Here is a 144,179-nt window from a genome sequence, read left to right as displayed (position 1 = left end):
ATAGATCCACTTCATTCTTTTGCCGCTGAGCATAACTATACTCAAACCAACTCTGTTCTTATTTTATTTCCAGGAGTGTTCTATAGCTTTAAAATTTGGCATTCTTTTTAGGCTTATTTATGTCTTACATAAACCTACTAAATTACTCAGTATTATCTTACTTTAAAGTCTATTGCATCTTATTAAAGTTATATTCCAAATTCAATGTTTGCATATTTTATCTTCGCAGTGGAATAAATAAATGTTAAATGTTAATCAGTTGAAAAGTGTTAACAATGTTGCACTGAACTTAATGATAAATATTGTCCTTTTAAAGATTCTGAACATGTGAATCTTATTTGCTCAAGTCCTTAAAACCAATGGAAATGGACAGCCCGGCTAGCTCAGTGGTTTATCGCCACCTTCAGCCCAAGGTGTGATCTTGGAGACCCAGGATCAAGTCCCACGTCAGGCTTCCTGCATGGAGCCTGCTTTTCCCTGTGCCTCTCTCTCTCTCTGTTTCTGTCTCTCTCATGAATAAATAAATAAAATCTTTTAAAAAAAACAATGGAAATGTCTTTGTTAATTATGAATATATGCAAAAAAAGTCTTAAAAATAGTATTGGAGGGAAGGGACCAGGGGTTAGACAGCTGACTACTGAATCTGTGTTTTTTCTCTATTGAATATTTTTCTTAGTGTATAGCCACTGAGCTTCAAAGAGGACCACAAGTTTATAAAGAAGCATTCCATTTCTCTCTTTATGTTTTGGATATATGAGGAGGAAAGAATGGAGTATTTCCTTTGGTTTCAGCACAACAAATAATTATTTTGATAGTTTATTTCATACCACATGTATCTCCTGGGAGAGCTATACTTTCTTCAGTTTTCTTTTGTTCTTTTTTCTCTTTTTTTAAGTAATCTCTATGCCCAATACAGAGCTTGAGCTTACGACTCTGAGTCAAGAGATGCATGTTCTACCAGCTGAGCTAGACACCCCATTACTTCAAATTTCTTAATAGGAGATTCTTACAGTTCTGTTCTTAAAAGTCTGTCTTTTTGAGAATAGCTATCCTAGTGAGTGATAAATAGTATGTCTTTGTGGTTTTGATTTTTCATTTCCCTAATTACTAATGATGTTGACCATCTTTTCATGTGTTTATCGTCCATTTGTATATCTTTTTAGAGAAATATCTATCCAAATCCTTTGCCATTCTTTACTTGGGTTATTTATCTTTTTATTGTTCTGATTTCTTTTTGTGTGTTTGTTCAGAGCCAGACATACCCACCACCAGTATCTTTTTTTTTTTTTTTTTACAATTTTATTTACTTATTTGAGAGAGAGAGAGAGAAAGAGTGCATAAGTAGTGAGGAGGAGTAAAGGCAGAGGGAGAAGCTGACTCCTCACTGGGCAGGAAGTCTGACGACCCTGAGATCATCCCAAGACCCTAAGATCATGACCTGAACCGAAGGCAGCCACTTAACCAACTGAGCCACCCAGCCTCTCCCCGCCCCCCGCCACCATCAATATCTAAGAATTAAGGAAAACCACTATCGGACTTCAATAGGGGAAAAAAATCCAAATCTTTTATTCTTCCATCATTGAAAATAGATATACTTACTAGATTTCCTTTTTAAACATGTGGTAAAGACCAAAATTTTACTATTTTTCTGTGGTTAAAAAATATTTGGATAGTACAATTTTATTTATAATATGTGAATTAATAATATCTACCTTATAGTGTTGTATTAGAATTAATTTAGTTCACCCCTCTATCCCTAGGGCTTAGTACAGTGCATGGTATATAATAGACACTCATATGCTGAATGAATTTGCAAAGTACCCAAAGGAATCCCACAAGCAACTTATGTATGAGTTCCCTCATCTTCTTCAGGAGACTTGAAGGAGGGAAAAATAACCATACTAACAGAGCTAGAACTCTCCGAACTATGTGGATTGTGGTACATTATGAGTTATTTGCCACCTAAACACTGTGAGATCTCTGGAGCCCAATGGTTTAAAAGATGTGAATGCTGGAACTCCACCTGTCTTCAATGAAAAATGGGAGTTTGAGTGTGTTGGAGAGTGGTTGGGTTTGGAAAGGTAAAAAGACCCTCATAGGTTACAGTGTTCCTAACTTTGTGATACTGAGTCCTTTGTCAGTGTATTTTCTGATTTGATGTCCTGCATGTCATGTAAGTTGGATCCTTAGTGAGGAGGCGCCCATCATTCCTGTGCCTTAAATGAAGAGTAGAGAAGCTAACATGCCGGTCAACTCAAGACACTGAGGTAGCTTCAACACAGGCACGTTGTTTGACTTTTGGAAGTGGTTGCAGGGCCACTGTCACAATTGACATTTCAAATGATAACTAAAATTTCAGATCACCTCTGAAAAATAACTGGTTTTATCCTCCAGATATATTAAGAGAATATTGCATAAACTAAGAAAATTCATTACTCACCTTCTGATATTATTGTCAACATGTGCAGTCCAACACAACCACAAAAAAAAAACCTGCTTACATATTTATATCAACAATATTTGCTGCCGGACCTGAGGGAAAGCAAGTTTCTTATGGCAAACTGAAAAGCTCAATCTCTGTGATTTAAAATTGTTAGGGGCAAGACAGTTTGTGATACATAATATGTGAAAAGTAGAAATGACTTGCTCATACAGTTTAAATTAATGCAACATGAATAACTGAAGCCACAAATCATTTTTTATTGAATTTCAATTTGAAGTCACAAATTAAAAAGCATTAGTTATTTCATACTTCAAATTAATTAAAAAATACTCTGATAATCAACAAACTTAATTTGCATTTTTAGAAGATCTAATTTTTTAAAAAGACTTGACATTGCTAAACACTTGAATAATCTTCAAGACAAAACTAAATTTACCTCTTAAATCTTTTAGACGCAGGGGCACCTGGGTGGCTCAATTGGTTAAGCATCCAATTCTTGGTTTCAGCTGGAGTCATGATCCCCAGGGGTCATGGGATGGAGCTCCCTGGACAACTCTGTGCTTACCATGGAATTTGCTTGAGATTCTCTCCTTCTCTCCCTGCCCCTCTGTCCCCTTCCCTCGTTCATTTGCTCTCATAAATAAAGGAATAAACAAATAAACAAACAAACAAACAAAACACAGGGGAAATATTGTGAATCTACAAATCTTTTAGTGCCAAACCTAAACTTTAGTTAATTTCTTTTCTTGAAGATACACCAGGCAGAGCTGAAAGAGCAAGATATTCTGGTAGATTGGATGAGCTCCCCAAGGAATACATCTTCTAGCAAAGACCTGAGGCATAACATCTGCTAATTCTATGTTACTAGAAGATAGTTCTTATCTTACTGGATCTAGAGAGAGGAATTTCCTTTCAACCTCTGGGGTTTCATAGCAGTCGCTGCCTATGGTATGATCTCCCAACGTACACTTTTAGTGAGCTGTGAGTATTCATTGGGGTTTGTCTGTCTTAAATAACGTTCAGAGAAAAGGAATGGCTACTCAGATATTGATGACCTTTTTTCTCATGACCCAGAGATCAAGAGTCACTGACTTGGCTGTACCAACTGAGCCATCCAGGTGCCCCTCCACTGGTGATCTTGTTAGCTGAGATCTAAGGCAGATATAGAGCTATTGAAAAAGAATGTGCATTGTGGAGAAATAGCAGATGAAATAATGTGAAAAACCATTAGAAATAATAACACTGAAAAAATTTTTAGGAAAACAGGTGAATCATTCTTTTGGCCAGTGGTCAAATTCTTGGAAATGGAAGCTATAAGAGATAATTATGTGCCTTTGCAAGCACTCTACTACTCCGAAATAGCAGAGATTTTGTCTAATAGGCCTAGGTGCAGAGAGATGGTAGATGATAGCCATGGAATGCTGTTCCTGAAACGACTGAACACCTGGGTTCTCCGAGGGGCAGCCTGGTGGCCTGTGCATGCAGGCAGAAGCATGCCATTGCGTTAACATGACCAGTCACATCCACGGCTCTCAGGATAGCTCGTTCTAAATTGGTTTGGTGGGTTTTTTAAAAGATTTTATTTATTTATTTGACAAAGATTGAGAGAGAGAGTGAGAGAGAGCAGGCATGCCAGCACAGGCCGGGGGCGGGCAGCAGGCAGAGAAAGAAGGAGACGCAGGGAGCCTGCTTAGCAGGGAGCCCAACGAAGTGTTTGATCCCAGGACTCTGGGATCACGACCTTAGCTGGAGGCAGACGCCTAACCGACTGAGCCACCCAGGTGCCCCTGGAGTTTGCTTCTTGGTTATGCTTTTCACTTGGGAAATTCAAAACTAGATCAGCAAAGGAATCTCTGGAATTGGCACATTTTGAATGCTATGTGGAATGAATAAAGAGTCCTTAGGATTTAGGTATTTAATAAGTCAATTCATCTGCTTTATTTCTCAAGCTCTTTATTCCTTTCTAAGAGCTTGTTCTGGGTTTGAATTCATGAAGCACAGTACTGGGTTCCTCTGAAAATTGTATGCAAATGCTACCCACATAGGAATAAAGATATGGTTTCATATACATCTGATAAAAACTTACCTCTTGACAGATATTACTTTTATAATAATATCTTCCCTCTCTTATATATCTAAGAATCTAGAAAATTTTTCCAAAAGCATGTTTTTCAAAGTCATAGCATCCAGTAAGAATGATTATGCTTATTATACTTATAAGTGACAGAAATGCAATTGTTGAAACAGTTTGTTCAAATGATATAACAAATTCACAATTGAGCTATAATTTATCCTTAATTGCTAGGGTCCTATCTTAATGATTCTTGCTACCGTTTGTTCAAATAAAAGGATATTGATTTTAAGGCGATCACAACTGAGATGTAGCTTATATTTCTAATAATTTTCTCAGCAATACTGTTTCATTTCTTACCTGGAAGTAAAAGCACATGTAATTGTGTTGAAATTGTATTTTTTGGTTGTACAGTATCTACATTTTCATAAATTAAAAAAATTAAAAGATGGGAGCTTAATCAAGAGCCAAATAAAAAATTTAAGATATATTAATATCCTTCTTATACTTTTTATTTCTTGGAGAAATGGCCAGGTGAAAAAAAATCAAGTCTCAAAGAGGAAAAATATGTTATGATATTGAGCCTGAACTCTAAAGCAAAACAATACTGTGTCTCTGTCAAGTAAACCAAAGCAGTGGGATTTATTTAACTGGTTAACTTAATTTTTAAACTCTGAATTTTCAGATGACCATCTCTCCCAACAGATTCCTTTGCTTCAGCTAGAGCACTATTTGTAGCATAGATTATTTATAGTGAATAATAACCCTATATTCATTTTCCTAAGGTAAAGAGACGATATAATAAGTTATGCTCGATAACTTCCCCAGAATTATATACAAATTACCAAAATTATCATTATAGACTTTCATTTTTATGAAACAAGTAAAAACTTTTAAAAATGACTAATTGAAATTAATACATCTTCTGAGGGAAAACTGAAATTAAGTGTATAATTAAGTATATACAAAGAAAGAATATCTTACTTAAGAATTCTAATAGAACAATTAAACTAATATTGACTTTATTTAAAAAAATTAAATTCAATTTAATAACATATAGTGTACTATTAGTTTTAGGAGTAGAATTTAGTGATTCATCAGTTGTGTAAAACACCCAATGCTCATTCCATCAAGTGCCCTCCTTAATGCCATCACCCAGTTACCCCATTCCCCAACCTCCTCTCCTCCAGCAACCCTCAGTTTGTTTCCTGTAATTAAAAGTCTCTTACAGTTTGTTTTTTCTCTGTGTATGCATCTTATTTTATTACCTTCCCTTCTCCTATGTTCATCTATTTTGTTTCTTAAATTCCATACATGAGTGTAATTATATGATATTTGTTTTTCTCTGATTCACTTTGCTTAGCATAAGCATGTCGATCCTTTCATCCGTCAATGGATATCTGGGCTCTTTCCATATTTTGGCTATTATGGACATGGCTGCTGTAAACATTGGGGTGCATGAGCCCCTTCAAATCACTGTTTGTCTCCTTTGGATAAATGCCTAGTAGTGCAATTGCTGGGTCATAGGGTAGCTCTATTTCTAATTTTTTTGAGAAACCTCCATACTGTTTTCCAGAGTGCACCAGTTTGCATTCCCACCAATAGTGTGAGGGGGCTCCCCCTTTTCCACATCCTTGTCAACATCTGTCATTTCCTAAATTGTTAATTTTAGCCATTCTAACTGGTGTGAGTGGTATCTCATCGTGGTTTTGATTTGTATTTCCCTGATGCTGACTTTATAATAACAATGGCAACCATATGTTTAAATAGGCATTGCTTATTATTGTCAATAACCTACAGCATCACAAAAATACAGACAATTATAAATAATAGCAAGACCAGCATCTTGATGAATGCAAAACACATGGAAATAGACTTTGCACTTGTATAGTTCTTTCTGTTTATAACATTGTGTCACATTTATATTATTTTACTCTCAATTATTTTATTTTTTAAAAGATGTTATTTATTTATTTAACAGAGAGAGCACAAGCAGGGGGAGAAGTAGGCAGAGGGAGAGGGAGAAGCAGATTCTCTGTGGGGCAGGGAGCCATCCAAGGGCCCTGGGGTCATGACCTGAGCCAAAGGCAGTCACTTAACCGACTAGGCCACCCAGGCACCCCTTATTCATAATTTTAAAAGATAAATGATTTTATACATTACGTGTATTCACATAACTAAAAGTCTCTTTTCACTGAAGAAAACTGATCAAGCATCTACATACTCTTCCACCAGTTTAAGTAAGTTGTTTTTCCAATGTTACCTTTTTTTTTTTTTACTAGGTTCTGTTTCACTGTATTTACTTTCCCTTGTTTTATTCTCTGGAATACTGCTACCTCAGGAAAATCTTTATCTTCATGATCAGAACTCTTCTATGTTTTCTTTCCTTCTCCCATTGAATAGGACCATTGAAGTCTTCCTTGGTAACTATGGTATATTCTTCTGTGTATTATAATACCATTCTTCTTGTTTTACCACAGAATGTATTATACTACTCAGGCCATTTTCTTTATTTCCCTAATTTTTACATTCATTCAGAACATAATTATGGAGCAGAGGTAATAAAGATTTAATAAGGGATCAGGTTTAAAATTGTGGTTGCTATATAATAAATGCTGTATTTGAAGACATCAGAAATACATATTCTATGTTTTCATATTTTTTATTACAATTGCTCCTTAGTTGAAACACCTACAAATGTATGTGTTATCAGTATGTATTTAATAACTATTTGTTACATAGACATATCCTTAAGATATTATCTGCTGAACTGTCTTTAAAATGTATCACCTGGGGCAGCCCCGGTGGCCCAGTGGTGTAGTGCCGCCTTCTGCTGGGGGTGTGATCCTGGAGACCCAGGATTGAGTCCCATGTCAGGCTCCCTGCGTGGAGCTGCTTCTCTCCCTCTCCCTCTGCCTGTGTCTCTACCTCTCTCTCTCTCTCTCTCTGTCTGTCATGAATAAATAAATAAAATCTTTAAAAAAGTATCACCTGTCTACATGAAACTAGAGAGCTACCAAGATTATTTATTTATTTATTAGATAATTTATTTTTATGCTTCTTCATTTAATTTTTCAAACTCTGCCTGAAGTGAAGTTTATTTGTCTTTGTGATGCTTTCATTGGGACACTGGTATCAGTTACCTCCCCCAAAATTATTGGTTTTATAAAATCTGAGAACACCTGTGTTGAGTGTATTGGTTTATCACTGTACAAGTTATAATTTATAATCTCATTAGTACTGCAATACTTGCTGCTCAAGATTTGTACATATTCTATTTGTGTGTTCAATGATAAGTTGTGCTCAGAAAAATGAGTTTCTTAAAGTCATTTTGTGTGGGAATTATCCACCTGTGAGTTTCCATAAAAATTATTTATAGCAAGTGACCACCCTGTGTCTTCCAGAGCCTTCCTTTCCACTCTGCCCCTGGTGCCACTTGCATGTCTCATGATGGCTGTCATGTTAATAATGACGTATTGTGTGATTGACCAGGAAATGGAACAATCCCAGTGCCATTTTTACTTGTTTTGTCTTTTAAAATTAGACTCTGAATGAATTACTAAACATATGTGTATTACTAGCTCTACCGTGAAAAGTTGTGTTGTTGACTCTTTCACATGGTATTTTCTTAACAATTGTGAAAATAGGCTGGAGGGGTGGATTTTAAGAGATAGTAATAGTTCCAAGGGTAGTCATCACAGTATTATAAGCTTCTTTAATGTCTTCATATGCTCCAGTCACAGATGATATTTGAACGTAATCCAGAGCCATTTCCATCTTGTTCAAATGAGAAAATGGGTCTCGTGGGAATTTTTTTTTTTACTGTGTCCACCTGCCATGAGGTATTTAGCAGATTAGAGCAAATGTTGGGAGGTGCCTCATGTCATCTAAGTGAATAATAACACATTTGCTTGCCTTTCCACCTTCAAGGATATTTGAAGGTCGACTTTTGAAGAGAGTGTTTTGTGAACATTAAAATAGCCACATACTTGTATAGAAATAGACAACTTGATTGAAAGGAGGATCTTCCAAGCACATAGTTACAAATAAGAAAGAAAGCACAACAAGGCAGACCAGTTCTCTGTGTCTGATCTTTCAGCGTGTGAGGGCTTCATTCACCTCTAAACATCTCACACTTGGGGAGGCCCTGTCTTAGAGGTGCCCAGGATCACACTGGAGCTGTAAACAGTGCTCAGCAATCCTGTCCTACTTTGAGCACAGGTGAAAACCCAAAGGGGGAGGTCGTGAGAGAAGTGTTTTTTCTTTCCAGAATGTTGCATTCCATAAAGGATTGAAATGTGCAGATTTCTTGATGCTGTTCCTGTACTGAAAGAGAACAACATAATAGCAGTTAAAATCGTCTTATTAGATAGCATTCCTCTAGAATTTCTCATGTCCCCACTGCATGGTAGGGGTTTGCAGGAATCATGCAATTGGACTTCACTTCCTTTTCTATAAAATGGAAAGAGTAATGGGCACCTCATTCTTATGAGGAATAGGATGTTTTATATACATAAAAGAAATAAATCCTATGGGTAGACAGTTTTTAAGATCCAACAAATATCTTATTTTTGATATCTATAATATTAAATGAGAGGAAATGTTTTTCTTTTTACTTCTTGAAGAAAACAGTGATATTTTAGGAAGTTGATACACCATGACAAGTGGCAGAAGACACTGAGAACAGTGGTCCAGGAGGATTAGTATTGCAGTAAAGAGTAAATGGATAATTGGAAGAGTGATTAGTTTGGGTTGTCAACGAGTAATGTGGGAAATAGAACTAATATTAGAGGCATGTGGCTAATTCCATCTGCCTCTGGAAAAAAGGAACTGCACTGGGCTTCAGTTATTAATGAAGAAATTATTTTTAACAGTGCCTCATTTTATAGTTCATTTTTAAAAAGCTCAAGCTTAAAACTGGTGAAGCCCAAGCAATAAAATCTCCATTTGAGGGACACCTGGGTGACTCAGCGGTTGAGTGCCTGCCTTCAGCCCAGGGCCTGATCCTGGGATCGAGTCCCACATCAGGCTTCCTGCATGGAGCCTGCTTCTCCCTCTGCCTGTGTCTCTGCTTTTCTCTCTCTTTCTGTGTCTCTCATGAATAAATAAAATCTTTAAAAAAAAATCTCCATCTGAATAAGCATTCAAACATATATAGAAACAAAGGGCTTCAATGACCAGAGTCCTGCCTTCTCACTGTGAAGAATTTTCCGGAGGTCCAGAGGAGGAGATGTGGCCACACTTCAATTGGACGCAGGTGCAGTTTCCTTCTGCAGAGAAGGAAAAATGTCTGGACTTAGCCAGCATTGGTTTGCCGTACCCCGTGGCGACTGCCAGTCGTTTGCAGGCTTTTGTCTATGCTTTGTGTACTACTTGACTCAGCTTGAGCCAAAAGAATCAGCAGCTGAGGCTGGAGTCTACCTTTCTGCAGAGAGTGTAATGTTTGATGTTTCTGAACATTTTTGCAACACGTAACCCCTACCCCGAGCTCCTGCTGCCTTACAAGCTCTTCTCACATGAAAGTACAAGACTATAAAATGGTCCCTTCCACACACTATACTCCCATTTAGGAGGCAAGCAGACAGTGTTTTCTGACAGCTGGCTGTCCATCTGGTGTTTGATGTGTGGCAGAAAAGCACGGTGGGGTAATAAGGGAGATGGATGTTTCTCTAGGTGACAACCTGGTGTTCCAGAGAGCAGACTCCCCTGGGCTCCCTGCCCTTCTGCCCTGAGTGCTGCCTCTCCCCACAGGACCACAGGCTCTGTCTTCTTGGTGTAGTGCAGCTAAGCTCTCTCTACGTACCTACCTGGCTTTTCATTGATTCGCAATATTCTGATCACAACAAACGTTTCTGCCACTTTGTTATGCTGCTGTCAGCATGAATGCATTGGTAAAGGTTTGTGACAACTTCCAGCTTTTCCCCATTTTTATTCACGCCTGAAATTCTCCTTTATTTTTATTCATTTGTGAATGTTATCTAGTCTCTGTTCTACAAAACTAGGACCAAATATAATGTTTTTAAACTTTGATAATCTTCAGTTTGCTGTGTTTGAAGTTTATAAACAGTTTGAATATCTGCATACACATTGCTATATTATGAATATCCAGTTTAAGAATTATTTGGACAGTTAAATTCTGAAACAATTACATTTTTCAAAATTATACTTGGTATCTACAAAAAATGGTTTGGACTTTTGACAGATAAATGCTTTACAAGCGATAAAATGTGAATGAAGCATGAATTATTTAAACATCAGAATCGTCTGAATTCCCTTAGTGATAGATAAGACTATTTTGAAGACAACAAATACACACTTAGGAAAACCAATCATGTATACACTTAATTTTTTTATTTTTATTTTTTTCATATACACTTTAAAACATAGAAAATATTTAAATTTTATCCTCAGTCTTAGTGTTACCTTAAAATAAGCATTACTTGTAATTGATTAAAGAAAAGCACCTAAGGCTGTCACTTGAAGATTTTATTTATTTATTCATTAGGGACACAGATAGAGAGGCAGAGACACAGGCAGAGGGAGAAGCAGGCTCCATACAGGGAGTCCGATGCGGGTCTCAATCCCCAGTTTCCAGGATCAGGCCCTGGGCTGAAGGTGGCACTAAACCACTGAGCCACCTGTGCTGCCCTAAGGCTGCCACTTGAAAAGGAGCAACTCTTGTGAGCTATAATTATCAGAAAATGTACTCCACTAGGAAGAAGAGGAGCATCCCAAGGGCAGCCTTGCCTTCTCACTGGGTTTAGAGCCCCTCTTCAGGATTGATGAGCATTTTGCTGTAAAGATGATATCAACCTGCTTTTTCCCCCATCCAGCGTTGTTTTCTCTGCTTTGATTCCTCCTTGTATTCTTTGTCCATTGGCAGTGAGAGTGAAGCCATGGTGATTAGCTGGGGCCTGGCATCTAGTCTCAGGAATCCTTTAGTTCAGCAGATGGGAGCAAACAGCCCAGGGATGGCCAGTGTCAGCCAGGCCCACTCTGGGCCTTGCTCCCACCTCCTGTGTTGAAAAAAAATCAAGTCCTCCTTAATTTTTCAAGAAGACTTGAAGAAGTCTTCTGTCTCCTTGTCCTCCTCAAGGAGACAGAAGAACAATGGATTGAATTTTCTTGTTGGTTGTGAAGCCAAATTGGCCAGATGAGGAGTGTACCAAAAATGCAAATCTTTGCTGTGAAATTTACGGTTTCAAATAAGTGATTCAAGGAGTACTTCTGAGTGTTAGTACATAGCTGTTTGTCTTATTCAAAATGGAAGAGGAAATCTCCTGTTTTAAGCAGCACAGTTTTGGGCACCTGGGTGGCTCAGTGGTTGAGCATCTGCCTTTGGTTCAGGTTGTGATCCCGGGGTCCTTGTATCAAGTTCCGCATCAGGCTCCCCGCCTTTGACTTGATTGTAAGTGACAGAAAACCCAGAATGATGGTGGTTTAGGTGTGGCTTCTTTTATTGTTCTTCCATACATGGTCTCCATTCCCAAGGTCATTCATGGTCTCAAGTGGTTATTTTACCTCTAGCTATCACATCCACATTTCACATAGCAGAATAAAGGAAACCAGAAAGAGTAGGTAAAGGGCGCACATGTCAGTTGTCTAATAAGAAAGATTCTCAGGAGTTGCCACATCACACTTCTGCTTTTATCTTATTGATCAGAACTTATCAGGCCACAATGGGCTGCAAATGAGGGTCAGAAATGTATTCTTTAATCTGCATGTCCATGTGCCTAGCTAAACTTTTTACCACTATGGACTAAGTGAAGCATATATGGTGAGCAACAAGAACCAGTCACTGCCACATTCTTGTACCTCTCAGCCACCTCTCTTAGAAGCCACCAGCAGACTTCCCCTTATGTTCTATTGGCCAGATAAGCATTGCATGCCCATGCCTAGGCCATTTTTGGCAAAGGAATGGTACCATCATAATTAGTTTGTATCAATCAAGACTCACCATCTAGATTTGGGGCTGGGATTATCCTCTCCCAACGGACATGGCTTCCAGAAAGAGAGAGGACATCTGTAAGAAGTCAGAGCTCTTAAGAGGCCTAGAGTGGATATGGTAGGCAAGGTCACCTGCACACCTTCTGTATGGAATACAACAACGTCCTGTATGGAATACAACAACTCTGATTTTAGGTGCAATTGAAATATCTATGGTGGTTCTTATTACAGTCTCATCTCTTCACAGCTCCCAAAATAAATAATGGATTTATTGTGTATTTGTATGTGGGGAAGGGTGGGAGAAGGGGAGAGGAACAAAGTCCAATCAGACCCAGCTCCCTCAGTATGTATTCTCTCTGTCTACTTAAGAGTTCATTTGAATAAAGTTCTGAATATTAAAATTGTTTGCATTCAGAAATTGGAATTAGACAAGCTTCCCAGGAAAAATATAACTGTTCCTTACTTAGGGTGAATGAGGAGGATCCCTGAAGAGTATAAGACAGAGAAAACAAATTGGCATTTAGAATTTAGGTCATATTTTTAAAAAAGATTTTATTTATTCATGAGAGACACACAGAGAGAGAGAGAGAGAGAGGCAGAGCCATAGGCAGAGAGAGAAGCAGGCTCCATGGAGCCTGATATGGGACTCGATCCTGGGACTCCAGGATCACACCCTGGGCTGAAGGCAGACGCTCAACAGCTGAGCCACACTCAACAGCTGAGCCACACAGGCATCCCAGAATTTAGGTCATATTGGTTAGTGGCATGTACTCATCTTTTTTTGCCACACATGAACGTTTTGGGGAGGAAGGAACAGACAGGCGAAAAAAGATGAAAAAAAAAAAAAAGGATGGAAGACAATGGCCATGAATGAAAGTAGATGAGAATGAAACAATAAGAGAGCACATATGTGAGGGGGAGGGATGGGGCTATGAGCTTTTGTCACTATTTTGTTGCTATGGTAACGAGGCAAAATTGGGTTGATGCTGCTCTATTGGTTTTATTTTGAATGGAGGACCAAATATGGGCAAGCAGAATGACAAATTAAGTCTTCAGTAAACCAAAGAGACAGTCTAACTGTATTTCCTCTAAAAATTCAATATAAGAACGCCTACATTCTTTTGAAACAATAAAATCTAAAGAAGATTCTGTATACTTATACAATAATATTGAAGTTTCTTCTTAGGAATTAATAGTGAATGAAAACTTCTCAATTACAAAATAGATGTTCACCATTGAAAAAAATCTAAATATATAAAAAACCAAAGAATATTATAAAAAAGACAGTTGATCTTATCTGTTAATGTTTCCATGCATACCTCTTCAGTGTTTTCACTTATATATTTTTGCCGATTGGGATCACATTTTATTATTGCCTGTTGAATATTTAATTCCAGTTCTTCACTGTCTTAGCTTGGGCTGCTATAACAAATTACCACAGACAGGATGGCTTAAACAAATATTTACTATTTCTTACCGTGCCTGAGGTTAGAAAGTACACAATCAAAATGTCGGCAAGATACAGTGTCTGGTGAGAGCCCTTTTCTTAAGAGCTCCATCCTCATGACCTAATCCCTCCCAAAGGCCCCACCTCCAAATACCATTAGACTGTTTGTGGATTAGGGCTTCAACATTTGAATTTTGGAAAGACAAATATTCAGTGTGATTACAAATAAGCTTGTACACACTGTTACATATAAGATTTCAAAGAAGATGTTTTACATACTTTTTTTTTTGCCCCTCCATAAAGTACCTAGAGCAACTCTTGACACATTTTAGCCATTCAATAGATAGGAATTCCTATTTCCATTAATAACCACACATAAATTTAGTGTGGTCTAATATTACATGTTGACTTATTAATTAGGGTTCCTCTTCAACCATTATAGAAGGTACCCTGCAGGAGTCCTGTTCAAGTGGATGGCTGGAGGGTTAGCAAGCCCTCTGCCAGAGGGTCCCACAAGGTGGCCTTTACTTTCTTATGGTTCTCAAAGCTGAGATTTTGTACACATATGCAGTCAGACTTGGAGATGCCAACCCACATAACTAAACTCACAACAGAGATAGCCAAATTAATACAAAATCTCTAATTCGCAACAAGAAATATAACTGCTAGGAAGAAGGTGTATTTTCATCTGCAAAACTAGTACATTGTCTTAGAGTCAAACAGCAACTACTAAAGTGAAACTCAGAGGTCACTAACACAGAATCAGGTAAAATACTAGTGTGTATGGAGCCTTGTCATTCAGAGAAGTCACTGTCTTTCCTAAACAGTCCATACACTCTATCTCCAGTACTAGTACCATAAAATTCACTACCCTTTTCTAAACACAATTTCCAGATCACCTTGATTGGAATTGTGGGGGTTCCTAATTGTGGGGACATAAGTCACTTACTTGCAGACACTGCCCTGATTTCCTTAGATGGCTGTTCATGTTCATTTTATGTAGACGTGATTAGTTTAACTCCAGGGTGATGAAGGGTAACCTCTTCATCACCATATTCTTTCCTGGTCTTTGTTGGTTGGGCATTTTGGCAGAGAATTGAAAGGTTTCAATCCATTTATTAAAATGCTTACAGGATAAAAATCTAAAGACTATGATGTAATGTTGAAAATATCATTTGCTTGACAAATATTTACTGAATACTTACTGAGAAAAAAGAAGTGGACTGGGGAATATTTGTTGTAACATTTGTTGCTTTGCATAGCACTCTTCTATCCTTTGGGAAATAATCCTTCCAAGTAAATGGTCCTATAGAGGCTGCCAATCAAGGCAACCTACCCTGTTGGCCATAGGATTGGGCATACCATTCAAGCCAGTCAAGTCCTTCCACAAGAGTTTCCAGTATTTGGGCAAATGGGTGATAGAAGGAAAAAGATAGTCCCTTTCTAGGTAATGAACTATGAGGATACACCATCCTGGATGGTGCTCCATATGACTCCTAAATCTGTATCTCTGGCTCTAATCTCTCCTTTACCCTTTAGAATCTTTATAGACATCTCTATCTGAATGTCTCATCAACCAATGGCCTAGACAGAATTGTTCATTTCTCCCACCCCAAAGTGATCATCCTGCATTGCTGTCAGTGCACCAGCCATCCAAGTCAGAAATATGGAAGTCATCCTCAACATCTCCCTCTCTCTTACCCCCAAACACAAATAGTCACTAAAGCTTGTTAATGCTACTTTATAAATATTTGCAAATTTCTTTTTTTTTCTATTTCCACTGCTGCGGCCTTGGTACAATTCTTTATCACAAGCTCTTAACTGGTCTTCTTGCCACCAGTCTTAAAAACTTCCAATCTATTCCATTCTGTTCCTATGTTCACCCTCACCCTGGGGAGAATGAGCTTTTTCCTTCAGCACTTTAGAGTGTGCTCCTGCTCCCACTGCAGCCCCTTCTCTGGACACCCTCCCTGCTCTCCAGCCACACTGAATAGCCTGCAGTTGCCTGAACTGTGTTCTCTTCCTGTGCTAGGCTGCTCACTTTGCTTAAAATACCTTTTTTTATTTCTGTCTTTCTTTTTAATGGCTAACTTCTGTTTGTGGTTTAAGGTGGGAATTGGGTGTTGCTGCCCCTTGCATCCTTTGGTGAGTTTTCATCTGTGCCTGCCTGGTTGGGATCTTCCAGACACACTCTCACAGCACCATGGTTTATGCTAGCAGAGTACTCACAGCCCTACACTGTGAAAACACATATATTTGTCTTTTTTCCCTACTAAACTTCAAATTCTTTGAGGAAAGAGATTGGGTCTTATTCAAGTTTGTATTCCATTTCCTGGTTTGGAGTCTGACACATAGTAGACCATTAATAAACACCTATTGAAGAATAAATAAATAAATAAATAAATAAATAAATAAATGGGTGAATCCAGGGAAGATGTCCCATTAACTTTAGTACTTTGGCTTTGTGAACCCACTCTCTTCTTGGACGATGATGGTTCACTGAAGCACTGCTAGATGAAGTCTTGTCTGAATACTATATTCTCATGAAAATGTATTTTGCTATCAAAGCTGGAAAATAGAGGTCGTCTTTTTTCCAGATAAAGAAACTAAGGCACAGACAGGTTATATGACACTCAAGGGCACACAGCAGAGCCAAGCTGGGTTAGGATCCTGGCCTCCTCTGTCCTGTCTGTATTTTTTCCCCACTACTAAGCTCTTTCCCTCAGGCATCTGTAATTTCAAATACTTCTGATCTTGTTTCTTTGAAGAATGTGTTGAATGCTTTTAGCCTTAGGAAATAAACACTCCCAACCTGCAGACAACTCCCAACAGATATTTAACTCCTTTCTGAAATGATTTTACTCCATATTTTAGGCAGGAGGGTTAAACAGAACACCTTCTAATTCAGCTGACCCTGGCCTCCTCCATTCACTTCAAAAATTCTGCAGAGGGAAAGTCACCTTCTCCTCTCATCTGGCTGGGAACACGAACATGGTCTCTGAGCTAGGATCCATTTGGTTGGATAATGCACCTCCCGGGTAGGTTTTTATAAAAATCATTCAAAGTTTAGTCACGACACTAAAGCATTTGGTGCTGGAGGTGGTGAGGTAGGTGTTCAGAAAATAAAATGGAAAGCTGAGAGCTGTTTCCATGATCATTTTTCATAACAGTTTAGGCTTCTTTTCAAGCCAAACCTGGTTTTAGTGCCTACTTCTATTTCCTTTTCTCCCCTAGTCATTCTATGTATCTGGCCATTTCTGTTTAAATGATCTCTCCTGATTTGTCTTCAGTTTATTTCTCTGATTACTGTACTTACTGCTTATGGCATTTAAATATGTTTAGCAAGTCAGCTTGACTGAGGTGTCTTTTAGTTATACAACATAATCCCCAGTTTAAATGTTTGATTTATTAGAATTGTTAAATTCAAAAGACTGTTGGGAATTATATATTAATTTTAAAAAGAGGATGTCTTATAGATGGCTAGTCTATCAAATGATTGTTTTTATTATTTCTCAGGAGTTCTCATATTTCTTGTGATCATTGCAGATGTTTACTCATCCAAAGAATAACATTAGAAAAAAAGCCATAAACCCAAACTTAGGGGAAAGCTGATGGTGAAGGCTTGCCATCCTACTGAGGCTTCTCTAGGGTTCACTTTGAGCCAGATTGCCCACAGTGTGTATATATATGCTGTGTGTGTGTACATATGTACTCATATACAGATTTATTAAATATATCCACCATGCATGCTTGTTGGAATATTAGGTCAAAGCACCCTAAGAAACACTCTCTACTAAGGACTCTCTACTAAGGAATAATTTTGAGCACTGTGGGTAAATTCCAAGACAGATTAATTAAAATCATTGCATGAACAGCTATTTCTTTTTCATATCAAGCATTTATCACAGAGTTTGACCTTTCTTTAAAAAAAAAAAGGCACTCTAAATGTTTACTAATAAAACCTTCAGAATCAAAGTCTTGCTAACTAGTAGTTGAGAAATAAAAATTCTAGGTGCTATGCCTAAGGTTCGTGATTACACAATAGAGAAGAAACAATTCTGGACTGATGATGCCCCTGAATTCCATGGCAGCCCCACCTGCTAGGTGGAGGTCTGAGCATCCTCACAGATTCCTTTCCCTGGGCCGGTCCTTCCCAGCAGCCTCCAAGAATAACTGTCCAGGCAGCCTCAGGCTTCCAGTAGGGGGTGCCGTTGTCTAATATAAGACCTATTGTTCTCACTACAATTTGGTTATCTTTCAGATCATTTCTAACCTTTGCCCTTTCCCAGGATTAAATCTGTTTAAATTAATATGGGTTATTTGCTCTTGAGTTTAATGTGAATTTAATCTTATGTTACTGTCTAATACGTTACAGTGCTATTTTGGTGGCTGCTGCTGTACTGATTAGCATTAATTTCCCCAGAATATGTTCTGAATATCAGTGAGCCTGTTCAGTAGAATCAATGATAATTTTGTTTTAAAAACAGTGAAATATTTGAGCACTTTATAAAAATGCATGGAAGTGAATTTTGAAGTGATCAGTTTGGGAATCAAATGAAGACTTTTGAGAGGAAATGAAATACTGGCCTTACTATACAAGTTCTGCCTTTAGAATTTTATTTTTCTGCTGGTGAGATGCATTATATTTGCATTTTTGAGCCTGAGTAATTTTAATTCCATTTTTATTGTACAAACCCAAGAGGAACATTTACTTTGTTTTCATTGATTAGTTATACAATTATTCTTTTCAGATACTACAAGAACCATGAACCATAATATTATATTCCTTGCTAATACATTTGGCAAAAGTATTTACATGAAAACACAATACATAAATGTAATGACTTTCTCAAATGAGTACATTGTTGCCAATCACCTTTATTTTAATACAAGTAAAATTCATTAAATTTTTCTCAATTAGCAAAGCGACTTTTCCAAATGAACTACTGAAGGAAAAACATTGCCTGTTTTATCCTAACCCAGCTGACTGGCCTTTTATTACTAGATGCATATTTAAGGAGGAGGGAAAAAAAAGGAAGGTTTTAATTTTAATACACTGGATGCAATGCTGACTTCTAGGAGATTAGGTATGCTTCTGATACACTTAGTTTCTTTTTGGTTAGTTTCAAAGTAGAAGTTAGAGTCAAAGGCAAAAGCCTTTCAAGCAAAGATTCTACCTTCAAGACTCTCATGTTGAAAGACAGAACTTGAAGGCCCAAATGAACAAATCCTCTGAATTGCAAAACTTAATTTAAACAAAAGAATATTGTATTTGTCCCCTTTCACTAAAATGCTTAAATCTCTCCATAAGTCTAATAACCAGATTAAGTCATTTGACACAGACAGTTGAGTTGAGCCTTGTATCTGTAAGTGCAAATGTAGCTTTTTGGAAAAAGAATACAATTAACTTTGAATTCACATTTATATAGTATAGATTTCAGATTAACTCTTTTTAAAGTAATTTTTTAATTCTAGTGTTGGTTATTCTTTTTATGTGTAGAGCGAAAACATCTTTTTTTCAAGTAAAGAAAAATGACACTAGCTATGCACACACAATGAGTCAGAGTATGGGATTTATAAAATTTGTTAGATATTCCTAATAAAAATGCAAAAAACTAAGAAGTTAACTATCCTATGTATATATGGGGTTCCTGCTCTTAAAATACTTAATATCATTGAATTTAATTCTTGGAATACCTGTTTAGCATTCTTCAGATGGATTGTAAAATGTGAGTCAAATAATATTTCTAAGGATATAAGGTTAAGACTGAAAATTCCAATTTCTAATACTGTTGTTCTTCAAGGATAAGGGGCAACTAATACAGTCTCTGTCTTGTAAGAAGCTAGAGTAAGGTGTTAAAATAAAGTCTACATTAGTCCCGAGGAAACTTACCGAAATCTCTTTCCTGATATTTCCAATAGCTCCTAAATTGACAGAGGGTGGAGTCCTAAAAGAAAAAGAAAAAAGAATCACAGCATTAAATTAGGGGTATATGATATTCTCTAATAAAAAGAACCAGGCTCTTTGGGGAAATGGCTGATTATAGGGCTGAGGAAGAAAAATATTCAAGATGAACTCAGGGCATCCTGTAATGCCAGAAACTAGGGAAGTACTGAAAACACAAACAGGAAATGAGGCATAACAAAGGGAAATAGGAGCTTTAGGGGAAAGCTGATGGTGAAGGCTACCAATGGACAAACCAGGAAAATTTAAGCAACAAAATAAATAAGGTTGTAATAGATTATAATCCAAAGAATAAAGAACCATGAATACATAATTGAACAAATAAATTAAAAAAGGAGAAGGGAATAATTCCAAATGCTTTATATAGATACTCCCCACCCATCTTAATTCCTCACCCCTGTGTGTGGGCTAAGCTTAGTGATCTGCTTCTGAAGAATAGAGTGTGGAAAGGAGAAATAAGTAACTTTACATGGATAAATGTGGCAAATGCTATCTGGGCCAGGGCATCGTGGTTAACATCATCAGTGATGTCACACTGACAATATGTACTCCAGATATGATGTGACAAAAATGACATTTCATCTCCCCGGTCTTCTTCCCAAATACCCATAATCCCCAGTTTAACCATAATAATAAACATCAGACAAACCCACACTTAGGGACATTCTACAAAATACTTTATCAACACTCTTAAATTGGCCAAAGTCATCAAAAACAAGAAAAGTCTGAAAACTGTCACAGACCAGATGAGGCTAAAGAGACATGTATGTAATATGATATCCTAGAGCATGACCCAGGAACAGGGAAAAATTAATGAAAGAACAAACTATGGAGTTTACTTTATAGTAAAGTACTGATGTTGATATTAAAAACAAACAAAAGGTATTTAAGATCTTACTTCTGTTACATAGGTCTTGATAGGTTTGGAGGAAGTTGAGAATGGGGAAACAGGAAAATGTGACACAAGGACTAATCCTTCCTTTCAACAGCATAAATGTTTTCAATTATCATATAGCAAAACTGACTTCTTTTTTTTAAGGAAATTTGTGAAAAAATGCTCCCATTCCCCACCCCCAATGTTTCACCCTTCTGGATATTAGTGATCATAATGCAAATTGGATTTGAAGGAGTCTTAAGTTTTGTATTAAGCTAATGGTTGACACAGTAGATGTGTCTGACTGGGTGAAATACAGGTTAGAATTGTGATTCTGACATAACCTACAGGGGCATTTGATAGCTTTTATCCCAAGAACTCTATTTGCCTCTTGAATGTTTAAGATTCCCACTCTACTGGACTCCAAGTTTTTAAAATTGTCTACCCCACCTTTCTTTGGGTGGAGGATCTCCTCCAGTAGTTACATGAAAAAGGATACACAGGAAACAGATTTTGAGGAACTTGAATCTCTGAATATGTCTCCTTTAAGTGATATTTTGAGCTGAGAATGCTAGAATGGAAATTATATTCCCTTATAATTTTGTAGGAAATATTCCATTTTCTTCTAACTTCTTGTGATCTCTAGAGAAGTCTTATTTGCTTCTCAATCTTGATTGTTTATATGTAATCTGTTTTCTTTCTTTAGAAACACTGTGAATCTTCTCATTGTCCTCTAAGTTTTGAAATCTCATATTTAGGAGCCTAGTATAAAGTCTATTTTTTATTAATTTATTGGACATTTTCAATGTGGAAATTCATGTTCGTCATTTATTTTTGGAAAATTTTTATGAACATTTTTGTTGGTGAGTTCTACCTCTTCATCATCCCTGTCACCCTATTATTCAGGTATTATATCTCCTTGTATGCCTCTAATTTTCTTAAGCCTACTCTTGTATTTTCTACTTGTATTTTAATCTGATTTCTGGGAGAGTTTCTCAATTTCTCTTCTAATCAATTTATTGAATTTCTCATTTCTGTTATCATACATTTAATTTTCAAGAATTTTTTTCTTTTACATTTTCCTGAATGTTTCTTTTAATAGAATCTCCTGTTTTATGGATGCAATATCATCTTTTATTTTTCTGAAGATTTTAATAATAGCTTTTTTAAAAAGTTTTCATCTCATCTCCCTCTATAGTCTTTGTTTCTTCCAAATTGCAACTTGTTTTTTTTCCTTTGGTTCATTTTGGACTTTATCTTTTATGATGGAAACTTCCTTTAGATATCTAAGAATCCTTAGCTGCTTGATAATAATTAAGAATTGATCACTTAAAAGCTCAATGAAGGTTTTCTGGTTAGCCTGAGAGGCTTGATGGCTATGGGTCTCACTAGAGAGTGATCAGGATGCTCTGTTTATGAGAACTCCCAGCCCACATCAGGTCATTTTTATTGGTGGGTTCAGATTTCCAAAGAAGAACTTTTATTACTCCTCCCTGAATTTATAAAGTGGTCTGCTTTCTGGAAGCCAAGTTGAGAGGCATGCTGGCAGTAGTTTTGACATTTAGTATGTATACATATTTCACTTCATTCTTCTATTTTCAGTATCAGGCTAACATTATTAACTGCTCCTGGCCAACCCTTCTGCAAAGTCCAAAGACCCTTTTTCTCCTCCCTCTGTAGGAATCAGGAACTGGTTCTCTGCCAGTAGAAGAAGGGATGGGATCTAGTTACATCCTTCTCCCACTCTTCTCGTTCAGAGTTCATCTTCATATACATCTTCCTAGGTATCTGGGGCCATTAATTCCTAAGGCTTTAGAAATTTAATGTGCAAAGCATGCTGGGTTGCTTTGTTTGTTTGTTTTTGGGTTTTTTGTTTTTTGTTTTGTTTTTTTTTTTTTGCTTTTCCACCATTGTCTTAAGACTCAACTTTCTCTGGTTTACTAGGTGAGAAGCCTGTTGTCTTGCTTTCCAGCCTCTAACATACTGTTGCTATCATCTTCTTTCCTATTGTCTTTGAGTCTTTATAGCTTTTGAAAAAAAAAAACCCTCCTCAAAACCATCCTAATATAATACTTTCTGTGAGTTTTGGTAAGAGTGTCAGAGGAAATGTGTATGTTTAACCTGCTACCTTTAAATGCAAATCCTACATGTGTTTATTGGGCACCTACCTAGAACTTGCGACAGAACTTTAGTCTGTTGTTGCCTTGTGGAAATGAGCAGTTCAAGTTGTCCAGGGAAACCAGAAATCTGTATTTAATATGAAATATTGAAATGATATATTATAAATACTAAAATGTTAATATGAAATAGCCCAATATAAAGTTTTAAAATATTACCAAGTAGTTAAAACTAAACACTGTGTGAAGAAAACATTTGTGAACCAAACTGAATTGTAGATTTCCAACCTATGCCACAGTTCTCTTTTTTCCTGGGTTATTTTTTTGAGATTATTATTATTAGGGTCACTCATTCATAATTTTCATGGCACCCTAAATTTTGGTGTTAATTTCTGGGGAACAGTAAGCTTGTAAATATGTGAATAAAGATTTGGATCTACTAAGAAGGGAGCCTAGAAATTCTATATATTCTTTGCCATGAAGCAAAGAATATATAGAACATCAAAGAATATATAGAACATTATTTTCTCATATAGAGTTGACCCAAATCAACCTGATTTTTCAAGTTCCTTGTGATCAAAATGGATCCTGAAATATTAACTAGCTGCATAAAGTTTTCTATCTATTGTTAGGAAAAAGATTGACAAGATATATTGTTAGGTAAAAAAAAAAAAAGCAAGTTGGAGAACAATGTCAAAAATGATACTTTCTGTGCTAAAATAGAGAAAATACAGATGTATTTTTATAGTTGCTGGTACATGCATGAAGGAAACCTGTAAGGTTACATACAAAAATTAAGAATGACCATTATTAACCTGTGTGGTGGGAATGGGCAGATGAGACAATATGGAGAGGAGGCTTTTGCTTTATGCCATTTTCTTCAGGTATGATATCACCTTTTTGAAAAATTAAATTAAAAAAATCATATTTTAATGATAAGTTCATATCCATCTAACTTAAATTTGAAAAGAGTATTTTGTCAGCTTATGTACTGGGATTTCTGTCAATTCTCAGCTCCTGGATGTTGGCTGCTCTCTCTTGCAGCAAATGACTGCCTCAAATGTTCAGTAAAAATGGCCACAAGATGCATGATTATCATAGGCTTTTGTTACTCTGATAGCTTCCCAAAGAGGAAGAGAAATTTTTTTCCTTCTCTGGCAGTAAAGGCCCAAGAGCTCTGAGCCATCTTTCTTGATCCCTGAACCAATCACTGTGGTCAGGAGTTAACATACTGTATTCTGATTGGCCATGCCTAGGTCACATGGGGTTGCCCTCACTTGGACCACACAGAAAGGCGAAGAATATTCCCTCAGGCTAGGGAAGATGTGTAACAAACATTTATCTTCTATAGAGCTAAATGTGCTTAAAACAAGAACAAACTTACAGGCTCAGATCTCTATATCTAGACTTGCTGCAGAACCCAGGGAATCATGATGCTAGGGACATGGAAAATGACCATTGACTACCCAAATGTATGCTCTCCATTTATGCGAGCTGTGAAGTTGAAATGGGAATATGACATCTGTCTCTAAGACCGTACCTGGCTGAAGTTACTATTACAAACTGGGAAACACATTATGCCCCTTCTCCTCACAGACTTTATTCCCTCCTGGTATAAATAGTTTTTGAGTCTAAACTTAAATGGTGAGACAAAGGAAAATGTCTGCCAAAAGAGAGAGCAATATAAGCAGCTCTGGTTTCAGAAGTGCTGAGTTAATTTTTACCAAACTGTCAACGTTTTAGAAAATAAAAAGCTCAGCTAGGCTCATTTAAAAAGTCATATAACCTGGGGGCACCTGGGTGGTGCAGTTGGTTAGGCACCTGACTCTGGATTTTGGCTCAGGTCATGATCTCAGGGTCCTGGGACTGAGCCCTGTGTTGGGCTCTGTGCTCAACAGGGAGTTTGCTTGCGACTCTCTCTCCCTATGCCCCCACTGCTGTTCTCTCTCTCAAACAAATAAATAAATCTTTAAAAAAAAAAAGTCATCTGGGGATCCCTGGGTGGCTCAGCGGTTTAGTGCCTGCCTTTGGCCCAGGGTGTGATCCTGGAGTCCCGGGATCGGGTTCCCTGCATGGAGCCTGCTTCTCCCTCTGCTTGTGTCTCTGCCTCTCTCTCTCTCTCTGTGTCTTTCATGAATAAATAAATAAAATCTTAAAAAAAAAATCATCTAACCTGATGACTGAAGACAAAAGGGTGGATGTGCAGTTAGTGAGTTATCTAATGCATGCTATCTTGCAGCTTTTCCAGAACCTTGGGAAAACCCGTCTGCTTCAAGAGAAAACACAGTTCTACTCAAAACTAGCTATATCCCATGCATCGTGAGAGGAAGCAGGGTGAAGCCAAGCCATTTGAATCTCTGCAATATCAGCTTCCTCATCTGTAAAATGGAGATGATGAGTCTGTTTTGTGAAACTGTGGAGAGTTATATAGTGTCCTATTGCTATTATAACAAATTACCACAGGTTTAGTGGCTTAAAACAACACAGACTTCTCATTTACAGTTCTGATGGTCAGAAGTCCTAAGTGGTTGTCAGGACTGCATTCTTTCTGGATCATGACCCTTAACTTAAATCACACTTGCAAGGACTCTTTTGCCATAGAAGGTAAGAAAGAGACTTACAGGTTTCAGGGATTAGGACACAGACATGTTTGGGAGCTATTATTCTGCACTACTATAGGAGTATAAAACTAAAGCATTATCTGTGAAGATTTTTAGTATTGTGCTCGCCACATAACAGTTACCTGACCACATCCCAATTTGCAGATTTTAAGTTTTGACAGTGCTGATATTTGACTATGCATACAGTCCACCACCCAGGGCCCTGAATCAGGGTGGTGGAGGGTAAATTTTAATGTTTTTCTCATGGCCCATTACACTCTAAGGACTTCAGTGGCCAACTAAGATTCCTCATTACTTTGAAGATGTGCACTGGCCTTTGAGAGAGCCTCCCAAAAAGTTTCATGAAACTTTGTTAATAAATCTAAAGAAAAGTAAAGATGAAGAATTCATTAATTATAGTGAAAAAAGGAAACATTCTCATGATAACCAGAGGGGTCAATCTCTGCAGTGATGAAGTTTATATTTGGTATGATGGGCCATCCCTAGTACGTGTACCTTCTGGTTAATAATAGTCTTTGTTTGGTAGGCACTCTCCTAGGAGGGAATGCTAATGTAATACTCACTGAGTTTTCTGCTGCTGGCTGGGAATTATCAATAGGTCATAAATAAACTACCACCACATAGGAAAGACAATAAGATTATATATACTCCTACCACCTCCAATTACAGTAAGAGCAACAATTATAAGGTTGTACTCCTACAGCCACCCTAGGGAGAAAATGAAAGGAAAATGTTCCATTAGCTTAATGAAGAGAGCACAGCAGAGCTACAGTCAAATTTTCTCACTATTAGCACCTATGGTGTGCTCCAGCACACAAGGGAAGCTTGATACAGGGTAACAATTAAACTTTCTGACAATTAGCCCCTACAATGTACATTCCCTGAACCCAAAGGAGACATTTCAAAGAATTACATTTCTATTTTTCTCACCTCTTGATTATGAAATTTTAGTGAGTCGTTTGTTTGTGGAAAGGAGTCAGGACCAAAAGTGTATTTTATAGATGACTATGAAGTGTCACTGGCAGGTTTGCTGGAAAGGACACATAAACTGAATGGTAGAGTTTGTAAAAGGGAGGGTTATGAAAGATGAGAGCAGAGAAATGGTCATACCAACCTAATTTAGGGACTAGATGGACTGGATCAATGTTGGTAGTTTCAGTATTTAAAGTAACCTCACTCTTACCTAAGGAAGGAGAAAAATTGGTGGGGATGGTGCTGGAAACAGATGTAAGATCTCTTATTCCAACTGCCAAAGAATCGGGTTCACTTCCTGGAAGGCACTGTATAAAAAGAGCTCCTGACACTGGCTGCCCTGTGCCCAGATTCTGGTCTACCACTTCATCCTGCCAAACTCCAATTTACCTCCTCTACAAAATGGAAATACCAAACTTCCATGGGTTGTTGGGAAAATTAAAAGAAAAAAAGGCCTAGGGATTAATCAACAGTAAATGCTTAACAAATGTTAGTTATTATGATCTATGTTCAGAATCAGCCTAGAACATTATGCATTTGTATGGCATTAACTAAATATTTGTGTGCAATGACTACCAAGATTTATTTATTTATTTATTTATTTATTAAAATATAATTGACTTGCTCTTTATATTTTTTATTTATGATAGTCATACAGAGAGAGAGAGAGAGAGAGAGGCAGAGACCCAGGCAGAGGGAGAAGCAGGCTCCATGCACCGAGAGCCCGACGTGGAATTCAATCCCGGGTCTCCAGGATCGCGCCCTGGGCCAAAGGCAGGCGCCAAACCGCTGCGCCACCCAGGGATCCCTGGAGACCAAGATTTAAACTTTACTTGGGTGATAGAAAAACAGTTCACTTTGTTTCATCTCAGTTTAAGAAGTAAAAGATGTTTTTGCAATTTGGAGATGCGACTATCTGACCTCCTCTATGCATCATCCATAAATATATGGATAAATATGGACAAATAATAGCTACGCCAAAACAAGAGACTTTTATTTGGTTCAACTTCTTCAACCCACAAAGTGGAATACTGATACTTGATCATACCAATCCACTACTGCTATTGCCTCTTATTGCCACACGGAGTTGCTGTTGAAAAATGGGTGTTCCACTGTCCAGCAGGCCCCACCTATGGTGCAAGGAAATCTCTGTGCAGGACAGAGGAGTTCTTAGACGAAGGCCAACTCCTTTTCCCTGGAGCTAGCTTTGACCCAAGGTGCAACTCCAGTGTAAGATTTTTCCTGTTTTATACCCCATGACCACCAGAACATCTGCTGGCCTCAGTAACTAGATCAAAACGCGTTCAACCCAGAAACCTCTCTCATCACCCTTCCCTGGAGTTAACACCTCCAGGAATCAGGTAACTTCTCAGTTTAAATCTTATAATTACTGATAGAAAGCTAAAAAAGGAAAATGTCAATTCAAATAATAGATTCTATCTTACTGAGAAACAGCATTCCCTAGAATAGGATGTTTCAAGCATTATTATCCTTCGTGGATTTTGTTGGTGTTTCAGAAGGTAGTTTGCAACTGTAGTTAGAATTTAGGTATTCTGTGAAATTGCCACAGGTGTTTTATTTTTTAATTTTTTAGGGAGGTTTTTATTTTTTATCTTATTGACTGATTGATGGAGCATGGTGGGGGGGAGGGAGGAAGGGAGAGGGAGAGAGGATCTTAAGCAGGCTCCATGGATCATGCCCCAATGTGGGGCTTGATCTTACAACCCTGAGATCATGACCTGAGCCGAAGTTGAGTGGGATTCTTAATTGACTGTGTCACCCAGGCGCCCCACTACAGTTGTTTTAAAATCATTTAGTTTGTATGAAGATACTGATTTTAAAAAGTAAAAGTACTTCTCAATTACAACTTCACCTGTCCTTGGGACACCTGTTGTTTTGCAACAAGCAAAGTCACTTCCTGAATGGTGCAGAAGCTGTTTTTCATAGCACTTGCTGTTGTCTTCCTGATTATCAGAATGTCCACTCTTGCCCCCACCACACTTGCCTTCAGTTTCTGTGACAATTGTACATTTAAAAATCGTACCCCACTTCCATTCCCCCAGAACTCATTCTTTTTTTTTTTTTTTAGCTCTAATTTATCACTACTGACATACTATATATTTTTCTTAGTGATTTTGTTAACATTTGTTAAGAAGAGCCCCCAGGTGTGGGATGGTGGGCCACGGTTCAACAAAAACCACAAGGGAAAGTAAAAGGAAAGGGAGAGAGAAACCCAATCAAGAAACTTCCATAAGGGAAAGATTATTATAACTCCACAATTTGCTTTCCTAACCATGAGTCCTGTGATCATTGTCACCACCATCACATTTTCCTATTATTAACAATTTGTCTCTTCTCTTTTCCCAAAATTGTGTGCCCACAGATGATAAAATTTGGCTTATAACATTTGTTTTATATGTACAATAGAAATATAGAAGGTAATAGGGACTCTAGAGATCATCTAGTCATCTTGCCTTCTTCCCACATTTTTTGGATGAAGAAACTGACATAAGTGATATAGTCATAGGGTGCCTGGGTGGCTCAGTTGGTTAAGAGTCTGCCTTAGGCTCAGGTCATGATCTTGACCCAGTCTAACTCCCTGCTCAGCGAGGAGTTTGCTTCTCCCTCTGCCCCTCCCCTCTGCTAGAGCATGCTCTCTCTCTTAAGTATATAGGAAATCTTTAAAAAGAAAATAAGTGATATAGTCATGATTGTATAGTCACCAGCACTGCCTTTTGTTTTAGTTTTGGGATAGAAAAGCCTTGTGATTTTATAAAAAGATTTGAAAACTTGTCCTAATCAAGATACAAGCTCTCATAAGCTTTGAGTCCTAATGCTCCATTTGCAATCTTGAGGTAATGACATGGACTGTCTTTGTATCAGATGGACCATGTGAGTAAGATAAACAGAGTGTGGTTGATGTGGTGTGATCTGAAAGGTGGTATGAAGGCCCTAAACCCAAGATACAGAACACTCTGTCAGAAATTGCACCTTTGGTCTTTGTGCTAAGCTCTACTCACTCTGGATTCCTATTTGAAAAGTGAATCCTCTGAATGGTGGAACACACAAGGTTCCTAATACTTTAAACATATAAACTTTGGAAGTAATCCCAGAAATCTAGGATCACAGTAGCACTGAGATTCTAGGTTTGGGGAAGGAACAGAGTGGAAACCAGGAATGTGCTTAAAGATGGAGCAAACATGCTGAGAGCCTGCTGCCAACTGAAGGCCAGCTCTGAGTTTCTTCTCCAGGTTATTGGGTTAGAAAAAAAAAAAAAAAAGACTTTATATAGTGTTAATGGTGGGATATGATGCAGAACTAATCATGTTGTACAATAGCCCTGGGAAGCAGTGACACACAATTATTTAACAACTGTTAATTTTACTAATTAACCCTTGGCTCTCCTCACTAAATGAATACTGATGAACATGTAAAGATTGGTGCAGAACATCTTTGCATGTTTTCTTCAGTTGATGTACCTGGCACAAAACCAAGCATGTTTTGTAGGTTGAGATGAAATGAAAGTATGCTGTCATGTGTTGAGGGCAGGGTCATCACTTCCTGATGTAGGTAGGCATTGTCTGTAGAGAAGCGTAAACACAATAATAAAACTGACAAAACATTGGTCTGCTTTTTATTGCCATGTGCCAACAATCCTAAACAATGTTAGTGCAAAGCAATCCTCTCCAAAACTGTCTCTTTTTGGTCTAAATTCTAAATAATTACTGATTATTGAGTTGAAAAAAAATGTAAATTTCAGATTAGTACATTTTGATAACTTATCCTTTAATAAACAATGCATCTTATATGTAAGTTAATTTGGAGGATTCCCGATTATACCATCGGCCCCCACACATGGACTTGGCTGTGTTCATTCCTTTCCACAGTAAGAGCAGTTGAGGATTGTTAAAGCCTGCTCTGAAAGCAATGTCTGCCTCCAAATTTTGTGGTACAACATAATCATGTGTTTAAAGAATATATTTGAAATTAATAATTTAGCATAGTGATTTTAAAGATTAAAAACAGAACTTGAGTCACTTTGATCCAGTCATTCTGGGAAGTTTTTATTACAACAGTGAGACAACATGCTAAATCTGAAGTGTGAACTTTTTGTTTGAGCAGTGTAAATCTTATTTCAAACATCAAATCTTTTACTAAATTTGAATAATATTTTTTTATTATTAATCATTTGTTTTAAACTAAAGAATAACTTCAGGAAATAGAATGCTATATCAGTGGTATAACTTAGCTGTTTAAATTGTACCTTTTGCAGATGTGTTGATTCTATTAAAATCATATCATTACCATAAAGTGATTATGCATTACTGTTACCACTATGTAAGTATAAATTTGCCCTTTAAAAATAAATAAATAAATAAATTCGCCCTTTTACAATACATTTATTTATAAGTATTAGTATTTTTTATGTGATATGTAATAAATATTTCATTTTATATATTTTTTTCACTGGCATGATTATTAAGCCAGTAAAATAACTCCCAAAATATCCATAATTTCACTATCTGCACTTCTTTTCTGGACATCATTCTTATTCCTTTCATGATTATCACTGAAAATAATTTTGTCACATGGAGGTGATAGGTATTAAAAATAATCCACTCTGGGTGTCAAATACTCTAGCATGCCACTAATATCTACACTGATTCTACACTGAGATCTTCAACCAGGATCTCTAGTAACTAGTTGCAGCTTTGCAAATAGGCTTTCCACCGTGGTTGATTTTTCCAGTGATTACTAAGCCAATGAGCCATATAAGTACAATTTGAGTTCCATTTTTAACTTCATCAGAAGAAAGGCATTCATATTATTACAATTACTTTGTCTTTACTGGTTAAATTAACATTCAACTATTGAGATTGCTGTGCAATAAACGATATTATTTTACCTACTGCGTGTTCAAAGTAGTCTTGTCACAGTAACAGCATGCTAGCTTGAAAAGCCTTATAACAAATAGGTAAATACATGTCTCTTGTGAATTAAAAGGGGGTAATTATGTCAGCCTTACTACATTTGTGGGTGAATAGCTAAAAATAATTGAAGTAAAAATGTCAGGTAATATTTAACATTAAATACAAATAATCACAAGATTGTTATAAGAATGACCGATAAAACGTAATTTTTAGTTTCTCTTGATAGCATATTCAAATTAAAATATGAAAACACAGGCATAAATACTCTTTTATTTTCCCTTCATTTTAGACAGTCTCAGTCCTATACACTACAGGTTCAATTGCTGCAATTTTCCTGTCAAAATAGATCTTTGCTATAAAGACCCTCAATTATTATTTTTATTTAAAAAATTTATCTTTATGCCTTAATCAAACAAAACTCAAATACTGACATTGAAAATATTTTGGCTTCCTAGAAACATGTAAATTATGCTGTATAGGATGTGCTTATTACTGAGATGCTTTTAAAAACAAACACCCAAACTTGCAACAGAACTTCAAAGTAGTCTCTTTTGCTAACTACTTATTGCATTAAGTCTGTCATTGTACCAATCTTCCTAGAAATTCCTTTTTGTGAATGGCCTTCAAATCATGTGACATATCCTTCCAAATATTTGATTTCTTAAAAATTGAGTCCCATGAATATAAGACAGTTGATTAAGATAGATAAAGTGGGTTTTATTTAAAGAGAAGAGGTAATCATAAAGTTCATTTTTCTTCTGTTGCTTCTAAATTAGCTTTGAAGGCTTTCGCAAAGACAAGTCCCCTCATTATTTTTCTAGCTATGATAGATTCACTAGAATCATCTCTAGAGGAGACTAATTTGAAAGACAATACGTATTTGAATATATAAGCTGGTAGAGTTAGTGAAGTGAGTCTCATTTAAAAAAAATAGTCAAACAGATTCTAATGGCTTTTGATGTAAAGCAATGATTGGTGGCATAACTAAGTTCACTGTATTTTAGCAAGAATGAACTGCTTAAAGTTAGAAGTCACCAGAGAACTGTCTGACATGACCAGTTTCAAGATTTTAAATTCTCCCCAATCTTTTTCTCTTAAATTTTGCCTAGAACATTATCAGTGGTAGATTAATGACACTATTTTACATATATAATTATTCCTAACCTATTCCAAAAATGATTTTAAGAAACCAACAATAAAGGATTTAATGACAATAAAGATCAGTTAATAAAGATCAATATAATAGGATAGGGTAGTATAACAAAATAAAAAATAGATACATGACAACAAAGAGAAAGTAGAGGATAGTAAAAGGAATACAAAGATAATAACAAAAATATATTTAAAAAGTTCTAAAAAAAGGTCGAATAAATGTCAACATTTCAGCTCTTAGTTTTTAATTACCAAAGCAGAGAGAGCAAAATTACTTGTTACAAGAATGTATGCGTGTGTGTCAGTTCATTTATTGTGTGCATATAAGGAGAAACAGTGAGGTTGGTTACCTTAACTAGATGAAAATCTACATCTGACTTTGACACTAACACAAACTTTTGATTTCTCTGTGCTGCAGTAAATGTGGGAATCTTTTTTTAATTATTTTTTTTAAATGTGGGAAGTTCAATATGCTGCTTTTCTCTATTTTGCTAGTATATTACCAAAAAAAGACTGGAATAGAAATAATTGTGACCTACTTCCAGTTTAGAAGTCACGAAGAGAAACAGCTGACATTATTCAAGGGTGAGTCAAAAGGAATGAATGAGCACCACTACTTTCTTTTTATACGTGCTATGTCATTTAATTCAGATACCAATTTTATGAGGTTAAGACTCCTAGTTTACAAATGAGAATCTTGGGCCCAAGGTTGACTTACAGAGATGGCATTTGAACTGTGTCTGCCTAACCCAGAAGCCAGAGCATATGCTCCGTAGACTACACTGCTTATAAGCCCCTCTGAGGACTTTATTGAAAAACTATCTTGAGTAGCATAATGAAGAGTTATTCCTATTTTTGATTCCCTGTCAAACTTTGATTTTCAAAATGCCCCCAAATAATTTTTGTGCACTCATCTGCATTTCCACCTGTTTGCCATATACCACCTGAACTATTCTTTATTCAATCTTTCTTTATATACGTTCATTTTCAATTTACTTTTTAAATTTAATTTTAATTCCTTATAGTTAATACTGTTATATACTCATTAATTTAAATTTAAGGAGGAAACTTTATATCACTATTAAAAATGTAAAATCAGTACGTTTGGTAGAAACAGAAATATAAAGAGAAATACCTATTAGTAGCCGTGGGTTCTTGCAGCCCCTAGGAAGCTCTCAGGCGCCACCAACTGGGCATCGCGATGGAACCCTCCTATGCAGGACTGGGAAGTTAGCAAGGCCCTCCCTCCTTATGGGGAGTGGTCTTCAGCGGGAGTTCCCTGAGGGCCACAAAAGCCTCGAGTTATCCTTTTCCACTTTTAGACAACAGAGAGGCTTGGTTGGCATTGTGGTTGAGACTCAGACCTGGGGAAGATGAAGGAGTATGCCCACCTGCTATTAGAACTCTGCAGCTGCAGCTTAGGGTACTTTATTCAAGAGCTAATTTGGGCAAAAGGGCCAGTAAAACAAAACAAAATGTCCATGTTCTGTGGGGGAAAGAACAAATGGTTTTCAACCCTTTTTAGCATTACTAAGATTTAAGTGCTATTGTTTTCTTTTCCAGGAAGCTAAATTTGACAGTTGTTTTATCAAATCAATAAATCAAGCAATTAGACATTACAAAAATTATGTTATCAACTAACTCAATTTTTTTTATTATTTATAGGAAAAAGTGTTTCAAGAAAATCCCACAGATAACAGCTAATACTTAAAGCATTTCTCTACCTTTTATATTCAAAATTCTAGGAAAGCAAGCACTTAGTCTTTACATTTTTTCCTATACTCAATGTCACATAGGTCACATAAATGTGTGTTTCAGAATATTCTGGATATATTCATTTCCTTACCAGACATCAGATTCAGGTTTAATCAGTGATTCATCTAATGAAAAAATGACTTTCACATCTAACAATTAGTTATGAAAGGCACAGACTACATCTTGGATGACATACAGAAAAGCCTTCCAGAATTAAGCTCTATTAAAGGTTTGTGGGCTATTACTGTATTTGTTCAATGTTCCTGTGTATGGATTTTATTTTCATTCAATCTAGCTTTTGGCAGAGGACTCATAATATGAATTTTGAGTGAATGTCTTTCCATGAATGATGAATTATTAAACTTTGGTAAAGTTTATAAAACACTTAACATCTATGTGATGAATCACTGAATTTTATTCTAGAAATCAATATTGCACTGTATGTTAACTAAAATTTAAATAAAAATAAATAAACCCCTACTCAATTCTACAGCCGTTTTAATTCCAAGGATTCAGTCAAGCAGTGGAATAGGCATTCCTGTATATGGTATAAGCTGAACATTCAAAACCCAGGCCAAAAAGTGACACCTAGCTGGCTCAGTCAGTAGAGCATGAGACTCTTGATTTTGAGGTTGTGAGCTCTAGCCCCATGTTGGTTATAGAGCTTACTTATAAAAACAAGAACAAAAACAAAAAACTCCACCAAGGTCAAATGGACAACTCATAATTTTGATAATCTGAAGCTATAACCATCTAATTATAGGCAGAAAGAGTTGCATGAAAAGGCCATTCTTAACTTTTGATCCACAAGAGAAAGAACATGGATTGAAATACTTATGCAGGGAATTTGGTATCATTCAATACAATAATCCTATGGAGCTAGGAGGAAAGAGATCACAGAAGTAATTTTTTCAGGACCACCCAGCTTATAAGTGGCAGGTTTTGAAATCAGCTGTGTAGGACTTTAAAGATTGTGTATTTCCTCTACACCACTCTGCCTTTATGGTTAATGGATATGTCCAAAATAACCACTTGGAATTCTTGGATACTAGTGACTATTTCATCAGTATATGGGAACCACTGAAAGCTGTGGCTTTATGGGATGAGAGGTGTCATAGTCTATCAGGTCATATTATATTGAACAAAATCAGGATCAAATCTGGTGAATAGTGGGGAACTCACAAAGCTATCGTAGAATGAGTTCCAGAAAGGATTTCTAAGGGAGCGCCAAGTGCTTTAAGATTCACTGAAGCATAACTGCAAAGAATGTATCCTATGATGGGCAGCAACTGCAGGCCTCAGCTGTTGCTGGTCTAACAGGCTAAGCCAAAGCTCCACATAGTAAGCCTGAAGAAGTGTCACAAATAGGGGACAATTTCTCTGAATAGTGCTAAGATGGTAATCACAGGGCAGAAATCACCTGTGCTAAATGTGGACTGAACCACTGTTTGCACAATGAACATTTTATACACACATGCAAAACCATAATCACTCAAACATCATTGATTTGTTTCAGGTGGAAAGACAATCTGCTTTATTATGTATTTAACATTTTGCTACTTCACTGAATCAAGACTAAGCTTCTTTTGTTTCTGGTGGTACTGGGAATACAAAGATGGGAAGATAAATGTCATTATCCTCAAGAAGTTCAGAGTATTGATGTGGGAGGTGGGGGAAAGGTTTGTAAACTAATAGGTGAGACTAGTGCTTGAGAGCTTATATTTTTGTTTTACTTACTTATACCCGTTTATGTGTACATGTATATATACTCAAATGAAATAAGGCTAATATGTTCCAAAGGTAGAAGTTCTACTGTGGGTGAATTAGAGAAAACTTTAGTTCATCAACTATGTATAACATGTATTACCCCATCAAGTTACAGAAGTTCTTCACATATACTCATGTAATCCTACTTACACATCATTCTATTTTGTTCATTGGTCATACAGAAGCACATTTCATACTAGCACGTGTGAATATGCAAAAAAATTATCAAGGCAGGGGAGAAGGGGAGATAGAGTGGAGGTAGATTTAGTAGGCAGAAATGCTTTTATATTTGTATGTTAGGGTGGAAGTTAAATATAGCAATAATTATTTTCCTTACAAATTTGTATTTATCTACCTAACCAAATGTCAAACATTTGGAACCAAAAAAATATTCCATGTATATACTATGTTAGATGTTCAGGTTTCTGGAATTTTGTCAGACACACCTGCACAGATATGATGTTGCCCTTGGGATGCCCTTCTGTCCTGTTTGACTGGTGAACGTCAACCATCACTTCTTTAAACAATTCCTGTAATTAACAAATGTATAGAAGTAGTCTTCCATATTATAATGCTAATAAATTGGGTGCCTGTGTGGCTCAGTGTCTAACTTTGGCTCAGGTCATGATCCCAGCTGGGATCGAGCCCCACTTCAGGCTCCCTCCTCAGTGGGGAGCCTACTTCTTCCTCTCCTGCTTACCCTGCTTCTGCTTTCACTCCTTCTGTCAAATAAATAAATAAAATCTTTAAAAAAAAACCCAACAGCAATGCTAACACATTGTGAGAGTTATAAGGTACCACTTAAAATCAGATACTACTTTTTTTTTGTCTTTGTGTCTAGTTCTAGAGTGACATATAATAAGAGTACAATACAATAAAGTTCAACATTGAGTTTTTATTGACTAAATTAAGGTCTCCATTTCAACTAGATTACTCAGCAGTTTTTAATTTCAAGTCATAACTTATGTTCAATTGTGTTTAGGCCTTTAATATAAAATAAAATCGCATGTTCTCTTGGGAATCCCTGGGTGGCTCAGTGGTTTGACGCCTGCCTTTGGCCCAGGGCGTGATCCTGGAGTCCCAGGATCAAGTCCCACATCAGGCTCCCTGCATGGAGCCTGCTTCTTCCTCTGCCTGTGTCTCTGCCTCTCTCTGCATGTTTCTCATGAATAAATAAAACCTTTAAAAACAATAAAATGGCATGCGCTTTTACTAGAAGGAAATACGTATTATGAATGTGAAGCCACTGATATCTACATAAGTTCAAAAGTCCTCTTGCCACAATTAATCTGTGCACATTACAAAACACTTTTCCTGGTTACTTCCTTAGCAAAAGCAGAGCTAGACATTTGGCATTTGCTGGCATTTGCTTTATTATCAAAAAAAATTTTAAGATCAAAGACAAAGATAGTACTTCAGGAAAATCTTAAAATATTCACTTTAAATATAAACCTCTGTACAGTAATTCATAAGTTTTAAGTAGTTTTTATCAATTTTTCTGGACTTTAAAGTATTAAATATATAATATTCTGTAAATATATGTGTTACAGAAATGGTAAGTAATAAAATATCTAAAAGGTTCTCAACAGCCTACAGCATGGGCTAATATCCTTTGCTAATTGTGACAGATAAATTTTTAGTCTGAGATGTAGAAGACTGACAACCTACCCTTTTGGTGAAACCAAGAAAATAGTTCTTTAAAAATCAGTCCATCCGTAAGAGACTAAAGATACTGAATTGCACTCATTAATACTTATTAAGAGACGAAGTAAAATATGATACTTGAATCCCCATTAAGTACTATACTTTCCCAACTTCTAAAACATAATAGTGATTAAATTGTTCATTTTAGGTGAAAACTAAAATTATTTCTGAACTTTTATTAATTTCCCATTTTACCAGTACATATAATGCTTCTTTAGTTTTTAAATGTCAGATTGACATGTTATCATTTGCTGTCTCAGCTGTTCTCAGCTTGGTTTTTATGAAGTAGTTCAAGACAACTGTAGCTCACACAAGTGCTCACACTGATGCTATTTCTCATGCACATATGATGTATTGTTACACACTAACTTCACAGCTATTTAATTTTTTGTTTGATTGTTTTGAGCCCATTATTCCCTACGCATTGTTGTTTCTGGGAGGAAAGTTTTATCAAGCATTTGGAAGTAACTGGAAGGTATATTCAAATAAATGAGTCTTTTCTAATGGGATATGTTTCTTAGATGAAAATCTTCAAAAGAGAAAGTACGTAAGTCTGATACTTAAATATTTTGAAGACAGTTCAGTTATTTTGAATATTTTGAAGATAACTGTCTAAAATGTACACGACTCATTTTTACTCTCTTGCACTACACTAGTCCAGAGAATAGCAGGTTGAAGATGCAACAAATATTCTTTTGAACACTTCAATAAACACAATGTAAACATTCACTTTAATAATGTTGCCTTTGTTAATACAAAACTGGGTGCATTTTTTCCTTGTCTCTGGCTGAGCCATGACTAGCTGAGTAGCAACAGCAGAGTGCTGAAAGAATTTTTCAACAGCAATTTGCTTGTTCTAATTTACTTTTCAAGGCTGATGATCAGGATCATTATGTTGCTTGCAAAAAAATCTATTTTTATTAATTTGACCCAGTCATTTCCCTTGTTCTCATCATGTTTAGTTTCCCTGGCAGCTTTAAGTGAATCAGAGGTGCTACTGGCACTCCAGTTCTATAGTTTCTATACTAAATGAACTCCTATACCCTTTAGGAATAGAACTGTTGTACCTGTTGAGAAAGTATGAGTACACTGAAATGAAAGGACTCAATAAAACCTCTGCTTTTTGCTCAACTAGAAATGCTCTTTCTAGCTAGCAGACCTACATATCAATAACATAACCATTATCTGTTCAATTCTTTCTTTAAAGAAATTCTAAGCCTTGTTTTTTAACTTGAACACAAGCATCACTTGTCAAGATCAATACATAGAACTTGTATATAAATTAAAAATTTTACATGATGCTTATTGAAAAAGGCTTTATATCAAATGTATAATATCCTAAGAATGTAATGTAACTTGAAATAATCAAGTTACTTTCTATATCTCCAATATACTTCAAAATAGCTAAATGTTTTCCTGATTTCCTTTCTGTGAGAGAATATGAATTATTAGTTTCAATGTGTATAGTTCCAACATTTAAAGAGCCTAAACTAGTAAGTGATTTGGAAATTTCAATGGTAATATTCTTCATACTAAACACAACTATAAAAAACTGACAAAAGGAACTCTTGCTTCAATCACTGACAAATTAACAAAGCTAACAATATAAGTAAAATAAATTACACCTAATGCAGACTATGCTTCTAAAAGGGAAAAACCACAGGGTTTAAATATAGTCATTAATTATCTCTTCATAGCCTGCAGAGGGCACTCAAGTCCTTTGAAAGAAAAAGTAAAAATTGTGAGAGGGATAATAATTTATTTTTCATTTTTATTATTAGTAGTATGTTAACTAAACAGTATTGTTTTTATAGATACTATAATTTAAAAAGAAGACATGGATTTAATGTTTAATGGATTATTAAGATGTACAAATTTCCACATCTTGATAGAAAAAACAATTCAGCAGGTGGTTTCCAACCCAGGGTACTTGTTAATCTGTAAATGCTGTGCATCATACATTAGCACCACACTGTAAACAATTACTCAGATTAGTCAGGGTCTAGAGAAATCAATCTGGACTTCAGAGTAAACTAGTAATATAGACAAGGTATTGCCTGCTCCAAGCTATATATAGACAATAATATTATCAACTCCATTTTGAGTTGTTAATTTTCATTTTAATGAACCTCTCTATTGCTATTAATAAACATGTTTGAAGAGAAGATATTGGACTTTAAATATTCTTCCTTTGACATGATATACAAACATTTCATAGGGAAACCCAGAGATAAACATATACATTACACAAATACATGCGCATATATATATACATACATTTTACATAGATTCTCTGATAGCATATTTCAAGATATATTGCAACAGTTATTAACTAAATATTGACTTCATAGAGTAATTATTAAAAATACTAGTTTCTTACCAACATTACCAAGGGAATCCTGCCCTTTTATCCTAAATCTTTTTCTGCTTCAGTTTTGCTTTGGTATATGTGCTGTCCAAGGGAGCTCAGCACATCAATTTTGCTTTGGTTAAGTAACTTGCTATCAGAAGATATTGACAAACAGATTGGTTACTAAATTGAAACTAGACTGGTTTGGCACCAACATGAATTAGATGTGTACAAGTCATTGTTTCAATTTAGAAATTGGATCACAGAATGTTTGAGACCAAAAAAAAAGTGTGTAAATCATCCAAATATGAACTTGCATTCCAAACTGCTACTAGAAGAATGAATTATAAAGCACTTAAAAAAACACCATCATTAATAATAAAATTAATAATTTAATATTTTAAACCTTTTTTTGTTAAAAATCATTGTTTCTTTTTTTAAGAGTCAGTCTTGAAATATATTTGAGAAATAAATCTCCAAATCTGCTATCTTCGAAGTGAATACTGATGCTGACGTTGATAGTAGTTTTAAATAGTAAATTATTTGAGAAACCTAGCATAACACAAATCTTAAAATTTTTTCCTTAAAATATTGTACAAAGTTCTGTAAAATATTTTGAAGTTTAAAGTTATGGAGAAGAGGTACTCAAGAAAAAGGCAGAAAAGATAGTAATCAGTACAGTGGAAAGTCATTATTTTGATAATTTAAATTGTATTATTTTTGTAATGGCATCATTTATCTTTCTTTACAGAAATAAATGCCATTATCCTGAAAAAGAATGTGAGTATTCTTATGATGGCAATATAACAATCCCTTTTTCCTCAAGGAAGAACAAAGTTAACAAATAAAGCTTTGAAACCACAAATCTTAAGATGAATAATTATGTATTACAATATGTTTTCCCCATTGGATTTCTTTACCACATAGCATGACATTTTTTAATGGGGGGAGGGCGGGGAGAAACCATGCAGTTTAATAAAATAGAAGCATTTTCTCAACCTAAGTTGTAGCCACTGCTTTGATTTTTTAGTTTATCTCAGGGCCAGTAAGTACACACTCCAGTACATGAAACAAAACGAGAAGATAAACTTAGAATGTAGTCTTTGTTTCTTCTTTCTTCAAAGCCTATGTTTCCTAAAATCATTGTTCGTCAAAGCAAAAAGAAATGTTTGTTCTATTACGTAAGAAATAAACTTCATTTGGTATTCAATTGACTTTCTAACTTAGCAGACAGGACTTTACATCTTCAAATACTGAAAATAAATTGCATTCTTGGCCCTTGCTTTAAAAGGTTAGAGAGAATAAACGCACACCCTGGTAGTGTTCTAGTGATCTCCCTAATCTCAGTTGCACTTTGTCAGAACGAGGTAACTGGTAGTTAAGTGAAATACCCTAGATCAAAGGGGGATTAATCACCAACTGAATCCTTGCTGAATAAACCTGTCATTCAAGAAAATTATTTCCACTGAACTTAGCAGAGGATTGAAGGTATTTGCATAACAGGGACCAACGTACTTCAGCCAGGTTAAAAGGTTCAGAATTCATCCCATGTTTAGCTTTTTGCCTCCTTTTCCTTTCAGCAGCCGGGTACAATGGTTTCTAATCTGATAATACAGCTAACTATCTAAATGATGTCAGAACAGGAAAGTATTGCAAAGTTTGGATGAGGGATGGATCAATTTCACTTTCAGTAACTCCTAAATCTGATTTGCTGGAATTTAAGATGTAATCCTAAAAAAGTCCCTTAAACCTGAGGACTGTTTATTAACATCCCTTTTCTGACCTTTGTCTTAGAAACAACCGTTCTGCTATGGCAGCAATCCCTGCAGAGGCTCTGGATGATAACTCGACCTACCTACCTCTCATGGGTGGTACAGGAGTCTATGAATGTCTATAAAGCAGTATGAAATACTATAATAAAAAAATAAAAGAAAAATATTAGTTGTTACTGTGTATAAAATTGTGCTTTGAAAGACCTTGAAAATCACACAATGTATAAAAACCATAATAATTTTAACTCAGAAATACTGAGTTCAAGTGAAAAAATTGAAGTTTATGAGGTAGACTATTCTTTAATGAAAGAAACTTTTTACACAAGTAATTTTCTTGAGAATTCCTGACAAGGCTATTTACTTCAAACCTGACATTCGAATCAATTATTCAAAAAGGAAAAATAAAAAGTGCCCACCACTGTAAGGGTATATTACATTACACTATAAGAGTATTGTTAGCTTTAAAAAAGTTTTTAAAATATTGTTTAGTAAAAAAATGAAGGATTTTATGAAAATCATGAACCACTTTTTTTAGAGTACATTCTCAGAAATTTAACACTTTTTGTACCTTTTGGGTTTATTGGAGAATAATTACCCTTATGATCGACATCAGATTTCATAATCATATTTTGGCACTAAAAGGGAATTTAGCAATTTTGCATCTAGAGTATGTCTGACACCATCCAAATCTTTAACTGGAAGTAGATGCTCATATTCACCACAAATGCAAAGCATCTTTCAAGTTAAAAAATGCAAAGAATAGTTATCAAAGAAAATGAATAAAATCCATAGTGAGATAATTTTTTAGAAAATGATTGAAGTTTTAACCCAAGAAAGGACTCTTAGAGTGTCTTATAGCTTAGAATAAGAACATGTCAATCACGATTAAGCTTCTGGAATCGGAATCCCTTTGAAATGCAGCTGTTTCTTCTTTAATTGTGGCAGCGGACTCTGAAGAAAAGAAAGGTCCAGCCTTAAAGATGAGTAAGGAATACAAAATAGCTCAGGATTAGTTGTGGAGTTCAAAGGTCGCTAATTACACTAAGGAGTTCCCAGACACAGGGAAAACATTAAACAGGTCACCTACCAAACGGGAAACAGACTTTGTCTTCAGAAATTATCCTGAAGTGACAGGTTTCTAGACAAAATCAAAAGCATCACAGTGTGACCAGCTGATCTCAACAGGATGAAAACACGAGTTGGTTTTAGTTCTGTAGCGTTATGTTAGAATGGAATGGCAACAGATGGCATCAGGTTCTCCTCCACCGTACACTTTTCCAGTACTCCCTAGATTTTCCTCAGGCTTCTAGAAATGTCAAATCAAAGATTCACTGGTTTTTCTGATTGCTTATTAAAAAAAAAGTTTTCCCTAGGGGATTATTATACTGAATATCTGTGTACTTATTAGATAAATGCCTCTTGCCTGCCTTCGTGTACTTTACTCAACATTTATATGATCAAGATGTCCAAATGGCTCCATTAATATTAACATAAGTTAAACGTTAAGCTTCCCTTGAATTTAAGAGAGATCAAATAACTTAAGCAAAATGGTTTTTTTCTTCTTTCAAAAGGAAAGCCTTTACTACTGATTATCTATGATTAAGCCAGAATAATAAGTTAAAGTCCTGGTCAGGCAGTTATTCTACTTTCTTTGTTACTTGGGATAATTTTGAACATAGAGCATTCTGCCATGATAATGCCTTGCAGAAAATGAGAATTTATAATGAGTGAGACTGACCTTAATTAAAAAATCATATTTCAAATCCTAAACTCATATGCAATATCCCTTCAAACTATCATAGCTCTCTTTCAAGGAGTTAGAAGCTTTTTCTAAGCTTTTGCTTAGGAGACTCATTAAAAAATAGAAACCAAGAGATAATTTAATTGAGTATTAATCTGCAATGCATATTTTTATGCATAACGCTTCTAATTCTGTTCTGTAAAAAGGAACCTGACATGGATGAAGTCTAGAAGATCTCAAGATTTCATCTTTTCTTGAATGGTCACTTAAAGTCCAACTGGACAAGGAACTGCTTTCAAACAGAATGACACATATAATTTGTAAAGACAGAATAAAAAGTATGATTGGGTGGTTCCTAAAGAAATCAAGAGAATGCTAGTAAGAAAGTAGGGGTGACAAATTTAAAGGAAATAGGCTATACAAAACTGAAAGAAGATTAAGCAATACTCTCTACCCACAGAACAGCTTTGATATTTTTACCTGAATTTATTAAGAATTTTCATATGACAAACATGAAAATCAGTATTACACCTAAATTTATCTTTAAAAATTTGCGCTGCAGGCATTAAGTGATCAAAAAACACTATGCTCATTTTCTGAAAGTATCCCATCCTTCTTAGTATGCTGACATCCTGAGCAAAATGTCACTGTGGCAGATTAATAAACTTACCTGAAAAATAACTCTAGAACAGAGATAAACACCTTGAATAGAATTATGCAGATTCTTTATTAGTCAATAAGATAGTTCTGATTAAGAACAGGTTACCAATTAAACAATATTCTTTTGTTTTCATTGACTGTTTTTTTTCCTCCAAGAGATTTACAGTGGTTTCTGGTATTCCACAATAATCCATTATACTAGGAACTTAACTACTCAGGTTTGAAAGAGCAAAGAGTTTTTATCTTGCACATCTATCTTTCTATCTACAATCTATCAGAAGTGGCTGTTTGCAGCTCCACATTGAGAAAAGAGCCTGAGCCCATATCCAGGAAGGCTCAGTGGAGAAAGAATGTTACAACTGATTAGCTATGTCTGCCGCAGGAGCAGGAAAGTTTGTATGGTAGGGTGACCCAGGACTAGTTTAAAATAAGCCTAAAGTGAATCACTACTGTTTTATGCTCTGAATCACATTTGAGTAAAATCAAAGGGTAACAAAATAGGAAAATGTTCCTTCAAACTATGTCAGGCTAAAAACATTAAGCAAGAGTATTTTTATAATTAAATCAAAGACTCTTCATTCATAGGTTATATGCATATACATTAAAAATAAAAGACGAATGATTTAAGCACTGTTATTATATAAATTCTATTTAAATATGAATTAATTACAGTAATAATGACCCATATGTTACTACTGGTGCAGGAGCTTTAGAATTCCAGATGTAATAGTCAGAAGAAATTAGTTTCCGGTCTATAAAAAAAAAGGAAATAAATGGTAAGACTGTATTAGCTTAACAAAAATTCAATGAGTGAGCAAAGTCATTTAAAATGCGGAACACAATTATTTCAAGAAAGGCAATACTTTGAAATATGCATTTTAATTTCACTTCATCAAGGCATTATACTTTTTACAACTTTAAAAATATGGGTTTATTAAATATTTAAATCTATCCTTGACCTTATTTATGCCAAACTTATGCAAATATCCCTCATTTATTCCACTTCTATCAATTTTTCTCATTGTTTCCTTTAAATTGTTTCTTATGGACCATTACATCAACTAAAAAAACTTAAAAAATTTTTCATTGGTTTCCAATTCTGTCACCTCTCTTCACCATGGTCCTCATTCTGATCTTGCTGTTCTTTATCTATTCAAAGTTTTAGAGATAGAAATAAACATCCTACTTTCTGGTAATATTTTTTAAAAGTTGCTTCAATGGTTTCTTAAAGTTCTGATCAAAGTTCAGCCTTTTGTTTTAACAGCTTTGTAGCTTTGGACAAATGACAACTTCTTTGAACTAAAGTTTCCTGATATGTAAATTTGAGCTAATAATGCTCATTTGGAGCTAGACCCATGTAAATTCTGATTATTACACACATCTGTAAATATCTAATTCTGCCTTTTCTATCTTTCTTTTTCATGCTTTTCTTCATAATGAAAAAGAGGTAGGATGTATTACCTTGTTATTTATTTATTCAGTCTAAGAACCTAGTAACATTGAAAGCAATACAGCATACTGGTTAAGTGGGCACACTCCAGAGCCAGACTGCTTGGTTTGATTCCCAGTCTTGCCATTTACTAGCTATGTGACCCTAATCCCTCTATTCCATCAGCATCCTCATCTGTAAAATGGAGATAACAATTCTCACACACGGTGCTGCGAGGATTAATAAGTTAATACACATAAAATATTTAGAATTATGCCTGGCACAAGGTAAACAATAAATGTTACTTATTATTATTTAAATTAACATTAATATTGGCATTAATATTTTCAGAACTAAATTGTATATTATGAAAATAGATTGTATTGTCAAGATGATGGTAAAATAAAGATCTTAAATAGTTGCACAAAGTGGCAGTCACGTTCTGAAACTAACCGAGGAAGGAAATAAAAGACTGGCCATAATTATGCATTTAAAAGGACCTCTTTTATTCAATATATTAATATTTTATATTAATTTACATTAAAATATAAAGATTTTATATTAAAGAGGTAGATTACTGAAACATCCCATTCTGTATTATGCTGAGAACCGCTACAATTTGTTCAGTTAATAAGATACTCAAAATATTTTAGACATATCTAAAGAGACAATAGATCTCTCATAGACAATCTAAAATATTGGTCTGTTTGCATTCAGTATCCCATTGATAGAATCCAAAATTTTTGCATTTAGACAAAACCACTGGTTTGTCTAAATTGATATAATTATATCATGCCTTCATTAAAAAAAATGCATCATGAAGACTCTTCTATGTATATGCATTTCTTTAAAATATGACACAAAATATGATGAAAAAAAGAAATCCTAAGGAAGAATATGACTTATTCTGATTATATTACATAGAAGTTACTTTTGCCCTTCACAAGTAATTACTTAGAATTCTATAGTTCCAAGTTCTGTAATTCTTCTAAACTTTCAAGTACAAAGTCTTATCTTATTCTACCTATTCTGGGACTCTAATCCTTTTTTATTTTTTTTAATTTTTTTTAAAGATTTTGTTTATTTATTCATGAGAGACACAGAGAGAGAGAGAGGCAGAGACAAAGGCAGAGGGAGAAGCAGGCTCCATGCAGGGAGCCTGATGTGGGGCTTGATCCCAGTACTGCAGGATCACGCCGTGGGCCGAAGGCAGGAGCTAAACCACTGAGCCACCCAGGGATCCCCCTGGGACTCTAATCCTTAAAGAAACATTTATCTAGGGGCGCCTGGGCCCCAGTCAGAAGAACATGTGACTCTTGACCTTGGGGTCATGGGTTTGAGCCCCATGTTAGGTGTAGGGATTACTTAAATCTTAAGAGTTCTGCTTATGTTTAACTAACTTAACCTCATTTTAGCTACTTTTCTGTTTTATGCTTCCATAAATACTTGATGTGAATTAAATAATTCTGAATTCATTTATAAATTGCTTTGTATCCCTGTGTTTTCATATACAGTATATATATGTTTACTTATAACCAACAAACTCACTGAAGGCTAAAAACCTTCTTTCTATTGCCCTATTTATAAAATGGAGAGAGTGCTAAATAATGCTCATTTACTGCAGCATTTGCTAAAAATATTCAAAATTTTAAATAATAATCATATTATGATCAGATCAGAATTTTTATAAACTGGAATTATTCTCTGATTTCTTTCTGTTACATTTTAATTTTATCTTAGGTAATAACTGCATAGCACCATTTTAACTACCTCAAGTTAGTTTGAATCTATACAACTTACATGTACTTATTTTTGGTTTTCCTGATGCAAAAACTTGAACTGAATGCTGATCCGCATAACAACCAGTGAGTGTATAATCTAAGATCTTAAAATGAAGCTAGAAAAAAGAAGAGAAACATACCAAATTGAGGTGATTATTTGATAAAAGTGATGGCCTAACAACCAGTGAGTGTAAAATCTAAGATCTTAAAATGAAGCTAGAAAAAAGAAGAGAAACATACCAAATTGAGGTGATTATTTGATAAAAGTGATGGCCACATTTTTTCCTTTGACACTTTAGGAATTTATTTCATATAGTTCACAAAATAAAAATGTCTCTATGTATACATACATACATACATACATACACCTTTTTCCCTTTGTATTAGGACTATTTCTTTGTAGGGTTGTCATTGTGAAGTGCTTAACATCCACCAGATACTTCACTAATATGGACTCTAATCTATATTGCAAAGCATCCCTTATTTACAAAGGGCACTGAGGTTCAGAGATGGAGCAATTAGCATCCTGAATGTAAGTAGCAGAGCTGGCATATGAACTCAGACTCAACTGACAAGAAAAGTTGGTGCCTCTTCCTCTAGGGTGTCTGGTATTCTGTATATTCTCGTCTATCTCTAAGGCTATATGATTGTGATCTATCTCAGATCATAATTCTTTTATAGTCAGAAATGTAGATAATTCCTAGCAAAACACAAGAATGCAATTATTAAAACTGAAACAGTTTGTTTCATGTTTGGGAGGAATGAGATGTTCTGCTTAATCTTCCAAAAACTGAAATTCAATTTTTATAGAACTAAGCTTAGAAATCATCCTTTGTCTCACCTGCAAAACCTTTCTAAAATGTTATTCATATTTTGGGATTTAACTGATAATGTGGCATCATCAGTATAAATGATGATTATTATATTGTGCTATTGTAGAAAGGGCCATTAGTACCTTCTCTGAAGGCAGAGTAGGGGTGCCTGAGTCACAATGATATTCACATGAACAATCAAAGGTCTGTGTCTTATCGAGTGAGCTCAAGTATCCTTTTGCTGTGGTTCTCATTTTTACTGCTAAAAGCTCCTGATTTTGCAATATCCTGTTATCTTTTCTATACTTCTTCCACTTCTCATCCCTTCAAATTTCTCCCATTTCCTAACTTTCTCCTTTTCATTGCCAAACTAACTGATCTACATACATAGGATGTAAATTTTCCAATCTTCTAAGCAATTTTTTTCCTATTGCAACTCATTTTATCTCTAATAGAAAAGGGCTTTTGCTTGCTTGTTTAGTAGAATTCTGGATTCTGGAAGTTATACCAAGATTGATTTCCACAAAACTAGATATTATAAAAAAAGTTATAATCCCTGTCTTTGTAAGACCTATGGTATAGTAACATTTCACATTTTTTCTGAAAAAATATCTGGAAGTAGGAATCTTTATAATAATCCTTGAAACAAAGTTTGTGGATATAGCTAAAGCCAAGATAGAAGAAATGAATATCACTAATCTACTTCTGACTTCACTACTATTTCCTCTAATTGTTTTTATAAATAGATTTCAATGTCTCTGATTTCTCTACCATTCTACCTAAGTTTTCCTCCTCCTTTTCTGATCACTCCTTCAATTCCTCTCATTGGGTCTTCAAAATGATCCGCTTATTTTCACTTTTTCTGATGATATTTATTTTTACTACCTCTACTATTTTTCTCCACAGGTAACTTCTAAATTCTTATATACTGTTGAATTTTCTCTTGAGAATCATGCTCTAGGTTTTTAGCTACCTACTAGACACTTATATTAGGATATGTTGCTATCACCAGCAACATCTATGATATGGAGCCCACTTCCTCCTAACTTTCTCCATATTAGTACTTTCCCTAAGTATATTCATCCATCAGCAAATATTTATGTGGTAGGTAATCAACTAGGTGTTGATGATAAAAATAATGAATGAATGACACTCATATGGTCTCTGCCCTCTTGAAGCTTCAAGTCTGATTTAAGCTACTTTTTTTCCCTTAAATCTTGGACTTAAAACCATTTTTTATTTCTATATTTAATTAGTGACCAATGCTTTACTTTTATCACAGCTTCTCCAGCAGTCTTTCTTTCTTTCTATGATCCTAAGCATCATTAACTTACTACCTTTCATTGGGAATCAAGGTTTTTGGTTTTTTTTCTACTCACTTTCTCACATTCATTCCAAATTGATCTTCATAAAGTACTATTTTCTGAAAGACCACTCCCATACTAAAAAAAACCCTAACATTTTCTAACAAAGGAATATAAGTCAGAATGCAAACCCTCCAAAGCTACAATCTAGATCTAAATCACTTATCCAGTCTGATGTATTACTACTATTTCTAGCACTGGTTCCTAAGTGTGCCTGTTATCCTTCATTCTTTTAAGTCATTTATTTACCTATATAAATGTTAGTCAATCTGCAAAGTTTCATTTTCATGCTTATCTGGTCACAGAGTTTTGCTTAAACTCCTACCTCTTACTGCAAAGGTTTCCTTGACCACATTGATCAGAAGTACTCACTATTTCCTTCAATACCAAAAGCAGCACTGATCAATTACTAACATTCATCAGTGGAAAATCTCTAGAGGGCAAGGGCTAATCTCATATTTTCTGTATACAAATCTTCAATGTAATAACTAAGAGCTGGGTAGGTAGAACTTGGTTAATTTGATGTGCTAAGGTTATAACTGTTTTATTTTAAAATTGTTAAAGTATTAAGTGAAATAGAAAGTCACTAATACTAAACAAAAAGAAATCTCACAAAAATCTAAAAAAAAGACTTAGCACAGACAAAAAGTTCCCCCACAAAAAACAGCCAGAAAACATTAAAAATCAATTAGATATAGGCCACTTAAAAACAAAAGAGTTCTAATGTAGTGAGCCACATAAATGTATTTACCTTTAAATATGCTGTACCTCCAATGCAAATCTCATCAAATGGCTGCTTCTCATGACTCTTAGCTCCAAAAGTTACAGTTCCAGAAAGACTAATTTCCATGGATTTGGGGAACTTCTGTCCTAAAAACACAAAGGTACCAGGTAACTATTTTAAAGTAAGTAGATTTTACAACAGATGAATGAGAAAAAAAGTCAATAAATAAAAGCTCACCAATAATCCAGATCAATAAACTTTTCTCTCGAAATACTTCAAGCTGGCCAAAACTAACTTTGGATTCCACATGTGTGATGGGACCTCTTTAAAAAAGAAAAGGATACAACAGAGAGAAAAAGTGATCACAGAGGAGTTTTTAAGAGACCTAAGTCAAATCTAGCTAGTGTTATTTAATAGGACAGCATAAAAGCAAATCCGAATTCAAGTTTGCAGACTAAAGCAGAGCAAGTATTTTATCTCTAAAACATCAGAAACACAAACACTTTTGGTGATGATATACATTTCATTAACTTTAAAGACAATTATAAAATCATATAGAACATATTAATTCAGTTATATGTATTGACACATTAAAATTATGATTTTACTCTATCTTTAAGAATCCTATGGAAAGAACTATGCTGCAGAACAAATTTAAAAGCACAACTGATAAGGAAGTAATCTTATGATATCATTGGCTTAATTCACCAGGTAGCTGATAGTTGAGTTTGACTTGTATGTAGACCACAGAGAAACTGCTAGAAATAAAGCCAGCAATGAAATAATCCTCAAAGAAGCTACATTGACTTAGGTTTATATTTACTAATAAGTTTAACTAGAAAAGGTAAAGAGAGCATTTTTATGGTTGATTTTTGGTTCAGAATCAGCATTCATTTGAATAAAACAAATTTTTAGATCTTAAAACAAATAATTTACTGTAGGGAGGTGGGAATGTACTAAGAAAGGGAGAAATCATGGCACCACATTATTTTATTCCTACCTATTATAGAAAGGTATATGAGCTTCACAGAATTCAAAATTATTTTTCACACTTTCATGAAGTTTTAAGTTAACTGTTATTTTTACTTTTATTTCTTCCTCTTTCATTTGATAAAAACCCAAAATTGGTGGGACTGGGACCTGGAAACAAACATAAACAAATTTTTGTACAATTCTCAGGTGATTGGGTGCAAAATACCAATAATGCTTGAGAAAAAGGCCCTGCAGTAATGTAGTCATTGCGTACAGATTACTCCACACTCTTTCGATAAAAGATGAGGGAGCCATTATCATTCTAAAGGCAAGGATTTTTCCTCCTCTGTTTCCAGAGATCAGAAAGATACCTGACATTTTCCCTCATTTGCTCATTCAGGTTCCCCTCCTCTAGGTTGGGAGGAATGTCTGACACAGCACTTATTCAACAAACAATACCTATTAATAATATTATATAGTTGTAACCACAGTTGCCTGGGATTACGGGTGTCTATGTTCATAATCCAAACCTGACTAAATTATACCAAGATCTATCCTGTGACCATGGAGTCCTTATTAGGCAACATTAAAAAATCCCATAATTTTGAAAACCATTCAATGCTATTACTAACACCAGAGAGAAGAGGTATCCTTTTTAAGACCTAAATCTTCATCTTCATTTATTAATTATTATCTGGTAAATAATGAAAAGTTCTCATGTGGGCTAAAAGTGTGAATGATTTACTTACAATAGAATTCATAAGCATGAAGATTCACAAAGTCTCAACTTTTCCAAGGTTGTTTACCTGAGAAGTGTAGTAGCATAAGTTGAATGACTCTAAAGGAGGAGTGAATGGAAATTTGTAAGGTCCGCTAAATGCAGAATCATCCATTGCATCAATGCTACTAGAAGTCAGAATGGCAGAATCAAGAGAAGTCACACAAGGATGAACTAGAATATCCTGAAGTGGAGACCCATTGGTAGGGAGACTCAAGCTGATGGTAACATTTGGCATAATTCCTTCTAAATCACACTGCAATAGAAACAGAAACAGATATTACCAAGATCTTAGATGCAGCACTTTTCAGAACTTTCCATGGATTTCTGCTTTGAGGTTGTAACAGATAGACATGGTGGTATCTCATACTTATCTGTGAATTCTGGCTTCTCCATACTAAAATCATTAGTGACTGTCTCTGGAAGGTTGCAGCTTAGATCAGAAACTTTGTTCTCTTAACTCCTTTTACAGTTGGTATGAGCTTCTCAGAATTCAAAATTATTTTTCACATCTGCATGAAGTTTTAAATTAACTGTTGTTTCTGGTAAGCCCTAAATCTTATATTAAATATCTTTACTCTCTTAAACCTTGTAATGGCTTTTTCTGACCCAAATGGCTTTTCCTGACCCAACAAATTGACACTTGTCTGTTCATGGTAATCAGGTTCTTCCTTTCTACCTCAGCTCTAACCTGACATTTACCTCTATTAAAGCACCCAATTAAAACTAGCCCATTGGGCCATATAAGGCTTATTGACATATTTTGTTTGACAAAATTTGTTTGACAAATTGACACTTGTCTGTTCATGGTAATCAGGTTCTTCCTTTCTACCTCAACTCTAACTTGACATTTACCTCTACTAAAGCACCCAATTAAAACTAGCCAATTGGGCTATATAAGGCTTATTGACATGTTTTGTTTTGTACACTTAAACAAATATTTTAAGAGTTAATAGAAACTCAGCAGGTAGGATTAGCTCCAGATGAAAGCAGCTATTTCCACTACCATATACATGGCATGCATCACGTAATAACTGCTTATCTCCTCTATAGGTGTTTGTGCCCTGTTTCTCTCTTGAAGCTTTAAGTCCTTTTTTTTTAAATTTTTATTTATTATTTATGATAGTCACAGAGAGAGAGAGAGAGAGAGAGAGAGAGACGGAGATGCAGGCAGAGGGAGAAGCAGGCTCCATGCACTGGGAGCCCGACGTGAGATTCGATCCCGGGTCTCCAGGATCGCGCCCTGGGCCAAAGGCAGGCGCTAAACTGCTGCGCCACCCAGGGATCCCTTTAAGTTCTTTGAAAGCAAGAATTGTTACATTTTTCTTATTATTTCTAGTACCTGGCACATTGCTATGCACAAGAGACATTCAAAGAAATGTTTACTGAATGGGTATCTTCTTCTAATTGTGGATCCTACCTTTGTTTTCCATTCTAATGTGACGTTTTACTTCCTTATGTTTTATTTACTACTTGACATATGCGTGAATTCAAGAATAAATGTTATACGACGTAAGCACTTAGAGAAAAGGCAGGCACTATGAACAATACCTGGTTTTAATACTTCATAAAGATTTTTGGGTAACAGTTACAATACTATCACATTTGAAAATATAAATGTCCTATTACCTTACCTCAAAACTTAAAAACAGCTTAGTGTTTTGAGTTTTAAACCATCACTCTCTATATGTGAACTACCAAGAACAAAGAAACATTTTGTCTCTTGATATTTTAGGGAAATAATAAAATGAGCAAATCTTATTAGAAAATACTATTACAATGTTTATATATTCAGTTTATATTTATTAAATTAGCCTAATATTCTTAGAGGGATTGGAAAATTGCAACCAGTAAGGAAACCACCAATGAATTATCTGCTACCTAATCATTTAAAATAGCAGATCATCCCTGGGTGGCGCAGCGGTTTAGCGCCTGCCTTTGGCCCAGGGCGCGATCCTGGAGACCCGGGATCAAATCCCACGTCGGGCTCCCGGTGCATGGGGCCTGCTTCTCCCTCTGCCTATGTCTCTGTCTCTCTCTCTATGTGACTATCATAAATAAATAAAAATTAAAAAAAAAATAAAATAGCAGATCATCCGTCATTTACTATAGAATGCAGACTTTCTTTCTAGATGAGACCTGAGTACTACCCTTTAAGGCAATCTGACATATGTAAATCTGGACTTTTAACTAGAAATTATAAAAACAGAAAGGACCTAGGAACTTTCCTGATTTTAAAAATGAAAAAGACTAAAAATTGTGACTTTTCCAAAGACACACAAAGAATTAGCGGTAGAGTAAGGATTAGAACTTCAGTCCACTGAATTTTGGTTCACTAGGTTTTCTACTAGGAACATTAAATGAAAATAATTATTTCCATTTATAATAGGCTTTATAATAAAACTTTAAATAATAAGCCCCTGAATAATTTTTTTTAAAGATTTTATATATTTATTCATGAGAGGCACAGAGGGAGGGGCAGAGACATAGGCAGCGGGACTCGATCCTGACATTGGGATCACAACCTGAGCCAAAGGCAGACAACCAATGAGCCCCCTGAAGAACTTTTAAAAAAAATGTTTGGCTAAAAGATGTACCAGGTTTGGCTAAAAGATGTACTATTTACATGCAAGTTTAAAGAAACATTTAGGGGAACCTGGGTGGCTCAGTTGGTTAAGCATCTACCTTCAGTTCAGGTCATGATCCCAGGATCCTGGAATTGAGCCCCACTTTGAGCTCCCTGCTCAGTGAGGAGTCTGCTTCTTCCTCTCCCTCTTGCCCCACCCCACTTATGCTCTCTCAAAAATAAATAAAATCTTAAAAAAAAAAATTTAGTGCATGGATTAAGGCACACTCCCCCTTTTTATTTTTAGAAGTTTTTTAAAGAAGATTCTCCATCATGATAATTTGTATAGAAACCAATCCAAAATTTCCATAAGCAATAAACTAGGGTCAGCCTATCAATGAGCTGAGATATTTAAATACCATATTAATTACTAGCAAATTATATATAACATATTCCCTATATATTGCCACAGAATAAGAAAACAAAAATGGTGACTTTTCCTTTTATTTTACAGAATTATGGGAAAGGATTCACCTGCTTTAAGATTTATAAATGACATAATCCACTTTTATGATGGATTTTAGAGCCATTTATAATAGTCCTTCTTTTTTTTTTTTTTAATTACAGAGAGGCAGATGAGGGAGCGAGAGAATCTTAAGCAGGCTCCATGCCCAGTGTGGAGCCTGACATGGGCTTCAATCTTACAAACCTTAGATGGTGACCTAAGCCAAAATCAAGAGTCAGACGTTTAACTGATGGAGTCACCCAGTCACCCGATCATTTACAATAGTTATTTTTAATAAGTTAGTAACTGGAATGTATTTTTGATCATGATAGAAGTTAGTTTAAAACAGACACATAAACTCATAAGTTACTTTAAAGTTAAAGAGGAAAAGAAAGACCCAATTTGTCTGCCAGGACTGTTCTAATTTTCTGTTCTTAAAATCTACTTTTATCTATAGCATTTGTACACAGCCACTCAACACTATGTATGATTAAAAATTTTATATTCACAAGTGTAGAGAAAAAAGAATATCAGAAAAATAAAGACATCTAAGATTACTGATATAAACTTGTAGAAATTACACAGGGCTTTTTTGACTATTATTCAAAATGGCACTTATCACTTCTAATTATAGTTACTCCTATTTTCATTTCCTATTTTCTAACCTTAAACCAGAGAAGCCTATATTGACCTACCAACTTGTTTAAATAATGTAAGAGCCCTTCAAAATGGTTTTAGATATTAAGTCCAAGATTTGTCAATTTCACCGTTAGAGAAAATGGAAAAGGTATGACGCTTTTAAAATATTTTTACGAATTCTTGACATTACTCTTTTCATAAGGTGAAGCCTAATTCTAGTCCCCTTGAATGTGGACTGAACTTAGTGACCTGTTTCTAATGAACGAAAAGTGGTGAAAGTGATGCTATCTGATCTCAGCCAAAGTAATAAAAAGAATAATAGCTTCTACCTGTACCTTCTCTTTCTCTCTCAACATATGATCTAGAAGCTAGTCATCAAGTCGTGAGGATATTCTTGAAAAGCCTACGGAGAAGCCCACATGGAAAGGAACTGAGCCCTCCCACCAACAACCAGCACCAACTTGCTATCCATGTGAGTGAGCCACCTTGCCAGTAGATTTTCCAGCCCCAATAAAACCTTCAGGTGACTAGAACTCTAACTATAATCTTGACTGTGATCTCATGATAGACTCTATACTAGAAGTTCCCAGTTAAACTGCTCTTGAATTCTTAACCCACAGAATACTGTAAGGATAATAAATGTTTACTTTGGGGATAGTGTAACAATTCATTATGCAACTTTATATAACCAATACAAGTCATAAGGAATGCAAAACGGTAATGTTACAAAATTTCATATGAATCTAATGTTTAATGACTGCTGTTTATGATAAGAACCAAGAACGTCATATAACAATGTAAAATAAAGTTAGAAGATTCTACTTTTCTCCAAGGTGTTAAATGGTATGATAAAACAAGTACCAGAGAAAATCTCACCTTGCAAGTGACAGCTCCAACGACCTGCCATGTATCTGCTATATCCTGTTTATCATATTGCATGGATTTTACCTTTTCAGTGATAGAAATAGAAACTTGTGGTTTTCCTTTGTATGTTCCAACTTTCCAGGCTGGCTGTTTTTGTGGATGTGTCACAGAAGCAAAATTAATACTATCCAATGAATTCTGTAAGTTGGCATCTAACAAAGTTCCAAATGGACAAGCTTGTAGAAGCAAATCAGGCAGTTGGTTCAATTTTGTATTTATTTCAGTGTCATGTTTTTGACCCAAGTAAAGAAAATCCTGTATCCCAAAAAGAAGTTCAAAGCCTTGTGAAATTCCACTAATGCTAATTAATGGTGGGTGAGGGGATAAAGTTTGTTCAACTAGTGGAACACAAGCATATATCATGTTATTCTTCAGAAACGCAACAACTGGCCAGAGTTCTCCACCTCCTATGAGGAGTCCATAGACAGATGTTTTATTGATGTGTGAACAGCTATCACGGCTTTCTATGAAGTCCTTATCATCATCCAATAATCTAAGTTCAAAGAGTAGTGCTTTCATAAAGGGACCATCTTCAGGAATAGGCATATAACTTGCTCCATTGAAGACTTTGGCTCGTTTTTCAACAGTTGGATATCGTCTGAATTATGGAAACAAAAGTATTGTAAAGGTTCTTCCAAGGAAAATAAAAATAGAAAAATTAAACAAACAAACAAATCCAAAACACAAAGCTAACAATAACAACAAATACGTAACATACATCCACAAAAACCACAACCAAAAAAAAAAAAAATGTATTACATGTTAAATTTCTACTGTAGTAACTGTTATATACTTGGTATATTATCTCAAATTATAAAAAAAAATGTATTACATGTTAAATTTCTACTGTAGTAACTGTAATAACTTGGTATATTATCTCAAATTATGATGTTATTATTTATTACTGAAAATAACTAACTTTAAAAAAGTGTTTGATTTTATTTACTTGAGAAAGAGAGAAAGCACCAGGAGGGAGAATGGCTGAGGGAGAAGCAGGGAGGAAGAAGCAGGCTCCCTGCTGAGCAGGGAGCCCAATGCAGGGCTTGATCTCAGGACCCTGGGATCATGACCTGAGCAGAAGGCAGATGTTAACCAACTAAGCCACCTAGGAGCCTGAAAATAACTCAATTTAGTTAATTTTTTAAATAAGTGGAGCACATCATTAAAATTCAAAATTCTCGTTTCTTGGCTGCTCAGGTTCCTGCTTGGTAAGCCAGCAATGTATATTTGGACACATTTTAGGTGTCTAGAAATACTTTTTTTTTCCTGATTGCATCTTAGTAGAGCAGAATCAAAAGAAATGGTTCAATTTAACCTGCCATAATTTTGGATTCACTAGTTGAGATGATACAAATGTAAAAGAAATAATTTATTCTACTCAACTAATACTGAATAACAAATACTCTTGAGTCTTCTTGCTAACTCCTTAAAATGTAAGAACATTTTAATAATAAAACTATTTATCTCTATGGCCCTGATATTGCGAGGTTATAAAAATAATGTAATCTGAATAATCCTTTACATGTCCTAGACTGAACAGTAAATTACTAATATAACTTTTGAGGAAAAAGACTAGGAGATGCTTTTACTCATGCACAAAATGTTAGTCACATTTTCTTAGTTTAAAATAACTTCTGTGTAAGTCATCTAACTTCCCTAAGTCTGTTTTCTTACTGTAAAATAAAAGGGTATCTAAAGAATATATCAGAAATTGTCTTCAAGGATCAAAAAAACCACACCTGGCCAAAATAATTTTTTTTTCATTACAACCCCTAATAAGATATTGATGTTTACTAATAATTTTTAAAAAGAAAAATAGGAATGTATTCAAAGTTATATTAGTGAACCTCACTCATATTCTGATGTACTTGCTCAGCTGAGAAAGGAAAAGAATCAGCTAGCCCTTTACTAATGACTTAGCAGCTGAATGCTATTTCTTTCCCTGGGTCTTTGGATAAGAAGAGTTGAGAACTTTGGACTAAACTCTAGCCCACTGTCTTACCCTTTGGTTATCTAGACAATAATTAAAGTCTTTCTAAAGTGTAAGAATCTCAATGTTGGATGTAAAGATAAGAAGTTTACATGTGACTGTATATAATACCTTGATATATGCTCAATAAATATTGTTGGATGATTCAACGTATCATTTCAGATTTATTCTAGACCTTTTCTAAAACAGGACTCAAACCTTGGCCCTACAATTATGGGGTAAAATAACTTAAGTCATACTTCAGCTGATACTATTACTATATATCTAGACAGCAAACTTCTAAATCAAAATCTAGACAAAGTTTTGTTTTGGAAAATGTAGTTACATGCAGGAAAGATCATCTGTTTTTAAAAATCTTAAATGAGGGGATCCCTGGGTGGCTCAGACATTTAGCGCCTGCCTTTGGCCCAAGGCGTGATGTGATCCTGCAGTCCCGGGATCGAGTCCCACGTCGGGCTCCCGGCATGGAGCCTGCTTCTCCCTCTGCCTGTGTCTCTGCCTATCTCTCTCTATCATGAATAAATAAATAAAATCTTTAAAAAAATAAAAATAAAATAAAAATCTTAAATGAGGGCCATTAGTCTTTGGCATATATGTGGATAATATGCCAAAGTATACATGTACTAAAGTATACTTTAGTACTTACACCAGGCCCAAGAGGTCAGAAAACGGAAAATAATAAAACATAACTAATTTCTTTAATGATTCAGAATCAGTAAGTGACAATAAGTTATCTGAACATAACTTGCTGCCTCCCAGAGATGCTGAAAAGCTCACCCAAACCTATCTGAATTCTTCTGAAATCTCCTGGGTACAATGAGAAAAAAAAAATCTGAAAACAACCCTAAGTTCTTCCAGGAACTTATTTTTTTATTTTATTTTATTAAATCTATTTATTCATGAGAGACACAGAGAGAGAGAGGCACAGACACAGGCAGAGGGAGGAGCAGGCTCCATGCAGGGAGCCTGACAGGGGACTCGATCCCGGGGCTCCAAGATCACACCCTGGGCTGAAGGCGGCGCTAAACCGCTGAGCCACCAGGGCTGCCCCCAGGAACTTATTTTTATAAGTAGTAAAAGAAAATCTCATCTCCAAAAGATATTAAGGTAAGTTACAAAGCCACAGATACAAATACAGTATGGTACTGACCCAAGAACAGGCAAATAAAATCGAACTGAAACAGACCAGCATTTGTGAGAGAGACATAATCAACCATCAATAGTCCCCGAAGTCAATGAAAAAAATACATATACTGAAAAAATGCATTAATCATACAGGAAAACTGGCCTATACTGATAACGGGAGAGCTTGGTTCTTATCTCACAGAGTAGAAGAATGAATTTCCAGACTACAGAGAGAAAGCAAAGACAAAGAAATTTATTAAGCAGAAATAACAGAGAAAGCACTCAAAAGGCAGAGGAGTCTACACAGAGTTGCCACTTGAGGGCTTGTATGGTCTTTTTATAGAAAGCTGCCCAGGGAACTTGGTAAATTTCTTGTCAATATAGGGTCGATTTGTAAATATAGATCTATATTTAGAACAAGTGTGGTGGACTTCTAACAAGATTTTTTTCTGGTAAATATCATGAGTACAAATAAGGTGTTCCCTTCTTTCTGGTTAGTATTTCCTCCATATCTATGCCTGAGATTTCTCTGATTACTTAGTAGCCATTAAAGGGGATACTCCCTAACATTTTAGAGCTAGGGAGCCAGGTTTTTCTGTTTTTACTGTCTTATCTGTTTCCTTGGGATGGGTAGGAGCCACCCTGGGACCTTTTCCTTATCTTTCCTGGTCTAGCTCCAAGTGCCCCTAACTAGTTCCTACAACAATACTATAGAGGAAAATATAATGGCATGCCTTTATTAGCACCACATCTGGAGATGGATTAAAGACCTAAACATGACAGATAAAATGATAAAGTTAAAAGAAGATAACGTAAGATAGCCTTGGGAAATAAGGGTAGAGTATGACTTCAACAAAAACCCCAAAGTACTAACTACTTTGTAGTAAAATCTGGTTTGTTTAACCAAGGTACATAAAGTTGAAAATGACAAAATAAGAGAAAATATCTGTAGTAGCTAAAAATGACAGATGTCTAGTTTCAAGAATATACAATGAATACACAATACACAATGAATTAATTTTCAGGAGAAAAATAACATGAAAACAGACAAAAAGCAACTCTCAAAGATAAAATGGACAAGGATATGTACAAGCAATCCAAAGAGTTTACAATTATTGCTACCCAGAGAAATACAAAAGGCTAACAAGCATTGCTACAGAGAAATGCAAATGAAAATAAGATATCCTTTATAGCAATATTGACAAAAAATGGAATAAAGGTCAGGAAAGAATGGATATAGGAACCTTTGCTCACTGCTAATGAGAAGAGTATCGACTGGAGAAGCTATTCTCAAGAGCTAGTTATTTGGCAATATTTAGTTAAAATCAGCATAGATAGGGTATTTGGTGCATCACTATTCTGAAGGCTGAGTCGGAGGCAACCTGGCGTATCATCACCAGGGTAAAAGGAAAACAGGTAAAAACATGGAGAATGTAAACCATGGAATACAACAGAGCAATGGCCTAGATCTGCACCGTCCAAAAAAGGAGCCACACGTGACTATTTAAACAAATTAAAATTAAACAAGATTGAGTTCCTGTTATAATAGCCACATTTCAAAATCAAAATAGCTACAGGTGGCTAGTGGCTACAATTGTAAACAGCAAAGATTTGTAACATTTCTCATGTCCATCATTGCAGAAAATTCTATTGAACAGTGCTGCTCTGGATGAACACAAAGTAACATGGATGTTTCTTAAAAATAGTGCTGAGAAGTCTGGCAAATATAAGAAAAGAAAATGAAGTTTGTAGCACATACTTAATTGCGTAATTTGAAAAACGCACAGACACACAAATAAAGGGACAGCAACAAACAAAGAGTTACCTGTGAGGAGGAAGAGAAAGGCAAAAAGAAAAATACTCAAAGGACTCTGTAAGTACCTTGGATAAACCAATGGGGCTCCTGAACCATACTAAAAGATAGTATTAAATTCCTTCCTTGAGCTACAATAATAACAAAGTAAGCCAGGTATGCTGGGAGAAACGGTAAACTTTAATTCTGATAACCTCAGTAACAAAAAATGTTTAGGTTGTGAAGAGGAAATCTTCCATATCCACACTGTCAACCAGTTTCATTCAAAATCACACTCCTCTTTATCTGCCTTTATCTCAATACAGAGCTATCCCTCCTCCCTACAGAGCTTTAGTCAGGGAAGAATAAATATGTTGGCAAGAAAGAACTGTCAATAGCCACTAAGAATAAAAGGTGATACAGATTACAGAACTGCCACTTGCATTTCATAATGAGTTATAATTCTCATCCCAGAACAATTTTGAAAGAATTTGCGGCAAATTCTAAGAGTGGAGCCAGATCAGCAGCTTACACCATTCTAAGAAAAAGTGAATACGATTTAGTTTTTTGTACTTTTCTGATTTCCTTCAACAATAAGCAGTTTCAAAGTAACCCATCTGGAAGTTCCTAACAATGAAAACACAATACGAAAATGACGGGTCTTTCACTGCTCAGCAAAAATTTTCTGGAAGAATGAGCTAAAAAAAAAAAAAAGTCCTTGAATGATCTTTATTAACGAAAGTATAAAAATTTGAAACATGTTTAGTGCGCAGTAAGTTTCCTTCTCTTCCTTTGGTCATCTCTAACCTCCATTACTGAGCAGGTGGAGTTAATTAAAGGCGCCTGGGTGGCTCAGTCCATTACGGGTTTTGCCTTCCGCTCAGGTCATGATCCCAGCCGGGGTCCTGGGATCCAGACCCGCGACTTGGGGGCCTCTGCTCAGCAGAGCGCCTGATTCTCCCTCGCCCTCTGCCTGCCGCCTCCCCTGCTTGTGCTCGCGCTCTGTCAAATAAAGAAATAAAAAACATATATTTTTAAAAAGGTAGTAATACTAACACTGAAAAGCACACGATGCTTAGTATGTGTCAAACATCAACTCATTTAATTCTCACAACACTATCAAGTAGCAGTGCTAAGATCTCCGTGTAACAGATGAAAGAGGTTAGGTAACTTGCCCAAAGTGGCGGACAAAGACACCCCCGAAGCCACAGTGCATCAAACACCCATCCGATCCATCACCCCTGAGAATTCAAACTGCTTTTACCTGGAGAATCTGACGGTGCCGCCAAGTGGAGCTCCCGGCTCGTGGCTTATAAGCCACACTGCCCGCTGGGCCATGATAAGCCCCTAAAGCATCAACTCCTCTCCAAGGTGGCCACGGAGGAAAGGCGCAGGCCGGCTTTCTCAGACGGGCGCCTACCGGAAGATCCTAGGCTCACCCAAGCTGTGCCACCTTCTGGCCCGCCACAGACAGGCGGGGCTCAGCAGAGACGCAGGCTCGTTCAGGTGAAGTGACTCAAACCTCCGAGGCCCTCCTGTCAACACATGCCACAAAAGTCCTGTGAATCCTCACCCAGAATCTCCAGAGGCATTCCTCCTCAGCAACTCCGGTCCTTTCTTCCTCTAAGGCCCACTTCCGGGACGGTGGCCCGCAAGGGTCAGGGTTCCTCGCCCGCCCCCGCCACCAGTCTCTCTGCAGTTCGCCGGCTGCTGGATTCCCTCCTCGGCCCCTCCCGACAGCCAACAGGGCGCGCAGCTCCACTTCCGGCGTACGAGGCGGTGACAATGGGAGCGGCGCGGGCGGCGCCGGGAGGCAGCTGACAGGCGTCTGCGGCTTCGCTTCATGGCCGCCCTCCCGCCCCGCCTGGGCTCTGTGGGGAGTCGGGGAGCCCGCGGCGGCCCGGAGCCAGGGCTGACGAGCCGAGCGGGGACCTGTGCGCGGCGCCGCTGAGGCGCAGCATGTGAAGAGGAGACGGCTTCCAGCGCGAGGCGAGCTTCTCAGCCGGCCGGGATGGCTACGACGGCCGAGCTCTTCGAGGTGAGACCCTGCGGCTCTTCGGGGAGTGGCAGGCCCCGGGCGCGGGCAGCGAGGTGGGCGGGCGGAGGAGCGGCCGCGGCCCGGGGAGGAAAGGTGCGGCGGGCGGGGGGTGGGGTGGCGGCTCCGGTGGCGGCTCCGGTGGCGGCGCGGGCGGAGCGTGAAGTGGGGGAGGGGCGGCGGGGGGCACTCGGGTGGGGAGGTGGGCAGGGCGCCGAGGCTGGAGTCCGCGGGGAGGAGGGGGGCCTCGGAGGTTCAGGGGTTGGAAGGTGGACTCAGAATGAGAGAAGTGGGAAGGGCTGACTCAGGGCGCGGAGCGAGGAGCCGGCAGCCCCAGGTGGGGCGAGCCCCGGTCTCGTCGCTTGGATCTTCGCGCAATATTCTGAGGGGGCCACCTGAGACTGGGACGACTATTGAGTAATTAAAATCATTTTCTTGCTAAACGTGACAAGTGGCACTCAGGTGCCTGCCAGTTTCCCCTTACATTCAAATAAGCTGAAGTGTTTTGTTTTTTTTTTTTAGGACAATAAAGGCCTACTTCAGTCTTCAGACTGAAGGGGGAGGTGAAACTGGTTAATTAACATTTTTGTTCGGGTCTCCGGGAATTTAAATGCATTTTAAGACCCACGTCACTGCAAGCTATAAAGAATCCTTAGCGCCTGAGACAATGAGCATTCTAATGTGTTTTCCTTGAGCGTTTTTCACTCTCTCCAACTTAAAATTTAACTTAGCGAAATTCCATGTAAGACGAAGCTGTGGCGATTGAGATAAATAGAACAGGAAAATTCTGCTTGGACCACCAGACAATGAAATATGAAGGGTCTCTTTTTGTGAAAGAAATGAAAACAGAAACGTGAAGAAAAAGAAAGCAAAGGCCCTTTTTGTGTGTGCTTTTGTGTTTCAAATTGAGTAACAAAAAGGCTAAGTAATAATTGAGAAGAGTACGGTTGACAACTGAGAATTTCTCCACAAGTGAAAATTGGATTCTTTTTCTGCTTAAGAGTCAGCAGGTTTTTTGGCTTAAAATTTGAATGTCACGGTTTTTGCAACAATTGGGAACTTTTCATTTGTTACTTAGATTTTGGGTTCCTGTCAGTTCTTGGGTAGATAATGCTTTTTTGGGGAGGAATTTCATATACTATTGCTATAACAACTAATACATAATAATTTTTAAGTGAAGGATTATAATTACAAGAAAGAATTCGGAAATATTAATTGTATGTTCTCAGGTATGTTGGAGGTGTATTGTATTAGCTTGCCTAATTCCAAAATTGTGCCATCTGTTTATTGATTGATGCAGGAGCAGGGAGACATTCTTTTGTTAAAAGCTGTGACTGTGTGTTCCTGAGCAAGATACTAAGTAGTTCTATAGTTCCTTGTTTTATCTTTCACATCTTATAAAGGTAGAAACCGGTTTATGAAGTTGCAATCTTTAATTTACTAAATGAAATGTGTGGCCAGCTATTAATAGAAAACTATCATTTTCTTATATGGTTCCCAAGGCATTAACTTGTGACTTAATAAATCCTGCTTGACATTCCCCTTGTGTCTCCAAGCATATTATGTCTTTTTTTCTTTAATGTTTGGCCACGAGTCACCTAATTTAATTGAAAATATATATGATTTCTGCTCTCCTTACCCCTAGGATAAAAAGGAAGAGATAGAAAAATGCAAACAAATATATTTCTTGAGAAATATATATATACACACACACACACATATATATATTTGCTTTCTAGTGTTACACTATTTAGTGAAGTAGGTGAACCATATTAGGGTTTAACCTGAGTGACTCGTTATGTATAGCTGGAAATACTCACTTAACTGATCAGTGATGGCATAGGCATACTAGTCCTGTGGCCAAAGGGTTCATAGGGTAGCCTTAAACATGCTTATAGATCCTAATTCATGTGACCTTTTTTGTAGCTTCATCAAAATTAAAAGCATATTACAATAAAAGTTACAATTAAATGTAAATAGTTACAATTAAGAAATGTAATTATCTTTTCAGCCTACAGGACTATTCTTGGATAAGTTTTCATCCCTAAGTGAAAAGTTGGGTCTCTTTGCTTTAGAGTGAGGAGGAAAACAAAAAACATAACTTCATTCAGTCATCGCTGCCATTTCCTGTTGCTACTACCATAGGATCCAGATTGTAGGACATGTCAGGAAGTGTCTTTTTCTCTTCCCTTTTTTAGTCACAGCTGGAGAACTGTAGGAAACAGAGGTCAGGATGTACTCAGGATATTTTGTGTTTATACATCCTGATTTTAATGCACTGCTGAGTTGAATTCTGCTTTCATTTCCACATGGAAGAAGAGGTTAAATTAATACAAAATTATGCTTTGAGTCCATGAAGTTTCATAACTGTTAAATCTATTTCTTTAAAAATCTTATTGTTGAATCTATGAGACTTCCTTTTATAATGTAAACACACTCATACAACAAAATCAAACTCCAAGATATTTCTTCATTTGGCAGAAATGATTTAATAACAGATGATGCAGTTATTTTAATCGTATATATCCCGGAGATTGACCAGAATACCTTCAGAGTTTCAACCCTCGTTGACAAATTTTCTGAAAGTTTCTATCCCCCGTGTTTCTAAATTATTATCTCAGGGTGGACATTGTAAACAGGCATTCCTGTGTGGTTTAGATTATGTTCCTTACATATAAAATTATGTTCTCCGCATATAAAAAGTGGCTGGGGTAATAAATTCTTCTGTTGTCACAGATATTTGTCTCTTTACTGCACGACTAAGGACATTATACTTCTCTCTCACTTGATATTTTTCTCTCCTGTCATTCTTGAAGTCTTCTTTTTGGGCAGGCTGCCTTTATGGTAGAGTTCTTTGTTAACCAGGGTCAATTACCCATTCATTCAACAAATATTTGTTGAGTACCTATTAAGTTCAAAATAAGGTGCCAAGATTAATGAGGCTGCGTGTCTCAAAGGCATGCCATAGAATAAGTAATCCTATGAGATGTGCTACAAAAAAACCAATATGGTTTAGAGACTAAATAATTTTTGGAAGTGGGCATTGTTTGTTTTGTTAGAGAGTTAAAACATACCTTAGTATATTAAAGTTTCTGAGAAGTGTATTTCCCAAACTAGTTGACCATGAGACTTCTATTTTCAACTGCTTAATTTAGTGAATTCCATGGAACATATTTTGGACAATGTTGAGTTACATATAGAACCTGCCCTTATTATTAAATATGGGAAGAGTAAAGATACATAACTGTGTACACTTGAAATAAAATTATAGCACTTTATCTTTGACACTTTATATGAGTTGAGAGGATGGAAAAAATTATGTCTAGAAGTGGGAAGGATTAGGAGGTGGTATTTGAATGATATATAAAGGATCTTAAGATTTGAGTTAGTGCAAGTGGGTGGAGGGACTTTCTAATAAAGCAGACATTAAAATCTAAGACATAAAAGGAGGTAAGTATAGATCCTTGAAGCAAGGGAAGAGTTCCACTTTGGCTGGAGTACAACATGCATGAAGAAGAGGAATGGCATGAAAGGTAAATTGGGGTTTAATTGTGGAGGTCCTAAATACCAGGATTAGGAATTTGAGTATTTTCTTTCCTGTAATTATAGGCACTTTGATAATTGTATTTGAGGTCAGATAATTTGACTATGGTAACAATGGGTGTTTGGCTTCCAGATTAGAATTTAAATAGCCAAGAACACATTTTTGCACACAAATATATTTATATTTCTTAGATTTTCAAACTAAGTTACGGAAGTATTTAAACAGTTACTGAAAAAAAAGAGTGCTATTGTTCAATTAACTAGCTAAATATATATGAACAAACATGAAATCTACAAGTAAGGACCATCCTTTTACTTTCTAGTTTCTGAAAGGCTACTTGTTTTAGCCATATTAGCTGTTAGATAATTGTGTGTGGAACCTGGCTACCAATTAATTAATATTCATGTATTTGAGAAAATATGTTCATTCACCCAACATTTATTGAGTACTAGGATAGAAGTCATCTCGAGTACTGGAGTTAAAAGATGGATTAAGTTAAAAATCTGGTTGGAAGAAAGAAAGGAAAAGAACTCTGTTCTCTCAGCACTCTACCACTAGTCTCAGTACTTCATTTCTGACACCAAGGGTGTGGGGATTTTACCTACAACATTTCAGTTAAGTTTTCCAGCAGACACTGTCTGAGTGTTCTACAATTCAATTCAATTCTGACACTGTCTATCTGGAATTAGCATCAGATCCCACAAGTTAAGGGCTCAGTACAAGAAGTATACCCACACTTCAGATACCAGTTGCAGTCCAGGTTGTCACCTGTGCTTCTGACAAACTAGCTATAAGTTAGAGTTCTCATGACCCCTTCCTTAGGTTCAATAATTTGCTTGAACAGCTCACAAAACTCAGGCAGTTTACTAATTAGATTACTGGTTTATTTTAGTGGATATGACTCAGGAGCAACCAGATGGAAGAGATGTCAAGGGCAAAGTATGAAGGGAAAGAGTGTAGCACTTACAAGCCTTTCCTCAGTGCGTCACCCTCCCAGCATCTTGATCTATTCAGCAACCTGGAAGCTTTCTGAACCCCACGGGGTTCAGGGAATTTTTTTTTTTTTTTTATGGAGGCTTCGTCAAATAGAAATAATCAGTTATTAACTGAGTTAATCCAGGAGTAGAGGGACTTCTGATTATGCTTGATCTTTCTGGTGACCAGCCCCCATCCAGGAGCCTTGTTGCTTTAGTAGAACAAAGGACACTTTGATACCTAGGAAATTACGATATAGGAGCTCCATGTAAAATGTTCTATCAAACCACATCACTTAGGAAATTACAAGAGTTTTAGGAGTTCTGTGTCAGGAACCAGTGTCAAAGACCAAATAGTAGAATAAAAGATGTTCCTAGTACATTTATCACTTAGGAAAAAACAAAGGTTTTAGGAGTTGAGTACAAAGACTAAAATATATTTTTCTTAAAATATACATTTCTTACTATGGTTTCATAAGGAGATATATGTTAACAGATGATACAGTGTAATACGAGTACTGAAGCTCTTTGTGGGATAATTAGGAAAGTTTTCATAAAGTAATGACGTATAAATTGGTTATTGATGGATGAGTAGAAACTTTTCAAGCAGAAGGGTGTTCCAAGATAGAGACAGAAGTGACTAATTTTTAAGGTGAGGTGGTCAGGAAATACTGAGAAGAGATAGGGCCTTAAAAAAAAAAAAAAAAAAAAAGAAGAAGAGATAGGGCCTATGTAAGCATGTTGTAGGCATGTGGAGTGGTGGCTGAAAGCAAGGCATTGGGACCACAGAGATCGTCTGGGAGAATCTTTGAGAGACTTACAGTAATGCTTATGGGGGCTGACATGACTTTTTTTGGGGGGGAGGGAGGAGTGGAGAGGCAAATAATTTTAATGTTGCTATGATCTTCAGTGGGGAAGAGATTGTTAGTTGGGAAAATATGGGCATACCCTACCTGGCATAGTTCTTGTCATTTGGTAGGTAGTATAGAATTGTCTATTGATTGATTAATCTAGGCAGGTAAAATTCTGACCTAATTCAGTGGGAACAGAAAAGACAGGAAATTTGGGAAGACATTTTTAAGAAGGATCTAAAGAATTTGGTTACTGAGGAGTTAATTCCAAATTTATAAAGTTGGGAAAGTAGGTGGTGATTCAGTAACTATGACAGAGAAAATAGGAAGGACCCTTTCAGGGGAAAGAAATAATGTTTTCATGTTTTAAAAACTATATTTTAAATTTTTAGTAAGACATCCTGGTGATAAAGTTGAGAAGGCAGTTGGAAATATGAATTAGTAACTCAGGAAAAGACCACAGCTAAAGATAGAAATTATCATGGGAATTGTCATCCTTTGTGGGTGCAGTTTAAGACTGGGAATATGGATGACATCTCTTAAACTTTGTCCCTTACTATTTTGTAATCTTTGAGAAGTTACCTAACCTTTTTGTACCTACTTTTTATCTGTAAAATGGGGATAGTAACTACCTACCTTAAAGGGTTGCTTTGAAGATTAAATGAGTGGATAAAATTAAAACTGCTTAGGAGAATGCTATTAGAGTAGTAACTTTTTAAAGTTAATATTCATAAGTGGATTGAGAAGAGGACTAGATTGAGAATAGGTCAGGGAGAAAAAGCCTTCCAAGGAGACTATAGGAAATAATCCTGGAGGGAGGAGAGATTACAATTGGAGAGAATTACAAAAAGGCGCTATGGAAGGTTGTGTTTTTCCAGGATGACCACAGATCTGATATCCTCTAATGTGATACTGACACTCTTCCCATAAAGAGATAGGGTCCACGCTCCCTTCTTAAATTTAGGACTATAACTATTAAAAGTACAGCTTATGTGATTTCCAAGGTTAGGTCATAAAAGCGACATGCTTCACCTTTTGGTTCCCCCTCTTAGAATCCAGCACTATGCTCCATAGCCCATTGGGAGAATCAAGGCTTTCTGCTGACTGAACTCCCAGCCTAAATTAACATCAACTTGTTAGCTTGAAAGTAGGTCTTTTTGTTCCAAGTTGAACTGTTTCAGCAAATGTGACATGGAACAGAGAGGAGATTTCTACACATCCAAATAGCAGATTTGTAAACAAAGTAATCATCATTGTTATTTTAATCCACTAATGTATTGGAGTGGTTGTTATATAGCAGTAGATGATTGCAACAGGGGCTGATCAACTCCTTATCTACACCAATATTTAGTTGGCTTCTACCACTCTCAGAGTGGTGCAGGTAGAGCAAGATGCTTAAAGAGTAATGGGTTTACATTTAAGTATTTTGTGTTCTGAATTCTCTGGTCAAACCAACCTGGTAGTGAACTTTTGAAATGAACAAATCTTTAAGTTGAAGATTATTGACTGTGCATGTATAATTAGTGTAAAATACTGAGTCCCTGGTGTGCTCAGGAGTTGAGTGGTATGTAGTTTAAAAGTTTATGTATATTTTAAAAATGTGTGCTAACTTTTCTGATGCTACTTTCTTTCCTTACAATTGAAATATGAAAATAGTGTTAACAGAATGTAGTTAATTATATCATATATATACATTTTTGGTTACTAAGGATATAATTAATCAAAAAAGTGAATGATTCTGGGGTGCCTAGGTGGCTCAGTCAATTGAGTATCCAACTCTTGATTTCAACTTGGGGGTGGCAGGCTATGTGCTCAGCAGGAAGTCTGCTTGGGATTCTTGCCCCACCCCCCCAAACTCACGTTCTCTCTAACATGAATGAATTTTTAATAAAATTTTTTTTAAAGTAAACAATTCCTTGAATCCATTTGCTTAATTTTATCCCAGAGGTATTTATTAGATGTGTGTAAAAAAATTTTAATGTGTAAATTTGTAAATATATTTAATTTGATTTGAAATGCTAATGTAAGATTTTGTTAGATACTTTAGGTGATAATTTTCATGATCTTTTGTATAATTTTAAGAAAGAAAAATTTCTGATTAGAATACTGGTTTAATATTTTGACAAGACTTAAATGTCATTGCTTTAGCTACGTATAAAAATGAGATGAAGGGACTAGAGTAAGTTGTTATTTAATGACCATTGTAGCTGTAAAATTTTTTTTTAAGATTTTATTTATTTTAGAGCGGGAAAGAGAGTGTGAGTAGGTGGAGGAGCAGAGGGAGAGGAACAAGCCGACTCTGCCAGGCTGAGCACAGAGCCTGAAGTAGAGCTTGATCCCAAGACCCTGAGATGAGTCAGACGCTTAACCTACTGAGCCACCAAGGCACCCTAGTTGCCCCTGGGCAACTTTCAAACTAATTCTGTGATTCTCTTGACTGGTATAAATATCCAGTATTTTACTGTCAAATACTACTTTGCTGTCAGAAGTGAGATGTTCTAAAGAGATTTTTGCATGAGAGAATCTAAAATACTTCATAAAATTCTAAAATACCACCATTTAATCATCTTCAAAACAATCCTAATATGATTAATTGGTTAATTTTATGATAGTTTAAAGAGCTGGCATCCCCTTCAAGATTGAATGTTAAAATCGACTTTAAAAAAGTAAAACTATTCATCTCATAGTGTTGCAGGTGATTTTCAAACTTATTTTGCCAAGTTTACCTTAGTTGTATTTAAATGTCCTAATGTGCTTTATCTTCTTACCTTTCCACTTTGCCAGCCTGACACAAAATGAAAATATTTGTAGTGCTTTAAATACTCAGTAAATGTAATTCGTCTATTTAATCCCCCTTAAAGCACATAGTTTCATGAAAACCAAATCAAATGAGGTTAAAAAGGAGAGGCTAAATGTAATAAAACTCACTTAATTCCAGTGCCAAAATTGCATAAGTTTCGTATTTGGTTTTCATTAAAATTTTGAATTTTCCAGAATTGAGAATGCCAGGTCTTTATTTTTGGAGACGGGGTGGTGGTGGTAGTACTCCCTTTTTGGTTTTGGATATATGGATCAAGGCTTGATTTTCAAGATCCTCTGCAGGGGATTTGGTCATGGCCCCAACTAGCAAGTGTTTGACTTCTTATTGTGCTCAACATTATTTTGCTGACTACAGTTGGAAAGCAAGGGAAATGTATGACAGACACTGCCTTTGGTTTCAATTTAAGTGTGGAGTAAAACCTAACAAAAGTTATTATAAGACAATAAATGACAATAATATATTCTGTGTTGAGATTTGAATTTTTAAGCTTTGTAGGGGCTTAAGAGTGAAGAAATCAGTATAGGTCATGTAGGGAAGAAACTCATCAAGGAGGAAATAGGAATTGAGCTGGGCTTTGAGTAAATATATAAAGGTGCTCAGATTGTTAAAAGAGAAAGAGTATCCTTGTGGGATGAGTTACCTGGCTATAGGTAAAGAACCAGAAGTAGCATAGATGTGAAGAGAAGAGTCGGATAGGCTGATGGTAGTGTGGCTATTCATTTTGGGAGTAAAAAAAAAAAAAATGGATAGATAGTGTAAGATAAGAACCTTAAAGGATAGATGTAAGGTTATGAACTTGATAGTTTAGAAATTGCATAAGGAAGTTTCTGACTAAAAAGCAGTGTTTTAAAGATGAGTTTGGCAGTGGTATGCACAGTAAATTTAAGAAAAATACTTTAGGTAGTATTTGAACCTATGGGTTAGTTGGTTTAATAGGACACAAATACTTCTTTCTGAAATCCTCTGAGTCTTATTTTATTTTATTTTATTTTATTTTATTTTATTTTATTTTATTTTATTTTATGTAGGCTAGGGGAAAATACTAGTTTTATTGAGCTTATGGGTGGTTGTAACACATTTCATTGGATCTATTTTTGGGAAAGATGCCATAAGAAAATATAAAGGTTTAGTTTTCTCAAAGAGACAGTGTTAAATTAGGGATGTATGTTTCTGGTCAAGGGCTTAATGTCTTAACTTTTAATAGAAATGACCACAAACCCCATGTTTTCCTTACAATCAGTAGCATTTGTAAAAAAAAACAAAAAAAAACAAAAAAACAAAACCCAAAACGAAATCAGTTTAACAGACCAATACAATAATCAATTATGTAAAATTGAACTTAATATGGTATTTTAGTCTATAGTGCATATTTCTGAGGTTTTTGTTTTGTTGGAGCAATTTTTGCTTCTGATTACTATAGTAAAATAGAAGGTTAAGGATATAACTTTGTCAGGTTTGTGAAATTCTAAGATTTGAAGTAGAATTGTTCACAGGTATCTTTGAGAATCCTTTGGGGTGGCTTGGTCATTTGGAAGTCTTAAAATCTGTTAATTTGGCTATTTTTCTTATTGTAAATGCCTTTGCAGCAAGGGTAAGTTTTAGCAAATTATTGGGATTTATTTAGTTTTATAAGCAGAAAGAGTTTTGTTTTGCTTTTTTGGAACTTTCATTCCATTGAGAGCAGTAGCTGATGCATCTTAAACTCTTTTGATAATTTGATTACCTTTGAAGATAAAACCTGCACTTTGCTTCCAGGACACTGTTCTCTCCTGATTTTTCTTCCTCCTCCTCCTACTGGTCCCTCCTGCTTTGCCTCTTTTGTTCAGTCCTTTTCCTCCATCTATCTGAATGTTATTGACGTGCTCTTCTTCCTAGATGTCTTCTAGTTCTCAGATTTTAAATAACTCTAAAATTATATCTAGCTCTAGTTTCTTCCCTGTAATACAAACTTATTTTTCTGATTTTATACTCTACATTTTCAGTTAACTGCGCATCTAATCTAATAGGTATTCACAACACATCATATGCAAAACAGAAATTGTTTCCTCACTCCCTCTTTCCATTTCTTTCTAGTCTTGGTAAATAACACCTCCCACCATTCACACAGTTGTTCAGGCTGCAATCTTCCATGAGTAATCATGATTTCCTTTTTAAATTTCTTCCCACATCCAATCCAGCAATTTGTATGAATACATCCTTTAAAATGTGATGACCCTGATCATTCCTTAGCACCTCCATCAGTATCATTTTCGTCTGAGCCATTATCATTATCTCTTGACTATTGCAGTGTTGCAGGTTGAGTTCTCTGAAAAGCAGACTTTAAGACTGAGTTTAGTGTGGAGAATATTTACTAGGAGGGACCCTTGGGATGAGTATCTGTGAAGGGGCAGGGTAAGGATGCATGATTGAACCTATGGAGGAATAGAGTTACAGTGCTGACCCATTGACAGTGTTGTTGGCCCCAGTAGGGAGTTCTGGAACAAAAATGAACTGTCAGAGTTGTCCTGCTTTGGACCAAAAGTGGTTAGGCCTTTATATCCCTGTCTTAAGTATTGCTAGACCACACTGGGAAAGGTATAACATTGAGTGAGTTGGTTCTCTGCAGCTGAGATGATCCCAGAGAATACTGCCAGCTGAAGGCTCTCTGATAGGACAGCACTGCTGGGGGCTAGAACAAATCCCTTCTTGAAGGGAGGTCTGGATAATATATCACTGTGTCCACCCCAGACTACCCATGTGCCACTAGACTCCACTTTTTCATATACATTTGGAGCAGCTCCTCTGGCATTCCAGTTGGGAGAAAAATTAGAAGGTTGGTAGGATAAACTATGGCTCCCACTGTTGTGGCTGGTTTCAGGTTACAACTGATACTATTCTGTTTCCCTTCTCTGCTCTCCATTCTAATACCCCCTTACCTTCAGCTAATGCCTCTGCTACTCTTGGTGGCTTAACTGGTTACCATACCCTTCTTAGGCCAGAGTTGCTATGCTTGTCTGTGTACTTTCAGAATTGTCAAAGGAATACCAAGAGATCTCCATGAAGAGATCTATGTGTCACAAATATTATTCCTGTACCTATTATATAATAGCAGCCCTGCCTCCTGATGAGAATCAGTTGCCCTCTGCCAAAGATGGTCACTCCTGTTCTTGCCTTTATCTGCTGGATATAAGCAGCCAAAGTGCCCAGGCAGCATTTGTAGCTATAGTTTAATAGGGCTCTTATTATATTCCCAAGTAAAGTGATTTTTTGCCTTTGGAGACCAAGACCTCTAACTCTAGACCCCAGAATTGTAGGAATAGCAAGTACAAATTGAGAGTCCGTATAAGCAGGACCACTTAGGCTTTTATGCTTTGTTCTCGGACTCATGTTTTTCTTGTGGGAATACAGCATCATATAAAGGTTTTAAATTCTGAATATATACTGCATTTTGGAGAATAGTGGTCCATCTTTATAGTTACTGTCTCTGAACTGGCACTTCAGCTGTGCCTCCAGTAGGCTGTTCCATTGCCCTATCAGACTGCTAGCTTCTGGGTGGTGTGGTTTGCAATATGACTAGTGGAACCATGGTCACCTCCTTTGCTGTAAAATGAGTCTTTTGGTTTCAGGTGGGATCCAATGCCACAGAAACACTCCTGAGGAGAGGCATACCCAACTCAAATGTTTCTATTCTTGTCAGAATGAATTACTTGTCTAGAATGGAAAGGAACTAATGTAACCAACTTACCACCACATGGTTGATTAGTCTACTTGAAGGATGTGGCTGTTTCAGGGGCTTAGAGTTGGTCTCTATCATTGTTAGGCTAGATACTCAGCTTTGACAGTAAGGATCAGCTTTTGTAAGTAGGACCTCATGCTGTTGGGGCCGTGTTGTCTCTGTACTGTATTCTTTTGTTCATGTCCTCAGTATGCTAATGCTGGGCAAAGGCTGTCTGATGTCAACTGGCTGTCATTTTGTCTGCTTGGTGGTTTGATTCTTCTTCCATGGTAGATAATCCTGTTGTGGGGTTAACATATGATACAAAGATCTTCACACTCTGTGCCCGCTTACATGTATCTCCACATGCCTCTCCGATTCCTCCATCAGTCTTCTAATATATTTCTTCTCGTAGCCAGGCCCTTTACCATTGTCTATAAGTCTACATATGTATCCTAACCTAAGATCTGTTCTCTGTCCGCCTAAAATAATGACCAGGTGTATTTCCCAAAGTCTTGCCTTTTGAGAGAATTTTTTTTCTTCCCACCGAATTTCAGGGTCACATCAGTGAGATTTTAATTGCAGCTGCTGTACATTTATATTGGTAACCACATGCCTAGCCAATTCTCCACAAGCCAGGCTCAGACTTTTTCCTTCTCCACCAGCTGATTGTAGAAGATCCCCCATAAGGTTATACATGTTAATTGAAAGAGGGATGCTAGCACAATAATGGTAGAAGACATGGGAGTTTGGGCTTCGGCTTATGTAGTTTATTTTCTAGTTCTGTTCCTACTTAATTCAGGTTTATCAGAATCAAGCATGATTATTATTAGTTCCTCAATACACTTGACATAATAACTTGATGAGTCTATTTGAACCCACCGCGTGCTGTATAGTTCTGGATACATCCTCTGTGATTAGGTATCCTGTCTACCAGGTCCAGTAGCACACTGGGAATTATTTCTCAAAAGATCTATAATTCTCTGCTATAGATGACATGGTCCTGCTTTATTATCCAGTGATTTGTGTTGTGATTATCCTGCTGGGGCTTGCCACAACTCTACTTGACATTGTTTCCCAATACTGATACCTTTAATACTTTAGTAAACATTGATTCCTTTAATACTATTGGGTCTGTGAAGTTGTATGCCCCAGATAGCAGGGTTGGTTGTTTGGCCCCTGTTTGTGCAGAGAGCCCTTTCCTGCTTTTGTGTCACTTGTTGTATATGCCAGAGCATGTGTGCTCTGCATCCAGAACCTGGAAAGGTCTATCAGGTGGTGTGTCTTTCTTTGTGATGGAAGATGCAAGGTACAATAATTGTCCTTTACTTTGGGTGAGATGTCCTGGCATGCCCCTGACTACCTTAAAATTTTACTGGTTCAGTGTGCCCTTGAATCTTTGTATAGTATATAAAAGTCTCTTAAGAAGATGTATCTTGCCAAGACCCCTCCAATAGTGTCAGTTACGTATGATGGGTCTGTAAGATGTTCTGCAGAATGTTCACATTGTACAGATCATGTTTAATAGAGATAGGGGAGTTCACAGAGTCTTGAAGCAAAACTGCAAATGTATACCATTGTCAGTTCAATGTGACTGAACTGTCTGATCCTCTTATTTAATAGGAGTAGAAAATAATGTATTTGCCAAACCATTGGCCATGTACCATAAGGCTGGGAGATACTACATCTGGCATAACAGATGTAATAGGCTATTTTTTGGTTGATTTTTGAGATAATCGCCTTCTAGGATTTGTCTGATTTCTGTAAGACCCAGACTAATGAATCAAATGAGAAAATTATGGGAATGTCACCACAGCATTCTTTAGATAAGGGGTTGGCAACCTTATAGCCCATGAGATAGATACCTGTTTTTAAAGTTTTATTGATATACTGCTGTGCCTATTTGTTTACTTATTGTCTATGGCTGCATTTGTACTATGACTACAGAGTGGAATGGTTGTAAGAAAGACTATAAGGCATATAGGCCTAAAATACTTACTCTCTGGCTCTTTAAGAAAAAAAAATAGCTGATCCTTGTTTTAGAGCTTTAAGAGTTGTACTGAATTTTGTCATTCCACTTGGTTTACAACATTGAGTAAGGGCAATTTCAGAACCTTCTTGAACTTCCCCACTATAAAGCTCTTACTATGAAGGACCCAATTTGGAAGTTACATCAGCCAACAGATGTGTCTATTGCTACTACATATTTGTAGACTGGGGAAGTGGCCAGTAGTTGGGCTAATGGTCCCACTGGATCTTGGCTAGCAATCTGTTTATTACTTGGTTCCCATATGTCCTCACTGTCTTGAGTCCATGATGCTTAAAGTCAGTCAAGTTATCAGTATCAGCTAGGACCTTGTATACAACAGACCTCAAAATGTTTGCCTGTTCCCATTTCCCCAGTGTACAGTTAGTTACTCAAGTATATGGTCATAGATAGCTATTTTGGGAAGGAAGAGTAGAATCATTATTGCATATATTTGCTAGCATGTTGCAGAGTTCTTCCTTCTGGCCCTTTCTTCAATTAATAGCTGGAAGTATATAATGATACATCCCTACAGGACCTTGATGCAAGCTCTGGACTCTGACTACCTCTTCTGTGCCTCATCTACAACTATTCTCCCCTTTGCTCACTCTGCTTTAGTGAATTTGGACTTTTGGCATTTTCACATACTGTTTGTTCTCTGTACTTGGAGCATTCCTTTCCTACATGGCTTACTTCTTAACTGCATTCAGGTCTTTGTTCAACATTTATTTTCTTAGAGAGGCCTTGCCTGATCACTTTTACCAAAATAACTATAATCAATCATTCTATCCTTTTTAGTTTTCTTCATAGTTCTTATTTACCGTGAATCTGTTCATTTGTCTGTCACTCCCTTTCCTGACATCCATAGGGGTAGAGATTTTTCTCCTGCCTTGTTTACTGCTATTTCATATAATGGCAACATGTAGTAAATTCTTCATGAATATTTCTTGAATGAAGGAATATTGTATTTTGAGAAAATTGAAATATTTCAAATGAAAAAATGCATATTTTTTACCATGTTAATATTTGTTGATGTATAAATTTTTGGACATATCATTTAGTAAAATTAGCATATTGAAATTGATGAACACTATAAATTTCAATGAAATTTAGTTGAAAATTGCAACTACTGAATAATAATGAAATTAATAACATATGAGAACTACGATTATTAAGTATGCATATGTAAAAGTTAAGGGAAAGGAACATGATTACTTAGTAAAGTTATTTAATAAGAATATTGTGGACTTTTGGAAGAGCTGACTACTTCCTAAATTAATTTAGCTTCTTTTTTTAAAAAAATTTTTATTTATTTATTCATGGAGAGACACAAAAAGGCAGAGACAAAGGCAGAGGGAGGGAGAAGCAGGCTCCCTGCAAGCCCAATGCAGGACTCGATCCTGGTTACCCAGGATCAGGCCCTGAGCCAAAGGACGACGCTCAACCACTGAGCCACCCAGGCATCCCAGTTCAGTTTCTTTTAAAGAAAAAGCTCTGGATTTTACCAGAAGTGAAAATTCGGACCTCTGAAGTTAGATAAATCTGTGTGACTTTGGATTAAAGTCAGATTTAATTAAATTTCTGAGTAGCTCATTTTCTAAAGTTTTAAGTAGCTCTAAACATAAATTCCTTTCTCTTGAGTCAAAATTCCCAATTTATATATGCAAGTCAAGAATTGGTAGACATCAACTTTTGTCTTGACAGAAAGTGAGTAGAGAGAGATATGATTATCTAAATGATGATATGCTTACAAAATGAGTTAATTACATTTCAGAGGTCTAAAACTTTTTTTGTGGGATATCTAATTCATTCTTAGGATTTAATTCTCAAACATGTCAGTGCATAGATAAATGATTTTTTTTTTTAATAGCTGGCAATCTTGTTTATTTACTGTGCCTTCATCCTATCAGATAGCTTTCCTATAACGGAAATTTTACAAGAGAAACCAGATTAATATGACTGCTATTTTTCAGTTATTCGACCACGATAAAAGAGACTTTTATAGGTAAAATGTAGTCTTTAAGATTTTTTTAATACCTATGTATATTATTTTGTGTTCTTCTTGAGGTTTACTTTCTTTTTTTTTTTAGCAACTAGTGATATTAATAGTCATAAAGGCTACATGGTTTTCTTATATGAACAGTTTGAAAGTTGATCTTGGATCCTATGTATATAGAAAGGCATGTGACAGTGTATCAGTTGTCTGATAAAATTATTGGTTTTCATTATTGGTGGGTCTTTTGATTAGAATGTTTATAAATAGAAGTTTTAAAAGTCATGGTCAGTGATGTTCATGTACCTTCATCTGATAGTTTTCACCTTTTTAGCTTCACCTGTTATGCTTATCATCTAACTTTAGGTACAGGGAACTACTTGTAGTTTCCTATAGGTGACATTCAGTTTTACATAGCAGTCGAACAGAACGATTTAAATCTCAGCTCAGCTTCTGTTATCTTGGGTAAGTAATTCTCCTAATCTTAGTGTCCTCATCATAAAGTGGGGATAAAATAGGCCCTCCTTATAGGTCTTATGAAGAGAGTAGTAAATGAGAGAATGCCTGTAAAGTGTTTATGTGAGCTGTTATATTTGTTGGTACATATTCCTATTTTTATTATGATGGTTTTTATTATGATGGTTACTCATAGTCTGACTGAAATTCATCCTCTCATTCCTTCTCTCACATGAGACTGGTGAAGCATTCTCTCAAGTATCAGTGTGATGATGAAGATAATGATAAAAAAGAATAAGGTTATTATCTATTGGCCTTAATTATCACCTCTCGTTCCTCCAGATGAGGTTCTTGTGAACCAGCCCATCTTACTTCTGAGTTTCTGTAATAGGTTAAGTTCTATCTTCTCTTTCCCTAATGGTCTAGAAAAATATTTGTTCCATTATTGCCTGGCTGATTTTTCTTCTTTCTTCTGGTCTCATAAGTGACCTAGCATAAGTGTTAGGTCCTCAGAAAGTTTGCCTGATGTAATGCCTGCTTCTTTGCAGTCTTTTATCTCTTACTGTCTTCCATTATCTCTGTTCCTGTTGTATAGTGTTAGATCTAAGACTTTTCCTTCCCTCATATTTATTACAATTGTAACTAATGTCTGTAATTGTTTAATGTTGGCATCCTTACATAGAAGACCGTTTCTCTGAGGCCTTGCAGGAACCCTGTCTGTTGACTTGACATCTATATTCTTAGTGCCTACCACTGTGCCCAGAACATAGCAGTTGCTCAGCAAAATTTGCCGAAAAAATACCCATTTCTATTGCACAGCTACCTGTAGAGGTAACATCTTAGCAGTGTTAATATTAAAATTTGCGTAAATTCTTAATTTTACTTATCAGATACAACTGCATTCTTTATAATTTTTCCTCTGTTAAGCTGTGAGTTTCTTGAGGTTGCAGTTTTCTAGTATATCTTTTTAATCCAGAGCCTATCAGAATGTTTGGCACTGGAAATTTTATTGTTCAGTGAATGTTTATCAATGAAAATATGTTTTTAAAATATGATTAACAAATGGAAAATTTTGCAGATAATAAGAATTCAAACTGGAATCACCACCATGCTACTAGTTTAAGTAACACACTAAGTGGGAGGCAATATTTGATAGCCATTTGCAGTAAAGAAGGTAATATGAAAAATACGTAAATTAGTGTGTGTATTCTAAAAAGTTCATTGTCAGCTAATGGTGAATATTTGGAAATTTAGTTTCTTGATTGGGTCTTCTAATAGTCTTTTTTTCATAATTAATGCTTTTTCCTGAGAAAATTTAGAAAACTGTGTCCTGCTTTTTTCATCAGTATTATATGGGAACATTTTTTCTCATTGCATTTAATTTTTTCAGTCTGATTTTAATAGGAACATAGTTTTTCATCCTTTAAGTTTGTCATAATTTTTCAATAATGGTTTTATTGAATATATAACCTATTTTTAGGTATTATATATAATACTCAGTGAACTTTCTGCAGAAATTGTTGTATTCATATCTGCTTTTTCCTTAGAATTTTAAAAGTAGAATTACTGAGTTAAAAGGTTTGAGCATTTCTAATACTGTTGATGTTACCAAATCATTATCTGTTGCCCTCCAAAAGTATTGTATCTGTTCATTTCTAACAAAAATGAGGGTGAAGAAAATTTCAGTTTACTCTCTTGTATTGCAAAGTATAATTACTAAAACCTTGTTAGTGTGTGAGGTTAAAAATAGTGATAATTTAACCTTATTTGATTACTAGTGAGGCCACATATATTTCATGTTTCTTGTATGTTTTCTATAAATTGTGTCCTTTGCTCATTTTTCCATTGAGATATTCTAACTAATCACAATATTGTTCTAATATTTTAATATCCTAATTTTAATTAATTTGTTTATTGATTTTTAAATTGAAAAAGCTTTGTACAATCTAATAATATCAGTGTATTTAAATGGTAATTTAATTCCATTGTAAGCTCTCACATAATAGAACATGTTTCATTTTTGCAAGTAGCATTAAGTTATCTTCTATGAAACATTTTAAAAGAACATTTATTTTGTAAACTAGGAGCCTTTTGTAGCAGATGAGTATATTGAACGACTTGTGTGGAGAACCCCAGGAGGAGGCTCTAGAGGGGGACCTGAAGCTTTTGATCCCAAAAGGTGAAGTAAAAAAAAAAAATTTTTCCCCGTAGATCCAGTCTAGTACAAATTTGTGTTTAGAATAGAGGTGACTATTGAAATTCCTTCCAAGGTTTGTGTAAAGGGATTTTAGTTAAATACTTGGCAAATAAAGACACAAGCACTGATTTATTTTCTCTTATATTTCTTTTATTTTAGAGAAGGACTTTAACTGGTGTGAGGGTAGGGATTATATATATAAGAATTTCATATTTTCTCCAATTTGTAATTAGAAAAGATTCTTATATCTCTAAAATAAATTCATGTTGAATATGTTGATTTAAGTGTAGTTGTAAATCAGAGGAACAGAAAGTCACTCTTCATGGAATGCACAATATTATTTTTATGTATTTTATAAAAATATTTTTGTACTTCATGTATATAGATATATTTTTATCTTTTTGACTATTTTCTATAGAATTGGTTTCTATTCTGGAAGGTAGTAGAGATCCTGGGTGAGGTTTTCAATCTTGTCAAAGATAATCCCTAGGATGCTATCAAGAAAATTAACATGATCACCCCTACTTCAAGGAATGCTTATTGATACTTTATTATAAGTGAACTGGCCAGCTCCTAATGATTAATCATAGATGGATTGATACATACTCTAATTTTCCTCTGTTAGGTTATTAGAAGAATTTGTAAATCATATTCAAGAACTCCAGATAATGGATGAAAGGATTCAAAGGAAAGTAGAGAAACTAGAGCAACAGTGTCAGAAAGAAGCCAAGGAATTTGCCAAGAAGGTACAAGAGCTCCAGAAAAGCAATCAGGTAAACATTTAAGCTGTGAATAATATATACAGGTTATAATATCTCTTTATTTCTTTCCACTTAATTGAGTTCTTTAAAAATTCTAGTCAAATAATAGTAACTGTTGAGGTTTCTTTCAAATGTTCCTATCCTTAGGGAAAAGCATCAGTGAATTGTTATCAAGCACTCTTAGCACTGACTTGCTGTTGATCCTTGATTTAGAATCATAGTACTCCCTTCTTAGGCTAAAGTAGTATGTAGTACAGTCACAGTGCAAACTTTGAAGAATGACCCTTTAGCAGATCTGCATTTTTAGGGGTTCATGATTAGCTTGGATATTTAAGTAGTGATTTGTATTCTCATTAAGCATAAAACAAAGTAATACCAGAACACCTATTACTTCAATCCAATTTTTCCCTAGTCTGGGAAGTTTTACAGAAGTCATGGAGTATATGCCCTCATGAGAATTGTGGTATAACTAGAGGAGAGTGGATACAGGACTCTTCTTCAATCCATTTTGGAGTAAAATCAAATTATCAGTATGGTTCTGGGGTAAGTAGGCCAAATTTCTTAGCTGTTCTTAAGTCCTAAACTGAATCTGGAACCTGTGAACCCATTTTACAGCCTGGGCCAGATCCTGGAACTTGATTGCCATTTATAAGTCTAGTTCATGGAGTGATGTTTAGCATTGCTGCCTCCCAGGGGCTGTTTTTCCTTAGTGTTAGGGATTAGCAAACTGATTTCTGCTCAAACGTTATTTGATTTCCTTCACTTAAGTATATATATGGCTGTGAGAAAATATTTAATAAAGTCAGTAATTTATGTAAGATAGAGAATGTGTTTTAAAGTAGTTAAAGTGATAGATTCCAAATACTTCAGTTTTCTCTTGGTAATATATAATAGTATAAATAGTTAATCTATCAGGTTTGGAGATAGTCTGCTCTGCCACTTACTAGCTATATAATTTCAAGCAACTTCCCTGTGCTTCAGTTTTTTTCCATCTATAAAATAGGTTGTTATAAGGAATAAATAAGTAAATACGTGTAATATATGCTTAGAACACTCTGGCACAGAGAAAGTCCTTACTGTATATTTGCAGCTCCGATCTCTCACACCTCGTAAAGTTAGAACAAAAGTGCCATACTGAATTATCAGCAATTTTGGTTTTGGCAGTTCTAAGGTATTCATTGTACATAATTTTCAAATATCACAAGACAAAGGAGAAGAATATGTTAGGAAGTATTGTACCTTTGCCTTTAATTGAATAATTGTTATAGTTTTTATGTTTTCAAAACTGGGCAAGAACCATCTTACCTTATTTCTGATTCTAGCATCGTTCTTCAAATATTTAAAATAAATTTTAAATGCTCTGTTTTTAAGTAGTGCCTTTTATTTCTTAATATTTTTGACTCCATGTAGTAGCAAGCAAATTGTTCAGAACACTACACTGGTTCCTTTGATACTTAGTTCATTGTTTTCAGAATCAGTGTTTAGGATTAAATGGTACTGGGAATATTGTTAAACAGGATACTATTTTATTGCCCTAACAAATGTTCATGTTAAAATATTATTTTAATAGTTAAGGATATAAAAGTGTGCAAAGGATTCAGATCATGCAGTACTAATGGGCATAAATTGTTTTTGTAGTTTAGCTCACATATAACTTCTATTATCTTTAGTTACCTAAGTTACAGTAGAGATGAGATTGGGGTCTAGTTTTGATATTAATTCACTTGTAAACTGGGTTCTCTGATTGTATTTTATGCTTATGCACATTTTTCGTAGGTTGCCTTTCAACATTTCCAAGAACTAGATGAGCACATCAGCTATGTAGCAACCAAAGTTTGTCACCTTGGAGACCAGTTGGAAGGGGTAAACACACCTAGACAACGGGCAGTTGAGGCTCAGAAATTGATGAAATACTTTAATGAATTTCTAGATGGAGAATTGAAGTCTGATGTTTTTACAAATTCTGAAAAGGTGAGCACTGTTAGAAGGATAAAAGAAAACTGCATCATTAATAACAACGTCCAAATTATGAGCTTCGTTTATTACTTTCCAATTATTACTTTCAATTCACCAAGTAGCTGACTTATTAAAATTTTTATTCAGAAATGTGTATTAGTATACTTACCTGCAGATAACTGATGAAGTATGTATATTCAGATTTTTAATTTGATAATTGGAAATTTTGTTTATGAAATTATGTGTGTTTTGAAAATGCTGAGGTAACTGTACTAGTAAGTATTTCTTTTCTGTAGTTGACTTTTAATATTCACAGAATTTAATAGTTCTATTCCATTGAGTGAGGGGGTGGCTTGACCTAAATCACTAATAGCCTGAAGTATCTTTCTGCACAAGGAATTCAGAGCTCCTAATTTCTATTATTTTAATAAAGAGCTCTTATAAAGAATTCAAGCATAGTTTGGACCAAAGAAAATTGAAAATTCTGAATTATGTTAATCCTTTTCATAGCACTTGTCACTTAATACTTGACTAAGGGTATATGGTATTGGCTGTTCTACAGTCTTGAAAGGTTATTTAGATGACTTCCTTCCTCCAGGGATGAGGGAATCAAAATGCATGAAATAAATAGACCTTCTTTTTTTTTTTTTTTAAGAAATTATTTATTTATTTGACAAGGACAGAGAGTACAAGTAAGGGGGGTGGCAGGAAGAGGCAGAGTGAGAAGGAGAAGCAGGCTTCTGCTGAGCAGAGAGTTTATGGCCATGGGTCTGGATCCCAGGATGCTGAAATCAGGACCTGAGCCAAAGCAGACACAACCAACTGAGCCACCCAGGTGCTCCAAAAATAGACATTCTTATAGATAGTATTATATACACATGGTAACATTGTGGACTAATATATGAATACAGTCTCCCTGGTTTATTCCAAGTTTACTCCATGGACTGGTTTTGATAGTGGAATGTTAAAAGTTAAGTATTGTTGAAGTTTACTTTGAATTAAGCAACACATTTTTGTGAGTAGGAACTATATGGGCTTAGCATATTTTAAATAATGAGTTTAAGCAATTGTATTTATAGTATAAAGTTGAATTGACAATATTAAAAACATTGTCATACTTAAAATCTTGTAAAATGGTGGCAATACTCAGCTTTTATTAGAGTTATGTGATTTTTAAGCATAAGAGTTAAATATATACATACAGACATACACCCCACAACTTGAACAGTGAACTGTTTTTCAGGATAGTTAATGGAATGCTTTTATTTTATGTTTCCTAAATATACACATATATATTTATAATATAAAAGTATGTATATTATAAATATGTTTTAAACATGAAAAATTATATATAATTTAAATTTTATAACTTGGATTACCTTGGATTATACCTGTTGCATTATGTAATTTATATATGCTGTTATAAACCAAATCCAGATATTTTATCCAATGTGAGTTGGCCTGTTTATTTGAATGCAGCTCAAAGCAGCCAGTTAGGATCTAGAGAAAAAAATATTTTAAAATTGACTGATCATACATATTTTTAATCTGATTTGTATTGCTTGTAATATTTTACATCATGAAATTAAGTCCTTTACACTTTCATTTAAACATTTTAATTATCCTCAGGTAATTATATAGTTTTTGGTATTGTTACCTCTTAAATTTGGGGTTTTTTTTTGTTTGTTTTTGGTTTTTATTTTTAAATGTAAATGGACCATGCACTTTATTAATTTTTTTTCCAGCTTTTATTCATCTATTTGAGAGAGAGAGAGCACAAGCAGGGGGAGTGGCAGGCAGAGGGAGAGGGAGAAGCCGACTTGCCACTGAGCAGGCAACCCAGTGTGGGGCTCCGTACCAGGACCCCTAGATCATGACCTGAGCCTAACCACCTGAGCTACCCAGATGCCCCAAGTTTTGAGGTTTTAATTGAAAGAAAAAGTCTTGGGATCCCTGGGTGGCGCAGCGGTTTGGCGCCTGCCTTTGGCCCAGGGCGCGATCCTGGAGACCCAGGATCAAATCCCACGTCAGGCTCCTGGTGCATGGAGTCTGCTTCTCCCTCTGCCTGTGTCTCTGCCTCTCTCTCTCTCTCTCTCTCTCTCTCTCTCTGTGACTATCATAAATAAATTAAAAGAAAAGATTTAAAAAAAAATGAAAGAAAAAGTCTTAATATTGCTGGTTCATTCACTTGGTCACTTAGCTATCTATAATTTTTGAGGTATAAATATAAATTAACAGTTTAAGTGAATTCTTCTTCATCTCTTCTATATTCCATTTTCTTTCATCTTATATTCCCTTTTTTTTTCTTAAGATTTATTTATTTGAGAGAAAAAAGCATGCACACATGCAGGGAGGAGGGGCAAAGGGAGGGGGGGAGGGAATCTCAAGTAGATTCCCCACTCAGTGCAGAGCGAGGAGCCTAATGTGGCACTTGATGCTGGGCCCAATCTCATGACCTGGAGATCATGATCTGAGCCAAAACCAAGTGGTTCAACTGACTGAGCCACCCAGGTGCCCTGTATTCCCTTTTTCTTATTTTCTATTCCTTATTTCTCCAGTTGTCTTGTTTTTCTCTCATGTTTTCCATAAGTTTTGGGTTATTGTTTGCTAATTATGAATCATTATTTTTGTCTTGGTACTATCACAGTTAACTGCCCTTAGGAACTCATATATGATAATTGCTAATTGTCAGATAAACTTCTGGCTATCTCAATTTCTACCTTGCCAAAGGAAAGAAAAGGCAAATTAGCCACATAGTGAGGGAGGTGTGTGATAGTGGAAGGAATTGGAATGAGATAAGATATCAACACATCATCTTCCTGCTCCATAGTCATTTTTGTTTTTTAAATCTTTGCTTTTCAGAATCTTTTAATTTTCTTCCCTAGAAAAGACCAGTTTTATAGCCATAGTATATATTGCCTCTTACCTCTATTCTTAACAAAGTATGTTAGTTGTTTTTCTCCTAGAATCACAGCTTATTGTGCTTCATGTAGATCATACATGATGACCCTAATTATCTTTTTTTTTTTTAAGATTTTATTTATTTACCCAGACACACAGAGAGAGAGGGGGGGGGGGGGCAGAGACACAGGCAGAGGAAGAAGCAGGCTCCATGCAGGGAGCCCAATGTGGGACTCAATCCTGGTACTCCGCGATCACGCCCTGAGTCCAAGGCAGATGCTCAACCACTGAGCCACCCAGGCGTCCCAACTCTAATTATCTTTAACACTGTTTGCTAGCATAAGTGGTCTATCACCGCACTCTAGATATAAGCAAATTATTAGATTATGGACTTGACAACTTCTGTACTTACTATAGTTTAACTGATAGATGACCTTAAGAACCATTGTGCTTTAAATGATTCTTACAAAATAGTTACCTGTAGAAATTCAATGAAATCAAGTGTTATTTGTTACTATATTCCTACTACATTGAAGCAGAATTAACAAACAGCACATCATGGGGACTTCCACCTCTTAAAAGATCAAGAACAAATTCCTGATGGAAACAGGACTGGCTGTGGACCAGGCAGGTCTTTTCTCAAGGGGGATATTGGTGAGAAGAAAAGGATGGACATTGCTAGTCCAACTAAATGGCATGGTGAAAAGTGATATTGCAGTGGTACATGTGCAGTAGGATTGAGTGAGTGTTTGATAACTGAAAATGACAGTAACATGCTGATTGGGAAAGAAGAAATAACTGAACCGAAATGCTAACTATATTCACTATTGTTTGACAACAGTGATATCCTGTCTTTGGCCCTGCTGTTATCCACTGTTGCTTGCTAGACTTCACATGATTAGAAAGATCTAATGTTTTTAGCTCTTCCTTCATGTTCTTAAGAGTCTCTTTTTATTCTTTAGCGTAAAAGAAAGCGGGTGAGCATAAAATCAGTTACTGAAAGTGTGCCAAAATAAAACTCAGTACTTATGTGGCATTTTAAAAAAATGAATATTATATAACTCCCTACACATTAGTGTAAGTTCAGTCACACATTTGCATTTTAGGAACTTTAGACCCTTGGCCTGAGTCCTTTAGTTCTACAACATAAATAAGTACACACGTTTCTGTACCATGTTTCATTCAGGAGACTTCATATTAAATTTGTTTGATCTTTGCTTTTAGAACAAGTTTTATAAATTTATGTATTTATTAAATGACAGGTATTTCTGTTGTTTTATGCATTTAAAGTGAGATACATGCAGCAATATGATTTGAATTATTTTCATAAATCTTATTTGTCTTTTTTGGGTTCATAAACCAGAAGAGACAGATACTCTTGCCTTCAGCAAACAATGATTTGAAATTTTTCCAAGTAACCTTGAACTGCAGGTTTCATTGGGAAGAGACTGAGACATTATAAAATCACAAAATTTCAATACCAGAAAGATAGATGTTTATGTTTTATTGACTCATTATTGGTGATATCCCAAATGTATTTCTGCTCCTCACAAGGTTTTATTTTTGTGGATTTTAAAAGAAAATTGTTGGAGGGTCTGTGTACATACATAGGGGAATATAACTGTTTTCAAATACAGAAATATTTTTGATATGCATAAGGGCATTTTTTTTTTAATTATTGCTTTCACTTATTTTTGAATAGATAAAGGAGGCAGCAGACATCATTCAGAAGTTGCATTTAATCGCCCAGGAGTTACCTTTTGACAGGCAAGTTTATTTCTCAAGAGCTAATTTGGATATATGTTATAATTCATAGATAAAGTTGTGTTTTCCCTCTGTGGTTTTGCTTATTCAACAAGAATTTATTCAGTACCTCCTTTGTACAAGGTATAGTATATTAGAGTTGGTTGAAAAAGTATGGTCTTTTAATATCTACCTTTAATGATACACCTTGAAATACTTTGGATCCTTTGCCTTTCTTCTAAAATTGCTGAAGGAGAATCATGAAATTTACAAAAGTGATATTTTGAATTTTCATTTTTTGGACTTTGATAACCTGAGTAGGAGAGAACAGGAAAAATTGAAACGGGGTCATTCAGCTGCTTTTTCTTATATCTAGGTGAGAATTCTTAAACTTTGGGGTTTTAAACACTATAGCTGATGAAAGCTATAAAGTTTCTTCAGATAACTCAGATACACACAGATTATTATATACATACAGATTATTATATACTTCTTGGAATTTTAGACTCTTAGCCAATCCACAGACTCCTCCTAGGGATATCAGGCTAAGGAACCCTGCCTTAGATGCAAAGCCCTAGCGCCATTAGCTAAGTCAGGTATTAATGGTTTTATTTTAAAAAGAAACTTCATGGAGAAGGAGATTTTTTTCAGGATTTCCTTTAGTCAGTAGAATGTCAGACTTTTTAATAAAATCTTGGTAGTAGAAGTTTCCTTATGTGAATGTTTGAAAAATTAAGTCTTTTCCTATAATAGACAATATATCTATTATTAATTAGTAGACAATATATCTATTATTAATTTTGGCAGTACTTGAGGATCCTTGGGTGCAGGTAGAATATAAATGGATTGCTATACTTAAAACTAGCAGTACAAACAGAATGAGAATGAATTCCCTACCCCCAAAATAGATCTTATTTTATTCCCAAATCTGAATTATCATATAGAATTAGCAGTAATGGTCATATATCACTTAGCTATTGCTAATAATCTCATGTTTTCCTGGCAATATGAGTCATGATTTTTAATGAATAGTTCTGTTTTATTTATTAAAATATTATACTAGGGTTAGAAAAATTCTTATATATTTTATGAAGAAATATTAAGTCATTAAAACATAGTTAAATCGGAAAAAATCTTTTGGTATATTGTTACAATTTATTGAAGCAATTGCCAATGTTCATTAATTTTGTTTTAAAATATATTTTGAGGGATACCTGGGTAGCTCAGTCAGTTAAGTGTCTGCCCCAGGGTCCTAGGATCGAGCCCTGTGTCAGGCTCCCTGTTCAGTGAGGAGTCTGCTTCTCCCTCTGCCCCTCCCTTGCTTGTGCATGCATGTGCTCACTCTCTCTTTCTCTCCAATAAATAAAGAAAATCTTTTTATATATAAATAAATAAAATCTCATATATACATAGATGAAACAAATTAGAAATGGGATCAACAAAACAAATATTTCAATGTATTGCTGTGTCCTCAGCAAGAATTATCATTCCCATCTCCTTTGTTTATTAATTGATTTCTAATATTTATATATTTAAATTATTTCTAAACCTAACATGGGGCTCGAACTCACAACCCAGAAATGAGAGCTGCATACTGTACTGACTGAGCCAACCGGGCACCTCATGAGTAATGATTTTTAAAGTCACCCGCAGAAACTTCTCTTTATTTCATTTCAGAGTTGGACCATTTATTTAAGTGGGTAAAATGTGTGGCTCACAATAGGTGCTTGATAATTATTGGATAATTTCTCCATCCTATTCGGCATATACTCATCTTCTTCCACTTCTCAGTTATATACTTATTTTGCAGTTTTGTTTTTCTCTACCAAGCCTTGGAATTGGATATATATCCTGATTAGATTTAATTTTTTTCACAAAGGTCATTATGGACTTACATCCACTCTCTTTTTCACCATGACTTTGATACATAAATTTTGTATAACTCTATAAATTTTTATTACCTTCTTTATTTGTCTTTGCCATCTCTTTTGCCAGTCATTTTCCTCTCTCCAAACTGATTGTATAGCATCTCTCAACATTAATTTTCCATGTTGTACCTTCTCCCTTGATAATTAAGATTTTAAAATTTCTAGTGTATGGTAATATGTGATATTTTAGTTTTTGAATTTGCAAAGGTTGAATGGTAAGTCTGTAAGACACATTGTTGGGTCCTTTTATGGCTTCTGTTTTATTTTTTATATACTTATTTTATCATTGTTTTTCTTTTAATTAACAATAATGGAATTTTATATGAAAAAATCCCAACAGAAGAGGCAAATAGACAAGTATCAAGGAATTTAAAATGTTAGTGAATATAAGTCGGGACAACTCATTGCTGGAGCTGGTGGAGTTGTTAATGCCTCATTAAGAACTTCTCCCTCTTTAATAACAAGTTATGGTCATTCAGTGTGAAGTTTGTAAATGAGAACCAGCTACCCACTCTGAATTGCCCAAATTCAGTTTTGTTACCTGGCCTGCTTACTGTCAGTATTCTTTCCCTTCTTGCTGGCGCCAGCTGCCTGAATTACAGCGGCGCTTCAGGAAGGGGGAAGCGAAGGAAGGAAGGAAGGAAGAAGGAAGGAAGGAAGGGAAGGAAGGAAGGAAGGAAGGGAAGAAGGAAGGAAGGAAGAAGGAAGGAAGGACACGGAAGGAAGGAAGGAAAAGGAAGGAGGAAGGAAGGAAGGAGAGGAAGGGAAGGAAGGAAGGGAAGGAAGGAGGAAGGAGGAAGGAAGGACGGAAGAAGGATCCTTCTTGGGAATTCCTCAAAGAAGGGAACGTATCCGTCATTACTTATGGTCCTTCATACCACATTCCTTCCTTCCTTCCTTCCTTCCTTCCTTCCTTCCTTCCTTCCTTCCTTCCTTCCTTCCTTCCTTCCTTCCTTCCTTCCTTCCTTCCTTCCTTCCTTCCTTCCTTCCTTCCTTCCTTCCTTCCTTCCACCTTTAGTACAAAGGGTTTGCTTATAGCCTCCAGACCCTTTTCCCGCTTTTATTAACATCTTAGATTACTATGGTACATTTGTCACTATTAATAAGCGTTATCATTGATTTTATTTTTCAGATTTTCAGAAGTAAAATCCAAAATTGCAAGTAAGTAGGGGTTCTGTTTATTTAATAGTTTTAAATAAATGATAAAGATACTTGTGTAAAAGAAAAAAACTAAAAGGAGATATTGGAAACAATGTCATCCTCCCACCCCATCCCTGAGTTTGACTCTTCTTCCTTGAAACCATCATTACCAGTTTCTTGGGTATTCTTCCAGAGTATGCTTTGGATATACAGGAATAGGACATAAATCATGGATGTATATGTAGAATTTAGTTTTACTGTCACTGGTTATTTTAAAATAATTGGCTAGCATACCGTACAAATAGCTTTATACCATGTGTTTTTAATTTAACAATATATCTTGGAGATTGTTTTATATCTATACACATATCTCTAAAGTAGATTATTTTTCTTAAAAGCCAAGCTCATTTGAACATTTCAGTACCTATATAACTCCTTACATGATTAATTTTATTCTTTCTAGTTTTTGAATTGTATTTTAAGTAGGTCAGTCTACATCTCTGGAAAAGCCACTATATTTGCAGGTCCCCATGGTAACCTGAGTTACATTTGGGATGCCATTACATAGAAGGTTCAAAGAGCCACCTGTTTTCCCGAAAGTGATACATCAGAATGGCATAGATAGTTGGACTTCTGGCAATGTTTTTGACTATTATAGCTTAGTCCAAAGTTCAGGTTTTCATTCAGAACATTAGTAGCCACAATAATGTAATGAATCAGATACCATATATTATCTTAAGGTGAGATTTGATGTTGAATCCACCATTGTTCGTGGTAAAAACCTCTCTATTAAGGACTTTTATAGTCCTCTTTACCCTTTCTATAGCCTTAGAGAGATTTAAGATTTTTTCCTTTTACTATCAGAAATGAAATCCAGAGGTTTATCTCAGTCAGTTACTTCTTTAAATAACAGTGGTAAATGGTAATCAGATGGAGTTCAGCTATTTTACTGGTTGGGAAGATTTTATTGTCTTGAAAGTATAAATTTATATATTGTAGTATATTATAAGGCTAGATTCACTGCCTATAATTTCATATTGTTTTTATAATTCTTTAAAAAGAAAGCTAGATCTATACTCATTATATTTGTAAATAAATCATATGTTTGTAAATAACTTCAATATCCTTGTCTATCTCATTGTAGCTGAAGAGTTTGTTTTTTTTTTTTTTTTTTTTTTTTTTTTAGGTAAATACCATGACTTAGAATGCCAGCTAATTCAAGAGTTTACCAGTGCTCAAAGAAGAGGTGAAATCTCCAGAATGAGAGAAGTAGCTGCAGTTTTGCTTCATTTTAAGGTAAATAGTAATAATAAAAATGAAGATTAGTTTTCAAGATTGTGGAGATTGTATAAATTCGATATATTATAGTCTCTGATTTTATTATAGTTGTATGAATATATCACAGTGATAATTTTTATTGTATTGAGCAATTTGAATATATGTCACATCTCCATGTTTTATTTTTGTTTTTTGTTTTTTGTCTTTTTTAAAGATTTTATTTATTCATGAGAAACACAGAGAGAGAGGCAGAGACACAGGCAGAGAGAGAAGCAGGCTCCATGCAGGGAGCCTGATGTGGGACTCGATCCCGGGTCTCCAGGATCAGGCCCTGGGCCGAGGGCGGTGCTAAACCACTGAGCCACCTGGGCTGCCCTCACATCTCCATGTTATATTTTATATTTTAATATTGTATATCTAATAATATTTATCTGAATTTTTATATTGATTGACATAGAAAATCATTCTTTTTGTATTTTTATTAATTTTTTCAGTCAAACATGTTATGAAATAGGTCAAAAGCAAGAAGACGTAACCTTAAGTATCTGGTGGAATGTAGGAACCAGAGAGTATGAAATGTAACTAGTAAAAGGTTTAAATTTAATCCAGAGGATCTCAGTTGGTAATACAAAGGAATATTGTCTTCTTGAAATTTGCATTAGGGACAGAATCCCTGTATGACAACGTATTTCTGCAAAGAAAGTGCTTAAAGAAATAGTGTTTCCTTAGTTTCAGACCACAATGCTATGAAACTAAAGTCAATCACAAGAAAAATTTTGGAAAAACCATGAATACATGGAGGTAAAAGAACATCCTACCCAGAATGAATGGGTCAACCAGGAAATCAAAGAAGAATTTAAAAAATACATGGAAGCAAATGAAAATGAAAACATGACAGCCCAAAACCTCAGCAAAGGTGGTCCTAAGAGGGAAGCAAAACAGGCCTTCCTCAAAGAGCAAGAAAAGTCTCAAAAACACAATCTAACTTTACACCTAAAGGAGCTGGAAAAAGAGCAGCAAATAAAGCTGTTTAGCAAAAAAATCTAAAGCCAACAAGAGAAGGGAAATAATAAAGGTGAGAGCAGAAATAAATGATAATAGAAATTTTTTAAATAGCAGAACAGATGAACAAAACTAGAAGTTGATTCTTTGAAAGAATTAACAAAATTAATAAACCCCTAGCCAGACTTGAAAAGAGAAAGATCCAAATAAATCATGAATGAAAGAGATCACAACCAACACCACAGAAATGCAAACAATTAGAATATTATGAGCAATTATATGCCAACAAATTAGGCAGTCTGAGAGAAATGGATAAATTCCTAGAAACATATAAAGTACCAAAACTAAAACGGGAAGAAATAGAAAATCTAAGTAGACCCATAACCTGCAAGGAAATTGAATCAAGTAATCAAAAATCTCCCAACAAACGAGTCCAGGTCCAGATGACTTCCCAGAGGAATTCTACCAAACATTTAAAGAAGAATGAATACCTATCCTCTGAACTATTCCAAAAAGTAGAAGTGGAAGGAAAACTCATTCTGTGAGGCCAGTATTACCTTGATCTCAAAATCAGACAGAGATCTCCCCTAAAAAGAATTACAGACCAATATCCCTGGTGAACATGGATACAGAAATTCTCAACAAGAATAATATTAGCTAATCAAATCCAACAGTACATTAAGAGGATTGTTCACCACCACCGAGTGGGATTTATTCCTGCATTGCAGGGGTAAGATTCAGCATCTGCAAATCAATCAGTGTGATAGACCATATTAATAAAAGAAATGATAACCATATGATCCTAATAAAAGAAATGATAGCCATATGATCCTCTCAAAAGATGCAAAAAAAAGCATTTGATAAAATAAACATATTTTCTTGATAAAATACAGCATCTTTCTTGAAGAAAGTAGGGATAGATGGGACATACATAAACATAATAAAGGCCATCTATGAAAGACCCACAGCTAAAATCATCCGCAGTAGGGAAAAACTGAGAGCTTTTTTCCTAAGGTCAAGAACATGACAGGGATGTCGACTCTTATCACTATTGTTGAACATAGTACTGGAAGTCCTAGCTTTCTCAATCAGACAACAAAAAGAAAAGGCATCCAGATCATCAAGGAAGAAGGCAAGCTTTCACTCTTCACAGACAGCATGATACTTTGTAGAAAACCCAAATGACTCCACCAAAAAAGCTGCTACAGTGGATACAGAAATTCAGCAATGTTGAAGGAAATAAAATTGTACTGAAGTCTGTTGAATTTCTATGTACCAATAATGAAGCAGCAAAAAGAAAAATTAAGAAGTTGATTTCATTAACAATTGCACCAAGAACCACAAAATACCTAGGAATAAACCTAACCAAAGAGAGAAAGGATCTGTACTTTGAAAACTATAGAACACTTGTGAAAGAAATTGAGGAGGACACAAAGAAATAGGAAAACATTCCATATTCATGGACTGGAAGAATACGTTTTCTTAAAATGTCTATACTACCCAAGGCAATCTGCACATTCATTGCAATCCCTATCAAAATAATACCAGCAGTTTTCACAGAGCTGGAGCAAACAATCCTAAAATTTGTATAGGACAGGAAGAGAATAGCCAGATAGCCAAAGTAATGTTGAAAAGAAAGCTAAAGCTAGAGACATCACAATTGGTATTACCCAAACTATATTACAAAGCTGTAATCATTATGACAGTGTAGTATTGGCACAAAAACAGACACATAGATCATTGGAACAGAATAGAGAACCCAGTGGTGAACCCACAACTATATGATCAACTAATCTTTGACAAAGCTGGAAAGAATATCCAATGGAAAAAAAGTCTCTTTAACAGTATTGGGAAAATTGTACAGCCACACGCAGAAGAATGAAACTAGAGTATTTTCTTACATCATACACTAAAAAACTCAAAATGGATGGAAGACCTAAATGTGAGACCAGAATGCATCAAAATCCTAGAAGAAAACACAGGTAGCAACCTCTTTGACCTCGGCCATAGCAACTACTCACTAGACATGTGAAACAAAAGCGAAAATGAACTATTGGGACTTCAAAATAAAAAGCTTCTGCACAGCAAAGGAAACAATCAACAAAACTAAAAGGCAATGTATGGAATGCGAGAAGATATTTGCAAATGACGTATCTGATAAAGGGTGCTAGAATCCAAAATCTTTAAGACTTACGAAACTCAACACGCAAAAAAAAAAAAAAAAAAAAAAAAATTCAGTCAGAAATGGGCAGAAGACTGAAGAGGCATTTCATTTAAAAAAAATGTACAAATGGCCAACAGATAAATGAAAAATGCTCAACATCATCTGGCATCACAGACACAAATCAAAACCACAATGAGATACCACCTCACAGAATGTCTAAAATTAACAAGTCAGGAAACAACAGATGTTGGTGAGGATGAGGAGGAAAGGGAACCTTCCTCTTACACTGTTGGTGAGAATACAAACTAGAAATGGTGTATAGGTTCCTCAAAAAGTTAAAAATAGAGCTATCTTATCCAGCAATTGTATTATTAGGTATTTACCCAAAGAATACAAAAGCACTGATTCGAAGGGGTGCATGCACACTAAGGTTGATAGCAGCAATATCCACAATAGCCAGAATATGTAAAGAACCCAGATATCATCAACTGATGAATGGATAAAGAAGATGTGTGTGTGTGTTTGTGTGTATGTGTGTGTATACACAATGTAATACTACTCAGCCATCAGAAAGAATAAAGTCTTGCCATTTGCAGTGATGTGGATGGAACTAGAGTATATTATGCTAAGCAAAATAAGTCAGGCAGAAAAAGACAAATGCCATATGATTTCACTCATATGTAGAATTTAAGAAAGAAAACAGATGAACATAGGGGAAGAGAAGGAAAAATAAGATAAAAACAAAGGGAGGCAAACTGTAAAAAACCTTTTTTTGAAGATTTTTATTTATTTGACAGAGCAAAAGCAGGGGAGCTGCAGAAGGAGAGGGAGAAGCAGGCTCCCCACTGAGCAGGGAGCCCAACGTGGGGCTCGATCCCAGCACCCTGGGATCATGACCTGAGCCAAAGGCAGACACTTAACTGACTGAGCCACCCAGGTGCCCTAAGAAACTCTTAACTATAGGGATCAAACAGGGTTGCTGGAGGGGAGGTTAAGGGGCATGGGGTAAATGGGTGATGGGTATTAAGGAGGGCACTTGTAATGAACACTGATGTTATATGCAAGTGATGAAATCACTAAATTCTACCACTGAAACTAATAATATGATATATGTTAACTAACTGGAACTTAAGTAAAACAAAAAAGAATAAATACACTATATATATGTAAAAGAATACACACACACTATATGTGTGTGTATATAAATATATATATTTATATATTTGTATATATTTATATATATAAATCTCTTTATTATTTGTATCCGAGTAGGGAAATAGAAGTTATTTGTTGGACTTTTCATGTGAGTAAAATATGTGCTTGAGTATTGAGAATAGTTCTTGAGACAATAGAATACTTTGCATTACTCGTTTATATTTATGGTTTGTTAATGAACAGGAATCATTATAGAAAGCTTACTATGACAAATTATTTTGTTTAAATACATTCTGCGAAAATGGATTCAATTTTAAAAGTAAATTTGCAGGGCAGCCCGGTGGCTCAGCGGTTTAGCCCAGGGCCAGATCCTAGAGACCCAGGATAGAGTCCCAAGTCAGGCTCCCTGCATGGAGCCTGCTTCTCCCTCTGCCTGTGCCTCTCTCCCTCTCTCTCTGTGGATCTCTCATTAATAAATAAAATCTTTAAAATAAATAAATAAATAAATGTGAATTTGCAGAATGCCAGTTAAATACAGCTCTGTTCAGATTCTTGCAAGAGAACACAAATACTTTGAACCTGAGAGTAAAGAAGGAAATACATACATACCTACATGCATACATATATATATATATATACATACACACACTTTTTTTTTTCAAGATTGTGAATCTGTGTGTGTGTGGGCACATGCACGCATATACATGTTGGAATTGAAGGATATGGCTAGGTGATCATAGGGCAAAATGACTGTACAGAACTCATACCTCAGTTTCTTCTTTCATTCTAAAGTCCTTCAAGGATATGAACCTGGTGGTCATTTTCATAGAAAGCAACTGGGAGAGGGTACTATATTATTAGTTTTCTATGATTAATTTTATTTAAGTCCAATAACTATTATATTGGTGAGTCATTATGACATAGAGCTTTATTACATAAAATAACTCTTTCATTGAGATTACTATTATGATTATTGTTGTCAAAGCAGAACTGTTTTGATGTATTTCTTTCTTCTTCATAGGGTTATTCCCATTGTGTTGATGTTTATATAAAGCAGTGCCAGGAGGTAACATAACAGTACACTTTATTGGATTTTATTTTATTTTATGTTGATTTGTGTTTTTAAAACCATTTTAAAATTATGTATTCACTATGTAAAATGCCTCTGTTTAGGGTGCTTACTTGAGAAACGATATATTTGAAGATGCAGCAATACTCTGTCAACGGGTTAACAAACAAGTTGGAGATATCTTTAGTAATCCAGAAACAGTACTGGCTAAGCTTATTCAAAATGTATTTGAAATCAAACTACAGGTAATTTTAAACAATAACTAAATAGTTCTTAAGGCAATATATGATTTTTTCCCTCTGTGTTTTAAGAATTTTTTTTAAATGTAGTTTATTCATTTAATGCCCTTTGGAATAATCTACTTATTCAGCAAAGGGGAAAGGAATGACAGTATCATGTTTTGTTTTTGTTTTTTTTTTTAGTATCATGTTTTTTTAAAAAATATTGTTCATCAAGAAAAAAGATGCTGATCATAATCATTAAGCATCATCAGAATATGGTTGAAATTTATGTAGCAGCAATAGTAGTTAACACGTTGTGGAGGGGTAGCCTCAGATTTTTATTTTTATTGATTCCTCACTTTGACCAATAGATGGTATTTATGAAATTGGTATTTATGAAATTATGAAAGAATTACAAGTGCAGTCTGTAGAATTTTTGATAATGAGATACTAACATGAAAAAACACAGTAATTTAATTTACAACTTGGACTACTGTAGCACTATATATTAAAGCATCATTTCCTAAACTATATTTACTACTAGATTAAGCAACATTAAAGAAGCGTTTATTTTTAAAACACAATTCATAGCCTTTAAAAGTACTAATGCGTATTGTGATTCTCTAGAAACAGGAGTGTAAAGTACACTAAATTTTTTTCCTAATTTTAGAGTCATGCCTGTTAAAGTCTCAAAGGACACTAGTGTTACCCAGGCCACAGTTTGGGAAATGCTGCTCTAAGGAATTGACTATATTGGTATAACTTCAGTTTTGTTTTTTTAACTGTACTTTATGAGGCAAGATAGGCCAGTTCAAAAGATATTTTGAAATTCTTAGTATTTATTCCTGAGAGTGCTATATATAGATGAACATGTAAATATGAGAAGCATTAAAAAAGCCTGTTTTATTTTTTTATATTGGGTATTTTCTGTGCATTGCCTTTTCCATTGTAGTTTAAGTCAGAACAATTCAAGGACATGGAATAATTTTGGAGAAAAACATATAATTTTGGCTTAATTGACAAAACATTGACTTTTTTTTTTCCAGAGTTTTGTGAAAGACCAGTTAGAAGAATGTAGGAAGTCTGATGCAGAGCAGTATCTCAAAAATCTCTATGATTTATATACAAGGTATGCTTTTATTTACTATTAAATAGGAAAATAATAACATGTCAGATTTTCTTTGCTTTTTCTTTAAAATAGAAAATGAAGAAATATTCAGGCTTTTGAGTTTGTCAACAGTATACCTTTTAGCATGAAATGCTTATTTGTATAGATTACTATTCTATGAAGAACAGCATTTTTAGCACGTTAACTTAAGGGATTGGAGATTACGCTTTATAGTCATGTACTTAGTGAAACTTTTTTTATGTTTAAGACTCAAGAATTTTGTTTCTGATTTTAATTGTAATCTACTTACTATTTAATTTTTTTTCTCTAAGAAGTAGTTTAATTACATTTATTTGTAGTTAAAATTGTAAATTGAGAAAGTCACAAATTCTTAAATGACAATTTCATCCTTAAGTCTGATATGAAAATTTGCCTTTGGCTTTTGTAAATGGAAGTGTAACATTTAGAAATATTGTTATCAAAAGCTTCTTATGGAGGTTTTTTTTTTTCCAGTCCTTTTGCTGTTCATGAGTATCGTCATTTTGAGAGGAGGGTTTTCAAAAGTAACCATAACCAGGAAGCCCATCCCAACATTTATTGTGAGCCTATCCTTAATAATATGAAACAGAAAAATAGAGGAAAGTCCACATGGACAAAGACAAAAGAGAATGAACAGAAAGCAGATCTCTCATTATTCTGGGTACATTTGGTACATGGGTACCAAATCATGAATAGCATTAGAACATATTAAAGTCATGCTGCCACTGTTGCCATTTCTAGACTGGTTGGTTGCCTCAGTTTCCTCTCATAAATCATCCCTAGGAGATTATCCCTAGTCAGTTTTCTAAACCATAGTGTTTGTAATATCCAGTCTACTTTATACATAGATGTATGCAGCTGCTCTCTGTATCCTTAGTGCCTTTCTAAGGTTTAAGAAATGGTGTTTAATATAAGTTATTAAAATCACATTGTAAAAATATATATTACTTAGTATTGTTACTGTATCTAAAGTATACATTAATCTCTTTTTCCCCCTTTTCCATGAAAAGAACTACAAATCTTTCCAGCAAGTTGATGGAGTTTAACTTAGGTACTGATAAACAGACTTTCTTGTCTAAGCTTATCAAATCCATTTTCATTTCCTATTTGGAGAACTATATTGAGGTGGAGACTGGATATTTGAAAAGTAGAAGTGCTATGATCCTACAGCGCTATTATGACTCAAAAAACCATCAAAAGAGATCCATTGGCACAGGAGGGTGAGTATTTTTATTAAATGTTGTAGTTGGGGATCCCTGGGTGGTGCAGCGGTTCGGCGCCTGCCTTTGGCCCAGGGCGCGATCCTGGAGACCCAGGATCGAATCCCACATCGGGCTCCTGGTGCATGGAGTCTGCTTCTCCCTCTGCCTGTGTCTCTGCCTCTCTCTCTCTCTCTCTCTCTCTCTGTGACTATCATAAAAAAAAAAAAAAATTTTTGTAGTTAAAAGTAAAGATTTTAAGAACTGTATTATATTCGGACAAAATTGTCAAATGTTGACAGTCATTGGAATTCTCTGTGAAGAACTCAATTAGCCCAGCTTATTTACACCATTGATCAAATCCTGTCACTTGAAACACATGTTGGAATGACCTAACATACTGCGATTAGAATTTAAAGCAGAATACTAGAACTATAAAGAGTTCGTATAGTCTCTTTTTTTTTCCAGACTGAGTAAATTATTCCACATTATTAACTAGGAAGCATACATTTTTTGTCATTGCAAGTGGAAAATAGCAGTTTACAGTGTAGATATCCTGAGCTTTTTCATGATTTGACTTAAAATTATTTAATTAATTCCTTAAAATCTGTGATTATTCACATACTAAAAGAAAAGGATTTGCGGAAGAATTGGTAGCACCTGTTATCCATATCTCAGCTGCCTAGAACCATTTGATTCTAAGATGAAGCAGAACGATTTATGTGGAGCCATATGATTAGAGTCCAGAGTATACTCAAATAAATCTGTTTCTTGTTTCCCAGTTTGTCATATACTAAATAATAATCAGGGAGAGGTTATAATTAGGAATAAGAAATGCCATCTGAAAGGCAGCAGCAAGTAAGGGAAGAGAAAAACTAAAGAATAATCATGAGAATTAAAAAAATAATTTGGGATACCTGGCTAGCTCAGTCAGTGGAGCATGCAACTCTTAGTCTCAGAGTTGTAAGTTTGAACACCTTGAATGTAAAGATTATTTAAAAAAAAAAAGAAAAGAAAAGAAAAAAAAAAACCGCAGGATGCCTGGGTGACTTAGCGGTTGAGAGGTTGAGGGTCTGCCTTTGGCTCAGGGCATGGTCCCAGTCCTGGGATCGAGTCCCACATTGGTCTCTCTGCAAGGAGCCTGCCTCTGCCTCTGTGTATGCCTCTGCCTCTCTCTCTGTGTCTTTGATGAATAAATAAATTTAAAAATCTTTTTTAAAAATTAAAAAAAATAAAAACCTTAGAAAAGTTTAGAATAGTCTAGAGTTAGGTATTCTAGGAACAAAAGAAATCTAACCTAAAGATACCACCATATAATAAATATTCAAAGTAACTCAGTCATTAAGAATGCTAAATTATGTTTAATATATCTTGCTTAATAATGATAAGGAAATGTGAATATGCTCAAATAGTTAAATGTATTTAAAAAGCATTAAATTTTTAAAGTTTATTGCAAGCAGGACCGTTTAGTTATATTAATTTACTTGTAATAATCCACTTAATAAGGAAATAAAACAAGGAATTTTTGGCTGTTGAGTCAGAATTATAGAGTCATAATTATAAATTATTATTTTAAAGGTCATAACTCCAAATATACTCCTTTTTCAGACGAAAGTCTTCTGCTAAGAGATTGCTTTGCTTTTACAGGACTAAATTATTGGAATTAGAATGTTTGAGTTTGGCAATTAGTCCATTTTTCTTTGTTGATGTATACTAAATTGAAGAGTACTTAAAATTGAAATCTGTGTAAAATGTTCTCTTTTCATTTGTTGTTATGATGCATTAGTATTCAGGATTTGAAAGAGAGAATTAGACAACGTACCAACTTACCGCTGGGGCCAAGTATCGATACTCATGGAGAAACTTTCCTATCTCAAGAAGTGGTGGTTAATCTTTTACAAGAAACTAAACAGGCCTTTGAAAGATGTCATAGGGTAAGAGTAGTTATAAATTTATTTCATTTTTATGTAGTTGTGTATTTTAATTTTCGCCTTGTTATAATATAAATCTGCTCTCTGGACAGGAACAGCTAACCATTACATTTTTTGTAATTAGATGGAGTTTTTGTTTTGGAGAACAGAATTATTTTAAAATTATAAGTATATTTTAATATTATTTTATAAGTTGAATATTCCCAATTTTTCTTCTGTAAGTTATATTAAATCAAGATATAAAAGGGAGATTTAGAGCTATCTCATAAAGAAATAGAAATAATAGGGAAAGAAGGATGTTTTAAGAACCCAAATATCAAAGGAAAAGAATGAGAAGTTGACTCCAGTAAAATTTAGAATTTCTGTCCAACAAACACTTGAACAAAGTAAGGAGATAAGTCACAGCCTGCGAGAAGATATTTGTAACCAATATTACTAGCAGAAAATTATGTAAAACAAATAATAGTGGCAAATAATTGTATAGTACATACAACGTTCCAAAGCACTTTAGGTATACACCAACTCATATAATCATTGTAACAATCTTGAGAGGTTTTGATTCCATTTTACAGAGAAAAAACTGAGATACATACATCTTAAGCAGTGGAACTGAGAGTGGAGGCAGTCTTAATTTTTTTTGTATTGATATTATATATTTTATATTGATGGACAATAAATCCATATGAATTATACAAATAAACAATATAAATTATACATACAAATTATACATATAAATCAATAGAAAACAAAGACTAATAAATGTACATAGTAGGTTCTCATTAGATGTGGTAGCCAAGAGTGAGGGCTCTGGAGTCAGCCAGAGGTGGACCCAAAACCCAGCTCTTCTGTTTACTGTGGCCAATGACCTAATGTCTATAAAACTCAGATTCCTTACCTACAAAGAGGAGATAATATATGCAGGTTATTTTGGAATAAGTTATGAAAGGTTATTTTGATATACATAGACAAATACAGAAAATGTAAATTATTAATAAGATATCCAGTCTCACTAATAGGAAAATGAAACTTAAAATAGGGAAAATACTCAGTCTCATTCAGATTGCAAAAATTAAGAAGTCTGATAATACACAGTCTTGGTAAAGGCAATAGAAATTTTCATACGCTGCCAGTGGAAGTAAAAATTGGTATAGTTACTTTGGATAGTAACTTGCGAATTCCTTAGAGAAACTCAGGTATACATGCAATATCTAACATAGCAACGTTGTTTATCAGAATCAAATTAAGTGTGCCTTGAAAAGAGAATTGATAAACTGACATTGTTCATACACTAGAAAACTACAACAATTCAAATGACTAAATGAGTTACATGTATCAACAATAAATCTTAAAAATACAGTGTACAGAGTTGACTTCTGGCTTGAAGTGTAGCAGTCACCTCAAGAATCCCCCTGCTACATGTGGGATATTATGTAACGGGTGTTTTTTAATCTAAGAGACCCATAGATTCCAGTTTGCCCAGCTATGGGGATCTGGAGAGTCAGTAGGGCTACAGTATATGAAGTCACAAGGAAGACTCATTCATCATTTTAAGGCTTAACCTGCTGTTTGCACCATAACAGATTGCCTTGTGGCATCCTGCTCACCTCTGACAAGTTGTCTCAATTGGAGGTTCAATTTATTGAATTGTCTGAACCCTGGAGGTTCATGGTTTTTGCCTCTGATATAACCTGCTTGGGTAAACTCCCAGCCTGTGCTGGAATTGAACTTTTTAAAAGTAACTAAATAGAAAACAAACTTGTAAAGCAATAATAGGTAGAGATTCCAACACCAGAAAGAAACATATCTTGAACCAGTGAAAGGGCAAAGTCAGTTACAGCTAACAAAATCAGTAGTAAGAGACATAGCAACTTTTAAATGCCATTTGGGGAAAATGCCTTTGGATTTATGACTGAATTGTAGCTACCCCACTACACTTACCAAATTTGATGTACGTTCTTGTGTTGCCTTATCTCCATAAATGTTCATTATTTAAAATTAAAACCTCTGCAAACATTTAAAAAAACACACACACAGTTTTGAGTGAAGAAAACAAGATAGGGAAAAGATGTATTCTGTATAATACCACTATATAAAGTTTTCAAAAGTAAAACAATACCTTATATTGTTTAGAGATATGCATAAACGTGATAAATTCAGGATAGTGTTTGCCATGTGGGAAGAGCACCTAAAGGACCCTATTCATGTGTAGGACTCTCCTTCCTCCCTCCCACCCCTAAAAGAAAAAAAAAATCTAAAGTACATATGGAAAAATGTTAAGATACCACACATCTGGGTGGGTGATGGGTATATTTGGTAAATTACTATCTCTAGTTTTCTGAATGCTGGAAATATATTAAAATATTTCTAAAGGTCATTGAACCTTAAGCTGTCAACATTATGTTGTTTGAATCATAGTAACCAGCTCTATATCATGACCTTTTCTCTGGAAATTTACAAGATAGAAATTCATTTCAGCACACTCTGATCCAAGATATATGTGTTTACTTTGTACCAGATGTCTGGTTAGGCATTGATAATACAAAAAGAAGACTTGTACATAACTTTTGAATAGTGTGGGAAAATGAGGTAGACATATAAACAATCAGTGCAAAATAGGTATACCCTGCTGGGACCAAAGAAGATGCAACCAGCTCTGTCTGGTCAAAGAATTGAGGAAGAGTATTTGTTTGAAAAGGTTTCAAAAAGAAGGGGACTTTTTAGGCCTGAGTCTTAAAGCTACATAGCATATTTCAAGAAGGTAATTCTTGCAGAGAGAGTGTACATATTAACAAAAAGTAATCTACAAAAATCAGCTGTGTAGCATAAAAATGCTTGAAATAAAAGTGTGCATGTTATAGTTGGTAGCTCTGAAACTTCTTTGACCACAATCTATAAGAAATAGACTTTATATAGTCCAATGAATATTTATGTGTATGCATGTATGATGTTTTTATATGTATTTCATAATACTATATTTGGTTTAAATATGTACATTATACTTTATTTCCTGTTGATCCTCTCTTCTCTTCCCTCTTTCTTTCTCTTCTTTTCACAATCCACTAATGGATTGCAATCCAGGTGAGAAAAATCTTGAGCTAGTCTGAGCCAGTAGAATTGTAGACAAATGAAGAGCATTCTAACTATATGTCTGTGTATGTGAGAGAGGCATTGGGGGTGGGGAGAAAGAGGCATAAATTACTATTTTGCTACCCGAATACTGGCTGCATCTTGTAAGAAGTTGATTGCTTTAACAAACAAACAAACAACAAAAAAAAAAACCTTTCTTTTTAAACGATAGATTTGAGGAGTAATGTATTTGTTTTTTTTAAAGCTCTCAGATCCTTCTGATTTACCAAGGAATGCCTTTAGAATTTTTACCATTCTTGTGGAATTTTTATGTATTGAGCATATTGATTATGCTTTGGAAACAGGACTTGCTGGTAAGTGTATATATTATGTTATACTTTGTGTTAAATTCCTTTGACCGTGCTTGATTAACTATATACATAATGTTTTATATATATTAAACTCTATATGTCAGATTCAGTTCAATGCAATGAATAATGCTTTTTGAACTTCTTAAATGCAAGGGTTTGTCAAGTGCAGAAAGTTACACAAAGACACACTTCTCATATTACTTACATTATGCAGGACAGGGTAAACTACATCACTCACTGAGTGTATGGCAGAACTTAGTACAATGCTGTAAATTATAAAATGTCAAAAGAGCAGAAATGAAGGTGACAGCAGTTCTGGTTGAGGCAATTAAGTAATGTAAAGTTTAGAAAGGAAAATATATTCCAAAATAAGCCTGGAAAGGAGTGGATTCATACGAAAATTTTTCTTTTGCTTTTGGTCTTCTGGGTTTACTGGTATTAATATGATAATAATGATTTCTTGCCTAAATCCCATTCCAAGTTGCCTCCTTGAACTTTCTGCCTGTTCAGTGTGTATCTCAAATTTAACATATCCCTATGAAACTCTTTATCTTCCATTTAAGCCTGTTTCACTCCCATTCTTCCCCATGTCTATAAAAGGTATTACTGTACTGGTTGCTCAGGCCCCAAACGTAGAATTTGCTGTAATTCTTCCTTTTCATCAAACCTGATAGCCAGTCTATCAGCAAATCCTATCAGTATACTTCCAAACCTAATTCATACTCCTCTACTTTTTTCAAGCTCTACTAATGCCGCCCTAATTTAAATACCATTATCTTTATCCACTCCTAACTGGTCTTTCTGTGTACATTCTCTCTCACCTCTCCACATTACTGACTCCACATATAGTCAGTTTGATTATCATTTCCCATTTAAGACCCATTAGGAACTTCCTATTTCTTTTAGGGGAAAACAGTAACAAACTTTATAAAAGCAAGACTTTTGATCTGTCCTCTTCTTATGTATTCATCCACTTTTCATATTGCACTTTCTCTCACTACCTCAGCTGTCAGCCACTCTGGCCTTCATTCTTTTTTCTCACTCAGACTTTCCCCCTATCCTCCAAACCCTTTTCCTTCAGCTCTTTTCATGCATGACTTTTTAATCTCTGATTTCAGCTTAGATGTCACCTTCTCAAAGAGGCTTTTGTGGATCACCCTAGCTAAGGTAGCCCTCTACTCCCAGCCTAGTTACCCATTACTTCATCACTGAATTAATATTTTTCATAGCACTTATCACAATGAAATTTTCATCTATTAATGTCTTCCTTCGCTTACCAGAATTCATTCATTAACACATACCTTCTAAGTGCCTACTCTTTCACTTATGGAGTTTTCTTAAGGATAAGATGGGCAGATGACTAAAATGCAATGAAGAAAAATAAAATTGAGTAAGAGAAGTGTTGAGAAGGTGGGATGGGGAATTCAGGAGCAGAGGACTTTTTTTTAGAGGTTGGTCAGAGAATGCTTCTCTGAGGAGATGTTGAGCCAGACAGCTGAATGGAATGAAAGAGTAAATTGAGTATTTGGAGAAAGTATTTTAAGGAAACAGCATACATGCTGTTGTGGCTAGGAATCTTATCTGTCTTAATCACCATTATTGCCTAACACTTAGAAAGCACATAGCAGATGCTCAAAAAATGTTTATTTGAATGTATATCATGTCATTTAATAAAGTTTTTAAACACTGAAGCGGAATTACCCATAATTCAGTAAACTTGTGATTTATTCTTACCCATTTTTTTATTTGCTCTCCTGTAGATAAGCATTTGTACCCTTTTTTAAAACTTAATTACAGTAGACTCTTTTTTTTTAAGTTTATTTATTTTCTTAAGTAATCTGTACCCAGTGTGGGGCTCAAACTCATGACCCCAAGATGGAATTACATGCTCTTCTGACTGAGCCAGCCAGGCTCCCCAATTACAGCAGCTCTTGACATCAAGTATTTAACATTTGCCATTTGCAAATGACTTAATGTGGAAATTTGTATTGGGATAATAATACCTCAAGGATATGATGAAGATTAAAGAAGATAATGGAAAAAGGTAACAAGAATTTGAATTCATAGGGTTATGAAGGATTTGTTGTTTAGCTCATATGGAAATCTAGCATCTTCATTTTAATAGCTATGTTCACAATTTGAAAGACTTAGAAAATTTACTGGTAGGATAAAAATATCCTATAACTTATATTCATACATTTTCTTTCATGCAGGCATTCAATTAGTACTTACTGCTCTTATTTCTAATGATAGTATAAAATTTCATCATGTATACATACTATAAAGATAAATAAACTTAACTATCCCCTGTTACTAAACATACTGGATATTTTCAGCAATTTAGTAATATAAATAATGCTGCAGTGAACATTGTAGAGCTTAAAGTTTTTTCCTTATTTTGAATTATTTTCTTTGTATGAAATCCCAGAGGTGAAATTAGCAGATCAAAGGGGCACTTAGCTGGCTCAGTTGGTAGAGCATGTGACTCTTCTGAGTCGTGAGTTCGGGCCCCCATTTGGAGAGTAGAGTTTACTTAGAAAAAAAAAAAAAAATCAACACAAAGTGTGTTACCAGTTTAAAATTCCTATACATACAGATTTTTCCAAAAGGGTTTTTTTGCACTAATTTACACTGCTACTGGCATGTATGATTACACCAGTCTTCTACATAACATTGAATATTCTTTTAAAAACTTTAATTTAGTGGTTAAAAACATATATAAATATTACCTTAATTTTAATCTCTTTCATTAATAGTAAGGACTAGTATTTTCCACATGTGTATTGACTTTATTTTTTTTCTCTTGTAAAGTTTGTGTTGAAGCCTTTAATTAAAAGTTGGTGATTTTGTTATGGGAAAACATATGGGAAAATGAAACACATTTCATTTTTAAGGCTTTGAAAAAAAATCATCATCTTATAAAGAATTCTAGGTATTAATTTTATTTTCTCATATGTATTTTCCCTAGCCCATTATGCCTTTTAATTTTAGCTGGAGACATAAATATCTAAAGTTAGAGTGGAGCTTAGAGTTTATCTATTGCTCTTTTAAGAAAGGAGGAAACTGAAATTTGGAGAGATCAGCTCTCTGTTTAGGAGTCAGCATGTTGCAGTGCATGAGTACCATGCTGAAAATCAAGAATTTATTTTGTAAACAGTGGAGAGACTTTGAATATTTTTGAGGAAATAATAGAGAGCAAGATGAGTGAAATGTGTAAGTTTAAGTACATTACTCTGGCAACAATACATAGCAGAAAAGATAAAGTTATTTGAACCTAGAAAACTAATAAAAAATTACTTTAACTCTTATAAGAGATAATGAGGCCTTGTTATAAGAAAAATGGTGGAAGTATATGCATGGCTCATGTGGAACAGAGAAAAAGGAGAAGATACAGTCCAAGATGATTCATTTATTGAGTTATTTTTGGTTTATCTCAGCAAATAATGAAGACTAAGTAGATAGTGAAAATTTATATGTAGAAACTTTGGATTAATTTTATTAAGTTATTAAGCTTAATTTTCTCTTCTGTCCACAAAAATCATTGTTGATTTATTAAAATAGCAGTTACCTTTATTCATGATACCACATTCTTTTTTCTATTGCCAAGGTGAAATTCTTCAAGTATGATTCTAATATACACATGCCTTCCAATTTTAGGAATTCCTTCTTCAGATTCTAGGAATGCAAATCTCTATTTTTTGGACGTTGTACAACAGGCCAATACTATTTTTCATCTTTTTGACAAGCAGTTTAATGATCACCTTATGCCACTAATAAGGTTAGTCAAATTGGTTTTTGTTGGTATTTCAATGAATAGTATACTGCTTTACATATAAAGATACACAACAAAAATTTTATAAGATTAATAGGACAGATTTTAATAAGGCATTCAATAAGGCTTGTTTATATCTTCCTGTCAATTTATGTGAACTTCTAAAGCATGTGAGGATTAAGTAAGGTAGAGAATATATGAACATGCCTTATAAAGTTGTATGTGTACTATTACTAAAGAGGAAAAATTTTTTAAAAGAGGAAAAATATATAAAAGATAACATTTTAAACGTTTTATTGTATACATTGATATGCCAAGAAATTAGTCCAGAAACAGTCTCCAAGATAAAGATGACTTATGATCCCTGAATTACACTTAAGAGCTGTAATGCCACATAGCAAAGAGTTCACATAACTTTAGAGTTGCATATTTTTTAATATTTTAGGTGTTTTTGACATTTAAATGGCATTCAGAAGGCAAATATGATTATCAGTTTTTGTTTTTTTTTTTAATGTAAGAAACCTAAATACAACTGGATTGGCTGCTATTCTCCAAATTTTAATTAGTGTAATTTACTATGTATTCTAAAGACTCTGGTGATGTCATATGGGGTTTTTTGTTTGTTTGTTTTTGTTTTACTGTTAATCCAGATATTTAATTAAAAAGGAAACCAAATAATCCCAAAATTTCAAAATCACATATATTTATATTCTTAAGGAATATTGTCTCTGAGATGAAAGTAACAAATCTAAATCTTCCTTTTCCTTCTCATTTAACTGGTTAATTTTTCCTAGTGTGACTATTAGGCATAGTAACACCACATAATTTCCTAGTATTGAATTGAGCATAGTAATTACTTCTTACGTGCTTCTTCATTTGTAAGCAAATTAAAATATGTGTATTTATAAATGTATAACAATACACATGTGCACATGAAAAACTTTTATAAGGCTACTAATGTGATTTTCCCCCCTTTAAACATTGAATAGCTCTTCTCCTAAGTTATCTGAATGCCTTCAGAAGAAAAAAGAAATAATTGAACAAATGGAGATGAAATTGGATACTGGCATTGATAGGCAAGTTATCAGTTTTACCTTTTCTCTTATATTTATGTTTATTTGTTTTTTAAAGATTTTTTTTTAAAGATTTATTTAGGTATTTTAGAAAGAAAGCAGGAGTGGGGGGAAGAGGTCAAAGGAAGATGGAGGGAGAGAGAGAATCTCAGATTCCACATTCAGTGGGGCGCTGGATGCAGGGCTCAATCATGATTCTAAGATCATGACCTGAGCTGAAATCAAAAGTCAGATGCTTAACTGAAGAGCCACCTAGGCACCCCTTTAAAGATTTTATTTTAAAATCCACAACCAAGGGGATCCCTAGGTGGCTCAGTGGTTTAGCACCTGCCTTCGACCCAGGGCGTGATCCTGGAGTCCTGGGATCGAGTCCCATGTCAGGCTCCCTGCATGGAGCCTGCTTCTTCCTCTGCCTATGTTTCTGCCTCTGTCTCTCTCTCTCCCTCATAAAATAAATAAATAATTTTTAAAAAATAAAATAAAATAAAAAAATAAAAATAAAATCCACACCCAACATGAGGCTCGAACTCACAATTCTTGAGAACAAGAGTTACGTAGTCTACTGACTGAGCCAGCCAAGCACCCCCCCTTCTCTTCTATTTTTTAAATTGTAAAAACACCATTATAAATGCAACATGAAAATGGTTTTCAGTATGTTTAGGTATACTTTTAAACTGGTTTCAATTGAAAACCATTTTTGTAAGCCACCACTTTCTCCTTCACTTCTTTATTTCTCTCTCTCTCTCTCTCTCTCTCTCTCTCTCTCCAAACTCCTTAAAAATGGTATGTAACATAGAGGATTTTATTTTCATTTAGAATTTTCAGGCCTATATCTGAAATGGTTTAAATAAATACACTAGTTTTTTGTAAGTAAATTTCATTAATTGAATCCAAACTCTGCATTCAAAAAATTTTGTTTACTTTTTCTGTAGTTAATTACCTGTTAATAGCATAGAGCAATGGGTCTTTTATCCTTTCTTGAGATGACATAGTGGGCATATATTGATGATGATGGTGATAGTTACCACTTACCAAGCATTTGCTGTCTGCCAGACACAGTGCAAGGACCTTCACATGTATTATTCTATTAGATAGGAAATGCTATCTTTCTTTTACACATGAGGAAATGGAGGCTTAAAGAAGTTAAGGAATTTGCTCAAGATCATACAGTTAATGGTGGTAGAGTTGGAACTCAAATTCAAAGCCCATGCTACTAGATTTGGGCATATCTTTTTTACTTACTATAATTCTGTTTCTTTCTCTTCTATTTAGGAAAGCATATTTGAGTGCAAGTTAGTTTCAGTGCTGTTATAAGGATAGCCTGGAATCCACTGTATTTAATGAAAATAAATAATTTTTACATTATCAGTAGTATCAAACTTTCAGCTCACCTCCCAAATTATACTCTTAGTAAGATCAAGAAGTACCATACAACATATGATAATGAGGGAAAGAAAAATAAAATTGAAAAATAAAACTAGGAAAAATAAGGATGTTATAAAATTAATTACTGAGATTAATTTACTGAATTATATGCTTAGAATAATCCTAAAACTGGTCTCTCCCTTTTCTTTTTAGTTAGAACCATATGAGATTATATATATATATATATATATATATACACACACACACACACAAACTTTATTTAATATAATGTTTATGATTATTACGTATATTATAATCATCACTTCAAGAAGTATTTATTTTCCTAACCCAACTGCCTCATATTAACTTAATTTGTTTCTTCTTGCTTTGCCTCAGAATACCTGAAAAATTATATTTGGGACATGGGGAGGTTGATTACATTAAGCTTTCAAAGGTATAGGAAAGATGTATTTCCTTGGAGTCTTCTTAACATCTTTCTGTATAAGCCTTAGTCTCAGGCTTTGCACTTGTTGACTAATTGAAGGCACAGTATTCTGTAGTGGTTTCATGAATATGAACCTCTGATTTTTTTACCCATGTACCATGGGGCCAAGAGGTAATCCCTTCCGATATTTTCAGACCAGTATCCATCTATAGGTGTTATGTAAGAACCTCTTTGTCTTTAAAACTCACAGCATCTTCTCTTACTGCTATTGTCTCTCAATCATTTATGTTAGTGTCCTACATTTTTTGAGGATTTGGGCATCTGGCTTACAATTTTCCTTTTAACCTTAAATCGTAAGTTATTTCCCCTACCATGTGTTTGACCCATTCATATTCTTGATCGTCTTCATTTTAGTTGCCTACACTCATATCCTGCAGCCCTCATTATCATTGGTAGCAAAAACCTCAAACTTGAATATCCCACTCATTGCTCATAACCTCCTGTTCTTCCAACTCCATAACCTGCTTTCTGACCTCAGTGGGAATTTTTCCAATCTACTATCATTTCTTTATTCATTATTATACTTAGGTTGCTTGATCCATCTCTTAAATTAGTCCCTTGTAATTACCCTAAAAACTATTTCCATTATCCTTAACTATCTTACAGATCCAAAGTTTTGGACCAGTGCTGTCTTTTATTCCTGTAACTGGGTAGCTGATTGCTGTTGGATAATATCATGTAACTTGAGCATTATCAATACACTGCTATAAACCCATGTTCTCATTTCTCAACTGAGTCTTTAGTACCACTTGTTTAGCCTCCTGCTTGTCCTTAGAATGTGTGACTCTCCTATTCTTACCAGTTCTTCCAAACGTTGGCTATTTGTCTTAAACCCTCTGTTTTCCCCTCATACTAACCATTCTCTATATATGGTTGCTAAGGAAATAAGTTAGTGACAAGTTTCTAAGATCTTTAAGATTATCTTAAAGTATTGGGCAAGAGCAGGAAGCTAATAAAACCAAGAGTTCATTGCTAGCAAGACCTAGAATTTATTTTTTCTAAAATCTGAAGTCTACCAATAGTAAATAGTTTTATGGTGCTCTGAAATGAAATAATTTCAATTTAGTATAAATAATATAAATTAAAGTAAATATAAAATAAGTGGGTCAAATATATGGTGTTCTCAATTCTCCAGGACATTAAATTGTATGATTGGACAGATGAAACATATCTTGGCTGCAGAACAAAAGAAAACAGATTTTAAGCCAGAGGATGAAAACAATGTTTTGATTCAATATACTAATGTAAGTAAAACGATTCAATATGCTAGTAAGAATATCTGCTATGCTTAATACTTTCATTAACATTTTCTTTGGTGTATCTTACTGTGCTCTAAGTTTTTTTTCTTTTATACTTAGAAATTAATGAGACACTATATGTATTTTCTCCTTAGCTAAGCTGATACACATTTCTATGTAATAAGTGTAGAAAACATTTTACAGGCCTGTGTTAAAGTCTGTGCTTATGTAAGAAAGCAAGTGGAAAAGATTAAAAATTCCATGGATGGGAAGAATGTGGATACAGTTTTGATGGAACTTGGAGTACGTTTTCATCGACTTATTTATGAGCATCTTCAACAATACTCCTACAGTTGTATGGGTGGCATGTTAGCAATTTGTGATGTAGCTGAATATAGGAAGTGTGCCAAAGACTTCAAGGTATGTATTCACAAATATAAAATTTGTAAATAGGCTCAAGATCATAAGTCAGGCCATTAAAAACACATGCTGACTTTAATCACTACAGAAAAGTTTACAACTTGTTGATACCATAGTGAGACAGATCTAATATATCCTAACTGAAAAAGCCTTGTTCTAATCATATTTTCTGTCTTAACACATTTTTGCTGTGTACTTTATTTTAGATGAGGACATATTTCAGTTCCACAGTCCAAATGACATTGTTCACTTTCATAGCTAATGCTGTCTATATCACACATAAGGAAAATATTTTTTCGCATACATGTCTCTGAAACCAGTTTACCTTAAGGTTTAAATTATCTAAGAAGAGTACTAAATTAATGGTAACTAATTCTAATCCACAAAAATATAAATGATTGTTACTATTGAAGAAAATTGACCTGTATCTTTTCAAAAAAATTATACCAAGTTTATATACTCTCTGAAATATTTGAGTTTTAACACTTTCAGGAGCTTTTATAATTTTTAGTATTGAAGTTTACTACATTAGTCAGTCCTAAGAGTATATAAATGAGAAGAATTTATAAACTAATTGTAAAACTAGAAATTGTTTTATTTCAATGTTTTTTTTTTTTTTTTCTTCTCTTATTTCAATTCAGATTCCACTGGTATTACAGCTTTTTGATACTCTGCATGCACTTTGCAATCTTCTGGTAGTTGCTCCAGATAATTTAAAGCAAGTCTGCTCAGGAGAACAACTTGCTAATCTGGACAAGAACATTCTTCACTCCTTCGTACAACTTCGTGCTGACTATAGATCTGCCCGTCTTGCTCGACATTTCAGCTGAGGTTGAATTTATAAGGGAAACATGTTGTACTTCAGCAGGCCTTTGGTTGATAGAAAGCACAGGAGATTTCTTATGACAAAGCCAACATTTTATGGAAAAATGACTGTTTGGATAAACAGCAGCCATACTTACCCTTGAGATTTCATTTGAAATTTGAACACTACCAGCCATATTTTGCTTTTTCACCTGAAGTTGAATTTTAATTCCATTCTTGAACATATAAATTTCAAATTCTAAATTTTAAATTCTGTGAAACTACATGTCACTGTTTTCATCCTGGAAAATGTTGGTGTCAGAAGACAAATGAGATGTTATCAGTGTTCCAGTTGACATTCTTTTACATATGCTATTGGGAAATTTCACCATCCTATTTTGCATTAATGGTAAAATACAGCAAAACTGCATTTATTATTTACCAATTTTTAATGACCTTTTCAGCACTTGGTAATTGTTAGTCAAGTTACTTTAGGTTTTCCTAGAGAACTTTTGCCTCTTTCAAAAGGTTAACAATTGAGCATAATTTCTGTAGTTGGTTAATTAGATTTTTTTTCCTGAGGTACAGTAGTAATATTCCAAGAAAAATGTTATAAACTAAACTAAAATGATGAGATGTTTTATGTAGATAATAGGAATGGATCAGAATACATCTGCTTTCTGGGTAAAAAAAAAGTTTACTATTTCTTATTTCGTAAACAGATTTTAAGCCAATGCTAGCAAGAAGTTAATAAGTCTACCTTATTTTATATTTCACTTAAGATAAGGTGGAGGACTTTAAAGGACCATATTTATTCATTATTTTAATATTACAAGGGAAGTAAAGTGAGGTATAGTCTAAATGGTAAATATAAGAAATATTGACAGTGTTTAGCAACAATGCAGTCTTTTAAGATTTCTTTCTTAATGCTAAACTGGAATAAGATAGGATGGCTAACCATAGGTAGTCTATTTTAAGGGGAATCAGGAATTGATAGTGTTATATATTCTAAGTCTAGAGATGAGCTTTGTAAAAACTGGTTGCTTTTCAAATCTATAGTTTCTGTCATCTTTTTCAAGGCGTTTCTGAAGCAGTTCTTACTGATTGGAGTTAATTGAATTGGCTTAATATGGTGACATAATAAATCACTTATAAAATTTTAAACATCAAGTGGAAATTTAGAAAGGCTATTACTCTACAATTTCTATAAACTTGGTCTGCAAGAATTCATTCTTATCTGTATAGTGTTTCAGCTTCCTTTGTGTTGTTCATAATCTTCTAGGAACGGATAAACTTTAATGTTCAGCTCATTCTTGGCATTTTTTTTCCTTTAATGTATGCTGCTTTGCCTAATTTTGGCAAACTACTTTTCTTTTAAGACTATATTTCTGAATGGTCATCGATTTTTACCAAAACTTCCAGGTCCAGTGCTAGCTACTGTTCAAGTTACTATTGACTGAATTTTCTTCATTTTCTGTTTAGCCCAGTGTTATCAAGGTCAGGAAGAGAAATGAAGTATGCCAACTTTTATCAAAGCATTTTAGGAAATCATGGCAGCTTTAGAAGGCTGTCTGGTTTTCTATTCCTTAGCCAAGGGAGAGCCAGAGCAGATTTTGGATACTAGAGAAAGTCATATGCTTGTACTATTGCCATTTTAGAAAGCTCTGATGTGAATTCAAATTATACCTCTGTTACTTAAAGCCAACAATTTTAAAGCAGTAGTTTTACTGGCCATTTGAACTCTTTGTACAGTGTCAATTTGTAAAAAAAAAAAAAAACAAAAACAAAAACAAAAAACAAAAAAAAAAATAAAACATGAGAACATTTTAAGACTTCAAATCAGAGAAGTGCTTCAAATTATTTTGTTTGGATTAATTTTTAAAATGTAAAGCATATACATGTTGCTTAGATATTTTGTTAATTATTATTTCCATGCTTGAGTTTTGTGCAATATTTTCCATTATGTCCATGACCAGGCAGTGACAAAGAAAACTCATAAGTGAATACTTAGAAGTGTTAACATTAATGCTTAATAAACAAATTCCCTGCAATTGTTTTTTTATTTCACTCCATTTTTACATCTTTAGGATATCTGTACTTAATTTTATAAATTATTTCTATTTAAGTTTTCAAGATGTTCCTTATTTTTATAGCATAGGTCTTCTCACTTTTTTTAGCAGAAAAATACTTTGTAACTAAGATTTGAAATTTAACCTAAGCTGATTATCTTTCTCTAAGAAACTTTTTGTTGTATAAACCCTTATGCATTCCTTGCATTCTTTGTATTCCAGTTTTTAAAGCATTTTTTATATTTGTGGCCACTATAAAATTTTTCCCACAATATATGACCCAAAAGAGATCAATAAGTAAGATGTTTTTCACGTGCACATGGTAAAATTTTAAGCAGCAATAATGGAACTTTGTATATTAATAACGTTAGCCTATGTTTGAATAAGGAGAATCATTAGTATTCTGCAGTTCTGCATGAGCTAACAGGCAATATTTAGGTAATGTTTTGAAGTTGAAAATATGCTCCAAAACACTGCAGGTTATTTTTCTCTGCAACTTGAGTATATTATATTTGCCTAAAATGGTACAGAAAGTGAAATACACAACACAAATTTCAGAAGGAAGTCTAGCATCTATAAGTTATGACAGAGTAGATGAATAGTCCTTATGAAGAATTATTAGCTCTTGGATGGATCTTTAGATAGTAGATATCTGACTATTTCAAGACAAGTATTAGCCTCATTTTGAGCATCACCATGGTTGCAAGTCCCTGGCACTTTCCCCCTTTTTAAAAAAAGCTGCTAAGTATGTTAACTTATGATATATTTAAATGATTTTCTTTCCTCTTTCACTTTAAATATTTCACTATCTGACTATCAGCCTTATAGTGAAATAATTTAATTATCAAATTGTTTCAAAGTAGAGAATTTACTGCTTCCTTAAAATGCCTTTTTTAAATCTATGATGGAGAATATTTACAAGTATCCAGATAAAGAAATTTTGGTTCTGAAGAGCCACAAAACCTTTTGAGTGGTCGTGTTTATAAGGGTAGTGCCCAAGGCATGCTTGAACAGCTAAGCAAGTTTCATCAGTGCATAATTTGTCATTGACTAAAAAGCTTATATCTGGGAATTTATTTTTTTTTTAAAATACAGAAGTAGGCTGCATATTACCCATATATATTTATTACTCATTGACTTAGAAATGTGAGATGTTTCCTAGAAGTGAACTGAATTCTCCTGATTTCTGTTGGACAATTTGACATAGAAAGCACTTTATGCTTTTATCCCAATTAGTTTAATTATATTCAATTTCTGTAGTACTTCCCTCTGCTTGAGAAATTCAGTCCTGAAATACATTGTATACTTTGGAGAAAAAAAACAGTCCATGTTGTTAGAGTAAATAATCCTACATAAAGTAAAAACAGCAATTTTTAACTTGTAATGCATAATAAAAACAGAGCTACATTTATCTCCTCAAGTCCCATGCACTGTGCTGACCATTTGTATACATGATCTTATTAGATTCCAAAGCAGTCTTGGAAGTTGGGTACTATTATCTCAATTTGACAGATGAAACATCTAAGCCACAAAAACGTTAAGTAGACCTACTCAGGGTCTATAGCTAATAAAAGGCTCAGATTGAAACCTAAGCCTTTCTCACTCATTCTTTATGTTCCATACACTCTTCTTGTTTAACATTTAAATAGGTCCTTTATTTTGATAGGCTCACTAATTTTGCTTAATCTAATTCTCTTCTCATCCAATGTCTGGTTCTCACTATAATGTTTAGGCTATGAAGTTGATACACACAGGGTCAGTATCTAATTTACTGTTGGATTTTTTTAATGTCTCCAATGTGTGATCATACTTTTTAAATTTAGTTTTTAAAATTTTATAAGTGGTCATGAAATTTTAATTTAATATTAAGTTTGTATTCAATAGAAATCTTTCTATTAAAAAGTTCTCTTTAGTGAGTATTATTTTACATAATTATAGTACTATGTCTGCTTAATAATCTTTACAGAAGAAAGAGTCCAGGTATTTTGTATGATATTTTATAACAGGAATAAATGACAACTGTACCTTGGAAAATAGGAGGAAATCAGTATTTCTACCTTCAAAAACAGACTATTTTAATGTCATAAGTTTGTCAATTGTGTTAACTATTCAATGCAGTTGGTAGTTTTTAAATGAATGCTAGAGTGAAAATACAGGGAAAAGGTACTCAGTGAATTAGCAATGGGTAGTCATCTTCATGTAATCAAAAATAACATGTTTAATCTTTTAAGAATTGCCTTAACTCCTAACTTTTATTCTTAACAAGGATCAATCCTCTCTCTTTCCAAATTTAGGGGAGAAACATGACACATTAGATTGTAAGAATTTTAATTGGTGATTTGGAGCAGTTAGGCTGATAACTCTGGGCTTAACAAGTTTGGTATTTTTAAACTCAGCCCTGTATAGTTTAACACTGTTATTTGGGTGGTAACAGTAAACTTCAGTTCTTGTGATAAGTAGGACCTCTAGGGGGAGGGAAAAGTAATTAACCATACTTGTTCATTTTCTAAGTGTTTTAGATGGTTGCAGTCTGCCTCACCATACAAAGCCAATTTAAATATGAATATATCACATCATACTCCAAACAGCAAACAACCTCAGAGGAAAGTCATTTATTCAGAAGGCATAGATTTGTGCTAGACAGCAGTGATGCATTACAAATATATAATTATTTGCACTAATATTTGAGCAGGTGGAATGGATTAGAACATGGTCAACATTATGCTGCTGATAACATGTATTTTTCTATATTAATATGTACTGTGCAACATGTATTAAAATTGTCAATAATTCATTTTAGCCAAGATACTAATATTTATATTACTATGTTGAAGAAACAGTATCCAACTGAGCCACTTTTAATTTAAAAGTCTGAAACTGGAATTAAGTTTACTTTGAAAAACCACTTAAATTACTTTATAATCACGGGAAGGTCAGTAAAACATAGAATTATCAGTGACTGGTGACTTAATAGAAAGAAGTGTGGAGAGTTAAGAATAGGGCTAGGATTCTGCAATGAGTAAATTAAGTTTCATTTATTTATAGCTCCGATTTTATTTTCACAATTAGCAATCTTAAATGAAGGAAAATGTCTTATCCCTTCCAGTGTATCTTTATACTAATACTCTAAGTCTGAAGATTGGATGGAACCAACTCCAAGGAATTAATCTCCAATGGTGGACTTTCAGATTTTCTAGATTAAACTTTTAAGAGGTAGAAAGCCTTCTTGATGCCCCTGTAATCTTAAATAGGCAGATGCCTTTAAGTGAGACCATCCCTTTTTACCTATCATTTTAATTTTTTATACTGTGGGTAAATTTAGTTCCTTTGAACTCTGGTATTTTGTTGTGGCAATTCTCTCAAATCTGCAGCTTTTTGCTATAGAGAATATTGTCTAAACAGAACCTGGACAGTGCTGACCTTAAAGAGACCTGTGAAACTACCTCTAAGTATATTTTTTGCAAATACTTTGTGCTATTTAGAGGATTCACTTGAAATTCTGTGAAAATACTTTATAAGGAGTAATACTAAGTGCCTCTATATTAGGATGCTCCAGTAAAATGTACTTTCATTTTTTGCCACAAGGGGGGAGGCTATTTTTATAGTAATACCTGCATTTTTGTTTGATTTTAAAAATAGAACTCAGTTTCTCTCTACTGAACAGCATCTTTGAACATATCACTATCGTAACCAGTAGGAAGAATGTGTGATTGTGTGTGTATGTGAGTTTAAAGAAGATTCTGAAAGTCATATGAAGAATTTCTGGACCAATTAATGGCATAAAACTAAGGTAGTTTTGAAGAACCTGTATGTGCACAGTGGACACAGGAATTGGACAAAGTTCATCCTAATTAAAATTATGTTTTTGGAGTTCTAGCTCGAATTACTTTATCAGCTCTTTAAGAATAATCTATTGATTAGTTTTCTGCATTCTGCTTTTTAAGGAAAAAATTTTGAAACCATCTCAAACTTACAGAAAGGTTGTAAATACTGTACAAATAAAATTTTTCCGCTTTGAGAGTAAGTTGCTGTCATGATGCCCTATCACCCTCCAGTACTTTTGTATTTCCAAAAAGAAAGAATTTTCCCATATAACCATAATACAACCACCAAAATTAGAAATTAACACATATTACTCCCTTAGACCTATCCAATTTTCATTCATTGTCCCAATAATGTTGTATAAAGATACAGTTCAAAATCACATGTTTCCTTAGGTTGCAATATCTCTTGTTTCTTCCACTGTGGAACAGTTCATCAGTCTTTGCTTGACTTCTGCTACCCTCGACTTTTGTAAGTGGATAGCCTGGTTGTTTTATAAACTGTCCTTAAATTTGGATTTACCTGTTTCCTTATGATTAGATTCTAACTGTGCTTCTTTAGTAGGGATATTAACAGATGCAGTTCTGTGTTCTCATTGCATTCTGTTAGTGCACAATTTCATTTTGCCCCATTTCTGATGATGTCCATTTTGATCATTTGCTTACCATCAGGCTTCTCCACTGTAAAGTTACTGTTTTTTTCTTTGTGAGTATTTTTTGGGGGGAAGTAGTTGAAGCCATTATATATCCTGTTAATCAAATTTTCTATTTATTGATATCAGTATGAATTAATGATTTGCTAGTCATGGATTATAATCTGTTACTAATTTTGAATTATAATCTGTTATTTATTGAATCTCTCAAATTGTGCCACATTAGCCAGCACAAACCCCTTCACATTGGCTCCTTTGCCCTCTTGATACGTTGTCATCGTTTTTTTTAAAGTACTTCCTTTTAGGCACACAGGATTCCGAAACTCACCTTGTCTTGCCTTGCCTCGCCCCAGCCCCAGAATCAGTGATTTCTCTACCATTTAGTAGGAATTGGTATTTAAAAGTCATCATTTGTGCGTGAGATGTGCTTATCATGACCAAGATGTCACTGTCTCTACTCCCTCTCAGTAGACAGTGCTAAGGGGTTTTATGTGTGTATGTACACACACACACACACACACACACACATTTTAAAAATTTATACACACACTCCCTCTCCCATGTGACGCCCTTTTCACTCCACTTGAGCTCCAACACCCCCTGTACTAGGTTTCTCTCCTCTCCTACTCTGGAGGGTTTCTTCACCCCATTCAACCACCAAAGCTTTGTCTTTAGGACAAAGGGAGGATGAAATGGTCATTACAGAAAACATGTAAGGATTCCAAATAAAAATTACTCAATTTCATCACTCAATTATATTTTGGTGTGTTTTCTTTTACTGTAGTGAGCAAATTAGTAAAGTCAAAATTGAGAAGGTTAAAGTGTGCCCAAACACAGCACTTTCATTTTGAAAGAATCAAATTTGAAGTGCATGTCATATGTTTCTCTATATCTTTTTCCAGCTATGAGTAGTTGCTAATTAATGATAAAAGTATATCAGAGAAACTGTGTAAATGCAAACTTGATGATTGAATACCAATAGGGTATTTTTACTAATAAAGTTCAGACGAAAAATGATTATACAGTTGTCATTTTGTAGGCCGAAAATAAAAGTATATTTAAGATTGACTTTATATGAGAAAAGGGTCAATATCTAAGATGAATTTAATACATGTTATAATGAACTTAATGTGAAATAGTCTGTGCATGGACAAACTACTCAACTCAATTTCCTTGTTAGGTCTCTATAATTACTAAAATTCTGTAATTCTAAATGCAAAAAGATGCAGGCATTCTATTAAGAGTGCCTTATTGTGATGTCAGAAATAGATTAGCTCAAGAAGTCACCTCTGAGCCCAAGTGAGAATATGTGAGATCCAACTCCTCCCCTAATGTTACCAGCATGCAGTGACCATATACCATTGTGATTAAGAGCTAAGGCTCCTGATCAGACAATGGTAGATGTGCATCTTGGCTTTGTCACTTACTAATTCTGTGACCTTGTGCAAATATTGTAAAGTGGGAAGAGGTATTTGTGATTGTTTTTCATTCTCACCAATTTCTATGAGCTTTTGAAAGGATTTCCAATCCTCTGGAGGATCACCTCATTTGTTCATTCTTCATTTGATAAACATTGAAATTCTGTTTTTTGCCAGGTATTGCATAAGAAGTTAAGGATATTTAAATAAATAAAAAGATCCTGCCCTCAAGAGTCTAGCCTAGTGAAAGAATGGATGCAACCAATCATAGTGCTCTGTGTTAAGTACCGTAATAGTATGGAACCAGGTGCTACAAAAGCTCAGAGAAGGGATCCCTGGGTGGCGCAGCGGTTTGGCGCCTGCCTTTGGCCCAGGGCGCGATCCTGGAGACCCAGGATCGAATCCCACATCAGGCTCCCGGTGCATGGAGCCTGCTTCTCCCTCTGCCTGTGTCTCTGCCTCTCTCTCTCTCTCTCTCTCTCTGTGACTATCATAAATAAATAAAAAATTAAAAAAAAAAAAACTCAGAGAAACTTTTTACATTTGTGGGCTGGTAGGGAGTGAGGCAGGTAATTAAAGCTACTCAAATTACCATTTATTAAATACCTACTAAGTCAAGCACTTTGCTAAAAAAGTTTTTTTTTTTAGCATGTTTTTAGCATGTTTTGTCGCTTAATTCTCACACTGCAAGATAGGTACTGTTACTATCCCCATTTTACAAATGAGAGAACGGAGGCACAGAGAAGTTTGATAACTTGATGAAGGCTATATATCTAAAAGGTAAATAGAGTCAGTATTCAAACTGTACAGACAAGCTTCCAGAACCAATGGTTGAACCACTTTGTTTTATTACCTTTAAAAAGATTTCACAAAAGAAGGTTACATTTCAATTGGGCTTTAAAAGGCAAGGAACATTTCAGAGGATGGGGCATTCCAGATATAAGTGGCTCACACTTGCAAGGGTATAGCACACCACTTACATTCATCAAATGGGAAGGCTCCTGTGAATAGAATTCTGGGTGTGTTGTCTATCAAAAAAGGCAAGTAAAGGTCGAATACTTGGATCAGAGTGGGATAGCTTATTAAGAATCTTAATTGTTACGCTAATTGTTTAGGCTTTATCATGAAGATGACAGAACCAATCGTTAATGATTAGGTAAACGATATGAACAACTCTAAAAAGATGACTAATAAGGAATGTATGCACTGAATGAGAGGGGAGAAGAGAACAGAGTGAGGTTAATCTGGAAGGCGAAAGCCTGAACTAGGGAGAAGCACAGGAATGAAGAGGAGGTGATGGATTCAGGAAACACTTGAAAGATTAAGACAATAGGACCTATCTATTACTGCTATTGGGTGTGGAGGGCAAGGAAGAGAAGGAATCAAAATGATTCCAAGATTCTTAGCTTTCCTATCCTGGTGAATGCTAATTATCAATACACACAATAATGTATAATATGTACATTAGCAAAAGTAGGGAAAGTCAAAGAGTGCTGTAAGAATTACTCTTTCCCCAGGAGAACTTGGTTAAGGTCATACAAAAAATTTAATCTGCATTTTTTTTTTCCAGAAATACTAGAAGTTGTAGCAGAATAAATTCCATTGGCTTTGAAATGTAGGGGAAGGATTTTGAAATTTGAATAATATTATTTGATGATTGTATAGTTGTTTTTTGTTTTTTACTTTAGGAAAAAAAAACTTAGCATTTAGTGTATAGCTGTATTGGGTAGATTGAAATGGAATGACACCTGTCCCCCTCCTTCCCTGTCAAAGTCAGTCCTTTGAAAAGCTTAAATTGGGAAGTATATAGATGACTTCCTATGGTTGGATCATTTACATGTACAGTAATTAACATCATCTGACCTCAAGAGATAAGGCTTACCATAGTATTTCCTTTGTAGGTTGGTTAAGGCCTGTGTATATGTAATATTTTTTCTCATTTCTAAAGTTATGTACTGTAAACACTCCAGACATTACAGAAATATACAATGTAGTATAACCAGAAATAGTGTAGTGTGCTACTTCTCTGGCTTGGTCTATAGAAGATCAATTTTTAAAAATACTGAAATTCTAAGAATTCAATCCAACACCTTGATTGCCCCCAAACCTAAAGTTGTAGTGTTAATAAAGCTTTACTGCATGCATGGGGGATAACCAAAGAACAGTTCCAAAAGTGATTTACTCTGCCATTGGCAGTGACTTTTCTCAGGTTATGAGCCCCAATTTCAATATCAGGGACCCTGTGGAGTTTCTATCAGGCTCCCAGATGTTGAGGCCAATTTAATGCCCATCAAAAAACTCTCCCAAGAACTTTCATGCTTCAAATCCAGATCCAAAGTTCTTTCTGTCCCCCTCCCACACTCCTAATTCCAAGGCCCCTTCATTTTTCTGCTTTAAAATGATTGAGAGAGGGACTAGAAGGTCAGCTATAGTAGAGGGGATTTCTCAAAGCCCAAGTCAGTTCATTTTAATAACACCATACAGGAGCACTGAGAGTCCTCTATCTAAATCTACATATAGGAAGGCAATTCTCCAATGTTTCAGGAGCCCACCACAGCCAACACCAACCACATTCAGTTACTAAACAGAATTAATGATGATAGTTCTCATAGAGAATTTACTTTGTGCCAGATGTTATTTTAATGATTTTACATTCAATCTACACAAAAGCAATGTGAATAAATACTAATATTGTCATCATTTTATAGATGAAAGAGTCAAGGCATGAAGAAACCTGGTGCAAATTTACCGAGGTGTAGGGGAAGGTAGAGCAAGAATTGAACATAGACAGTGAGACATTGGTGCCTATAACTCTTAACTCTACCATGTTACATTTCTTCAAGATCAACTGGAGAAGAGCTTACCCTGGATAATTTTCCTCAAAGTGTACATCTCAGTTTATATTGGACATGCCTACTACCAGAATCCAAACTATTCAGCAAACCCCAAAAGCTAGATCATTTACAAAGCAAATGAACCAGAACATTGAAAAAGTGAAAAACCCCAATAATCCTGCTCAGAGTTCAACTCTGTTAATAATTTTTATTGGCGTAACTTTTCAAACTTGTTCTTACCCTTAAAGAAGTCCATATTTTTTCACATTTCAATGTGCAGCTTGAACATTAATGTGGCCCTTCACAGCATGAGAAGGTAGAAAAACCTGAATCAACATGAAGAGAGTGAGCCTTTTTTTTTTTAAGATTTTATTTATTTAGTCATGACACACACACGAGAGAGAGAGAGAGAGAGAGAGGCAGAGACACAGGCAGAGTGAGAAGCCTGCAAGGAACCCAACGTGGGTGAGAAGCCTGCAAGGAACCCAATGTGGGACTCAATCTCGGGTCTCCAGATGACACCCCAGGCCAAAGGCGGCGCTAAACTGCTGAGCCACCAGGGCTGCCCGAGCCTTTCTTATTTAGAGCCAGTGGATAAGAATTCATTGGCCAGTTGATAATGCTACTTAAATGTTATGCTAGGCTAGACTCAAAGCTTGGTCCATGGTCCAGATTCCAAGATAGGAAAGACAACTTGGGCCTATTCAAAAAAAATTTTTTTTAAGATTTTATTTATTAATGAGAAGCACAGAGAGAGAGAGAGGCAGAGAGAGAGGCAGAGGGAGAAGCAGGCTCCATTCAAGGAGCCTGATGTGGGACTCGATCCTGGTTCCCTCAGGATCATACCCTGAGCCAAAGGCAGACTCTCAACCACTGAGCCACCCAGGCATTCCAACTTGGGCCCATTTTAATAAGCAAACTGCAAATGAGCAGCAATACAAGTATGTGAGTAGAGAGGTCCCAGTGTCTCCTTCACTCTTTGCTGAAGGGTGCCCCAAATTCAGAAGTTTAACAAAGCACGTTTCTGGTGAGGAATCATCACGAAACTCTACCTCATAGTTTTATTAGCCTAAGATAGAGGCCCTATTAGCGCTTGAGAATGTATTTTATCGTTCATGCAAGTCAATAAATATTTACTGAACACTTACTATACACTACACACTGTTCTAGACACATGTGATATATCAGTGAACAAAACCCTATATGTTGTTGAGCTCACATTCTCTAGCAGAAGAAGCCAATCAAATTTTTTCCATCAATAAAATAAGTACATTCTAAAATACATTAGAAGGTGATAAGTGCTATGGGGAGAAAATAGATCAGGGTATAGAGAAAAAGAAGACTTGGCAGGGTAGAGTTTCCATTTTAAATTTGGAGGTCAGGATGGCAGGATTAGCTTTCTGTCTGCAATCTGCAGTTGCATGTGGCCCATGCTCAGAAGGGACTGCCCTTGGTTTGATGTTCTGCTGACATCTTGAAATTCTTGATTTTATCTTTGAACTTTTGCTTTTTAAGTGAAGTCTGATGGGACAAGGGACTGTGTATATAAGCAGAGGAGATACAATTTTTACGTCTGTTGAGATTCTACTTGAAACTGCAGTATACTGGCATATTAATTTGGGGAGAATTGGTATTTTTAAAATGTTAAGATCTTTCAAGAAAATGATATGCTTTTCTATCTGGTTTTATGTCCTTCAGTAATATTACATAAGTATTTTCTATTTAGGTTCAGCACATTTATTTTTTAATTTATTTAAATTGTATTTGAATTTATTCCTAGGACTTTTCTGGGAGAACAGCAGTTTCAATGCAAGAAACATATTTTTCATATTAAAAATCTAGCATTTGGGGGCACCTGACTGGCTCAGTTGGGTGAGCATGCAACTCTTGATCTCAGGGTTGTGAGTTCAAGCCCCATATTGAGTGTAGAGATTACTTAAATAAGTAAATAATTTTTTAAAAAAATCTAGTATTTTGTCATTTTACTTATAATCATAGGAGAAGGGAGAAAATTTTGGTGAAACATACAACTAAAAACATGTTTGCTGGCATGTTGTATTCCTAGCTGTCCTTTGTTTGCAAGTTTATTCTAAAACTAATTGAAATTAGATACATAATCCCTTTCAGGAGAAACCAGATCAGTGAGTCTGAAAGAGTAGTAGTGGACAAGACAAGGTCTGTATTGGCCATGAGAATTGACTGCTCTGTGGTTACTTGTTGGGATTGCTATGATTGTCAGTAAGACCAAAGAGAAGTAGCCAAAAATGTCAATAACCCCATGGCCTCTTGGGTGGTGTCTACATGTGTATCATTGACACCAATGGCCAATGAAGACTGAATGCAAAGAGCAGCACAAGCAGGAATCACAGTGGCTGATGTGGTATGTGGTCCAGGCTTGATTCATGCAAACAGGGGAAATGGAACTCATCCCAGATCAAAAAGGCTATCTATCTTATTGTAAACCACAACAGACACATTTAATCAGCAGAACTATCTTCACCAGCAGTGTAGGACGTGCAAAAATTCGGAAATGGAGCAGCTAAATGAAAAATGAGAGCAAAATCTGAAAAATAACAGCATCATGCAGAAAGAGGTGGACATTCTAGACTAAAATTAAGTGTACATAGAGGTATTTGACAGACTACTACCAACCAGCAGCATCCTGCTGGAGACTGTGATTCAGAGAAGGCAAATCAGCCCAGCTGGGAAAAGCATGGATTCAAAGGAGATGAAGCAGAGAGAGGAGGTCCAAGACTAGGTCTGACACTGCTTCTTTCTACTTGGGCTGTAGGAAAATACCCAGCCTTAGAGAAATCGTATGAAATATAGCGAATTAGTTGTGCTCAAGTCAACCACTTTAGTGGACCCATATGCCACTTACTCATATAGGTATAGTTTCCCACCAATTCATATTCCTTTGTTTACAATGGCTAAGGAGATCTTCATTCAGGTGTTCGAATAGAAACAAAGAATCTTCTGCACCCCGATAAATTTGAAGCCATGATAATGGTTTCTACCAGAACACTTAATTGTTAGGCCCCAGTTTCATAGATTGCTGCAATTTTGCAATTATGGGAAGGTAGAATGGGAGGCTGTTGTTTGGACCCAAAATGGCAACCCCACTCTCAGCATTCATTTTTCAGCTGAGCACTGTATGAACCGCAGGCAGGATAAGAGTTAAGTATGTCAAACTGCATGCACAAAATAAGAAAGAGGGAGAAAGAAATGTTACCAGCATATTTTTAAACAAAAGATATGAAAATGGAGGCTCTTTCGGGTATGAAAAAAATTTTCCTTTTCATACATATTGACAGCCAGAGGGGGTTATTATTGAGAATATGGGTAAAGTTACTGCCAGTTTCTGCTGGTACTCATGTTTAAAAAGAAACTATGGAAACCAGGAGAAGGAATATTAATTAAGTTCAAATTTGGAATGTCTTTGCCAGGAGTAGATGAATGAATTCAATGAAGCAACCTGTTGGGTTGTAATTCACTGTTTGGTTAGCAATTTAATAGAATGCTGAACTTTTCATAAATTAACATTTTGTTTTAATAATCTTATTAAAAGGTTATTTTTTGATAAGATTAGTCCTGGAATGATTTTGTTTTATACTTAAAGAACCAGGTTATATTTTTTTCTTTTTTCATCATTTAAAAAAACCACATTCTTGGTTATTAATTTAAAAATGTTTAACACATTTACATGTTAAAAATAAAAAGTGTAAAATAATAGAGACAAGTAAATATCTTTCCCACTGCAGACTCTCAGTCTTTCCCCACCCTGACTGAAGAAAATTGTTATTGGTTTCTTGTGTATTTCTTTAGAGATATTATTTGCCCATCTGTTTCATACAAATTTACAGAATCCTTTGTTTCTTTAGACCTCTTATATTTCTTTTTAAAGGTTCCCTAATATATATATATATATAATATATTATATATATATAATATAACATATATGTTTAAGACCCTTTGATGATAACATCCTCTGGGTATTATTTATTAAGAATACATGCCTTTTAAAAGAATATTTTCTAAGTGAAAGTAATATGAGTGTCTGGAGCGGGTAATGCTAATGAGAAAATACAAAATGGGAAAATTATTCACCTGAATAAACCTGGAGAGTTTACAAGTAAAGCTTCACTGGCCACGGCAGGGTTTAAAGTTCCCACTTTACAATGTAAATATGTTGTGGTCGTCTTAGTTCTGAGACTAATTTGCTTCTTTCTGGTGGGGAGGATAGCAACGTTGAGAAAACTGACTAAACCGAAAATCAGCTCCATTTAAATGTGAAGCTGTATTCTAAACACCAGCATCGTCTGCTGAAGGGCTCTGAACATTAAGCTGCATGCCTTGCTGAGTTTTATTCCAAATAGACAACAGCAGATGGTAACAATGCACTTCTCATAGATGGTAGGAGGGAGGCAGTCTTGTTTCAAGTAATACTATTTCTGGGCGATAATCCAAAATGCGCAGTAGGCAGAAGTTAAAAGGAAGCGCTTGCTTTTAGGTTTTTAAAATATATCCCTTAATCCTGGGTGATGATTGACAATCATGATTTAGAGTATGAGGGGCCTCTCTTTAATCTGGCAAGTTTGATGTTATTTGCGTATCTAGTAGGGCTTTTATTCAACTAAAACTAAGTGGAAGCCTGTGCAATTGATGCCACATTTCAGAATTGATTTCTGGCCTGGTACTCTATTTACAGATTAGTAAGTACACAGGATCCGTCCTCCTCATCATCTTTTTGAAATTTAAAGGCTCTAAAAGGCACATTTACAATTAAAATGTTTCTTGCTGTGTAAGACTATGACCAGGAGATGACGTTTTTCCCTTATAATTTAATTTCTTGAGAAAAGAAGCAGTCTGTAAGATTACATTAATCCTGATTCGATTCTTAAAATATAATATTAGCCATCCATATTTACAAATGGTCGAAATGTTGTCATTATTGCTTCATGCAATTTGCTCTTAAGTTCTTGGGAGAGATTTTAGGAATTATCTCCAAGCCTCCTCCTATTTAAAAGTTTCTAGCAAAGCCTTTGTAAGAAATACATCAGTGTTCTGCTATTGAATTCCTATTGTTTTATCAGTTGTGATAATAAATTGATTAAAAAGTACACATTATTAAAAAATAATTAGTTAAATGATAAACTCCAAACCAAAATATAACTAAGAAAAGAAAATGCACAAGGAAGCAAGTTAGGTGAATTTTACAGTATTAATTACAGAGCAATTTTCATCAAGACATTTAAGTCCTGGTGTTAATGTCTCTGTCACAGTTGCCTTAAACAAAGCAAAATGGGCTTGTAAGAAGTGAGAGAGAAGTATATGTGAAGCCCAAGTGATTGAGTGTTTAACCTACGCTCTCATTATGATCTTTTAAATTATGACTTGGGGGTGGAATTTTAAGAAATAAACCCACTCATTACCAAAAAAATTGGAAGGTACAGAAAATTGTATAAAAAGAAAATAAATATTGCCTTTAATCCCGTTTTCAGAGACAATCACTCTAATGTACAGTCATCATTTTTTTTTCCTCATTGTGTTGCAAAGATCCAGAGAAGGGCTAGACTATACTTCCCGGATGACATCCTGGCTGCTGGGAGCGTGCAGAATTCAGAAAGCATGCCTTGCAACCTCTGGAATCGGGGTGAGTGACACAAAGTACTACAGGTTTGGTCTGTGTTTTATAGCTGCATCAGCAGAGCTTTCTTCCCATAGAAACCTCAGTGATGGGATCCTTTGTGTTTAGAATATATTCTAGCCTAATAAGTGAATGTTGATAATACCTCTTTTTGTTAACATTTCAAAAGCTTGTTTTTGCTGCAGAATCCTGTGTTTGATATTTAAAGGCTAATAAAAATAAATCCAAGTGATAGAAAAATTGTATGAAAATCATATTGGAATATCCATTGCAAACAGTTATTAAACCCAAATTTCCTTTTTGCCCTTGGTCTTGCAGTTCCTTGCCAGTAAGTGATTGAGCGATTGCAAAAAATTTTCTGAAAACACTACTTGCCTACAGCTTTGCTCAATTTATTCATAAGAGTTGCGTAGGTAACTCATCAAATCTTAATAAGGATTTTCTGAGAAGTATAGTAGGTAAACCTGAGTCTACAGGCTCAAAAATTAAATCCTAACCCCTCAGAATGCCAAATCCAGGGAAAAGTCAAGGACCTTCCTTTCTGGTCAGCGATCGATGGCTGTCATCCCAGAAACCTATCTTGTCACATGGCTTTCCTTCTGCCTGGCATCCTCTTCGCCTCCCTACCTCCCACCCTCACATTACTGGCTGCACATTTCCTATGAGATGCTGCTCCGATATCTCCTGCACCATGAAACCTATGCCTGCTGCCCGCAGCAAGGTCGCTGGCCCCTCCCTTAGCATTGCCAGCACGCCTCACACACACACCTCTGCCTCAGCTCTCATCACTGTTTATTTATTGTCTGTTTCCCTTTCCTGTGAGCTCCTACAGCCTAGCACAGCATTAAAGAATGATTTGTTGACTGATTGAATTACTAAATAGACGAATAAACAAATGGATGGGTGAATTTGCTCATGAGATAAGGGTGTCTAGCACCCAGTCTAGCAGCACAGTGCAGACCCATAGTAGCAACAATAACAGTCTCCGATGCCTTTTACTCTTACTGAAGAGCTATCAAACACTGCATTCAATAATTTAATGGGTTACTCATTTATGGTGACATTATCCTTTATTGCACATAGGAGGAAACTCTGATTGGAAGTTGCAAATCACTTGTCCAAAGGCATACGATCAGCAGCTAACAGGGCAAGGACTGACGTTCAAGCTGTGTCAATCCAAAGCCTGTGTACTTACCATTATCAGATGCTGCCTTTTTCTGCAACAGGCAGTCAATACTTGTTGAGTGAATGAATAAATGAATGAATGGGTACTCTCCCTGTATGGGCAGTTTTAGTAAGAAGTTAGAAGTTACAGTAAGACTTAGCACCATTAGTGTAGTAAGTGCTCAATAAATGGCTTTGCTATTGGCTTTGCTATTTTATCATATAGTCTATGTGGAAACAACCAACCCAAATAGCATCGGTGAAAATCTCACATGAAATTAGGGCTGGATTGACATATGTGAGCACTGTGGGTGCGAAAAATACTTGTTCAACATTTGTTTAGTGATGTGGATCAATACTGGCAAGAATGATTTTTTCCTATTCCTTTTTCTCTTCTCTCCTCTCCCCTCCCCTCCCCTCCCCTCCCCTCCCCTCCTCTCCTCTCCTCTCCTCTCCTCTCCTCTCCCCTCCCCTCCCCTCCCCTCCCCTCCCCTCCCCTCCCCTCCCCTCCTCTCCTCTCCTCTCCTCTCCTCTCCTCTCCTCTCCTCTCCTCTCCTCTCCTCTCCTCTCCCTTCCTTCCCTCTCTCCTTCCTCTCCTCTCCTCTCCTCTCCTTTTTCTTTTTTTGATTTCTTCTGGAAGGTCATCTACTTCAGTAGAAATGGAACCATGTTACATTTTGCCCTATATGTTAGAAGGTATGTATAGAGACCTGAGTTCACTGGCAATATATTCTGTGGTATTTTTGACACTTCTGATATATTGGTATACAAGTATTTGGTTGGGCCCACCCATAATCTGTTTTATATAAAGATTAATATTGTTGTGATAAGTGCCAAAATATCTAGGTGATCTATGTGGCTCAGTGATTTTCTCAACCTTGGTTTTGAATCAGCTCATTTGGGGAGTTTGAAAAATCTTCAAATTTCCAGCGCCTAATCCCAGAGTTTGTGATTAGGGAAACCTGGGGAGGGCTGTGGCTGACATATGCATTTTTAGGAAGCTCAGCCCTATGAATTAGAATGTGCAGCTTGCAATAGGAACTAAAGAGACAACATATGTAAAGGCCTCTCCAGTGTCTGTCGTATAAACATAATTTTTCCTTATCCTGAACTCTCTTAAACAGGATGGCAGACAGAAAAAGGAAGTAGTGAGTTACTTCCAACCTTATCTAAGGAGGGAGAGAATCTAACTATGGATATGCCAATTGGTTTAACCCACTTCAGTGGTTCACAGACTTGGCTTTTCTGAGGGAGCTTTTAAAAAATCACCAGAGTTCACTAGAAACATATTTCAATAGTATATCTAGAATCCCTAATATGTTGATGTCCTGGGCTCCCACCTCTACAGATACTGATCTGATTGGTCTAGAACGTGGCTTAGGTATCAGAATTTTTTAAGGCTCCCAAGTGATTCTAATATGCAGAAGACTTTGAGAACCACTGGGCTGGTTGGAGAGACTATATTAGATGTCGAGTAACTGATTCTCTTTGGCATTATCCCTCAACAAAGGTATCTTCTTGTACTGATCCTTCTGCCACTCCTGAAGTCTGACTTTCAGAAAGCAAGTTTCTATTTCAAAGACAAAGAAAAAGAGGTAGTGCCTATGGCTAAAATGTTTTCTAGGATTTCCAAGTGGAATCTCAGGAAGTATTTTGTGGAGTACGGCTTTACTATGTACTTCTGCTCTAACTTTATTCTCACTAATAAAGCCCTTGACCTTAATTAAATTTCCTAAGCTAAGGCACAGCCTGGACAATAGGAGTAGTCCATTTAGCAATCAAATATCTCAAATATGAGTCCATTAGGATTATGACTTGTGTGGTAAATTAGTATGAGCCACCTCTTGAAGGCTTGATCACTCTCAGGTGCAATAATAAAACTGTGGTTCAACACCCACAAAGCTGAGAGCCAGATCCTACTTTCTCAATGATTCTACCAAATTGCCACCCCATGAGATTTGTCCAAAAAGTGACAGCCAGCTTTCATTTTTCTCTTTACAGAAAGACCTGAGGACCGTTGCTGCAGCATTTACCATGTTAAATAAATTGGGGCCCCTTACTCTAGCTGAACATTAGAAATCATGGGCAGATATTTGAATCAAGCCTACAAAAGAAAACAATCTGACAGCATGGAGGAAAAACAAGATAAATGAAGGGTCTCTGAGTGCAAACAACATGAACACCAGTCAAAGGGTGGTGTGTTTGCAAGGCAAACCATATGATGGAATGAACCTAAGCCAGATACACATTTGAAGGACCCTCCAACACCAGTCCCACAAAACTCACTAGTGAGATGACAATCATGGGATACATGGAATACATTCAACACCAGGGTCTCCTCTTCTCCCTCTAATTCTCCTTCTACTCTGCATTAATCTTATGGGCTCCATGAAAATACCACTGCTAAGGCTGTGTTTCAATATAAAATACAAATCTCCAGAAAGGCTTATATAAGAAACCTTTCCATTTATGTACATATAGTGATTCTCAACCCTGGCTATATAGAATCAGTTGGAGATGATTTTTTTTTTTTTTTAGATACTGAAGCCAGGGTTCCATGTCAAGAATTCTGATTCAATTAGTCCAGGGTAGTGCCCATGCATTAGTATATGCACACACACACACACACACACATACTTATATGTGTGTGTGTGCATATATATACTTATATACTATATATATACTATACTATATACTTATATATATAGTATATACTATATACTTCTATATATATACACACACTTATATATATATTTATATATCAGAGGCATTAGTATATGCACACACACATACATATAAGTATGTGTGTGTGTATATATATACTTATATACTATATATATACTATACTATATACTTATATATATACACACACACTTATATATATATTTATATATCAGATACCAATGTATGTGTGTATATATATATTTATATTATTTTTTAAAGGTGATTTAAAAATGATTTTAAATGTTCACACTTGGACTAGAGTGTGAACATTTTGATCATATCCTTTCTGGAGGGCAGATTTTGATTGGGAAGGAAAGAAAACTGAGTTCTGGGGTGAAGGGATGTAGGAAGAAGTACCTGGGGTTTTTATAGGAAGATAGGGAGAGTGGAGATTAGGAATGAGGAGGTAGTGCAGGAAATAAACTTCTATTTGTCAGTTTTGCCCCGGGCTGGCTCTGACCCAGGACATAAGAGAGATAAGAAGAGAGGAGGAGAATGAGCTTATGAGAGAAGTGCATCTTCATGAATACATATTTAAAAACTGTCTCAATAAGCATTCTCAACATCACTGGTTCTCAGAGATTGACCACTTCCAAAAGCAGTTTTAGTTCCTGTAATACTGAGTCTTCCTGAAAAATCCTAAAATAAAAACCATCACGAAATTGAGCATTAAATAAGTCTATGGGAGTAATGATGAATGAGAGATCTGCTTAAGGATCCCTTAGGATAGTACATGTAGGAAGCTGAAGTGTGCCCTTGGAGAATTGTCTTACTTTGTTATGGTGAAATTGCTCTGTAAATTTTTTTTTAAATCCAATTTTATTTGACTTTTGTTTGCTTCTCCATTATTTGCTGACCAAACAGCTTGCCCCTTGTCTCATTCACTTCTCACTTTGTTTGGCATGAAGAATTTTAAGTATTTTTGTTGGTTGTCCTCCTGACTTTTGTTTAGAACATTTTCCAGTGCTGCTGCTGTACATCTTGGCCTCTGAGAGGCAGTGTGGCATCATGCATCGAGCTTGTGCGGCCTGGGTTTAAATCTCAAGTCTTTGAACTTGGGCAGACCTTACTGATTGCCATTTCCTCATCTGTAAAATGGGAACAATGGCAGTACCCTTGCAGAATTATGAAAATTGAATGACAATATATGTGAAAATTGCTTTGTAAACTATGACATGCTGTGCAAGGGATTTTCTCCCCCTTCCCTGGCTCATCCTACAGGAAAGGCCTGTTAAACTCTTCAGCATAGTATTAAAGGGTGATGGATTATTTGGGGATATTTTTAATGCATCTGTTCTTGGTCTATGGATCATTTCAGAACAAATGTGCTGAGATGATCTTCTGGTCTGCCTGAGGCCACAACTGGAGAGTCATTATCAGCAGCCTTTGGGTATATCACTCAGTGAGTCTCTGCCCTAGAATCTGGCACCAGAAAGATTTGTATGGATTCCTGGGTTTGTGGATCTGGCCTTGTGTAGGGCTCCAAATCAAGCCACTATGTTTGTGATAATCAGAGTGAGCCATAGAGCTTTGATGATATAGGACCAGTTTCTTCTCAAGCCATCTTAGTGGTTTTGGGTCCACCTATCTCTCAACCTTTAAAGGGCCCATTTGTTCATCTATAATTCCCTGAGGATGTGAGAGTCTCCTGAAACATCGATCCAAGGCAACCTCAGAGCTAGAACCTCATTAGTAGGACTTGTGGTTGTTCATCAATATTGTATGATAGAATCTGCTATAAAAATACAATTCAATAGGAAATGTAATGTCTGTGTTTTAATAAGCAACCCACCTCCCATCCCCTTGAACCTCCCCAAACCCCAATGATTCTCATACTCACTGAAGTTTGAGAACAACTGGTCTAGAAGTCAGCTACCTAGGAAGCTGTGACACCTGTGTTCTCCCTGGGTACATTAGAAGTAGAAATGATGATCTTCAGGGGTTTCTCTTAGGTCCCCTCATGGTAGTCACCCAGAAAAGAAGTCATTATCAATGGTCCTGTGCTCTGAAAGCAGTTTGACTGGCTGCCATCAGGCTCTCCATTCTGCTGCTGCACTTCTCAGATCTTCACCTCATCAACTTCCTAGATTCAGCTGCTTTTACTTTCAGTCCTAACAATTTTGAGAAGAAAGGCCTATGATTTCTCTGCCTGGGTAAATGTGCATTTTGTTATCTGACCTCAAGAAATAGCATGAAATTAACTTATTTCCCCTACCCTTGGTTAAAAGAAACATAATTTTGTTCTGTGGCTCTTCACACGTTTGGTAATATCTGACCATAAATAGTTTTAGGACTAGAGAGGGTCAAGCAAATAAAACACCCTTGCCCATAGGCTGGGGGGAAAAATTCCACCCAACAAATTTAAATTGCCTTTCCTTTGATCATAACACATATTGTGGCCTGAAGGAGGATAGTACCAGTGTGCTGAAGGCTAAAATTTCCATTTCTATCACTTTTTCTTTACCTACTGGAGTGGCTATCTGAGGCTGTTGGTCATACTCTCTAAGTAGGGTTCTGTGACAGTTTCTGCTTTCAAAATGTGCTGGAAATCAGTGTAAAATGGCACTTTTTACCAAAGTCAGTAATGGATATTTCCTTGTTTTGCATATGATTGCCATTATCTGAGTAGTCACATTTGGAAGACATGGAAAAAATATTTTTCTTGCCTTGTTATTGGTCTTGAGCTCTAAAAGGTTGTTTCTCAGTTCTAATTGATAAGGAAAAGAGACATTCAGGAAAACTATAAATTCAAATGCGGTTTCTGACTGCTCTTCAACTCTAAGATTCAATGAGAGAGGTCCCATGCTAAACAAGATCCCCTCTTCATTTGGTCATGAACTCAGGATTCTACTGTGTAGCAATGAGCTCTTCACCAAAGCCTTTTCATTTTCTTGCCACCAAATACTTCAGAAGAGAGCTAGTGATCTTTGTCATTAATATTCATCATAATGTGATGAGTGGGGCTGAAAAAATAAATTGGCTGAAATATGAATGGCAGTATTACAAGGAAATGGCCAGGGCAGTCATGTTCAACTGGCTGCTGGATACTGGGTAAAAATGAACAACTGAAATCTATCCTTTGCCCAACTTTGATTGGCACCACCTGTGGCTGCTTTTCACCCTGGCTTATATTTCAGTGGGGGTAATTCTAGGTATTGGAGCTGTCTGGAACTGACAAGACAATGACAGCAGTTCCAAAAAGCTCCCAGATAATTACATCTGCTTGCATTGGTCTTAGAGTGGGGGATTGGGCAGGGAAGATATGGGATTATGGGGCCCCATGCTCTGCTGCTCTGCTTTCTCTGTTTTCCCTAAAGCTTCACACCCTCCTCACAGCAGGTTAGAATTTGAGGATGAAGGCTGGAGGAAGACAGAAGTCAATTGCTAATCTTGGTACATCCAAACTAATTAGGGTTTTCTGTATTAAGACTATCAGCACACTCAAGGTAAGAAAATATTCAATTTATGTTTGACAAATTGAGTTAAAAATACATCCACCATATCCCTGGGAGAAAATACTAATTTTTATTAAAACTTTAACTTTTAAAGAATTATTCCTTATCTTCTACTCACTTTATTCCTGCAGCTTTACATTCTGGTAGATTGGGGGCCTCTTTCATGATCTACATTTTTCAAATAAGGAATCTAGGCACAGGATAGGCAAATGTCTTGTCTGAGATCACACAACTAGAGAGCCGTGGAGATGAGACCCAAATCACTGCTTGTGATTTCCAGCCCAAATCCTTTTCCACCTCTACCTTACAGCAATGTCAGTTATATATCAGAGATGCTGCAAACTTTATTCCCCTTTCCCTCAACCAAAAGGGTAATCCAAACCGTAGTCTTGCATCAACAAAATAGAGGCATTTTTGGAAAAGGTAGAATGAACGAAATAAGAATTGGATTCAAAGGTGGAATGAACGAAATAAGAATTGGATTCAAAGAGGACAAATTTTTATGCATGTGCTCAAGGGTTTGGCGACAGTTTTATTCAGTCATGAGCCCAGCACTTGCTTCATTAACTGCCCACACTCTGCTTTCTTCAACATCAGTACAATATGGGCCTGGGGAGCCCCAATTTTTCATCCTCCTTAAGTTCATAGGTTAAAAAAAAGTGTTTCACTTTGTTCATTATGAATGTTTGAGAGTTATTTTCTCTGGCTAGGAGAGATTTTAGACGGACAGAAACCATCAACTTACAGACCTATCTCATTATTACACAGTCAAGTGTTATTTAAATGAATAATTATTTAAGTTAGTTGAAAGTGGTATTTTTTTTTTCCTCTAAGGAGAAATAAAATTTTATCACTATTTCTTTCCCCAACTCTTCTCTTTACCTCTAAATTTTATATGAACCCTCTGAGTTGCTCTTTTCCAGTTATTCTTCATTATTTAAGTCAATCAGGCAAGTACGTACTCGTGCTAGTCTGAGACTATGTGAATAAAGAACAATGTTATTTTATAATTTAAGACCCCCTGGAGAAAGTAACTGGCAAAAATGTCTTAGTGTTTGAGTTCAGGTTCAGTTTTTCAATGATTTTTTTTTTGAACAGAGAGAAAAAGGGGCACAAGTTTTATTTCAACAAATTATATAACTTCTCTAATGTGAGGAAGGACACAGACAATAAAACCAAGAGCACAGAGAACTCCCACTAAATTCAACAAAAGCCGACATCACCAAGGCACATCAGAGTCAAAATCACAGAATCCATAGACAAGGAAAGAATCCTGAAAGCGGCGGGGTAGCGAGAGTCCTTAACCTACAAGAAGACGAAGCCAGTTCACAGCAGATCTGTCCACAAAAACTTGGCAGGACAGAGAGTTCTGGAAGGAAATATTCAATATACTAAATGGGAAAAGTATGCAGCCAGAATTCTTTTTTTCCCACTTCTATAATTTCATCTTTATTTTTTTATAAATTTATTTTTTATTGGTGTTCAATTTGCCAACATATAGAATAACACCCAGTGCTCATCCCATCAAGTGCTCCCCTCAGTGCCCATCACCCAGTCACCCCCACCCTCCCCCACCTCCCCTTCCACCACCCCTAGTTCGTTTCCCAGAGTTAGGAGTCTCTCATGTTCTGTCTCCCTCCCTGATATTTCCCACTCATTTTTCTCCTTTCCCCTATATTCCCTTTCACTATTATTTATATTCCCCAAATGATTGAGACCATATAATGTTTGTCCTTCTCCGATTGACTTACTTCACTCAGCATAATACCCTCCAGTTCCATCCACGCCAAAGCAAATGGTGGGTATTTGTCGTTTCTAATGGCTGAGTAATATTCCATTGTATACATAAACCACATCTTCTTTATCCATTCATCTTTCGATGGAGACCGAAGCTCCTTCCACAGTTTGGCTATTGTGGACATTGCTGCTATAAACAGTTTTTCAATGATTTGACTGTAAAGTGTATAAATTTAAAAATCAGCTATTTGGAACAAACAGTCTGTTCTGAATTCTGGACATCAGGTGTAGTGTTTTTATTAGTCTAAGCATAGACATACCAAAAGGCTTCTTTTTTGGCGGTAAAATCTATGTTGTAAGCTAGTCATATAAACTGCCCCATAGTATTCGTCTAGGACAGGGGGTCAGCAAACTTCCGTAAAAGGCCAGGCTGTTAAATTTCTCAGGTCTTGCATATGTGGTGTAATAATCTTTGTCCAGGTTGCTGGCACAGAGCTCCCAAAACCTTTGTCATTTACTGAATGATGGGGTGCTAGGGAGCATCTTTTGTTCTAATATTTGGTCTTTGACTCGGGTTCCTGATACAAGAGCTTCTAGGACCTTTGGAATTCCTGGAGTGGTAAGAGGGTCTTTTGGTAGGCTAATGAGAGGACTGGTGGCTGGTGTCCCCCAGATAGCTTCAGGATGGGTGCTGATCACCAGAAAGACCAATCATGTTTAGAAGCTTGGAACTTTCAGCGACTCCACCATCCTATCTTCTGGGGCTGGAGACCAAGTTAATAATTCATCATGCCTACATGATGAAACCTCCATAAAAATCTCTAAACTACAGGGTTTGGAGAGCTTCTGGGCTGGTGAACACATCCACATACTGAGAGGGCAGTGCACGCCAATTCCATGAGGACAGATACTCCTTTGCTTGGGACGCTTCCAGACCTTCCTCTATCTACCTCTCCATCTGGCTGTTCATCTGTATCCTTTATAATGAACTAATAAAACCTAATTGTTTCCTTGAGTTCTGTGAGCCATTCTAGCAAAGTATTGAACCTGAGGAGATTATAACTCATTGGTCAAGAACACAGGTAACAATCTGGGACTTGTGACCGGCAGCTCAAGAAGGGGAAGCTCCTTGAAAGCTAAGGAAGCTAAGCCCCTAACTTGGAGGTCTGCACTAATCTGAGCAGTTAGTATCAGAATTGAATTGTGGGACACCCAGGTGGTATCTGGAGAGTTGGAGAATTAGTTGGTGTGGGGAAAAATATCCACACATTTAGTGTCAGAAGTGTTATGAGTAGAAAAGGAAACCGTTTTTTCCTTTAGTGAGTCATACTACCTCTATTGCAAGTACTCAATTCAGCCATTGTAGTGTGAAAGTAGTGTAGACAGTCTAAGCAAAGGAGTGTGGCTATGTCCCAATAAAAGTTTATTCACAAATACATACAGTGGGCTAGATCTTGGCCTAGGGGCTGTGGTTTGATGACCTCTGATCTAGGAACTTCTTGGAATGAATTTGTTCTTCTGAACTGTAGGAAATCATATCAGATAAATATTAAAAAGTCAGCCAATTATAGCAAGAAGCTTTATGGGTCTGACTCCTATGATTTAGGCTCCAGAACTATACGTTTAAAAGAGGGACTTTTTGTCCTCTCATAAGGAATTTACAAAATTTAAGTGCTTCATTTTAAAAGACAATTTTTAAGTGAAGTATATTTCTCAGGAAAATATATATGTACATTTTTGCATATATATATTCATATATATATTGTATCTAGGTATCTAATATATTCATACTTCTATCTAGTATGCTGTGAAACCCTACAACTTTTTCAAACTTTATTTTTAGTAGCTACTTTTGCAAAGAATAAGACTGGATCCCTCCTTGACCTCTGGACTCCAACTGAAACAATCACCCCAGATCCCCCAAATGTCTGTTAGTGATTCCAGGGTTGGTCTATCCCAGGTAAGAGCTGTCCATGGGAGCAGTGCTTGAGTATCTGTGGCTCTAAGTCTGCCCTCTGCCAAAACGATTGTTTGCCACGTTGTTTGATCAAAGGGGGATGGTAAAAGGATTGGTAATCACACCCCAGGTCATGAAGACAAAGGCTGGAATTGACAGATGAGGTAGATGGATAGGAGAGGCTTAGCATGCTAAAAGGTGTTGTAAAAT

General features: G+C 35.5%; 1 protein-coding gene and 1 non-coding gene across 3 annotated transcripts; one reads left to right on the top strand and one right to left on the bottom strand.

Annotated features, from left to right (window-relative positions):
• Positions 1–63,163: 63,163 nt before the first annotated feature.
• Positions 63,164–63,308, bottom strand: MIR8883 (microRNA mir-8883). The gene is given in 1 exon segment (NR_128842.1): positions 63,164–63,308. It is a non-coding gene; the product is annotated as a microRNA mir-8883 (primary transcript).
• Positions 63,309–63,464: 156 nt separating this feature from the next.
• EXOC5 (exocyst complex component 5) lies at positions 63,465–122,583 on the top strand. Of its 2 annotated transcripts, XM_038544804.1 has the most exons (18): positions 63,467–63,728; positions 82,169–82,263; positions 82,907–83,054; positions 84,819–85,013; positions 89,602–89,666; positions 92,703–92,731; positions 93,897–94,006; positions 99,331–99,375; positions 99,483–99,623; positions 100,646–100,728; positions 101,757–101,966; positions 103,732–103,879; positions 107,208–107,316; positions 110,971–111,091; positions 112,075–112,161; positions 115,164–115,272; positions 115,471–115,686; positions 116,328–122,583. In XM_038544804.1, exons 1-18 carry the CDS (start codon positions 63,702–63,704, stop codon positions 116,514–116,516), a joined length of 2,127 nt encoding a protein of 708 aa, XP_038400732.1. In that variant the 5' UTR covers positions 63,467–63,701; the 3' UTR covers positions 116,517–122,583. The 2 variants fall into 2 exon arrangements, with proteins under 2 accessions (XP_038400733.1, XP_038400732.1); XM_038544805.1 differs by lacking the exon at positions 116,328–122,583 and having other exon boundaries at positions 63,465–63,728; positions 115,422–115,560.
• Positions 122,584–144,179: the final 21,596 nt, after the last annotated feature.

This window comes from Canis lupus, chromosome 8 (genome assembly GCF_011100685.1).
Source record: "Canis lupus familiaris isolate Mischka breed German Shepherd chromosome 8, alternate assembly UU_Cfam_GSD_1.0, whole genome shotgun sequence".
Classification (NCBI taxonomy): domain Eukaryota; kingdom Metazoa; phylum Chordata; class Mammalia; order Carnivora; family Canidae; genus Canis; species Canis lupus.
This window is presented reverse-complemented; position numbering and strand designations above follow the sequence as displayed.

Coding starts and splice junctions, on each gene's coding strand:
- EXOC5 (XM_038544804.1), top strand. CDS start 63,702: ATGGCTACGACGGCCGAGCTCTTCGAG. Junction 85,014..89,601: donor TTTTTACAAATTCTGAAAAG/GTGAGCACTGTT, acceptor ATTTTTGAATAG/ATAAAGGAGGCAGCAGACAT. Junction 112,162..115,163: donor TTGGATACTGGCATTGATAG/GCAAGTTATCAG, acceptor TCAATTCTCCAG/GACATTAAATTGTATGATTG.